Source organism: Eleginops maclovinus, chromosome 23, assembly GCF_036324505.1.
Source record: "Eleginops maclovinus isolate JMC-PN-2008 ecotype Puerto Natales chromosome 23, JC_Emac_rtc_rv5, whole genome shotgun sequence".
In the NCBI taxonomy this organism is placed as follows: domain Eukaryota; kingdom Metazoa; phylum Chordata; class Actinopteri; order Perciformes; family Eleginopidae; genus Eleginops; species Eleginops maclovinus.
In genome coordinates, this window is record NC_086371.1 from 18,471,397 (window position 1) to 18,588,808 (window position 117,412).

General features: G+C 40.9%; 1 protein-coding gene across 3 annotated transcripts; it reads left to right on the forward strand.

Annotated features, from left to right (window-relative positions):
- The first annotated feature begins 30,213 nt into the window (after positions 1 to 30,213).
- gria1a (glutamate receptor, ionotropic, AMPA 1a) lies at positions 30,214 to 101,132 on the forward strand. 3 transcript variants are annotated; one of them, XR_010165167.1, is made up of 16 exons: positions 30,214 to 30,429; positions 30,552 to 30,686; positions 47,093 to 47,332; positions 50,731 to 50,915; positions 55,198 to 55,251; positions 57,639 to 57,797; positions 58,297 to 58,464; positions 59,465 to 59,569; positions 60,472 to 60,582; positions 64,887 to 65,093; positions 65,921 to 66,366; positions 85,436 to 85,634; positions 86,406 to 86,653; positions 89,726 to 89,840; positions 90,575 to 90,689; positions 94,572 to 94,718. XR_010165167.1 is itself a non-coding variant. In XM_063876618.1 (16 exons), the coding sequence occupies exons 1-15, from the start codon at positions 30,342 to 30,344 to the stop codon at positions 94,839 to 94,841; spliced, it is 2,730 nt and encodes a 909-aa protein (XP_063732688.1). In that variant the 5' UTR covers positions 30,214 to 30,341; the 3' UTR covers positions 94,842 to 94,861; positions 97,255 to 101,132. The 3 variants fall into 3 exon arrangements, 2 of the variants coding, with proteins under 2 accessions (XP_063732688.1, XP_063732687.1); XM_063876618.1 differs by lacking the exon at positions 90,575 to 90,689 and adding an exon at positions 97,255 to 101,132 and having other exon boundaries at positions 94,572 to 94,861; XM_063876617.1 differs by lacking the exon at positions 90,575 to 90,689 and adding an exon at positions 97,255 to 101,132 and having other exon boundaries at positions 94,572 to 94,706.
- The last annotated feature ends 16,280 nt before the right edge of the window (positions 101,133 to 117,412 follow it).

The window sequence follows — 117,412 nt, forward strand, 5'->3', positions numbered from 1 at the left end:
TGCTGAACTCCTGAGCTCTGTGAACTCACATCTGTTTATAGTACACACATACATATATATATATTATACACATCTGCCATATACATCTGTTATACGTATGCATCTGTCCATACCTCCTCATTCAACAGTGTAAAGTGTTTAAATACTCTCAATGTATTCCACATATGTATATATTTCACATCCTCAAATCTTTATTGTTGTTATTGTAAATATTCTTCTCTCTTTTTGCACAATTTTATTTGTCTTATTTGCACCATGTATGTGGAGTTGTTGGAGGAGCATGGGATGTAAAATTTTCATTGCCAACATATACGCTGTATATGCTGTGCATATGACCAATAAAACCTTGAAACCTTTAAACCATGTGCACCTTCTGATAATGAAATGTACACCCCGCAGAGACTTGCGTATTTTTGGATTGAAGAGCGTCAATATCAATACTGTAAACAAGATCTAAACTGGAGTAAGTCATTGTAAAGCGATCATTGTATTTCAAACTTTACCGCTTAGTAATATTGCTACGCCTTAGTTGATGTTTGCATATCCTGTATTCTCCCAAATGCTAGGGCTAATATTCAGTAGATACCATGCAGAAACAACAAGTCTTTGATGCTGGTGGAAATTGCTGATCACACCGTTAAGGAAAGAAAAAAAGGCTAAGTAATGTCAGTTCCCTCCAAAAACATTTAGTAAAACCACGTCCACACGAAACCCTTTGTTCACCACGACCAGCGTCTCTATTAAAGTGAATGAAAGAACATAAACACAGATATCACTCTGCAATAATGTTCTATTGAGTTAGGGCGACAGAACGATGAAATAAAAATCGACCTGGATGTAATTGCCATATAAGGACATAATTAAAGCCCGGGACAGCCTGATCACGTATGAAAACATCACTCTGGAGTTTCTGAGATGCAATCATTGTGTGTAATCTGACTCTCGACAATAAATCTTAACCAAACCAGGACCCCATGTGTCACACACAAATCAGCCTTGATATTACTCATCAAAAAAATGTAATCACCTTACTGTACGCATCATTTGATTGCTTTTTTCTGATGTGTTCATGTACTTACATACCTGCTAGATTGTGTATTTATCTCTCTGTCCTGGCCTTTCACTGTCCTTCCTTCCTGGTATTTTTTGTATTGTCATATCTATCTCACGGTGTTTGCTATTTTTCTCCTGTAATCAGACACACAGATTCATCTCTGTCGCCCTCAGACGCTACCTAAATCAATTTCCCAGCACTCTTCCATCTTGGAGGGCGGCTGCCAGGGTTTGGCACCTTGCAACTTGGGACACACCTATACGCATACACGCACTCACATTCTTTTTTATTCACCCACACAGTCACTAAAGCACGCAGACAGGCACATATAAAACACACAAAGGTGCACACACACACACACACACACACACACACACACACACACACACACACTCATAGCGGTGATTCACCACATCACTGTTCTCTAATGTCTTACTTGCTTCATCTTTGCAACATCCATTTGTCACCGCTGACAGGTCCTAGCAGCAGCATCCATCCATCCTACCTTTATCCTCACTCCGTCAGCCCACATTCTGTTTCTCTCAACCTCGACCTCCTCCCCCCTAAGCTCCGTCTCTTTCTGAACTTCGGAGGAAGAACTTTGGATGGTACACAAATGGTAGCTACTATATTGATGCAAGGCCATGTCTTTGTTTGGCACCAGGCTTTGATACCAGCCTGTGTGTTCAATCCTGACATGGGGGCTTTAGGTTGAGCAATGTGATGCATTAGCATAAAGTACTCAGCTCTGGCTGGCATCTTGTGGAGAATAACTTAGACATGGTGTCCTAGCTTGTGTGTGTGATAGTGTGGTTTATACATGGCTCTTCAGGACAATCATTAACTGATGTTGTGTTTGCATAATATGGCTCTGCTCGACTTGACTCACTTTCGGTACCAGGTGCTCTTATTTTTTTCTTATTCCATCACAGATTGCAACCCCTGAGTGTGGTTGGATGATTAACTGCTGGCCATTGGGATGTAACTTGAGACTGCATCAGAAACCAGAACCAAAAACAATATCTGCACTCTATCAAATGTAAGTTTTACAAGCCAGCATTTAAAAACAAAAGTGTGAATAAATTCTTACTGTCTTTGGTGATCACCTGGCCTTTAATTAAGCGCCATTATTATTTTTTATCAAATATAGGTTGACAGCCATTAGATGGATCTCCATGAAGTTTGTACTGTACATTCATATCCCCGTCCAACATTAGAATACATTCAATACTTTGGATTAGCCTCGCTTAGCTCCTAGCATGGCTGTGTTATGTTTGGGTATGATTTAATGATGTTATGTGGCTTTTAGCAACTTTTTTGTGAATGTAATAACTCAAACCTACTTAAACCTCAGATTACAGAAACCCCCACTGCACATTATTTATTTTTGTAGTACTTCTGAGACAAAATATGCAACCAAATGAGTATAACATATCTTCTTAAAATCACTTTATAATGGTTGGTGGTGTATGGTTTAAATTTACAACATAGAGTTCAAATTAATACAGATTACGTGTTGTGTGAGAGCTTGGTTAATTCATGTATTTTAAGGTGTATAGTTTAATGAATGGTCTGATTAGCATTGATGGTTTGGTGTATTTCTTAACACTGATTATAGCCCTATATAAGTTGGATCACTGCCCCTTGTTAAATGTGTGAACAGGAGGTGCTGGATCCTGGAGAAAATAGTCAATGCACAGAGGCAATCTTTGAAAGGGTCACTTAGAAGAAGAGAAATACTGAAATGGGCAGATAATGAAAGATGTGGACTTATCTACAGTCCTGACCTTATGAGTAGTCCTGCTCTGCCAGCTCATCCATCTCTTCCTGGATTCTCCATTGTTTGCCCGACTCTGCCACAGTGTGTGTGTGTGTGTGTGTGTGTGTGTGTGTGTGTGTGTGTGTGTGTGTGTGTGTGTGTGTGTGTGTGTGTGTGTGTGTGTGTGTGTGTGTATGTGTGTGTGTGTGTGTGTGTGTGTGTGTGTGTGTGTGTGTGTGTGTGTGTGTGTGTGTGTGTGTGTGTGTGTGTGTGTGTCTGTGTGTGTGTGTCCATCGATCCAGCTAGATTCTACTAATCAAATATTGATCTGCAGATCAAAGACAAGAGTAGGTGGAATTACAACTCCCTCTCCATAAGTCCACATCAACAACATCATCCTTAACATTTGTTTACAGGTTTTTTTTATTCTTATTTATATGCTCCAATTCTATGTAATACAATAGATATCAGACAAAACCTCTGAGCATTTCAGGCCCAGGTCAGTTTCATTTAATGACTTCCTCTTATGTGTCTTTGAGTTACTGTTATCTAAAGACTTCCACAGGGCCGACGACAGCCGTTTTGTCTGGTACCATGCCACGGTCCCTTAAAGATATAAAATACTTGGAGGCAGCGGTGTTGTTGTATTCTGCATCAGTTTTGAATGGTTTCAGGGTGTGTGGCATCAGAAATCTCTTCACTGAGGCGGTGAGTCATCAGAGCGTGCTGAATGAAATCTGTCTCTGCTTTTCAATTCTGCTCACCGTCATAATACTTGTCAACACACGGGCATTTAACAAAGGAGCCTGGCCTCTGCCTGACAGCAACAACAAAAATTACGTAGTGTGTACTCCGTCCAAACGCATTCCTGGCTCTCCACGCAAATTAAATCTATCACTCTTTTTGGTATGTGCTGCTTCTTTTGGAATACATTGTCCAAGCTGTTTGTAAAGAGAAAGAAAATGAAGACTTGACCTGAAGGGGGAAAACTACATGCGATGCAAAGTGATGGCCTGCTGACACTGATAAATAGTGATGTGTCAAGGCAAAAAGGATCATAAATCACATGTGACAGCAGTTTGAAGCGTGGCTAGGAATCACGCAAGTATAGCGACATGATACAACCTGAAAATGTGCTGTGTATTCTTTTTTTGTTGCAACATTGATAGTGTGACCCATTGAAACTTTTAGCACTGTCCTTAAAGATTTTTATCCTGCCAGTCTTCAGCTCTATGAGTTGATTGCTGAAACAAGTTAATGGACAGATTTGTAAGTTTTCTCCATGGTGGTTGGGTACTTGTTTTTGACAAAGTCTGTTTCCTTCATTAAAACAGTTTTTAAGAGCATGATTTCCGGTGTTCTTCCATTTGTTGCTTGACATATGGTTTTAGGTTTGGTCATGATTACTTGTTGTGGCCATAACTCATTGGGTTTAGGATCATTTTGGGTTAAACCATCAGAAAAACAATGAAATGGAATAAACAAGCTACTGTATGTACACAATGCCTTATAACTATTGAAGCTTTCAGGATAATGTCAAACTTGTTGATCCCTTTCACAAACAAGAAGTCCAAATTCCCATTTAAATTGCCAGGTTGGTTTCAGGCAAAGTTTTAAAAGAAAACAAATAGGAAAACATCATCTGGTGAACTATGATCCACTTTAAGTTTACCTGACTGTGAAAAGACCACTTGTATACGCTTCAGCAGAATTTTTAACTGTGTTTTTTTTCCCGCAATTATGAGCGTGCGGCTGCTTCATGGACATTATAAAGGTAGGATTAATGTGTAAGTAAAACGTAAATTTTCTCTGGGGACTTAGATTAGAGAAGAATAAATGTCAAACTGGATGTGCATGTCGGACTCAAATTCATTTGTCAGGCATGCTCTGTGAAACAAGGTTATTCTAGTATATCCACGCTTGGCTTGCCTATCTGGGAAAGTAGTTGTCATTTTAAGTCAGCATATATTTGTCCATGTTGTTTATGTTTACAAACATCAGATGGTTGGCAGGTATATTTCTTTCTATGTGCGTAGGGTCTCTTGTGTAGGAGAAGGATACACTTTTATACTTGTTTTTAATGTAGCAACACGATTATCAAGGAGCATTGCGTTCTTATCACTGTAGCGCTCAGGTTGCTAATGCAGTCTATCCCCCCACATGTGCTTTAAGATAAAAAGCCCCCACAAAACCTCATTCTGGCTCGTGATCCTGTCATCCCCTGTAAAGCTGTGCTCTGGAACAGTGATCAAGATAAGTCTGGCAATTTTACACAGCATCACTCCAGTAGAGCCAAATAGAATATATTTGTATACGGTTCCCTCTGCCAATGCTCTCCAGGATTGAGAGCCATTGAATTAAAGAGATCAATGAAAGAGGAGTTATATGAAAACTTCCTTCATTATCAGGAGTGCTGATCTAGGCATTTTGTTGGATTTTGTACTTCTACACTGAAGGGAGTTGAGTTAGACTGGATTTATTGATGAAGACATAAAGAATACGACCAAATTTGTGGTGAGACTAGCAACTTTTGGATCCCACATGAATTTGTAGGGGTGACCTTGGTGTAAAACTGATGCCTTCAGTATTGTGACCGGTGTCTTTTAAAGGGCCACTAAATGTTTTACCGCTCTAGCCTGCAACTCTCCTTAAAACTGTGAAGTGTGGAAAAAAGCTGCCTCTTCATTCTCAGCTTCTCTGCTTCATGGAATGGGTCTTTGAGCCTCATTGTATTGCGGGGCAATAGACTTCCATGGGTAATTTCACACGCTCATAAAAATGTTAATCTGCAATGATAATACCGCAAATGGAGTTCAATAATTTGATCTAGTGTGGTAAAACATCATTGTCTGCTCAGCCTTGCCTTCTCTCAGTCTGTCTCCTGTCTGGCTTTTCCCCTTCTCTTTTTCACATGTGGCACCTAGAATAAATTCAGCTGCAGAGACCACTGTCGTGCATGAAATTACATTAGTCATAGCTTTGCCTTCCTGGCTGCAGCCACGCTTCACATTCATCTAATGGAGGCTTTTAGGCAGGGTACATTTCAGATGGCCGGTTCAGGTCACAGGGGCTTGGGGGTTGACTGCTAGGCGAATCCGCTCTCTCAGAGGACAGACAGAAGAAACCACTGCTCAGGTGTCATCCAGCTTCCATCAACATTAAGAGGCGGCCAGTCTAGCCAGCGCCAGGGAGCAGTTGTTCTGATTGGGACGTGAACCGGCGACCCTTCAGTCCAGAGCCAAGTCCCTACAGACTAGACCACTGCCGCCCAAGTAGGTCAGTCCAAAGCTTTACTCCAGACTGAAATGTACTATATGAGTTAACATAAAATCTAAAAAATGAACTTTAAATTGCACCATTAAAGGGGTCCTTTTATTTTTATAATATTTGATTGTAGTCCCTTACTTCAGCGACATTGTGACATCCCTATGTAATACTGCCGCTTCTTTTGGCTAGTGCCTCAACACATTGTATGTTTTTGGAATCTCTAAGTGGAGGACCAATCACCACAGAGCCAGCTAACCAATCAGAGCAGACTGGGCTGTGGTTTCAGACAGAGCGTGAAAAGAGGTGCTATAGCAGGCACAGGCAGTATGAGAAAAATAAAGTGCCCTTTTAAACATCAAAGCTTGTCATCATGTCGCAATAGAGCAACAAAATGCAAAATGAAAACCTAAAAACAACCACAATAGGGCCTTTAATATTTCTTGTGTTGGTTTGTACCAATTTGTCATGGTAGTGGCTGAAGGAAACTTATATTTTTACAGTTTAAAATGTGGCTTGTGTCTCTAGTGATCTAACTCTTTTAGCATTGATGCATATTATTCCCTAGGCCATTAAGGTAACCATGTCGTGGTCGATAGATATGGGAAAATTACACACAATGTGGTGGGTTAATAAATTGCGACTATCGGGCAGAGGCATCCAGTGATGAGGTGAGTAGCTCTTGTATTGTTTTACCGCCACAGGACAGCTTGACAAAACTGAGTTACTTGAGAGAATCAGCTTCCCAGCGCTAGGTATAAGAGAGCACAGCAGTTTATGTTTAATACAAAGAGGCACAAGGAAGCAACACATTATGCCTCCTAATGGTCATCAAATTGGATTACCACACAAAGTCATTATCAACCCTGTGTGCATGCGAAGGGGTCAGCGAGACATGCAAAGTGCTGGAGGGAGGGAGCGGAGGAAGATGTCCGCACAGAGCACCAAATTAATATCACATTGTTTCCAGTCGCCCAAACAGAACAACTGTATTTGTTTGGGTTACATAAAAAGGAATGCACTCAGCCATCTTCGAGATTTACTTCTGCAACTTAAGTGATAATCAGAGATGTATTCTGGTGAAATCTCTACCACAGTCAGCTAATTATGTAAATCAGGCAGATTGCTCAATGGTCCATACATGATGAATGAGCATATAAACATACTGTACACTCAGAGCATACCCTTGAGATATAAATGAAAGGAAGCACCATGGGTGAATTTGATGGGTACATTACATCATTGATTCATACTCAGTTTGAGGGATGGTTGCAAGTCAATCAAATTATCTCACTGATGTGTCTTATATATTAAATTTTTTTAAAAAGCCTAAAGCGGTTGGAACAATAATCTCATAGACGGATAAAAAATAATGTTGCTGCTATGGTTTGTTGGGGGTAACATTTGCTATTAGTTCTGCACATTTTGTGTTAAATGGCAATATTTATTAAACCAGAAACAAAAATAGGCACACCATTTTAAAAGCCTTGCTTACATGACGAAAGGCTTCATTATCCGACATTAGAGACTGCATGTCTACTGTTACACCATAGTAATGCTATTCTTAGGTTCTTACTCTTCTTTTTTTATTTCAGGAAATGGATATAGACTAGGTGAAAAGTGGACATTTCTGTTAGACAAAAGGTCAGGGTGTCACCAAATAATCAAAAGCCGTCCTGTTGGAACAATTTATCTCTTTCTACTCCATTTCACTGTTGCCATGGCAGTATTTGTTGAAAGAACATGCCATTCTGAGGCACTGCAACAAAAACTTTTGAGAAGCTTGGCCACAAAGAGCTGGCAGACTTCATATGTAGCTTTACAATAATTCTGTACTGCGGTTGAGACTTCAAGTGTGAGAGTGATTGATTTGAATTTCTTAGGACTGGCCACATATTGTATGACAGACTAAGATTGCTTATGTATCACCAAGCTGTCTTTTTTCTTGAGAGGTTTCATTGTGGTCGCTTTATAAAAGCTACTCCAAAATCCCCTGGGTTTGAGCAACAGCATGACTTTGAGTCCTGGGCGTGTGACATGGCAGCAGGACAAATTACTGTGGGCTTCGAAAGGGAATAATTCAGCCATATTGTCTCAAGGCAAACCAGGAGAATAGAGAGGAAATTATTGGAAATGTTACGTCTGATTTGATTGATGAGGAGAAGGACAAAGGACAGACATTATGAGTTTTACCTCCTCCAGCTGAACGCCAGCAGCTTGGAGAAGTGAAGCGGAGCAGCAGGGTTAAAGAGGTTAGAAGTCTCCCATCGTGACAGGAGTGCGGCCATTATCACGCAGCAGCAATGGGTATTAAATTGAGTTATTTCTGCAACGTCCAGCTGCCAGCTGGAGATTAGCGGTGTTTGGCTGAACCTGCGGACTTACCAACATCTCTTGGAACCTGTCCCTGCCACGTTAATTGATGTATGCCACTTCAGCACTGCCTCATACTAACGCATTCAGATACTGGAGCTGTGTAAAGTGGATTGGCAGAATTAGATTTCATAACAAACTGAATTATTGTACTGTGCGGACAATGCACCTGATGAGGCAGTGAGCACTCACCTCGAGAATACTGATACAGGAAAAGCCTCCAACCCACTTGCGCACATCTTTTTTTGGTTGTTTTCAAGATGTAAGATGATTAGGGATTTTCCTTACTTTGACAAATGGCATTACATATGTGTATTTACTCAGGCTTGAGTGTAACAGGTCCCAGGTGGGAGGACTGTGTGCCTGCTTAAATAGAATAACTACAGAAAATTAGAAGGCAATCTGTGTTTTTAGGTTTAGTGCATCTGTTAAGGGATTTCCACTCATCTTAAGCAAATGAAATATACATTTGATAATATCAAAAAAGTCCAAATTAAACTCACATTAAATTCACATTGTGTTTTTTCTGTTAAAACATGGCATTAAACAATTCCATTAAACAGACAAAGGGAAGGTATTGTATTGTCAAGAATGGATTTTTACCAACATAAATGTTATTAGTGATACAAACGGGATTATTCTAACCCTTTAGATCATCTGAGTTTATTTATATAAATCCCCTTCGACCCCTGCACCAATTCCATCTTAACAACCAGAAGAATAGAAAAGGCATCTAGCAACAACATTTTGTACTTCCTCAATCTTGTAGCGCTGATTGTATCAGAGCACTTGTTTCCTTATTAATCCTAAATAGTCTGTTTTCAGTGCAGGTCTTTTTTGTCATTGCAGGGTTAACACATGTCTAATTGATAAATGAATTAAGGTCCCATTACATTCAGTGTGTCACAGCAGTGGACCAGGGCATAGTTAATGGTATTAATAACATCTGTAATGTACCTGCAATGACATGCGAAAAGGGCCTGACATTTTGAATTGTCATAGCGGAGACAGTCACAATCAACAATAGCTCTGTTCGCACAACTAATCCAATGAATTGTAGCAAATATGATGTATTTAGTTATACCTATTTTTGACAAGCCTATGCTGCTTAGCAAATTGTCTTTTTACTATACACTGAGCAGGCAATATTGAAACAGCCCATGTGGAGAGCAAAATAGGCGAACATTTTTGTCTCACGTTGGATTTCATCTCTCAACTTCAACTTCATTCACGCGTCTCTGCCACTCTTACAGTTAACAATAAGCACATCCCAAAAAAATTAGGCGGCATATCCACTGGCTACATCCAAATCCCAAAACCATCAGCCAATATTTCAGTGGCTTGGCATTGCATGTGTGTAACAACCCTTTCAACCCCACTTACCCCTTCACCAGGTTCTACTAAATACAGTGCAAGTTGTTTTGCAGTGTTGCCTTCCTGTCAAACTTTTATGTAACTGTCACTATGCCCCCAATTCCCAATACCAGTGACCCATAGCAAGCAATTTAGACTGACTCAACCCTTGCAATTTACAGACATGGATCATCTGTAGAGTCACCACATTGAGGTCATGTTAGTACTCTGGATCACAGCTGATGCACAGTGTGGGCTACTAAGATAGGGAAATACAGAATCATTGATCAAAATGTATTCAGCGTATGAGAATAATTATTACAAATATAACATCAGTGATCATGATCTTAATGACGATAATTAAATGTATGCCTATAACACACAAATAGCGTCATCTATCTCACAGTAAGACAGTAAAAGCTTTTTAAAAAATGTTACAGTAATCACCCCACTCTTTCAGGGCTCTGCTTGTCTTTGAGATACACCAGTCCTAATAGGTGTTATATTTATTTGAGTTATGATGCATTTGATTTTTAAACGACCTCTTGTTTAAAGAGTAGGCTCATTGCGTTTTAACCTTCACTCCTTGTTGTCAGGCTTAGAAGACAGACATCAAAGAAACTGTTCTCTTCTCATATTCCATTTCATCAACCACCTTGATGATTGGCCCTGTAAAAACCAGCAACACACAGACTGGTAATACGTAAATATAGTTGATATTTGAAATGATTTGAATGTCACCCAGCCTTTTTGTTTTCATTTATATTGATTTTTCATTTCAATGGTGAGGACCAATTTGATGTTTTGGTCAAGAGTGAGGCTAAGCCTTGAGATAGGCTTTTGTAAAAGCAGATAAAGCCAAGTTAAGGTGGAGGATTTGCTTGGGAGCGGGCATAGCTACAAGGTCAACGAGCGAGGCTAGCTCCCTTTTGAACAGGGGGATTAGGAGATGAGACTCTAATGATGCTCAGGTCTATGTGCTAAGAGCTTCAGCATTCATGACGTGATCAAAAACAGTATATGACTTACTAAGCTTCTACAATAATTTCTACCTCACAGGCCCGTTTCACCGTCTTCCTGGGTTTCTATAATACACTGACAAAACGCTGTAAGTATTGTGAAGCACTCTTGACCTTGATAAAACAACCAGCTATGATGAGGGCCTCAGGGAATGTATACATCAGCTTATCCAAACAGCTGACTGCAGATGTTTGACAAACAAAAATGACGATAAAGAAGATGTCACAGAGAAAGAAAGAAAAAGTGTGTTGAAAAGAAATGCTTACGCCTGTATCTTTGAAACAAGCACTCTTCCCCACAGAAAATACTATATTTCTGTACACTGGATGATGGTAAATAACAAATAACTGCCCCTGAAGAATAAACACATTTGAATTTGCTCTAGTGGAACACATTTAGAGGGCGGCATCAGTCTTGTTAAAACAGTCACACCACAGGCATTGATAATGAAGAATAAATAGGGTGTACCACTGTCCTTACGCTCAACAACAAGACAACAGAACAAACAGAAAGCCTACAGGAACATCTTTTGCAGGTGACAATCCAAGAAATAAACAGTGTCCTTGTCATGATCTAAATCTTGAAAGGCTTCCCTGGAAGAGGAGGTGCTTTATGGCAGCTGAATCTTTTAAGATATTACGCCCAGGAACCTTTTTTATTAAGTGGATCACAATGATACACCTCTCTCCGGGAGGTGTGAATGGATGTCAGGAGGCCAGGACTTGGGGATCACTCCCATAGCCGGCTGTGGCAAATGTGTAAAAATACCAAGCAGCAAAACAGGATGAGCTGCCAACATCAGATCGGGAGGGTGCATGACAGGCAGAGAAGTTAATTAGCACTCACATCCTCAGTCTGTTAGCCTACAGAACTTGGCTCATTCTTTTAACCTGGCCATGATATACAGGGAGTCCAGGTGGAAGTAGACAGGTATTACCAAGACGATGCTACAGTGTTTTGAGCACTGTGTTCATACAGTTTGAGTGCAAGGCACAAGGGAGTAGCCAAACAGTAAATTGCTTTTCTCCCAAAAAGGTAAAGGGTAGGTAGGAAACAAAGCAGTGCCTGGGAACAACTCTCTCATGATACAAGTGGTAACCAAGTGTATATCTGTCAACCAGTCAGCCTGTGTAGAAATCTCTGCAATATGCGAGCATTGTGTGGGTCAAATCCGGGTATGCCTTCTGTGTCCTATTTTCTTGGGTACCAGAAAATGAGCAGAATAGTGACAGTTGTTTCTGTCCTCCTGATCCAGTTTGGTGATCATCAACTTGTTTTCTAGAGAAAAAGGCAACACCTTTATCTTAAGAGGACACAAGGCACTCCAGAAAAGAAAACTCGAGAAGTGTATAGAAACAGAGTGTGAGAATGCAGGCAAGCAATCAATGGGTCTCAGACAAGGAAGCCCTCATGTTTTCAAGATGGTCTGAATTCAAATGAAACTCTCCTTTACAGTGACCAATGACCCCCTCAGGCAAGAGTAATCAAGAGAATGGAGGGCTCCAAGAAGTAGGGATAACCATCAGCTTCTATGGTGCTGCCCAGTAAGACGTACAAGAAAGGCTATCGACAGGTGAACTGAGCCCTATGTTAGAGTGGCGGAAGCCAGTATATGCACACTTCAGGGTCTTTGTTTTTACAAAAAAGGAGCACTTTGATTTCACAGAAAATTCCTGCATTTGTTTTCTAGTTGGCAAAATTAATCAATAAGTACTAAGGCAGAAAAACTATATGACATGATTCCCATTAAGGAATTCATAATCCGGCTTAGAATCGGCCTCATTACTTTCTGTTTACCAACAAACGATTAAGAGAGCCATGCATATTTTATAAGGGGAGAATCTTAAGCAAGAGGCGCTGCAAACGCAGGATACAAATGCAATCACTGTTTACCTGAAAAAATAACAAGGGTCCTCTTCTGATAGCACAAACTAGAATGTAAATTCTTGTAGGAAAACATCTCACATAGTAAGACACTACATTATCATTACCAAGACAGTTGTTAATAAGTCACCAATACTGTACAATTTACCTCCCACTCTGACGGTTTACACCCCACTAGGCATTTTAATTTAAACAAATATTGCTTAAGAGCTTTAGGGGGAAATATTATAATTAAACCGACATTACTCACAATGAATTTGTCGCTTCTAAAGATGAACAACACTGTGAGTGTGATGTATACGGCATACACAAATATGGGAGATATTTGACATTCTTGCAGCAAAACAAGCGACACAACCCATAGGCACTGTGATATAAAAAGTCAGTGGAGATTAACAGCTTTGTGTTTTCCTCCCGTTTCTTTATCAATCATGCCCAAATTACCACCAAACTGTCATCCATCACTTTAGGGGTTAGCTGCATAACAACAAACGCTTGTGGCAGAGAAATGAAAGAAACACATAAAAGGATAGACTTCAGAGAGGCAATAACACAAGAATCCATAACATCTGCTCTTACAAACCCACTATAATAACACCTCCGGACTATTATCACCAAACACAGAGTGAAGCAAACCGTTTTATTGCAGTGTTTTTGGTAGCTTCAAGATATAACCAATAATAGAATCCTAGATAATTATATAACTGTTCGCATGTTGATTATCTGTATACAAGCAGCTGAAGTGGCTTGTCACCAAAATGATGAGGAAAAGAGAAACGATGTGCAGGTGGTAGACAGAGAAGTACATCTTTAGCTGGTACACATTTAAGGTGAGCATCACCATCTTAAGTAAGCCAGAAGGAAAATTGTTGCTAGCTATGGGCTAACTGTTTCACTTCAATCAACAAAAGCAAGGATAACACCGGAGGCTTGGGTTGGCGCGTATCATTTAACCATCAACAAATGAACTGTACGCACACGCTACAATGCCACGTTCAGAGCCATCTGATGAGCCATCTTTTGTATTTGGAGGAACACTTAAGACAAAATACAGAAACCTCTATTTTTTTGCTAACCTGGAAATGCCCATCAATCGTAGTCACCATCTTTCTGTGCTCTGATGCATATTCCACCAATAGAGACCAAAACATCCCATCACTACAGCATCAAATATCAGCGTCTGTATTTTTGACAGGACTGAAAATCATACCGTGTGGGTTTCTAAGTACCCTGGGATACCTTTATACTACCAAGCCTAACATACATGCAGTATTGCCAATGCATATTCATTATTTCTTTCTGATTGCTATTGTCTCATGTGACAACAAGTTATATATTCAATATGTCCATGATTATGAAACGCCTTTATTCCACTCTCAGCTCTCATATCTTCTCCAAGCTTGTCCTCTGAGGCCCAGTGAGCTTCTTCCTCTGCAGAGTGTTCATCCAAACCATACATGTAGCGGTGGCACCAACCCCCAAGAGAAAAGGTGATGAAACATCCCCCCACAGCAGCTTAAAAGAGAATTGCAGTTTCCATAGGAACAGATCTAAAATAAATTAGATATGACGCACCGAATGATGCTTGATGAGCCATCATTCAGGAATGGCCCTCGAAATTCCAACGAGACGCGCAAAAACCTCTCCACAACTCCCTCTTTCTCATTTCCTCCTCTTCATTGTTTTTGTTTTCTCCTCTCCACCAGATGCTGGTTTAAAGCAGACTTTATGCGATTAAGCTCATCTTTACATCACAAGGGCCCTATTTATCTTCTGATCAGCCAGAATGTCTGAAGTGGAGATCGATGATACAGTCTTGCTTTCTGTAAAGGAGAATGGAATGATTAGGACGGGTTGAAGAAGCAGACATAATGATGAGTTTAGGGGAGATTAGGAACTAAGGGAAGGCATAACAGAGAAAATTAAAAAGATGAAGGGGAGGTGAGGTCACAGACAAATTGGACATTGAGGAGGAAAAGAGAAAGATGGTGGGCAGACTGGGAGACAAGGGGATGGAAGAGGGAAATGTTGTAATCGGTGACCCTGCCTTGAGGATGTAGTCCACGCACCATTAGGGCTCATTTGCATAATGTTCCTCCTGGCCTCATTAAAGATGAGCAGAGGTGCTAGCAACATTCTGCCAGGTAATACATGATGGCATCTCCTCCTCTTTCCCTCATCACCGCCACCCCTCCCTCCCCTTATTCCATCATCGCGCTTCATCTTCGCTCCTCAGCTCTCCCACCCTAGGTCCGACTTTCGCTCACTCTGCCTATCAAAAACGCATAAGAGAGATAAAGGAAACATCTGACAGTCTGCAACCCGGTCCACCTCTCATCCATCATACATAAATGCTCCTCTCCCCCTACATCTCTGAGCTGCCCCCCCCCCCCCCATTCATTTGTTGGTATATGTTCTGCCTCCCTTCCTCTTCCCTCTGGCGTATCTCTGCTTGCTGTGGGCTAAAGCATGACTTCACGTCAGCAGCAGTTCAGCAAAGTACACATCTTTCAAACAGGAAAGAAATTTGCCTTGCTATCCACCTCTCCTTGGAATCAACGGAGAATGACAACAGCATTAGCGAAGGTGTAAAATGCAACTGGTAAATGAAAAGCATGTGAAGAAATAAGGGTTTCTTCCTGTAAAAATTAATTTTAGACACCAGCTGTGAGCACCAAGCCAAACAAATCAATGGTCCCCAGGAGGAGACATTTAAAGGCACATCAAATACCATCAATCACACCCCCCTCCTTTATTTGCTCTATCTCTTGACTTAGAGAATAATGCCTGCTGCGGCAATCAATAGATTTCTTCACAACTAATGTCACTCCCTGTTCTGCTCTTACCCACACTCCTCCTCACTTGTTGAAAGGCTAGATAGCACAGTAGCGTTTCTTTCTCATTTTCCGCTCACACACTCCATTTGTTTTTACATCTTTGTATCATTCTTCAGCTTTGGTCCCTTTTTTGCTTCCCCCTCTCTCCTCGTTCTTTCTGCCTCCCTCTATGTCTCTGACAGCTGTTGTTGCTTTGCTGTATGTAGCCTACGCCTTGTCTTGGAATGAATTCATTAAGCTGCCATTAGATGCCTCTCCACAGCCCCTGCCCAGAGCTCATCTAAAGGAGGGAACCCATTAAACGGCATAATTCATAACACAGAGAGAAGCTGTACAGATGGAGGAGTAATGTGCTTTAATACTGTCAACTGTGAGTAGACAAATAGCTGGTCATTAACATCCATATCAATGCAGGGGGAAAAAGTAGATGCTCCAGTGTTGTCATTTACATAGAATATGTTAAAGTAAGCGCTGCGTTTTTTACATCAAAGTATTCCCTGTGCAAAATGACACATTCTGCGGGATTTATGTTAAAATGTAGGGTCTTATTTTGCTCCCACTGCCTACGTATGCAAATTCTGCTCAACTTTTAAACCTTTTATCCAACTTCCCTGGATTCTCTGGCTCTCACGCTTTCCATCAGCATATTTCAGGAGTCACCTTTCCAGCTTTGTGTGCCATATGTTCTGAAATCTGCATGGCTGTTTTTAGAATCAATCCCCCTTTCTACTCCACTATTTTCTCTCCATTTTTACTGCTTTTCTTTCTTCCTTACAACTCAATACTGGACAGAATTAAAGAACAGGAACTACTGTTATGCTATTTAATATAAAATAAAATATCAACTCTGTAATTTCACAATGGATGGTATACTGTACGTGTTACCTAGTGGGGTTCCCCAACACTCTGTCCTCAGGCCTCTTCTGTTTAACATCTACTTTCTCCCATTATATAAAAAAACACAAAATATTGGCGTTCAAACGTGGGTACCACATACATCACCTAGTGACTGTGCTCTTGTACACATATTGAGTATGGCCTTTAAACAAATTAGTGATTGATATCATCCAACGTGGTACCCTTGGACTACATTAAGAGCATTTAAAATTCCTGTCACCTTAAGAGTTTGTCAACATGTTAATGTCCAAGCAGGGTTTGAGGAACACTCTCCATGTGTGTATCTTCACTGGGCTCAACTACTGTAACATTGTCTTTATAGATTTTTACAAAAATGTTGATCAGATGGCTGCAGCTGATTCGGAATGCTATTTCAAACAGTCAAGTCAAGTCCTGGAAATGAAATCACAGATCTTGTATGTTTCAGAGAGTTTTGATCAACATACTTACAAAGAACCGCAGGATGGCTTTAGAGTCAAAAATAAACTTTAAATTAAACTCTGTAACTAACACAAAATTCAGGGGTGTGCTCCAACCCTTAGTCCTTTAAAATGAAGACTTTTCTTTTGGCCACAACAGTTTATTAAACTAAATTCGGGACGATTTAAGTCTCACACTATACTTTTATATCTTGTCCTAATGCCTTTTTATGTCTCAAGTAAAGCACTTGGAATAGCCTTGTTACTGAAAGCCTCTGAACAAATAAACTTGCCTTGCCTCGCCTTGCCTTTGTCCTTGCTCTGCCGTATCTGTGGTGCGAGCATTAATAGTATGGTCACTTCCTCTCTAAGCCAAGTCATCAGATAGCTTTGTCACCTCGGCTCAGCTCTGATAATGTGTCTTCATATCCTCTCTCTCATACAGGTCCACTCATACATATTAATTGGAAATCAAATTGGAGAAGCTCCTACATCCCCCCGTCACTGTTGCGGTGGTAATAATGGAAAGCCATTAACCTGTTAATGACCATACTGTAATGTTCAATTAACTTACATTATACATGCATTTATTCAATTTGAGTTGCAAAGTTCAAACATCACAGCAAAGCACAAAAAGAGCCCTCAAACGTGCAGAAAATGTAGATAATGTTAAGTTTTTAGTCTTGGGTGTGTATGTACGCAGCAGTGTGTGATACGTTAGTGTAGTGCTTCCCAAAGCCACACACTACATTTTTCTATCCTGCAGGGTGAAAGTAAATGGAGCCATTCTCAGATGAGATTTGTCCCTAGCTGCTGTTGTCATCGCTTCAAACTGCTGGGTCATTACTGCACCACAAGCAGCTTGGCTTAATGTCTTTTGACTTAACACTAATGACTGTCTCTGCATCTGTCCCTGCGGGGACGAGAGCGTCCGATAGCACTAGGATAAGTCTCTCTAACTCTTATTTGCAACAATTAGGGCGGCAATTCTCATCTTATCCCTTTTGTTAAGGTATTTCCAGAAGGATGTTGGGGTTTTCATATGACCGTTAAAAAGAACTGAAAGACACAGAGATAAAAGTCCTCTTGCTTTTCTTCCTTTCTTTCCTGCACCTCCCTTCCTCTTTCACCCCATTTTTGCCCACTATATGCACTGTGTTGGATAACCCATGCATATTTAACATAGCAGCATCTTCAAAGCTATGAACTTATTCATTAGCATTTAGAGTGCTAATGAAAGCACGCAGAGTGCTAGCACCCTCGCTGTTTCCTTACACCTCCTCTTTACTCCTCTCATCCAACCACACGCTACACATCACACTTTTCTACAGTATTGCTACCCCAAACCTGTCCGAGCCCCACCTGCCTTCCCTTTTTAGTGTATTCGGCCCAGGATTCAATTACAAAACGAGACCTACAACGGATGAATATATGGGAGAGGTATCAGAAGGTTTTTTTTTCCTCTTCGTTGACAATCACTTCCAACCCAAGGGTGCTCTATCAATATGTCACCCGTCTCTTTCTTTATACAATCAATTCTCTCATCTTATGATAGCCTGACTAGAGGGAGGGGTTTGCATTGAGTTCCCAGGGGTGATGAAGGTGTGTTGTTCGATACGTTACATGACCTGATTCTCTGTTTCTCACTGAAATCACTCCCTCTTAACTTCATGCTACACACCCACAGAATAGACAGGAAGCGGATGGATGTTTGACTAATTGGACCGGAAACAATGTCCACCTCTCTCATTCAGTTAGTGAATGAAGTGTAAAGAGGGCTCCTTTTTCTCACATTGGCCTTTTCCTAGTCTGTGGCCTCCATTTTGGTCCATCCCCTTATACGGTCTCTCCTGTGATGCTTTTGAGGCCCAGGCTATATGCACTCAACAGGGTTTGTATCCACTTTGGGAACAGATTCATCACTCTCCCACACAAATATATAGGAGCCCATGCAGGTAGCCTGATTGACAGAGAGCAAGAGAGAAAAAGAGAAGCAATAAGGGAGAAACTGGAGGGAGTGATGAGGGAGGAGGAAGAGGAGGAAGAGGAGGAGGAGGAGGAGGAGGAGGAGGAGGAGGAGGAGGAGGAGGAGAAGGTGGGAGAAAGACAGACGTTGGAGATAGTGGGTGTTTTGGAGAAAAGAGGGGTCTGGAATGAGAGAGTTAATCTGCAGAGGAACAGATTGACTTCCTATCCTTCCTTCCCTGTCCTTCAAAGCAAAGCACAAATTCAGCACTCTGAGCTCTGAGACTCACATGCTGTCTGTCTACACACACATGCACACGCACAAATAGTAAAAAAAAGTCCACACCACAGTCAAGCAGGCAGTGAATACCGTGTACATGCAAAACTTACACAGAGACTCATGGCAAATGAAGGTAATCCAATTCCATCACACGCATGAACGGTTTTGGATGTATAAGCTACACGCTGCTGTACTTTATTCAGTGGCCCATTGCTGCTCTCCATATTTGCCACTAAGACACTTGGGGTGACCAGGGAATGGGGTTGGCGACTTGAAAGATAAGGGTCAATAAAACACAAGGGACATTTCAGCTCAATAGGAAATTGATTTCTCGGCAGCCAGAATGTGCTTTGACCTTCACAAACCTTCACAGACCCTTTTCCCGTGCCTTTATGAAGAATGAACAACATTTCGTCCCTTGTTTGCTCCACACAGATCCCACTGCTGCAGGCATGGCCTATCAGCATTTCACAGTACATTACATAGAAGAGCTCAATTGGTTTCACTGTAGTCAAAACTATGGGAATGTGTGTGAGTGGCCGAAGGCTCATTTTTTCTAGCAACTTCTATTTAATGTACGGTATCTGCATTCAATAATAACCTCATTGTAAACGGTCCGCCATTCCTTCACGTGATTTTAATTAACCTCACATTTGCAAGATTCTGCAAATGCAAAGTAAATAATCCCGCTGCTTCACATTACAATTGCTCACTCGGGATTGATTTGTAGAGATGCAGCAAGAGGAAAGTATTTTTTGATTTTGTTAGAGCTGACAGGAATCTTCAAAATGAATCATAAAAAAAGTTATTTTCTGCATTTTTCCATCACTGGATTTTTTCTGCAAGGGAACAATGTAACAATAAGGAGAAGCCATTGTTTTTGAGAAAAATTTTTTTTTTCAAGTCGACATTGAAAACAATTATACTTTCTCACAAATAATGGCTGAAAGAAAAACAAAAAAGTTTTTCTTCTGTTGTGTCTCTGGTAAAGTTATTGTTCTCAAAAGAGGAAAATGCTTAAATGGCTCCCTCCAAAGTTTTAGAAACTACAATCACTGCACAAGCTCAACACAATAGGTAAGATATTTTCTTGATTTTCTTGCGTTTTGTCTGTTTGCATGTATTTTCTTGCAGTTGCATTAGGTTTGTCATACATTCAGCACCACTTGCTCCTTAGTATTCAGAAAGACATAGGCCTGTCCAGCAACAGTAAAATACAGATACAATGGACATCCCATTGTGTTTGTCTATTTAAATGCAGCATGTGCACTTGTTTCTGAGCTAGTAACGCTGGGCATGTCCACCAGTATTACTCACACTTGTCTGCTCTGCAAATCTCCAGCAGCCTAACATCAGACCGCTATATAACAGCCTCACTACTGAATCATAACTCCATCCAAACCGCAGGACACCTGGAGGGGGAATGCTGTTTTGAGTGTTGCTGTAAACAGTTCTGCCATATGATCAAAGCGGAGAGATGTGCGCAGCAGAAGAAGATAAGCTTTGAGGTTTCACTCGCAAGAAAGTGTGAATTTTCCTTATGGTTTGACTAGGAGTAATGTTCCGGTGAATGATGAAGTGTTTTCTTTCCGCTTACTCAAGATTTTTGTTGTGAATGGGAAAGAGTGTTGTGGGTGAGAGTTCATACTTGCTGAGATGTCTGCACCTTTTATTGACTTTTCTCATCCTCCTTTTGTCTCTTATTTACTGACCTTTCCATCACTGTTTCTCTCTCTTGCTTTCCTGTTCTTCCTCTGCAGGTATCGAGTCAGTCTGACCGCATCAAGCACCGATTGAGATCATTAGAGCTGTTGATTTAATGAGCTCATAGCACCCAGTGCAGCTGCGGCAGTACAGGTTTGCACTGCCGACAACACACACACACACACACACACACACACACACACACACACACACACACACACACACACACACACACACACACACACACACACACACACACACACACACACACACACACACGCACACACACACACAAATGGACGTGCAAATTGATTGGACCAGCACTGATTTCCCTAGGCAAATATGCCATGCGTGGTTGCTTTCATGGGAAGGAGCTGTCAACTCCATCGTCTGCAATGTATACGGCAACACATGAGCCGTGATATTGAACCCTATGTGTGTGTGAGTGAGTGAAATGGGGAGAGAGGAATAAAGGGGCAAAGTGTTTTTTTCAAACTAACCTCACAGGTTTCGAAGGGATTTCATGATTAGAAAATGTAATTACTTTGCATCCATTTTTTTTTTCTTAATGAAGTTTTCCTCTGCCTGGCTGTAAACTTCTCTCCCAGGTCATTGTATAATAATTAGTCCACTGTCTCAAATGTTAAAGTCAACAATTGGATCACTATATTTTTATTCTCCTTTCCCTTAACGTTGGCAAAATGACCAACAATACCACCACCATATGCAGCGTAAACTTTTAATTTAAAGGCTTTTTAATGAGAGTGGTTTACCAGGGGACAATGGTCAGTAAGATTGACAGCTCAAGGTTCTGTTCATTTATTTTCCCTTTACCGTTTGTTAGCTTGTCTGATCTAATTTGGGCTGACCCTGTTAGCCGTGCAGAACGTTAATTTGCTTTGATTGATCCTAAACGCTTGTTAGCAAAGGAAGAACATTAATACAGAAACGACAGGCTTGATATTCAAAAGGGTGAGTTGTGAAGCAGTTGGTAATAGATCAATTATCAGTTGTTGCTAAAGCGTATTCACTTGAAATGTCTCTATCATGAAGGAATGTCCAATAAACACATCTTGAAAAACCTACTAAACTCAAGAAAATCCTAATTGTTATGTTCCTTGCAATGGCAGATGGTGGGGAGACTAAAAGGTTTTATGTTAATACGAAGACATGTTTATCCTCTTCAGTAAAGCAATTAGGAATACACACTGCTCATTTGTTTATCGTAATTAAACCAAGGTGTCATAATTAATGACCACCGTATAAACAGTAACTGCTTTAAACTGCTACACAAAGAACTTCCTGTCACACAATGTCGGATATACAGCAGGTGTGGGTTCACAAGGTCACTCAGAGACAATGGTAGTAGAGAATGCAGTTCCTAGTGAATGGGTTCTGACGTGCAGGCCCATTGATGTTTCACAGGTTTCTAATTGGTCTTATTCACAGAGGACATTTTGACATGTCACAGTAGCAAAAAAGCGCGTGTTAATAATATCATAAGTGAGCTGTTTTTGGGTCCTATTGTGCATGCATTCCCACTGTCATTGCTCACTGGATCATTTAAACAGAATGAAAACAATGTTGATGTTGGAAGTAATGCCTGGGCTTTTAGTTATATGGCAAGTTAAAAGTATGTGGAAAATCTGCCTTTCATTGAAGTAGCTGCACAAAGTTTATTTAGTGTCTATTTGTCTCAGTTTAATATGTATTTCTCTGTACGTGTGACACAACCAGTGGGAATCATAACTTACAGATTTTCATATAAAACCTTAATCAGAGTAAGAATTTCCCAACTAATAATTTTAAGAAACAGGATGTTTTGGTGTTGGAGCATTTTACTTTAGTATTTACTTTTCTTTAACATTTTCAATCTGCAGGATTTTCCAGAAACAGGTTCTCATTTAACGGCTGTAATGCATCACTTTGAACCTGGCCGTCATTACAGTGAAATATTAACTAAAGAAATATATATTGTGGCAAGGTAATGTAAATAAGCTGCATTAAACTTGCATTAACAATAGCACATCATCTTGTGATACTTCATTTGATGATGTTTTCTTATAAAGCATGTAAATGTATATAATGGCCTGTTAACAAAAGGTCACACTTAACAAATCATTAATCATTAGATAAACCAGATTTATCCATACGGGTTTTGATTTGTAACACAATATGTTGTTTTAATATGACTTCTAATAATGATAAACATCCGGTCAGTGAGCCTTAGTTAGAGTAATGTAGCAGTTGTGAACTGACAGGAGACACATACTGTGGTTTTAACAATGAGACTCTGAATAACCACTTCCTCACAGTGACTTCTTATAAATCAGGAAGTGAGCGGTTAAAAAATGTTTTAAGGATTCTAACACAGTTTGATGAATTCTCAATCCCGTCACACAAAATAATCTACGTTTGAAAGTTGGATGATTTATCTTTGAATTCCCTTTCACACATTGTTAAGCAGCCCTTGCTATGCATTTCCTCTCCATCATCCTTCTCTTGTATGTGAACAGCTAGACAATGGATACAAAACCCCCCTGAGTGTGGTGGTATTGTCCAACTTTATGTCCTCTATGAGTTCACAGGTATTCAAAAATATTTCCATTTCCCTGGAGGGAATTAATCAGGCCATTATAATTTGTTCCCAGAATTTTGTCATGTCTATGTGCGCCGATGCTCGATGTTCTGGAACTGCACAAGTATCGACTCCATCAATCAGTATTACCACGGTAACGTTGTGAGAGCTCCACTTCCCCCGCGGCTAGTGGAGGGGAAAGGCAATTATGCAGGTAGCATATGAGGGAGAGGGAGGTAGAAACAAAGCCAGAGAGAGAGAGAGAGAGGAGAGAGAGAGAGAGAGAGAGAGAGAGAGAGAGAGAGAGAGAGAGAGAGAGAGAACCTGAATGACAACCAACAGGATGAAGGAAGCATGTTAATTGTCCACACGACTAATGTTTTATGTTTGTACAATGCCTGTCGGATAATTGGAATTATCTGATTGTGTAAGTTCCCTCCACGTTAACAGCCTCCTTGGGTGAATGCAGCGGAATGAAATAAATATTAAGTGTGACTAACTGCAATTCCTTACCAGAATCTGGTTACTGCCAAGGTTTTTTCCACGGTATAGTTTTCCGACAACCATACAATAGCGCTGTAGCTTTTTGAGGATTTCCTCATAGATGCACCGATTATTTCAATACAGTTTGAATAAAAAAAAAAACTAGAAGGAAAATCAAACAAACTATTTTCTTTATTTCTAAAAAAATCAGTTAGGTTTTAATTTTCTACCCTTTATTAAAGACGTATATCTGATGAGGTTTGATGCTTCAGGATGAAAGCAAAAGCAGGGTGAAGTGTATCCTTAAAGGACTAAGAATAACTTCTCTTCTTCTTATAAATACAATGTAAAATATTAGAAGCCTTTATCATCATTTTAAAATGCACGCCTCTTCTCTGGCAGACCTGCTAAATAAATTATTTGGGTAACTAACTAATTAGGCCACATGTCAATACCTCATCCCAATTAAGGTGCAGAGCAGGAATCAGACATGCACCGAGTCCGGGCTGGTGTGCTTCCTATTGATTCTCCACTAATGCCAGGCATTTGTCTGAGGCTGGTGTACTTCTACTGTCTGTCACTCTGTCAACAAGTGCTGTAATCAGTGCAGATAGAGCCAGAAACAAGCCACGAACATCAGAAACAAGTACTTTTTTCTTTGTGTGACATGAAGATTGATCACTTCTGCTCAAGAAAGAAATCACTGAGAGAAATAGGAGGACACTTTTCATACTATCCAGCAATTTAGGAACTATGTTTTGTCTTTTTTTCTTTTCTTTGTTGGTGAACAATAGGAAACAAGCAAGCCCAATTGGTCTGGTGTGGGTTTATTTTTTTATATAGTTTAGTGTTCACAACAGGCTAATGGACCGAAAAATCCCATTTGCAAAATCTCTAATACAAATCAGAGAGGGTATTGGTTTGTCTTACTTTCCCTACATAGTTTTAAGAGGTCAGATTAGCCAAACAGACACAAGAATTCTCTCCTGTTATATTGCCATTTAACCCAAAAAACATGATACACTTTGATATACACATTCAATATCCTTTTATTTCTTCAAAAGAGTAACACCAATATGTAACATTTCTGCTTTAACTTGTTCTTGATTTGTAACCATTAAACTAATACATTACTATTTTTAGCTATAGAAAACACATTAAATGCCTAAGTTAAAATATTGAATCCGGCTGACTTGCCAAATTAACATATATTCAAAAAAATGATGTCGTGTTACACTTTGTTTTAGAAGTAGTAAACTATTGAATTACATAGTCTTTGTTACATACAATGAATGAAACCTTTGTTTATTTTCGGGCACTAGGGGGACGAAAAATATCATAATACATTGACAATACAAAACGACCACCACAATGTTACCTTACATGTATGAGTTTGATGCTGCTTACATTTAGGCTAATTTCCTACATCAGACAACGACCAACATTGGAACGACCATTTGTAAAAAAAACAACAACTAATAAGCCCAATAATCATGAACGTTTCGATATTTCTTGATCTCAATCATTGTTTGAAATATATTGCTCTCAAGCTGTGCTGTGTGCATGGTGTACATGTGTGGACAAATAAGGAGGCTTTCATAATCATTTCTAAGTTTTATATCCAACAACATCCTCTAGTTAAATGTATACTGTCAATCATGTTTTCCCTAGGGATCTATCTAAGGCAGGTTGACAATATTCTGCTTTTCCACAGTTTGACATATTTTGTTTCTTTGTCACCTCTAATACAACATAGTATTGCCTTCAGCGGAATGGCGTACACAAGCACTTGACAACCTAAGTGTAGTGGCTCAAATGTAGGAGTAACACACTGGGGAGTTTTACTGTTTTCTCCTCACTCAAACTGGAGTGGAACCAGCACATTTTGATGGATTAGCCTCATTATACTCTGAACATCGACTTCTATTAAAAACCCACAGACAGACAAATCCCGTTGTGACCTATGATTATGACATCTTTTAAGAACAGAAAGCAAGGAAAAAGGGTATTTCCTTCTTTCTGTTATATGGCGTCCGTTTGATGATTAGGATATTTTAAAACTCAAACAACAAGCTTTGTGATTGTTATTCTTCCTCTAAGCACCATAGACTACTTAGCCATTGTTACTAAAGCTATTTTAAGATCCATTTGAATTAATCAGGAGTTTAAAAAAGATTGCATGGCACTCATTACACATGGGGCACTGCAGGCAAACACTCACACACACAAACACTGAATGCTCAATGATATAAGCTGGCAAAATATGCAAAGATATACCGCAGTCCTTCACACAGAGAAATAAAATCCAAAGGGTGGTTAAAAACTGAAGTATTGTAATGAAACCCCAACCAAACATACATTTTTTAGCTAACCTCATATCGTTTTCAACAAAGCTGAAGAAAATGTAAAATTCTGCCTTCATTTAGACATCCATCATTCATGGATAAGATAAGATAACCTTTTACTTCCTACAGTACTAGTGCTTCAGCCAGAGTCTTTTTTTTTTTTGTATCAGGAATGTTTCTACTCAATTGAAATCACTGGAAATTTATTTTACCATAAGCTCATAGTCTTCCAAAATTCATTTTAAGGCAGCAATGTGTTACAGGCTGCCTTCATGTGGTGGAAACAATAAGTGGGGAAAGAGATTTTCACTAAAGAAAAATAACTTAACCTTGGTCTAAGTAATGAGCTTAACCCTAATCCTAATTGTGTCAAAGGCAGGATTTACCACTTAGTTTATAAACAAGCACTTGGACAACACTCTGTGTTGAGAAGCCCCCGGCTGTGGAGGCACCAAAGGCCCAGGATCCCTGCTCACTGGTTTTAACCAGTGCAGATGTGTGTAGATCTCTGAAAAGAATCAACACACACAGGGCTCCAGGACCTGATGGTATCCCTGGCCGTGCTCTCAAGGTGTGTGCAGTTCAGCTGGCAGATGTGTTCACAGACATTTTCAATAGGTCACTGCTCCAGTCTGTAGTCCCCACATGTTTTAAAGAGTCCATCATTGTCCCTGTCCCCAAAAAGACAAAACCCATCTGCCTCAATGACTACCGCCCAGTTGCACTCACCTCCATCATCATGAAGTGCTTTGAGCGGTTAGTCAAAACTTTTATCACCTCCTCCCTCCCTGACTCACTGGACCCCCCTGCAGTTTGCCTACAGAGCAAACAGGTCCACGGATGATGCCATCTCCCTCACCTCCACACTGCCCTCTCCCACCTGGACCAGAGGAACACTTATGTGAGAATGCTGTTCATTGACTACAGTTCAGCATTCAACACCATTGTGCCCTCCAAGCTCATCATTAAGCTCAGGGACCTTGGGCTCAACAGCGCCCTCTGTGACTGGATCATGAGCTTCCTGACGGGCAGATCCAGGCAGTGCGGATGGGGAACATCACATCCTCCACCTTGACCCTCAACACCGGAGCCCCTCAGGGTTGTGTGCTCAGCCCTCTCCTCTACTCCCTGTTCACGCACGACTGCGTGGCCACACACAGCTCCAACACCATCATCAAGTTTGCTGACGACACGACCGTCATCGGCTGATCACAGACGGCGACGAGACGGCGTACAGAGAGGAGGTCAGAGCCCTGACATCTTGGTGCCAGGACAACAACCTCCATCTCAACGTCAGCAAAACAAAGGAGCTGATTGTGGACTACAGGAAGAGCAGAGAGAAGCACACACACCCATCACCATCGACGGACTCCTGTGGAGAGAGTCAGCAGCTTCAGGTTCCTCGGGGTTAACATCAGTGAGGACCTGACATGGACACATCACACCAGGGTCATATCCAAGACGGCTCGACAGCGGCTCTTCTTCCTCCGCAGGCTGCGGAAGTTCAACATGGACTCCAGGATACTCTGCAACTTCTACAGGTGCACCATCGAGAGTATCCTGACTGGCTGCATCACCGCCTGGTATGGCAGTTGCACCGCCCTCAACCGTAAGACTCTACAGAGGGTGGTGAAAACTGCTCAGCACATCACCAGGACGGAGTTTGCCATCCATGGAGGACCTCTACACCCAGCGGTGTAGGAAGAAGGCCGGTAGGATATTAAAGGACCCCCATCACCCCAGCAACAATCTGTTCTGTCTGCTGCCGTCTGGCAGACGGTACCGCAGCATCCGGACCAAGACCACCAGACTCAGAGACAGTTTTATACCACAGGCTATAAGACTACTGAACTCCTGAGCTGTGTGAATGTCTACTCACATCTGTTTATAGTACACACATACATACATATATATTATACACATCTGCCATACATATCTGTTTATAGTACACATATCTATATATTATACATATCTGCCATATACATCTGTTATACATAATATATGCATCTGTCCATACCTCCTCATTCAACAGTAAGATTAAATACTCCAATGTATTCCCATATTATAGATTTCACATCTCAATCTGTATTGTGATAGTAAATCTCTCCTTTTCCTATTTATTATCTTTGACCATGTATGTTAGTTGTTGAGACCCACTAAGATTTTCATTGCCAATTACTCTTACTGTGTCATATGAAAATAAAAACCTTGAAACTTGAAACCTTGAAACCTGTGTGTGGCAATGAATCTTCTGTAAAATCACATGCTATATTCTCACGTTACAAAGGGGGCTTGTACCTTTTCTTCCAGGAAATAATTGGCTGAAGCTGTCTGTAAATACATGGTTAAATCATAACCCTCCTTATCAGCTGCTTGCCAGTCCTGCACTGTGTGAGAGGAAGGGGGAGCAATGCAAAGTTAAAGCCTTTTTTCACATTGAAAATTATGAATTTCATAACATAACTAGCCACTTTAAAAAATAAATCCTGGTAACAATTTATTCACCTATTATCGAGAGTGTACACCCGTTCTGAAACTCTAAAAAAGCTGCTTGCGAAACAAATGGCCATTAGCTCAGCTCCCAGGGACATCAAAGCGCTGTAATCCCTGGTGGAGATGTGTCCAACTGTTAATTGTTTTTATATTACTATCTTGTATTGTTGACTAAGCAAAGGCAACTCGTAATCATGTAATCACTCTTTGAATCATGATAAAACAATAGGACTTGGAAGCAAAAGCAGATATTTCAACACAGGAAAATCATATTTGTTTTTTTCTTTAGTACTCACTCATCTAATTTAATGTCAACTAGAATAAATAAGGCCTCTCAATCTCCACAGTTTCAGGCAAGTCCATTTTAATATAATAATTCTGTAAATAATTGTACAAACAATTAAACCTCCCTGATCGTGGAATTTCCATACTAAAGCCATGTTTTGGGAAAAAGACGGACATCTGCTTTATTGAATATAAATAACATCACTTCTGAGATAAGAGTTGGTTCTTTTTGCAATTGGGAAATACAATTTAGGTTCAGAGTTTGCTACATTTGAGAACATTTGGTATTTCGACTGAAAAATGATTGGTTTCATAACCAAAGGAAATGTGCTGCTCTGGCCAATGGGTGGTTATCATTTATTTTAGCCACAGGGTTTTTGAACTGGTTTGAATTGTTTGATTTTCACCATACATGCAGATATTTAAATAAAAAAACGTTTATTTACTTCCATTTATTCCTCATAATGTTTAAGATCACATCTGGGTAATTATATCCCTGTTACAATACATTCAAGTACAGAATAGACCTATACGCAAAACGTTGACATTTTATTTTCTCTTGAATTGTTTCGAATTATATTAACAGATTAAAATAGACTTATAAAATGTTGTTTTTAGTAATATGGACACTTTTGCAGTGTAGGAAAGTGAAAGGATATCCATGAAATCCCGTGCGTGTCCTGAGGGACCTGTGGGTGCGCTTTGAGGGTGTACACTGCAAAAAATGTTCATCCTTGCAAGGCAATTAATGCAGTATTGAGTCTAAAAGTGTTAAAATGTTGAATTATTAAGAAGTGGAGACATCTGTCATTAGGTTCAAATACTGTGTGAACTTGTTCTCTGCAAAATACTATAGGATGTTTGTGATTGTTGTCGATATGTCATTTCCTTTCAAAGCGATCTGCCTTCTTATACCTAATACATAAATAAAAAAAAATTTAAGAACCGAAATGTACCTGCAAACAGTGAATAATTTGAATAAATCGCCACATTGTGGACGGACATATCTGCTGTTTTGAGATAAACAAAAATAAATAGACAATGAGGCTCAGCAGTTTTGCCAAACGATCATATTTTTTGCAGTGCGGCTACTGCTGAAGTCATTCTCCGTCTGATACAACAGCAGCCAAGGACAAGGAGCATCAGCAGAGAGAGGAAACAGAGGAGAGAGAAAGGTGCCTCCTCTCGCCATTGCGATCACTGTCTCGGTGTTGAATTCATGTCGGTGTACATGCTGCTCGAACAGGAGGCTTAAGAGTGGCGGGGAAGCGTTGGATTTAACTTCACACACGGATAAATCTATGCTTGGATTTCGGCTCTTTTTCCCTTCGCCAATGCAAAAGAAAATATGCAGCGAAGCTTCACAATTCTCTACACCAGTTTACTGGGGCTGTGCTTGGCATCAAGCTCAAGTTTTCCAAGTAACATCAATATAGGTGAGAATGGCGCACACTCACCAGACCTTTTTCTCAGCTCTGAAACCTCTGTTTCAAGTTTGCACCGTGTCTGTTGTTGTATTGTGTCCAACAATAACTCCTGCTTCCTTCCTGCTCAACAGGAGGATTGTTCCCAACCGAATCGCACGAATATGAGGTTTTTCGGTTCGCCCTCTCTCACCACCAGGACATCCCCAAACTGGTGCCGCAGGTGGATATGGTCAAGATGGGGAATAGCTTCTCCATGACTTACGCCTGTAAGTATTAAGGCTCCCCACGGGAAGAAGAATATATTTGTTGGCATATTCAATATTTTTCGGGTTCAGCCTGTTGGTTAATTCCCTCAATAATCGAGTTCGTAAAGAGCGCTTGGAACTCCATGGTTTAAAACATGCGCATAATATAAACGCATATATTATATATCTGCAAAGGTTTGCGTGTGTTACGAGGTTATCATCTTAGTAACTGTTGCGTGGGACCGCAAAATGACTTATTTTCTCTGCTGTCCTTTGCATGGTTGCAGTGTGCGCTCTGGAGAAGCCACACGGATTTAAAACCAACCTCTGCAGCATCAGCAGAGATACTACTGCCATATAACATCAGGTTTTATATGACTTATATAAAAAAAAGGCTGCAAGTGATCCCACATTTCCTTCTATACCCGGAGGTAGAAAACACAGAGCCTGAGCGCAGATCAGGGCTCTCAGGCGATATGAACAAAGAAAAAAAATACTCTAAGTGCATTTTTAATTAGCCACGGATCACAATGTGATTCTCTTTTTCTGGCAAAACATACAATATGAAACCCTGCCTCCCTTAACAAAGATATTCAGACAAACTTGCACATATTTCAACTTTAGAAAGGCTCTATCTGCCTTATCTTTCTGACCTTTTATAATGTATGAATCAGCTCATGACAGACAGAGCTGAGTGACTTTAATAAATGAGGCATTTTAAATTAAGATTATGCTATTCTACTATTTGGATGCAAGATTACACTCAACAAGGAAGTAACAAATAAGTCATTGTGTGAGTCCTTGGTCAGAGCAGAAAGTGTTCTCCTATGGTTGATAATGTGTGTCATTATGCCAGCCGAACAAAAACTCCAAGTCTTAGCTTGACAAAAGAAATGCCAGTCGTAATTGTTTCTTCTTTGTTAACCCTGCACTTATCCTCCCTTTGTATTCTGACAAGATTTTGTCTCCCTTGAGGCTTTTCAACTCATTTTCCTCAATCCATACTGAACTCCTGAATTTGCCTTTGGCTCATTCACACTCACTGTAGTGAAAAAGCACACTTTCAAGATACCCTTTGACGGCCGCGCTATCCTGACTCTGCCAGGTGTGCACCTCAGTTATTTGATTACTCTTTCAGACTTTGATTTTAGCATTGCTACTTTGAAATCTGCTTGGCATTTTAAAACAGGTCTTTATTCCATTTCCACTTGCTTGGATGCAGCTGCAAATATGAATAGCTCAAAACACACGCAGTTCTCAAGACACAAAATACAGATAAAAGGACATTCTGACTCTGATTTAAGAGAAGTCTTAGAAATGGAATCTATAACCTGTCTTATTTGTCTCTGGTTTGGCATCTTGAATCTCGCATCTGGTTATGGAGCATAATTAAATAGTTTTAAAGGTTATTGAATACCGTCACTACATCATTCACACTCAACGCTTGCTCTTGTTATGAACCAAACATTTTAGTCTTATTAGTAAGCAAATACATAATATGTATCTTCACAATGGCTAAATAAACACAATCATCAGCATAATAATAACATTTGGGACCTAAGGGAACAGTGTAGGTTGTATGGGTTACTGATTATAGGCAATTCAGGCCAGTCCCCAGGTGGCTCCCCGAGAAACGTGGGTGTATTTGAACACCAACTTGTAATTGACAGCTCGACAAGTCTCTTCCCTGAGTGTGGTCGTCCACGGGGGTTGTTATTCGTATCCATGTGGCCCAAGTCCTCATGAATAGTCAGTTCTTGGATTTTGCCCATCTTGGTGCCAACAAGACACCTTATTAGTCCGATTCTGAAGCCAAGTTAAAATCAGAGCTGTCTTCATTACCTGAGATAAGTGGATGCGAGTAAAAGCAGCACACAGTTATGGATATGGGATTTACTGGTGTTATTTTGTGCAACCCTGGGTCTTCCTGCAAGGACTTTAATCTATCCATCATGGTGCTCTGTGAACAGATAAAGCTGAGGAGTACAAACCGTTTGCAGCAATGAAAAAGACACTCAAGTCTCTTGTTCTCATTGTGTTAATGTCTAGGTTGAAACAGCATTGTGGCAGGAATATCTTCACGCAGACATGAAACTCTGCTTCACGGTCTGTTATGCATGCAGGAGGTCTTCAGGATGCCTTAGATCATCCCACAGGAATGGAATCAAGATCTTAGCTAGGTTAATAAGAGCTAGTTGAAACCTTGAAACCTTGAAACCTTGATAAGAGCTAGTTAAAACATTGCATGTACCCCGCATGGTGATCCCGGTGTAATCAGTGTGGCAGTGCTGTTTAAGATAACATGTCAGTTATAGAATGCCAATACAAGGCATTGTAAGAGTTCATAGATATCTGTTGATCAATAATTGATGTAAAGGTCAGCGCAGGTTATTCTGGCATCTGCAGGAGGACAACTAATTACAGATGGGTTAATGCTCGTCCACAGCTGTAGTTAGGAGATTGCAAAGCCTTAGCTCCAGGGATTGGGCCTCCTCTTCTAAACCGAGATAGTTCTCCACAAAAAAATAATGAATGTCTTCTCCTGATTGGTTGTGATCACAAATATGCTTCTGCAGTGCATACATTGCACAACATGGGCTCTAGATGGTCCAGAATAGATCCCTTATTAGATTAATTTTAACCATCAGCAATATACCTGGTGAGGATATTTGGTCTTGGACCGTGATCACATCTTCAGATCCATCTCGATTATGCTGATTACTAGGAAAAACCTTACTGACCCTGCAGCTTTTTAATTTTCTGGTACCGTATATTGAAAAGCCAATAGGACTTTCATTAAATCATGTCAACCCAGCAGCACCCAAAGAACAAATAATCAAAGCTCTACCATAATAATATTCAATCTATAGTTAATGAACCCTACGCACAACAGCAACAACTGAGAGTTTCAAAAATGCTCCTAAAATGCTATAAAGCGAAAGGTTTTGGTCTTATCTGTTTGAGTGGGCAGATATCCGTACACTTTACACACATTGCACCTTATGACCTTTCTACCTGTTAATACAAAACACATTTTAAGAAGTTCAACCTGTCCATAGCATGCTTCATAGCGTGCATCATTTTCTGGAGATGCATTTAAAAACCACCAAGAGCTGCAGTAAAACATTTGGAAAACCCTGACAGTCCCCCAGGCAACCCCAGCACCAGCCACCCATCCCTTCCCTTCCCTTCCCTTCCCCCCAGCCATTTAAGTGCAAGTAGCCGGGCAGAGCTGTGTAATGAAATGTAAACACACCCAAGATGTCCTCATTAATGAGATGGTCCTTTGCTCAGGAGGGACTGTGATGTGAATATGAAGGTGAGGCTGCGATTTACGTTTCCAGGATTGTTGCCGGCGGTAAAAAACATGGCGCAGATAAGCAGGGGGGGGGGGGGGGGGGGGGGGAGACAGCAGCATACATACAGTAGGCTGTTAAAGAACGATATGTTGATTTTGACTTGATTTGCTGAAAAGCATCTTCCGTTAAATGCTTGCTTTTTATGAAGCATATCGGTTTAGTGGCTTCTAAAATTCATTACAATTTGGGTGTGTAAAAGCTTACATTTTCCCAAACATCTGTTTTACTTACCTGAAAAGATCTAATACCCATATTTCTGGAAACGTGAGATCGATTGTTTGATCAAGGTTCAATGCCGATATTCCTGTTTTACTGGAGCTTAACTGGATCCAGCCGCTTTTCAGCACTAGAGAATACCAATGGCTTTTCCCTACACCAAGTCACTCCTCTCAGTTTTCTGCACGATGCCATCAGATATGACATATTTTCTCCAATGTGTCATGCATATCCCTGCCATCCATGGGTATGACGGTGGGCTGTTGGAACAAGCATGTCAGAAAGATTCACAGCTAAGGGAGACGGCAAAAATGAAAGTGACACCTCTTCCTGCTCTGTGTCACTCGATCTGAAAGAGTTTTTGGGATCTGGAGGATATAGCGATTTGTTTCTAAGGGAAAAAGGGCTCTAGGGCATGCTTATAATGAATCAGATGACAAATACAGCCTATTCCTGGGTATCTATTTAGTATGCCTGTGCGGAGGAGTGTGTATATGTGTGTTTGTGTGTGTTTGCATCTGGGTGCCTGTATAGGCAGTTGTGTAGGATGTATTGAGTGAGTGACAGCTCACCTCCGTAATCGTGCAGCAGTGTGGGAACGTGCCGGGACTCTCGGGTCCACAAGTGGGAAAAGCAGAGGGTGAATGGGCCCTTGTGCACGGGGATGAATGGAGCTCCGGATGAGGGTGATACTCATCAGCTGGCACTTATGACTAGCAACTTCCTCCAAAGGCAAGCCCTCCCACACAAACACAACACTAACACACACACACACACACACACACACACACACAACACACATACTTGATGGCACCTGTCTAAATAGCAGGATAAAAGGGGAAAGAGATTTAGGGGGTTGGTTTGACTAGGGCAAAAGTGAAACAGAAAAAGAGAGAGGCGAGAGAAATAAAAACATAATGGAAAGAGACATTGAATGTTAATGATTCATTTCATTTCCCGCCTGCGGAGTCATTGGGAAAGTAATGACGATGGCAGCACTGTCGGCATAATGTGAGACAGGATACTGGAGCTAATTTGCATTTCTCTCTCTTCTTTCTTTGCTTGACATAGATAAAACAAGCAATAAACACCTGTATTTCTAGCAGTCTTCATTATGGATGGTGGCATTTTTTTAACAAGTGTCTTTGTTTTCACATTATCAGAGAAATGCTTGCTGGACTGGCTCCTTGTACGTGTTTCCAGTGGTTAAAAATAACTGCCAGTGTGGAGAATTTTATTCACTGTTCCCCTCAGTTAGATATCCCATTACCATAATCTGGTATTGACTTGGTTTGTAATAAGGACGTCACTGAATCGCTAGCTTCATGTCAAATCCCCCGAAGGCTCACGCCTATATTATCTACTTCTCTCTTTGATATTATACTTGTGTGTGGCAAGATTTAGGCTAAGCTTTAGCTATTTTTGGATAAAAATGTGTATTCAGGAAAGTGCACCCAGCAACAAAATCTAACATTTCTAACTGGAATTTTAATATGTCAGAATGTATATAAACAAGTCAAAAACTGGCATTTGATGAACTGTATCCAGCTGATAATAAACCTTTCCTTATAAACAATTAGTGTAAAAAAAGACCATTCTTTATGTCACTGCAGTGTAGGCAGAATTTATTTTCCTGCGTCATGGAGGGTCGGTTAAATAAGATTGGAAGAGAATGAGGCCACTATGATCAATTAACTTAGTAGCAAAAAGATGCCTGCTGAGCCAATCAGTGCAACACAGATGAGAGAAAGGGGGGGAGGGGGACTTCCCTTTGGCACACCTACGGGACAGATATGATCACTGTTAAGTGACGGGCAAAAAAATCGGTGTCGCACAGAACGTGATCAGGTGAAAGTGATGTTCAGGGGACTATTATTTGATAGCCTCACTGTCAATAATGAGTGTAAACATAACAGTTATAACTGTATGAGTATGGCATTGTTGTTATGTGATGTAGCCAGGAATATGTGCTGAAGTAGTGCTACAGTTTGGTCTGTTAGTTTAAACATTCACATTGGGACCAAAAGATGTAAAGGAAATAGCTGTTTCAATATTTTGACTGAGTTTCATTTAGCAAATACATTGTTATTTGTTCCACTAGCAGGGGCTTCAAGAGATAAGACTAAGATACCCAGGGAATATTCAAAGACTGGTGCAGTGGTTTCTCAACATTATTCCAGGTTATTACAATTCTTTTTTTTTTGTTTTGATTTTCAGCAAGGTAATTGCTTGTGGAATCTTGGAACGCTTCCTCAACCCTAAAGGGAGTCCAACCGATAAAAAACATGATTAACGAAACTAGTTTGATAGTGAGAATGAAGGAAAATTGTAACATGATTACCCAAACTGACTCAAATTTGCATAGCATATTTCATGATTTATATCAGTAGCTCCCAACCTCTTCAGCTCGTTACCCTTTAAGATAAAGCAGTCTCTACTTGTGACATATTGTCACAGCCTCCATATTTTGTGGGGTTATGACTAAGTCAGAGTGGAATATTTTTGCCTGCAATAATTTGTTAAAGCCTGAAGTAACTCAGGTAATTCAAACCAAAGATTAAAGTATTAGAGATGGGGTCCGTCTATAGCAAAACCACCTGGCTTAAGTTTCCTCATCACGGTAGTCCCTTGCTCTGAATACGAAATAGAAATGTGTGTGAGCTAGCAAGACTGCTTTGTAAAGTTCTGCGGTCACACACTTGCACACACACAATAGCTTACAAGAAACAGAGCTCGAGCAGATGCATTTAATGTATTATTCAGTGCAGCACATCTAACGCTATCACTTCTCAGAGTAATGAGCAGAAATATGCAATAAAGCTTTGCAGTGGGGAAATAAGACAATTGAACTGAGTGTGTTAAGCATTGCAGTGCTTAAAAATACCCAGCCCTCTTTAGGATCTGCCAGGAGAAACCAACAAATACATATTTGTCCCCTGGTGACTTTACTTTGTTTTTATTTCTCATAGTCACCTTCTTTTCTACAAATCATTTCCACCTACAGGGGCAAACAACACCCCAGAAAGGTGAAGCTGGGATGGATGTGTTAAAAAGAAGGCAGTTGGGGGTGTAGGTTAAGCTTTAATTTCAGACCCGATGGCTGGTGTCACTGAGGCTCAGGGGTGTTGTATTTTATTATGTAGCTACCGTGTCAGTTATTGAGGTATAGCAGTGGTGACTGGCTTCCACAGTGCATGTGTGTTCAGAGGGATTACCGAGTGTCAATGTGTTATTGGAAAAGGCGGACGAGTAGCAGATCAGCGCTCCCTCCTGAATCTTCTTGACATGACAGTTATTCGTCGAGGAGAAAACAAAGAGAATGGTGGCAGGAAAAAAAAGACACGTGCAACTGACGATTGTTCTTCTGGGCTACAGTCTGGCAGGTGCTAGTTTGATGAATGAGAAAGCTTGGATTTTGTTTTTGCCTCCGGAGCGCCAAGGCTAGAGAATGGCCCATAGCAATCAATGTAGATCAGCCAAAACTGCTCCCCAAGCAGCAGGGTGAAAGAGTGTGGGGCAGAAGGGGGATAGAGATTGTTTTCTGTTTTTTTTGTGTGCCTTTGTTGCTCTGCAAAAGAAAGGAAGAGGGAATGTGCACATGTGGCAAGGGGTGTAGGGAAAGAAAATTGGTTATGAAGGAGAAAATATGCAACCTATCATTTCCTCTACCTCGATATAACTGTTGATTTGTTACCCTAATGGTGGTTTAGTGCCTAGAGGTTTGAATGGTTTTATGTTGACAAGATACCAGTCTTTATCACACTTGCACTTCTCGCTACATGAACAGATAGGGCCTACACTTTCCTGATGACAGTGTCCGCTCTGTTTCTGCTTGTTCTCCTCATTGTCTTTCTAAGCCTGCTCCAGATCCTTCTCTGTATTCATACAAGCTTACCAAATATTTAAAACAAATCTGTCGTCTCTGGGTTTAATGGCAGCTGGGACGTGGAGGTCTGAGCTGAGACATGTGGGGCTGGCAATTAGAAAACAATGTGTTTGGGGATGAGGACCAGGATTTGTGCTGCGGGGTGGAGGGACGAGCGTCGGATGTTGGCAGCTGTCATGTTTTTGCAGAAAAGACAGAAGTTAGTCTCCCTTTTTTTCAGCCCCTATCTCAGGAGCCTCTGTTTACTTTAATGAGGAACAAAGCCTACAAGCATATTTAACACAGTGACAAAGTGTAACAGTGACAGCACAAGAAGGCTGTTGTGCGTAAACGTTTGCAGTACTAAGCGACTGCCGTGACACGAGGTCTGCAACAGTTGCTGAACGTTTTCAAAGCACACTAGAGATTTCTTTGTTTATATCAGGCATCATTGATGGACAATAAGACATTGTATACCATTGGACGGTAAACATTTGTCTGCCTCTGATTGTATCACATAGTTCATACTATTGTAGCCCTTTATAACTAAGATATTCTGAAACAGAGTGCTAAACTACTTTGCAAAGGTGGGCAGTAGTAGGCTTTTCATTTCTAGATTATAACTATCATTTTCCCACCCTGAGTGAACCTTTGCAAGCAGTTCTTGTGGCTAGCTAACTAATTAACATTAACTCCATTGCGGAGCTGTTCTTTAGTTCAAATCTGTAATTGACAGGATTGTTTTTAAAGGAGAAACCAGCTTATAATATGCTACTTTGAAATAAAACTACATTGCGTCACAAGCTTATAACCTGTAGCCATGCCTGGGATATTTATGATTTGTTATAATAAATAAATAATTTTTATTCACTGATTAGTTATACTTCAAACCCCATGGTTTTTATTTCAACATGAGGCAAAATCTGAAGATGTTCAGCCCTGCCATGCCTGGTTATGCGTGCTAAGCTATAATTGGACATTTCCTGATTAGGGTTTAAGAATCAACTTTTACATCAATATGAGGAAATATAATTACATCAGTTAACTGCTAAATGTTGAAATAATAATAATATTAATAATGTTAATATTAATATTAATAATAATAATACTTTTTGTTTGTAACCAAAGTGCTAAGTTAAGGCTTTTCAAATGAACAAATGTGCTGCTTTTATTTAACGATGTCACCATTGAGAATTGTCTGGAGAAGAACAAACATTTCATCCGCATTAACATTAATTGTCACTTGCAGCTGTAATTAGTTGCTGTAAGATAAATAATGCAACATTGCTGGTTGTATTCTGCTCAGGTATTGTTATGAACGCTTCATTTCCCATTGGCTCGGCAGGAATTTGTTAAAGCCAGTTGTTCATTTATTCAGCAGTATCTAATGAATTAGCATGCAGGCTGTGGGTTGGCCTCTTCTTGCTCCACATATCCACCTCCATCACTTCTACTGTCAGAGAAAAAATGTGTGAGAGGGACTGTCCCTCTGCACCTGTCGACACTGATACGCAGATGGGCTGATAATTGCGGAGGGATGATTGTTAAGGAGATAATTGGAGTTTCCATACCCCCTGACAGGAGTTGGTCTGGGCTGGTTTTCTGACCCATTGCCCAGGTAAGCATTTATTCAGCAGGCGGCGGGGCTCCGCATCAAACCAGATTGGAAATGTGGCGAGAAACAGTGAGGAGGAGAGACAATGGCCTTGTGTGAAAGGGTAAGAGAGTGAGACACAGGAAGAGAGAAATGTGCTCTGCCCTGAGGGGAGTGCTCTCACACCCTCGATTACCCATTTAATGAGGCGGTGCCGTGCCATTGTTTTATTACTTAGAGGAAATAGGAGGTATCTAGATTTCGCCGTGTGGTACCACTGTTTCCCACTGATAGGCTGGCATCTGTTCCCTTTGTTCGCAGCAGTCCCCCTATCATCTCCTCTTACAGACACTAATGCTTCTGTTTCTTCTCCTCTCCAGAAACAAGCTTTGCCTTCTGTCCGCCCTCACCTACATTTTCAAGACACACTTGCTTTTTGGCTCATCCTTATTAACCTACCATTACCCCCGTTTTGACTAATGTAATCTCTCATGAGTATCCAATGCTTCCCGACATTAATCTAAGATCTGTTGGGCTGGTCAACTGCTCTGATCGCTGCTATTCCCAGCGGTGGGAGCTTAAGAGTTCGAAGCCTTCCTGTCTGCCATCTTCCTCTTTTTTCTTGCTTTTTTCTTCTTTGTATCTTCACATCCCTGTCTGTCTTTTTCCTCCCTTTGCTGTGTTATTGTCTCTTGTTTTGGACACGCACACACAGTGACATAAACACAATTTTATTGCTCCTGCATAGGCAGTAAATCTCTCTTAAGCTGGAGGAGCTAAAGCTGTTTATACCGGGGAACAGCGAGTGCACCTCTCTGGAGAGCAACACTCCATGGAGCATACGGATATTCTAGAGAGGCAGAAAGGCAGTGAGGCAAGGCTCACCTCCTCCTCAAAACCTCTAAAACCTATTTTGCATTTCTTGACTCAACTACGCCACATACAATGATCTCTTTGCGGTAGATTGACACATTATCCTGGAATGAGTACTTTTCAGATTAGATTTTTTTTGTAGGAGATCCCAGATAAATGTGTCTTTGCAGTAAAACCCTCCTACTCAATTTGGGGAACAGCTCAGTGCGTAGCGAGTGTGTGGTCGAGCGCGAAATTAGCAGTAAAGTTGTCAAGTGGGAGTTAATGTACAGTGGAGGTTTCAGTTTGTCTATGAATAAATGCTGCAGCTCCTCAAGGCCCACACCTGATCGTTTAAAATATGACGATGACATATGACGTGATGTATTTAATGGATTAAATCATTTAAAAAACACACATATGATAGTATATTTTAATTACTAATATCTATTATTACTGCTTCTCCTTTGAAAACGTCTCAATTGTAATGTAGGAACCGTAAAAGATAACATTTGAGATGGCTGTGCTTTGTTCTTCAAGCTGTTATGAGTGTATTAAATGATGACCAGGCTTACATTTGATTTATTTAACTGCAAACAAATGTGTATTTGCAATATAGATTTAAATGTAGTTTTATCTTGTAAGGTTGTCACTAGAATCAATACATTGCCACAAAGTCGATGATAAAATTCCCAAAACACGACGGTACTCGTATTTCAGGCTGGCCGATGCTGAATAGAATATGGTTGTTTAAAGGAGATGGTTCCTCAGCAATAGAAAATAGAAAAAGAGAGATAATGACGACATGTTTTTCTCCATGACAATAACTCTGTGCAAACGGTTATTTGGGGGTTCATGTATGATGTATTATTTTGATTTTGTAGTTCCTAAAATGTCCCTGAAATTGTTGGCGAATCTACATTTCGGTGTCCTGACATCCTTCATCTTTTGTCAGCCAGACAGTTTTTGTTTGTCTCAATGGATGCAAATGTGCCAGGGTTTGAATCGGATATCGATTTTTTTTGCCCAGCCTCTCATTAATGTAGCTGATTAGCTCTGTGGAAGATGGATGGGACCAGAGGGACTACAACATGCTCTCTGTTTTTATTACACACATCATCTGACAGTTATTAGCCATGGGTGGCTGGGTGGAGGATGATTGTGTGCGTCTTCCAGTGTCTGGTGTCAGATGTGTTTATCTCCCCTCAAAGTGCTCTGTGGTTGATTGAATGACCCTTCACCCTTGTGGACGGGATGTATATTACTGCCTGATGTGACAGCAACCTCCCTGCTCCTCTCAGCCCTCCCATCTTTCAAAAGGAAACCTTAAACTAAATTTGGAAAGGATAGTATAGCCTCTGTTAAGCCTTTATTAGAAGGCTGACAGTACACAGATGACAGGAAAGATGAGATATGAGAGAGATGGGGGGTGACGCACAACGAAGGTGCCTAACCAGACATATCGAGGGACTGCACAGTTTCACAGACAGCACCATAACCATGAGACATGCTCACTAACCATAAGACGTTCAGTTAGTGTAAAGCATTTATAGTATTTGTCATGTTGAGCCTTTTTCTGAAATCCTCTACTGCTGTATTGACAAAACATCTTTAACATAAAATATTCATCAAAGGAATGTTGTATTTTCCTCAACAAAACATGGCTGCAACAATACATTCATATTATAAGAATGTGCTCAATACATTTTAATGAATGATAATAAACCTATCCTACTTATCATTTATTATTAGTCAATTATAAAGCATCAATACTAAAAGTCCACAGCCATGCTGACAGTTCTTAGGCTGTACTTCAAGGAAAATGCTTACATACAGTTTACTGTCTTCATCTTCTATTTACAAGTACATCGCAAGTACAGCTAAGGCTGATGGGGATGTCATTAGATTTCACATATTTGGCGAGGATAAGTTGACATTTTAAACTGTTCACGGTAGGAATTGGCGATTTAGCTAAATGTTCTATCATGGTTTATGTAAATTGTGAATGGGATGCCTCTCCCTGCTTCACTTCACTGTCTTCTCCTCCATGTCTGCCTACATCATATTACCTTGTGGGGCAGCCAGATTTTCAGTAGAGTGAAATCACACAAGATTATTTACTGTATCATGATGATTAGGTCTTTCTGCATTGGAATGGTCAGAAATGCTATTAAGTTAGTGTTTCGGGCCGTTTGAGGTACCTGTTTTACATACGTTTTTCATTTGCAATTATTGATTCATTTTTTACTTGAGTTAAAAAATATTGATATGCTTACACGATTGATAGTTTCAGAACAGTTGTGATGTCCTGTTTTGTTACCGGTTTTGACTGAAAAGAAAAAACAAATGTGACTTCCTTAGGCGTTTGTCTGAAATCTGCGGTCTGGTGGTGTAGAGGTGACATTGGATGGACAACATAAACCCAGGTGTAGTAGAGGGATTGAGTCTCATCAAATGATGGTGGTTTGTGACTTTGGGAGTCAGTCTGGCAGGGTTTATGCTAAGGTGGGAACAAATCTGAGCTGGATTCAGCTGCTTACCCTTTATTTACCCAGCCTTGTTCTTCGCTGCCTGAAAGGAAAAAAAACACTTTGTAAATTAAGTAAATAAAGTAAATATACAGAATAGTGAATAGTTGATCAGAGGAGAAGATGAGCTACTTAATTTAATGTGTTTTTTTTTTTTTTTGTGGAATCCCTTGATTCTTTAGAAGTTATTCCTTTTAAAAGCCTTTATGGTTGGCTGAACATGGACCCTCCGATCAGTACATTCTCTCCAGCTGAACCCATCCTCCTGCTGCTGTGAAATTCCTTCTGTACCACTGACCTTAATGTTGGACAGGATAATAGCATGCAATTCCCAGGGGAGGAAAATAGTAGAAGCCTTTTGTCCCTTCTGTGTGTGTTTGTGGAGGCGTATGATGTATATAACATCTTTATTGGAATTGGTGGTTTGCATGCGGTCACAGGAAACCCATGGGTCCGGGTCACGTGTGCTTACTGAGCCATCACGCTTTCCTCATATTGATTCTCACAGAACTGGTTGTTGTTCACCAAAAATACATTTGAAAAATTGTTTTGTGTCCACCTGTTACATTTACAGTATTGATTTTCTTTTGTGACACGGAAAGCAATGCAGAGCTATTTAAAAATAATCACGCCCACCCACACAAAGGAGCTGCTCTAATGCCACAGACACAGGTCAGTGTGTGTAGCTCTGCTGGAGCAGCTGGGAGGCAGGTACCATGCACAAGGGCACCTTGACAAATTTCACTGATTATTTTGCCATTAAATAAATCCAATTTTACATAGTAAAGGGGCCTATTCAAATTAGAAATCAGGATCATTTCAACTCAAGAAATCAGTTTGTGCTTGTATATAGGTTTTTAGATTAAATCATTGTTAAAAAAAACAACAAACTTTTCAACAGATTCATTATTAATGTAAGAGTGATCCATTAATGGTTCAGTGGTATCATGTGACTTTGTACCAGGATAGAGAATGAAGGATGCAGCCTTAGCTTCCACCCCCCCACCACCCCCCCCCCACCCCCGGCTTCGCTCGTACTCTCCATCCACAACTTCAGATGCAGCAACAACTGTCACTAACACGCCCTCTTTGTGCAGCCGGCACAGACACGTCTGTCATTCGATATTTGGCTCATGCTAAGCAGAGGAACAGCTGCAGGGTGCATGAAACAGCGAACAGGGAAAACAGTAGCCGCGTCAGTTGTTTCTGACAGCTCCTCCTGTTGTGCGAGTACAAGTCCCTTTAGGATTTGGGATTTTTTCCTGCAGCCCAAAAGTCTTTGACCAGTCCAAATGCAAATCAGCTCATAGGAAAAGTTTAAACGGGTTGAAAATGTGAACTTTAAAAGACAGTTTTTTCATCATCTGTATGACTTTTTAAATAATGCTGTTACTTTTGAGTTCAAATAAAAATGTGACCGCGTGGAAATGTGCCCCGAATCTTCCATTATTTAAGAAATGATCTGAGGATTTTGCAAAGCAATGTCAGTTTCAAATGAGCTAAATCCTCAAGGGGAAACCTAATTATGACAAAATGTCCAAACACTCACATTTCCCACTTCATCTTCCAAAAGTCCTTTAGCAGCTCTGAGCTAGTGTTATTCCTGCCAGAGAAACAGTCCGTTGCCCGGGCAACCTCAGTTCTGCCGCCATGGCAGCTGTAACTGTGGCGAAGGGGACACGGAGTGCCAGGGTGGACAGGTGTTACCGGGGTCTTCAGGATCACTTTGGGTCTCCTAGGCCTTCCTCCTGCGTCGTTACACATGTGGAGCAGCGCTAACAAGCCCCTCGCATACTCCTCTGTGCTGCGATCAGAACTACACCCGAGACCACTGAGTTACACTAATATTCTGTGTCATGCTCTTGTTGAATTAGACGTGCACATGGTTCTCTTGCCAGCTCGGAGCAGGAGGTCCGTGCCACATGGCTGCATGTTTCCTTTTTTGTTTTTTTTTGTCAGATACACATACTGTAGGTATGAGAAATGACTCATGTTCAGTGAGACATGGTAACCTGCTGCAAGGCAGAGTAATGGGACACTGCACAAAAAGTCAAACAAGCTCTCATTACCCTTCATCCAGGCAGAACATGGAGGCCAGCCCCCCGAAAATTGGTCCTGGAAAATTGTAAGGGGAAATAAAACATGTGCTAGTGGAAAGCAATAGCTGAGAGTGTGTCGATTTAATAGCAACAGCGTGTGCAGAGCATGAAGGAAAGATAGTTCTGTTACTGAGTCAGTGTGGCGATGCTCAAAATGTCTATTTTCAGGGCTTGCTTTAAGTAGGGTGAGTCACCAGGCTTGTGGAGCACTAGAGACTGCATGCGTGTGTGTGTGTGTGTGTGTGTGTGTGTGTGTGTGTGTGTGTAGTCATGCTTGTATGCACATGTATTTCATGTGATACCGCAGCCTCTCCCTCTATCTCCATCACACACACGCAAACAGACACACATGTGCCTGCCCGGCGGGTGCAGGTCTGTGACGGGTTAGGCGTTTTGGGTAAGCGCCATCCTTCTCTCTGTCTTTCCCTCGGCTCTTAGCAGTGAGCTGGCCCTCGCGCAGGGACAGGCAGCAGCTTCAATCTGTTCGGTAAATACTGGGATAACTAAGGCCCACCCATCGCCGTGGCAGAAAATAACTCACGCCAGACCTGCAAGGGCAAAGATATCCCGGCACTGTAGAAAGTGTGGAGAGAGCATACCTTCTGAAGAGAAAACTGTGCACATAAATTAGCTATTTTGAGATATTTTGGGGGTGTGAAGGAAGTCAGAGGGACAAACAGACAATGAGAGAAAGGGAAATGAGAATAAAAGCAAATGAGAGATGCAAACCTCCTCATGCTGCCAGTGAAATGTCAATGGAACCCTGGGGATGCATTGATCAACCTCTCTACTCCTAATCTGCCTTCAGCCTCTGCTCCAATCACTGAAGGCAAACACACAGACTGCTGCTCTACAGATGGATAATAGGGCCAGCTCGTCATAAAGGGGCCAAGGACTGGTAGTAAAGTAAACGCTATCAGAGCTATTTTTGAACAGAAAATTCAAAAGCACTTTGTGATTCATGTTTTAATTGAAAGATTTAACAAAGTCTGACCAATGACAGTTTCTATTTTCCTTTAACATCAGAGACAGCTTCTTTTGTTATATTTAGGATAAAAGACAATGAAACAAAAGCACGATGAAAACGATTGAAGAGTCTTTTGGTCTGAAAAGAATAAAAAGAAATTGAAAAAAATGACAAACATTACTTACAAGAGTCCAAGGGGTTGATTTCAAAAAAGCTTTTAATGTTTGATCAAAAGTCCAAAACATAAAAAACGTTGAACTTACTGTTTTTTAATACCATAAAGATCTTCAATAGAAAAACGCTGGAATCGACCATTTTATAGATTATTAGTCTCGTCAATATAGCGTTGATCTAATGTGATATTTTCTCTCCCACAAAACGAAATCTATAGAACATAATTACCTTCGCAAATGATAAGATTGTCTTTTCAGTTTGGACTATTTGTTTGTTTGTCAGCAGTTTTCTGAAAAATTAAATAAATACTGTCCCGAATTTCATGAAACTTGGCCAAAGTCTGTAGAAAAGGCAGAGGAAGCATCACCTATTACATTTTGGAGCGTATCAAAACACTGGGCCATAGCACTGATTATTTTTCACTTTCTACATAGAGCATTAATTTGGCAGGGGTTAGCACCCTCAAAATCCCCTTTTAATTTGAAGTACAATCATTAAAAGCCAACATAGAACATATATGTCATGTACTAATGAGAGACAGAACAGTAAATCAATTGAGCAGCATTTTGCAGATAGGGAATTCTGCTTTTAAATCAGCAGTATGAATCTCTGTATGGAGCTAGTGTTGAAAATACTTAGTCAGGTAGATTAAGTAACAACTGAGGATAAGAGGTGGTATTCATTAACTTGTGTTGAACAGGAGTTAATACTTATATTTCATTGTCCTCTCCAGAGACTGACTTCCTCTCCATGTATTTTCTTTTCTCTGGCAGTTTGTTCCCAGTTCTCCAAAGGTGTGTACGCCATCATCGGCCTGTATGACAGGAAGACGGTCAACATGCTCATGTCCTTCTGCGGAGCGCTGCACGTCTGCTTCGTCACGCCGTCCTTTCCCATTGAGACAGCCAACCAGTTTGTCATCCAGCTGAGGCCTGAGCTCCAGGACGCTCTGGTGGGAGTGATTGATCACTACAGATGGACCAAGTTTGTCTACATGTACAGTTCTGACTCAGGTAGGAAATCATTTTATTTCATATCACATCATACTTACCTTTACATTTGATTAAAATATCCTTCAAGCTTTTCCTATCAATATAAAAATGAATGACCCTGAAGTGGGCATCTTATTATGTACTGTCAAGTATTTCATATGAAGGATTTCAATTGGTTATCAAATGTATGATGATCCTCATTCATGTTTGAGTATCGACAGTTTTCCTCTTGGCATTTCCTCTCTTGAAAAGAATTTGAAGCACACGCACAAGAACACGGTCACAGGCGAAACCAGTCATTATATCATCGACCATTAGTCGTCTTCATATTGCCATGGCGACAGCAATGGGGTCAATCGTAGCCATTTTGCAGCAATGAGCCGCCATCAGAACATGTAATTCAGACCACCATCTCTGTGCAGGCGGAGAACACAGAAAAGAAACATTGACTCGCAATGGCTAGCAGATAAATCACACAATGGAACAAAAGACTAAGCTCCTCGTCAAGCAGTCCTCAGCACTGTTGCTACGGTCACATACAAAATAAAGTGCTGTAGCGTACAATCCTTCGCAGAAATAAACCAGCACACATGTCAGCCTCCTCCTCGCCTCGCCCCTCTCTAGCTAATCATCCATACCCTTCCCATAATGCCATACCATCTGTCCCAGGTGTTGTGGGTTTTAGAGCATGACTGTGAAAGGTGTTTTGTGCACCCTAAAGCATTCTGCTGTCTGAACACTCTGCACAACTTTTATCCACTCCTACGATTTTGACTTGGGCGACATAAGCAGGCTTAAGTCAGCTTTAAAAGACAGATGCCATCATGTCAGTCTGCAGAGATCAAGCAGTGACAGGAGATATTTCACAGTGGTCTTGTCCCATTGATTCATGACGGCCGTAGCGTCACACGTCCCGCCGATTTGTTTTATCTTCTGTGATCCCTTCATTACCCACTCACTAACTGTTGGGTAGCATGTGTGTGTGTGTGTGTGTGTGTGTGTGTGTGTGTGTGTGTGTGTGTGTGTGTGTGTGTGTGTGTGTGTGTGTGTGTGTGTGTGTGTGTGTGTGTGTGCAGGGTCACCCCTGTGTGATTGAGTGGTGGGATGGAGCCAGTGGAATCCATATCAGTAGTCCTCTGTTGCCTGGATACTACGCTGTAGTCACCCTTCATACAGGGTTATTTTAAGCTGTTAAGAAATATGTGTCTGTTCTATACAGCATGTGTGTATGTTTGTGCTTCTTCCAAATATGTTAGTATAAAATCACCAGCACATTTTAGTATCTGGTCTAATCTAACAGTTATATTAGATATGTTTTATTAATATGAAATATGCAGGGTCACTTTCCTAATACTTCACAAGGTTTAATATTTTCCACTTCTTCTCTTTTAACATCTGTCCTGCTATCTTACCGCTCAGCATCCTCTCATAAACGTTTTTATTTTCAAATGCCAAGAACAGGGAAACAAATGTGATAGCCAATTAAAAATGCCATAAACAATATTCAGAAAATGGTTTTCCGGAAGTGTTATTTTATCTACTTTCAATTGCCTCGTGCCCAGGTCTCTTTGTATTGCCTCCGGCCAGAAAGGGTGCTTATGACAGGCAGATTCCATTATATTATTTCCTTCCAGGATTCCTTCAGTGGACCATTTTTACCTTGGCCAGTTTCACAAACCACACTGTCAGTATGGCTCTGATTTATCGGAGGGCATCTGCAGATAGATACATTCGAAAAGGCAAAGAGGATGTAAGGCATGGACAATAGATTGAAGATAAGCAAAGATAAGAAATGTAATAGTCTAGCCACACTGATAACATTGTGCTGAACATTTTTAGCTGGAAGCATTAATGAGATTCAAGAATTAATTTTAGATTGTCTTGCTCAGAGGCCGGAACATTATGTACATAATGCAGATTAACAAATAAATATCCACACAAAGACTTTAGGGAAGAAGCAAGATAATTGAAAAAGTGAGAAACGATAAGGAAGTGAACTGCTTTAGTCGCAAATAGTTTTCAAACAGCTGAGTCAGATTTCAAAGCAGGGTGCTGTCCATGGTCCTGAAGCCTATACTCACGCTCCATTTAAAGACAGTTGTCTATTCTCCTTATTCAAGGCCATGTTCAACTGCCCCCTGTGTTCCCATGCCTGTCGTCAGTTTCACAGCTACTACTGAATCACTTCGCTCCAAGGTCTACTATTATTCACCCATATGCAACAGTGATTGGATAGTGACACCATGAAAGGGGCTATTCGTCTCTATGTCCATATTTACACATCATTCTTTATGGTTGTCTAATGTATTTACATGTACCATATAGCTGTCAAACGTGGAGGTGAAAGAACTTCCATTTTTTATATCTCTTAATGACCTGATGTCAAATAGGCAGCGCGAATTGCCTGGAGAGCAGCTGGTGTGCATTTTAATAAGGCCAAGCAATCATCTTTCAGGGGCTGACTGCCTGTCTCATTCTTCTTTTGACAGGCTCTGTGTCATTGTGGATAAGCCATATTTACATTTACTCAATGTGCATAAAATGCCCGTATGAACATGAACAAACCAGCATGGAGGATGTACAAAACACATTTTGTGTAGGCCCACGGTGGCTTTTACAGCATTTGCCAGATTAGTGTTGGAAAAACAAATACAGCTTCATCATGGGTTAGTTTTTGTAATTGCTATAATTCCTTTGGGTAACGTGTGCCAGTCTGCTGCGGGTGGCATTACTTTATTTACTCTGTGGAAATACTGCGGCTGCCAGCTTGAGAGAAATCTGATTGGTCTACAGCAGCAAAGGAGTACAACACTGAGTCAGATTGTAAATCAGAGCTCAAGATCAATGTGTTCCCTAATCGCCTTTTATTTCCTGTCTTAACATAAGCCTATAGCTCATTGGCCTCTCTACATCAGCCTCTATGATGCTAGAGTGTCTCCGCAATGGCATTACTGAGTAACACCAGCTGTAATAGGTGCTTGGAGGACGTGAAGATGACTGTTAGTGTGTCTTCTTCAATGATGCACGGGCTGATTATTTGTTAGTGTGAAAAGGGTGATTATTTAGCCGGGCACAGTAAGAACTGGAAAATCACACCTGTACGTGTCAGCGTGCTTAATGGTCTGTCCCGCTCGTTATGCTTTATCACCGAGGCTACAGGGGAGGTTCTGATGGATATGCCTGTTGTAAGCAATTCTTCACAACTTCTGTTTTGTTCCAAAATGGAATTAATTCATCATACATTCAACTCATAATACAAACTGCATACTGTATAAGATTAACCCGCACATAATTTATGATACTTATGGATCCCTCTCGGTAGAATACAAACTAGTCATTCATCACTTTATTTATTTTGGCCGATTTTATCAGAACTTTTCCAATAAAAGCACGCACAATTGATCTTTCTCTTTATATAGGACTGTCTGTGCTGCAGAAGGTTCTGGACACAGCAGCGGAGCGGAACTGGCTTGTGACATCGGTCAATGTGGAGACCATGACGGAGGCCTCCTTCTTGAAGGTTTTCCAGGATTTGGACAAGAGGAAGGAGGGCCAGATCATCATCGATTGTGAGACAGAGAGGCTCACTGGCATCCTCAGAAAGGTAATAAGTGTTTTTCTGTTCTGCAATCACAGCAGATTATGTAATTTTATGCAATGCGTAAAGCAATTCTAGCTGAAATGCTGCAACCTCATAAAATAATAAAATCACACTGCATGCAAGCTTCAGATCCAAATAACACAAATAGGAATTTTAAACTGTCAGTGAATTTTGTTTTTGCACGCATACCAAGCTTCTTATGAACTGAGTAATGAGCTTGAATGTTGAGTGGCAACAACTTTTTGCACTTTTAAAATAAACATTTCAGAATGTGCATGTTCCAATCTGATGAACAAAGGAGGGAGGCGGAAAGGGAATGAAGGTTATATAAATGGAAAGTGGGGTTAGGTTGGTGGTCTGCTGTGGTGTTTAGTCTCCGGGAGCTTCAAAGACAGGAAAGATAAATAACATAGCATTGACATTTGGTGTCCGCACTTCTTCTGTGATAGGATCATCACTAACTCACCTCAGCGTGGCTGAAAGGAAATGGGTCTTGGCATCACAATTGACTATTCGCTAAACTTCGTCCTCAATCAGAGATCACCCAATCACAATTTAGCAACCGTAACTGTGCATAGCAGGTGTCATGCTCTGGAATAAACTATACATTGAAGCAGTGTTCATGTGGCTCTTATAGCAATACTAATCAACATGTAAGTAGTTGGGATGGCAGTATATTTTTGTAGCCTTCCAAAATCCAAAGTAAGAATTTATGAATTGATTAAACAGTGTGTGTCTGCTCTGATGTATGCTGAAATCATTAGCATGTCTTGCTAACAAGCTTAGTAGCCAAAATACTACCTTCAAAATTCCTGTTTTTTTAGAAGGCAAATAATTTATAACTTTATAGTCTAATAGTCTATAACTAGCACATCCGCATGTGTGGAATCAGGCCTGGATGCTATTAATGTTAGGAACAAAGTTAACAATCCCACCCAGACTCATTACATATAGTAGTTAGCATACTGGCTAAACTGTACTGAAGTCTTTAACCTAAAAGAATATTGTTCATGTAACATTAGAACATGTTGATGGACAATCCAACAAAATATACTTGCTACAATTCAAAAGGGGCACAAAGAATTATCAGTTTTCATATGGTGAGGTTGACTTTTTTCCTGAGATAACCTACGTAGCTTTAGCCTCAGTCTTTTTATACAATATCTTGATTGTAGCCATCAAGTTGTCTTTTGTGACCTCTCTTATGTTTCAGTTGTTTGGAACAAGTCAACTGAAGTATTAAAAGTCCACCTTAGACTAATTAGCTGGCTACAAACTAGCTGCAAACAATAAAGGGGACACTGCTGGAGACACTTGACTTTCAAGCTGAATGGGGAGCCTGTATTTATCCTTCTTCTATTTGAAATCAAGAAAAAGTGTTTTCAGAAGTATTTGGTGTAAATGTTGGGATTATAAAACTTTTCCTGGCATGCTATGCCAGGAAAATCAGAGGCGTAATTAATAAAGCATGCATTTAGGTGAGCTAGTTTCAGGGCTCTTCTGCATTGCTTTGCTTACTGGGACAATCAATTTACCTGAGTGATTCTCAAGGAACCTTCTGCTTCTCCTGTTCGACAAGTTAAAATGTCTGCTGCTGTGTGACTACAGGCAATTCTATCCCACAGAAATATCTGCACGTTTGTCATATTTGTATTGTGTTGCATGTTGGTGTCACTTGTATGATTTATGACTTACAGTATCAGATATATTTTTCTTCTGTTTCCCTTCATTGTTTTTTATAAGTAAAGAAATAAAAACACATACTCTTTAATAACGTTTATAGCACACACACAAACACACACAGTCCCCATCTGTATGTGTAGGCTCTGTGTGAACGTTATTGATGGCCCGGTGTCTACAGTTAAGGTTATTGCATCAGTTCTCACAAGTTTACAGGTGCTGAGCCTGAGAAGCTCTCCATTCAGACGTCCACCATCAATCACCCAAATCTGCTCCCTGCCTCCACACTGCCCTGCCTGTGCATCCATACAATGGGGAACACACACACATAAGCACACACACCCAACACTTCTGCCTCTCGTGCCCTTTATATTCCCATCTGTGTTCATCTCATTCGTCTCATACAGTACACAGATTCTCCTACGATAATGTCACTGACAGTTTCCTCAGGACGGCTCCTCACATAAACTGAATGTTGATGTAGCCTCCTTAGAGAACATTTAGCGTGACAGAAGAGCTACCTCGAAAACGTTTAGAGTGTGTTTTTCAGACAAAAAAATGTACCCATTCTCTTGGGGCTGAACTCTGAATGACTCTTCCAATCTGCATGTATAATTAAAAAGTTCCTTCCTTCCAAAGCATTTCTGTTTGACTGTCCACTGTGGCAGTAATGTGTGTTTTCCCCCGGTGTCGAGTGTATTGGTGTCAGCGCGGGTGTGTGTCTCTTCCCCTTCCCTTCAGTTTTTTTCCTTGCCCGGGGCTCGGCCGCAGGGCCCGCCTTGTGCTGGGGTCACCATTAATAACAAATGCCACCGTCTGTCGTGACCTACAGCATCATTAGACACACACATAACACACAAACAAATGAGTACACTTCCCCCAAGTACAGGCAAGGGAAAATGCTCACAGAGAGGGAGAGGAGTGAAAAATGTGAGGTCATGCATGATGCCTGAGCAGAGACGGTAGAATGAGCTCCTTATCCGTTGTCCCAAGGCTATTATTGGGATGGTGCATGGCTTTGAATAAGTGCTGCTCTGCCTTGTTTTCTGTGACTGCCCTGTATGCTGTGATTACACATAAACACAGACGGGCATGTGTTGCACAGTACAGCTGGCTCTTTATTTAGGCCCAGGCCAGCTACACATGTGCTTTAAGTGGCACCAGCAGATTTTTTCCAAAACTTACACCAGATCTACATTCAAATGTCAACATGATTGTACCCATTTTGTGTACTATAAACCCCTTCTGGAACTTAAGTACACACCTATCACTGCGATCTTCAAGCTGCCCTGACCCCCAGCGCTGGGCTGACCTGTGACACCTGCAGTCAGAGAATGACAGCAGCACGGACAGAAGAGAGATGTAGGCTTGTGCACAGTTGCGCAATGACAGACTTAAATATTTATAGACATTATTGTATGATAGAGTTCCAGGAAACTTGAATATTGTACGTTATAGATCCAAAATTAAATATGAGCATTCGGGGGAAAATATTCAAAACAGATGAGGAGGAGGGATGCAACTATAGTATATAATACAGCATTATATAATGACTATTTTTGCATCACGTATAGCATAGAGAATGTCAACTTGTGCACTTTACATTCATTAAAGGGTTAAGTATTCATGATTTTCTTTCTTTAGACTCTTTTTTAAAATTCATTTGAACTATATTTGCTTGCTTTATAAAATGTCAGCTGAGGTTTTTCTTTTTTTTTGCAAATTGCCTGTATTTGTGATTCCGCTTGATAAATATACCGTAATATTTTAAATGGCAAAATGGCTTCCTCTTCTTTGCCTCCCATTTGCCTTATTGCCTGGTAAAGTTTCCACAGTTACTCAAGTTGTTCCGCTAGCTGGGGATTTCCACAGTAAGCTATTTGTTGAGTAGCCTCTTAACAGAAGGCTTTTTACCCAGAAGGAGTCTAGCTGAAATGCGTTGCTTTAGTGGGAATAATAAAGAGTTTACCTTTGTGGATCAAACTTGAAAGCATCAGTATTTTTATTGTATGACCATCATTTATATAGTTACTGAAGAGAGAAACAAGGGGGGAATTCAGAGAAGAGAGGTGGAAACGAGGGACGATAAAAGAGAAGGAAATGGGGGGAGGGACAAGAAGAGGGGAGAGGACAAGAGAGAAAAGCAAGGAATTAAAAAAATGGAAAGAAGGAAAGAGAATATATGGGAATGGAGGAATTAAGAGAAGAGTTGAAAGGAGGTAAGAGAGGAAAGGGCATTACTTTTGTTTCATAGTTGTTTAAACACATTTCAGAACTGGCATTTCCCTTAAGCTGCCTCTATGACTTTTATCATTTGGAGTCTGTTGTGTTTACTTTTTAACTCATTGATTGGAACTGATCTTTAAAAGTGGCTCACCTGTCATTCTATCCAAGGTGAAATGCTTCAGTCTCTTTTCTATGATGTATTGTGAACCTACAGTATACTTTCTCTCAGTCCTTGGCAAGGTTAAAAACTGCACTCAAACAGGTATTCTGCCGAGACACTGTCAAAACCTCTCTCTCAGTTATACACACATACCAACAGTGTTTTTCTTTGTGAGGCAGGCATTTTATTCTCTGTATCTCCTCTGACCTTGCCTTTCAGATCGTCGAACAAGGCAAGAATGCAAAGAGCTACCACTACATCCTGGCTAACCTGGTAAGAGATCATCATTATGTCATCACATTTTTTTCTAAATGTTTGAAAATGTTCCACTTACTAGTCTACCTTCTTTCACGGCTCAATGAATAAACTTGCATTGATATTAAATGTGGTCTTTAAAACTTCTTTATCACCACTTTAATAGACTTCCATATGCCGAATAATCTAGCCTAAAACGATGTGGTTTTATGTGTTTTTTCTACTCTCCATTTTCCTCTTCAGCTACTTCATATATTCTTTCATTGGACCGTCAATCTTGCAGACATAACTGCAGCAGAGTAGCAGACCAGCATAAAGCACAAGCGTGTGACAGTCAGGAATCTATGCACCCTCACACTGACAGAAAAAGGTCAGGCAGTGAATGTATGCAAGCTTATATCCATTAGCTCTTTTTGTCTGCTGCCATTTTCTCAGGGCAAATGGCGCAGACCCAGTCAGCACTGCTCAGGCTCACTAAATGCAACCAGATGAAGCGAAAATTGACATCACCCGAAGCTTTAGTATGATCAGCATTAATATGCAGCTGCTGTCTTGAACAATTTCTCCCCGCTGGAGTTTTAGATTGGCTCAATCTCTCTTGTCTGACCGGTTTGCCAGATTTAATTTTGAGTGATAAGGCTCTGACGGGGATAACAGCTGATACGCAAAGTGGCCACAGTAATTTATAATGGACCCATTAACATGTTTGCCCCTACACTTTTTATGATTTTTTCCTAATATACTTCCTTGTGTCTGCAGCTGCCTTTCTCTGAAAAAAGGAATGATAGAGCAATACAGACAGGAAAATGCTGATGAAATATTTGTCAGAACTACCCCTACGCAATATCCAGTGTTGGCAAAGGCTAGTTTCTATAGTAACCTCTCCAGCTCACTACACTACATTAGCTCATACATGGAGCAGGAAAAAAGACACTAGTCTGTCTGCTGAGAATTATCGACGTGTTGCAACACACAGGTACATTAGTGTTGGTGAGTAGATGGAGGGGGGGAAGGGGGTGGGACTGTCCCTCTTTGTCGCTTGCGTTTGTCTCCTGTAGCCTGCGAGCATGTCAAAAAACAAAAGGGCATGAAACCAAAGGATCTTTATGCTACAGCCAATCACTTCTCTAACACTTGATGTGTTTGTGTGGATGTGAAGATCAGAGAAAGCAAACAAGCAAGAGTTTGAGAGAGAAATATAGCCAAGAGAGAGGTGAAGCTCTAAGTGACATGAAAAATGAGAACAAAGAAGAAAAAGATACAATGGTTAGTTGTGTTTTGTCAGACAGAAGCCTGGTGAGCAGGAGGAACACCTGAGAGACACCTTCTCCTTTCATCAGTCAAAACTTTGCTCTCAAATCACTGACAAATCTGCTCTTCCCCTCCGCTGCTCTGTTCTCTCCTCCCACCCATTCCCTCTCGCCTGCCTCGTCTTCTCCCCATGCTGACAGGCAGCCTGCTGAGAGACCGATCCTGCGTTTCTCCCGCACTGAAAAACAGCTTTCTCCACATAATAGTCAGGGGGAAAACTACATGTAGGAGATACTATTACAGCAAAACGCTTCTTTCTCCTTTGTGCTCTGCCCCAGGCATCGCCCACATTGTTCCCATAGCATATAAGGTTTTGATTGTGCCATTTCCAACAGCAGCATATGAAGACTCAGTCTGTCAAAGATTAGCTCCGGACTGAACACAGCCATGAAATTAGGTTCTGTATTTTCTGTCTCCTGCCCCCCAGGAAAGACAGGGAGGAAGTAGTCTATTGGACAACCTCTCTAAGTGGAAAAGAAGAATTTTCCAATTTCATTATGCCATTAACCATGCACTATTGATGGTACACTTACAATCTCTTATTCCAGGTGCACATAGACCACTGGTACTCAACCTTTTCCTGCCTGTAAAATGAAGCATCACCAGAGGATTGCACATTTCAGATTTTCTTTCAATTTGAATATTATGTTACAGTTAAAGTAAACCGTCATTTCACACGAAATACAATGTAAGGTGTGCAAAATAAAGTAGCATAAATATGTTTTTTACATTAGTTCCCATCCTCCATTGGTCATAACCTGTCGGTACGGACCTTCTGAGAGTCTTGAGTTAAATCTTAGCAGTCGTAATGAGAAAGAAATGATGGTAGCGGTTTGCAAACGCAACATTCAAACCTTGCCCTATACTCGATACAAAAATGATGAGGTATTTCTACCAGGGGATGTTTTTTTTATTTGAAGGTCTCATAAAAGTCTAAAAAGGTTTGATGTTCAATGTCCACTGATAGGCATTTCAGTTAGATCCTGTAATTATTATTATTGCCAACTAAAAAGGTAATTTTCTGAACATATACCTAGATTTTACCATCTGTTTGTTCATGTTTAACCTGCTGTCATGTCCACTTCCTGTCTCAGGGTTTCCTGGACATCGACCTGACTGACCTGAGGAAAGGAGGGGCGAACATCACCGGCTTCCAGCTCGTCAACAACTCCGAGCCCAGCGTCAGCCGTGTGGTCCAGCAGTGGCTGGAGTTTGACAACAAAGACTCCAAAGTGCCCAAGAGTGGACTCAAAGTACTACTGCTCTCTTATCTGTCCTTGTTTTATTTATCTTTTTCTTTCTTTGAAGCTTTTATATAAGAAGTACTATTGCAACAAATGATTTGTTAAGATGGCAGGTTTCAAGAAAAGTAAATCATAATGGTCTTTTTTTAAGCAGCTGTATGATTGAGTTTTCTTAATGAGGTTATGGTTAGCTTGGACAATTACTTGTTATTTTCCCTGTCAGTGAGTTTGTTTGTGACTCTCAGCAGTATATCTCAAAAGCTGTGAAAGGGTTTCTATTAAATTTGGTGGACAGATAACCTTTGATCCTATCTGAGTAAGGCGGCTAAATGTTCATTGGTTTTCTACCATAACAACTGTCCAAACAGCTGAGATAGCGGATTGATTCCAAATGGTTGTTTTTTATTTTTTATAAAATGACATGAAAAAATAGCAATTAAGTCCATAGCTTTTATTCAGCCAGTTTTTATAAATGCTTCAGTTTGAATCGCCTGCTCTCTCTTTACAGTACACGGGTGCTCTAACATATGATGGCGTGAAAGTCATGTCCACGGCCTTCCAGAACCTGAGGAGACAGAGGATAGACATCTCTCGCAGGGGCAACGCTGGAGAGTGTCTTGCCAACCCACCAGCTCCCTGGGGACAGGGCATAGACATCCAGAGAGCCTTACAGCAGGTATGTGCGCATACATAGGAATGCAATAATGTTTGCACACACTTACACATACATAAACTCACACACACACATGCACGCACGCACGCACGCACACACACACACACACACTTGTGCAAATTCTTGAGTGGCACTTTGGCTAACGGCTCCTGAGTTGGGTCTGGCTGAACAAATTAGGTCTCATTCTGTCGTGTAAAGTTCACATTAAGTCATAGCAGAGCTCTCCAGTATCAAATGTGACATCATGGCTAGTAAACAAAACCTGCAGGCAATAACACTCAGCCATGATCATCATGGAATATGACATCAGCAATTGAGTTTAGAAATGTAATTTTTGGCGATGGAAATAGAAATGTTCAGTTGGCCTTGAGACTCATGCATGTTATTGTATGCATATCGAGGAACAAGGACCATTATTATTATATTTCAAATGGCATTTTTAAAAAGCCTATGCAGGAAAAAATTTGCCAATTAAAAACACAATGAAGTATGTTGTTTATGTACTCCAGAAGACCATTTACATTAAGTATGAATGGATATTAAATGCATGTTTGTGAGGGCATATGTGTTAGTGTGCAGTGTGTGCATGTGTGCAGCCCGAGGCTCAGTCTGCAGAGTGGTTATGTGGTGGCCTCCTCAGTGTCAATCTAGCCATCTGCCTGCGGATGGACTGGAGATTGAAGCTGTGTTCGCTCAATTAACTCCATCACACAGCCAAGACAAACACACTGCACTGTAAACATACACGCACACCGTCTGTCATTCACTTCCACAGGGAGCGGGCGCTGTAGACTTTCACAAATGAATAATATACAAACACAGGCGAGTTACGCTTAACATGCATCGCATGTTAGCGTGACATGCAAAGTCTTGCTGCCTGCGTGGACAAGAAGAAAATGGACGGAATTAATATCATGCTTCACGGCAGCCATTATTCACCCATCTGCTGGGCAAGTTGAAGCCTGTGTGAATAACTTATTCAGTATTTGTGATTGTATTACAGGTGCGTATTGACGGATTGACTGGTCACATTCAGTTCAATGAAAAAGGCCGCCGAACCAACTACAATGTTAGCATCATGGAACTGGCCCCCTCTGGACCAAAGAAGGTAGGTCTGTCGCCAAAATGTCAATAAAGCATATTTATTGCTGCTCAAGGACACTGTTAGAACTTGTTTCTGCAAGCATATTAGTGGAATAACTCTGTGTTTCATTTAACGGTCCTCAAAGTAGTATTCAATATAGCATTTTCTGAAGAGACAATTTATGAGTAAACGTTCTTTGGTGGTATTTATGAAAGGGGCTCACTCCTAAATACATTGTAGTGAAATTGTACCTTTTTTGTATTAAAAAAATCATCCCTCTACAACTCCTTTACAGTCAATATGGTGTCAAAGATAACAAAAAGCAGGGATTCTTTCATCTTCTACTGTGCGTTACTTAAGAAGAGCATTACATTTGGGGTGTGGTATTAATCAGCAGATGCTTCGGTTCAAAATGAGACCAACGTTTTCTCTTGTTGTCAGTTGTTTGGACATAGTGACAAAGGCTGAAATGTAATGAAGACTTGTTTTTAGTCTTTTGAGCCGTGAATGCCTTTTGCTACTGTAGCGGTTGGTTAACACTTGCGGGCTGCACCGGCTGGTTAAGAGGAGTGAGGAGTCAGCAGTAAATGACTGTTAAAAAATGTCAGTTTTTAAAGAGTTGTCAGACAGATAACACGCACAACAGAACAGATGATCCCTCTAGGCTTGAATCTGGCGGAGATAATGATCATATCATTAATCCCATGTATGCTTTAAGTAGAAAACAGAGACATTATTATACTTACCTTAAAAGATATGTAGATGCACTTTCATGTTTTAGAAGGTGTTTCTTAGTGTGTCAGGTCTCTTAAAAACTTAGATGAAAAGCTTTTTTATGTACATTTTGATTAGGAGCCATATTGAATCATTTTCAATTTCATCCTATTGGTCAGTTTCAAATATTTTTACATTATCCTTTGTCTCAGGTTGGCTACTGGAATGAAGATGAGAAGTATGTGTCTACTGCCAGCTTTATGAGAAGCAGCAACGACAGTATCGGCCTGCAGAACAGGACGTACATAGTCACCACGATCTTGGTAAGTAAAATAGAGACTTTGAGGGATTATGGGGAGGATGGGGCTGCTAAAATGGCTCAGACCCAGACGGAGAAAGGCATGGTAACATTTTTCATTTTCTTTAATGATAGAGTTCCTAAAGGTTCAGGCCCCTGAGAGAATTGGGCTGACATCTGTGATTGTATCTTCCTCCATTCCTTCTCTTGCCAACTATTTTTCTGCTAACTTCTCTCTGTCTGACTTGTGCCTGTACAGAATCACAATTACATCAATTGCCAAGTACAACACGATCATCTTTTCTAGAGGAGACTAGCTTGCTGACTTGCAGCGTTCCCTTGTACATATTTACGATATGTTTAAGTGTTTCATATCATGCGTATTCGGGTTTTTCCTTCCCTGTAGTGTGCGACGTAGGTTTTTGTGCATGTGGTAGACCACAATCCGATTCTGAAACCTGAAAATGAGCATAATAGGGCCCCTTTGAATTTGTTCAATGTCCACTCAACATTGTGGTAGTTAGACAGTGCTAATTACCAAATAGGAACACTCATTTCTGAGGCTATGAAGTATCATCATGTCTCTCATTTTTGAGTCCCCCATATTATTTTATTTGGCTCAGCTTTCACCATCGGCAGTTCAAAACAGGTTGTGTTTACTGTCCTCCCCTACATTACAGACACCTCAGGGGTCTGTGAATCAGGAAGGATTTAAGAACAGGGCAGCAAAGATTTAGTCAGACCAGCGCCTACAGCAGCTAGGTGAACATGACATTTTCTCACAAGATAGGAACATACCTGGCAATACCTTCCCCGTATGCAATAGGGGATGAAAAACATTGTGTGCAGGTACAGGATGTTCTCAGTGCATATTGTTGGAAATGTAATATCAGAGAATACTCCATGTGTGTGAAGGCCAGGAGCTCGGTGCTACACCTATTTTGTGCTCCCGGTATTTTTTCAAGTGGAAATGTCTTTTATCTCCTCGGATCACTGCTATCATGTTATTTTGTGGGACTTGAGGCAGATGTAAAATGCATGAATGAAATGTGCAAAAAAAATGTAAATTCTGCAGCAGACTCTGGGTCTAGTAGGGTGATGTGTGTGCAGCTGATCTCCACTGTGGGGGTTAATGGGCTAAACCATTTCAACTATGTGCACCCCTTAAGAAAAATCAAGACAGATAAAGGCCTGTGGGAGACGATGGAGCTGAAACGCAATGTAGAATATTAATAAGGAGAGATGTGCGTATCAACAATATATTGTGACATTACCAAAGAGAATTGTCATACCAAACACACTGTTAATACAAGCACCCAAGTGGAAATGATCCAGATATAGGGAAGAAAATGCACATGTGAACAAATTGGAGCTAAAATGGCTGGAGTAGTAATTAAGCACTATTACTTTTTAATTTGGGCTAATTAAAGATGAGCTACATATCTTCCACTAGTTTGAAACCTGATTTAACTCAATTATAAAAGTCTAAAAATATGTTTAACAGAAAATGTACCTACATAAATCATTTGTATAATAATACTCGCAAGAAAAAATATTTTGCCGGTATGAATAGGTTCTTGTGCAAATAGTACTTCAAAATTCCACTACACCATAGGGGTATTTTATAGAAAGTTTTTATTTTTTATTGTTACATATAAGAAGCTATTGCATAAAAAATGGTGTGGTAACACGGAGAGAGGTTAAAAAATAACACCTGGGAAGCAACAGCTGGTGTTGATGAAGGTGAACTCCAGGAAGAAAGATGTAAAGAGCTGATGTACAGCATTGGGTATACTTTGCAAAACTTGGCATGTAGTCTTTTGGCATCTAATTAAAAAGAAAGTGAACATCCTCATTTACAAGCCGAAGATTGCAGTCTTCATACAGAACGGACCTAAAATAACTCTCTCTGACATAATCTCCTATCAGTGTCCCCTTCTCCAGGAAGATAAATTGGTTCCCAGTCTTGGAACCTAAGAGAAGAGATAAGGTGTGAACAGCTATTTGGCAGCAGGGTAGCAGAAGAGTTTTTACACCGTATAACTTTTGTGCTCGCTGATTTGTTGCTCGGGAGTGTGTTGTTTTGCCAATTTGAAGAGTCTCACTTTGTGCTTTCCCAGAATCATTCCTGTCCCAGCCTGTGCACACAGCTCAGGTGGGTGTTACCAGGAGATCTGGAGGAATGAAGCAGAGCATGTTTAATGGAGCACTGGAGCTTAGTGTCTCCACCATCATGACTTAAGACTAAAACCAGGCAATGACTGGAATTTCAAGATTTAGTGTTAGCATGCAAATAGTTGGTTGTTATTGGCATACTCACTGTGTGCAGATACTAACAATAAATGCAGGTATTGTGAAAAGCTTTCAAAAAGGAGTGGTAGCATTTATAAGCAAATTACTTAATTTTCACTTTCTCTCATGTTCTGTTTAAATGGGTTGCAGAGGAATATAGGTTCAAATTTAAACGTTTACCAACGGCAAAAATAATACTTTGCTTGTCTGTTTGGCCATCAGCATGGTCACAGAAAAACTACAACCATGATATACATGAATATCAGCGGCATGATGTAGCATGGGCCAATTGAAGGTCCCATTAAATGTTGATGTAGATCTGAACATATGGATATGAATATTCACATGGACACCCCCATGTCAGAAAAACAACTTTGAAACTGAATTTGGTAAACCTCTCCAAGAAATAAAATAATACACAGTGTATTTGCAACATCCATGTTGTTTCCGCATTACCCATTAAAGCTCATAACATCTGAGTAACAACCTTTCAATTCAGGAAATTGGACCATCCGAGGTGTACGTAAATGCACCATTGGCTTTGGCAGCGGTCTAATTTTATAATTGTGTGTGTATTTAGATTGTTTACACGTAATGTGTGTCTGAAATGTGTTCTTGTGTCTGCTGTATATCCTCCATGGTTGAGTAACAGCAGATCTCAGCTGTACTGTGCGGGCCAATGAGTCCTGGAGGACCTTCTGTATGCCATGTCATGCATCTACGTGCATGTGTGTGTGTTCAAGTGTGTGTGTTTGAGAGCATGCATTATTGTGTATGTGTATCTGCCTTTGTCTGTGACTGTCAGTGCAAGTGCATACACTGTCAAAAGCACTGCACACCAGCCCTTTCTCACCACCATCTCCCTGAGGTGCCGTTTCCCTGCCAATGGGCCTCAGGTTTCCATGTGTAACAATGATTACCTTCACCTCAACCATAAAGAGCAGGAGAACCAAGATAACTGTCACACACAGAGGAACCCCGACCCACCCCCACATCTCTAGACCCTGATAAAATATGACGGCAGGATTTGCTCGGCTCAGCAGAGCCTTCGCTAAGAGCAGGCACCCATAACAACTTGTGGGAATTGAGGCCTGAGTTGACTGGTTTTCTATATGAAATACAATTTTCTTAAAATAAAGCGGGGGCCGCAGGTGTTATGTCAGCGGGATTTTTCAAGACACCCAATCAGTGTGAGATGTACAAATGAAGGATATGACAGGAAGAACAGCCTGGCCCTGGAGCAGAGGTCAAAAATGTCTTCTACACCATATACATTACTCAAACACACACACACACACACACACACACACACACACACACACACACACACACACACACACACACACACACACACACACACACCCACACACACACACCCACACACACACACACACACACACACACACACACACACACACACACACACACACACACACACACACACACACACAGAGACACACTCAGATGCGTTGTCTTTTCAGCTTTAATAACACTGTACAATTCCCACATATCCTCACAACCTGCTTCATATTATCTACCCTCTTTTCAATGTGACAATGCCGTCGTGATCATACTTAGCACCTTTTGTATTTCAATTATACACCATACCTTTATGAACAAAGACAAAAATAATACCTTGTGAATTCATATAATTATCTTTGAACCTTTCGCAGAGAGATATATTATCCAAAGCCTTAGTTATGAGCAAGGGGTAAAGAGATAAGTGATGCATTGAATTCATCCGTAAACCTTCCTGCATTTTTAAATATTCATATAAAACTTAACTACACGCTGAAGCTTTATTATCAGCCATAAAACTGTCTCTGTTTTAATTAGCTTAACAAACTACCCTGCTGTTAAAGTTATGATACAGGCTTATGTCAAGAAATGATGCATATCAGTGTTCATTTGGTTTTAACATTAGCGAAAATTGCAATTATTTCAGTAACCGTTCATTGATTTCCTGTGTCTTATTTCTGACACCTGGTGTAATTGAGTCACAGTTAATGATTGCATGGTTGCCCTTTCATCCAACAGGAGTCTCCGTATGTGATGCTGAAGAAGAACCACGAGCAGCTTGTGGGGAATGACAAATATGAGGGTTACATTGTGGAGCTGGCTGCGGAGATAGCCAAACACGTTGGCTACCAGTACAAACTGAAGGTGGTTTCAGATGGCAAATATGGAGCCAGAGACCCAGAGACTAAGATGTGGAATGGCATGGTGGGAGAACTGGTGTATGGGGTGAGTGGACTGTTTTGTGTTGGATTACTATTCCCAGTTTAAAGGTGAAAAAATATATAAACTACTTAAGCCAATCAATTACATTTGGGTTTTTCATTTAACCTTTGTGCCTCACTAGAGACATTTAAAATGTAAATTTGTCTGTGTTTATGCATTTGTCATACATGTTGGCAAGGGTATGAGTTTAGCAAAATGTTCAAGTATCCTCTTGCTCTTTTATAATTATCTACGAAGGCTACTAGACTTAAGTCTCCCTTAAGTACAAATAATGTTCCTATTAAACTTTTATATGAAACTTTCAATCAAAGCTTGGTTTCAAATCAAATCAAAAATGTTTATACCAGATTAAGCCATGTTGTTATTTCCCCTACCTAGGGGGCAAATACGTGCTATTTTCCTTGCTTCTTTAAAAAAAATGCTTGTAAATATATATTGTTGGTAATCTTTGTCATATCCCAGACTGTGACCACACCACCAGCATTTACTACTCAGAAAACAACATGATGTTTGTGTTGTTGTTCCTTAAATAGAAAGAAACAACACAAAAAGAAAATGAACAGATATCTGATACTGATGATCAGGATTGTATTTGGTTAGTAGACTTCACAGAGGAAAGGGTTTCGCAAAAATGTGCTAATTAGCACTAACACACAATATAGATGATACCCACTGAGTAAATGACATTGATGCGCATAGCTTGGAGGGAGGCTTAAAAATCTATTGTCATGGATTTTCCAGAGTATTTGCCATCATTCATACTGTAGAACATGAAAAGACAGATTTTGTGTACTTCTGGTCACATGCCTGTCTCTATGTAACTCCCTCAGAAAGCAGATGTGGCTGTGGCCCCTCTGACCATCACCCTGGTGCGTGAAGAAGTGATCGACTTCTCTAAGCCCTTCATGTCCCTTGGTATCTCCATCATGATCAAGAAACCCACCAAATCCAAACCTGGCGTGTTTTCCTTCCTGGACCCGCTGGCTTATGAGATCTGGATGTGCATTGTGTTCGCCTACATCGGCGTGAGCGTCGTCCTGTTCCTTGTCAGTCGGTTCAGCCCGTATGAGTGGCACGCTGAGGACTACGAGGAGGGCGCTGAGCCGCAGTCGCCCACTCAAGCATCAGCCTCCAACGGGGTGCAGCAGGGCCAGGCCCCACAGCAACAGAACAACAACCAGCAGAGTCTAGAGCAGACCAATGAGTTTGGCATTTTCAACTCCCTTTGGTTCTCCCTGGGGGCCTTCATGCAGCAGGGCTGCGATATCTCACCACGGTAAGGCCTACATATTTTTATGTTGTGAGTCCACTGTGCTTTGAGTCTCTGCTTTTGTTTGTTGGTACAAAAAGAGACACTAAGTGCCTCCTACGTACAAAATATTTCTGTCTTCCACACCGACTCTCCAACAGGCCGTGTTGCTTTCTAGTTCTACTCTTTGGGGCTTTGTTTATTGAGAGATTTTGTTCTTTGTCACTTGTCATACAAAGCAACGATAAAAGTTTGATGAAGAGCAGCAGAGGGAGTTTACGCCGTGGTCATGTTGAGTGTTGTGTTTCACAGAAACTTTCAGTGGTGGTATACTCATGGCGCAAACTTCTAGGACTATGAATTTTTGTGGAGCTCCTTACAATGATTCAAAATATTTAATTGTATCTTCAAGTGTGTTGGTCTAGGTATCAATCAAACCATAGGAAATGGTAAATATTGGACCCATCAGAGATTGTTGAGCAGGATCCTGTCGGGAGTATTGAGTGGTACGTATTGGCTTCCCTCCGAGTGCTCTCATGAGCTTTGGTGTGAAACCATTCTCAAAAGGTCACCAATTAAAAATCTCATTAAGTGTCTGAAATTAGAGACACCAAGGTCGACGTTCTGAGCTTTCCAGAGGGACCAGCAGGAGGAGATGAGAAGATAATGTCAGTATTATCACCGATAGCTGTGAACCAGCAGAGACAGGGTAGGTCACGGACACAGAGCTCCGTGTCTCTTTAAACTTTAAAATACATACATTATGGATACATGTAGTGTGCTGCACGTATACATAATATATCTATACTGCAGTATCTATACTGTGAGGATGGAGAGGTCGATGCTGTTGCTTCGAATAAATATTGTAAGGGTCCTTGGTTGACGCTATTCTTGCCCCAGATTTGAGATATCAATCTCAAAGAGTACGTGTCCAACCCAACGCCATGGAGGTGAATGCCATTTGGTTTATTGCTCACAGCACTGACACTTTTTTATTAGAAATGTATTAGCTATACATGTTTTTATTTCCCAGAAACAATGTTCATAACTATTATAGAGAAATAGTCATTATACAGAATATTAAGTAATGCCAATGAAAACAGTTTACAGTAAAATCTGACACATATTTTCATAGGTTTTTTCATTTGGCTGTTTAATTTCTTTTTGTATTTTTTTTCAATTTAACAAGCACCACAAAACACATTTATTTCACCACCATTGTATTAGGGAATATCTCAAAGGTGTTATCTTGAAGCCTGAGCAAATAAATCAAAACTATCTGCATGGCTAGATACAATTTCAGGTAGGTAAGAAAACATTGCTTGTTGTGTTACTAAAAAACAGCAGCATTGCTCTGTCAGCCTTCCATGATTGAGTGGCTGAAGGTTAAAGGAATTACAGCATGTGTAACAGTCCATTCTTATCTTGGCTTCCATCTCGTGACATTTACAAAATGTATTTTCACTTTGCTCTTACCTTGCATTAATATCAGAAGGGAGAAATCTCTGGACCTTGCCTGCTGCAGGTGCTCAGCTGTACATGATGTAGATACTGAATCCCCTACTCCCACGGGCCCCTCACCTGACATTTACCATGTTCTGCCTGGAGACTCGGCTGCGGCTTGCGCAGGATGAGGCTTATTGTCCGAGCATTCTTCTCTTACAGCCAGAAAATGCATCTTCAATAACTATTGATTTCCTCGTATGCCTTACAGAGAAAGAGAATGTCACCACGGATCTGCAAATTGTCCGTTCCCTGTGGTCTGCCTTTGTGAACGCACACACATTTATTTCTTTGTGTTTGTGTGCATTGGTGTGTATGTGTGTGTGTGTGTGTGTGTGTGTGTGTGTGTGTGTGTGTGTGTGTGTGTGTGTGTGTGTGTGTGTGTGTGTGTGTGTGTGTGTGTGTGTGTGTGTGTGTGTGTGTGTGTGTGGGTGTGCTTGACCCACACATGTGTTCAAACATAATTGCACAGTATTTGCATTTGTTTTGCTTTGGGAGATAGCGAGCTCTGCTGATGCAAGATGTTTCATAGAATGTTTAAAAAAGGTCAAAACAGATTGTTTCTTCACTTGGAGTCATTCTGCTGATGCCACCTCGGAATGCAAATTAACCAGATGTAAAATACATATTGTATTTCATCACCAGTTGTGAAAATTGATACAAGACTGTTTCATTAAAGTATTCAAAGACTTAAGGATCACAACATCATGCAACACAGGGTCGCACATCAAGAGGCAGTTATAGCTTAGTTCTTTACAATACACCATAAAACAGGACAAAACAAAACAGTAGTGCATTCCTGTAATGTATTTTTAAAATGTGCATCAGAAGGAATGTTAAAGCTGCAACAAAACAATGGTGTATCCTCTTGGGAGATAGATGAATAGACCTACATCCATATATCCAACATTTGACATGAGGGAAACATTGTCCATTAACTTTGAGCAAAAAGCATAATTTACGTAGACACAAAGCCCACCTTTCCCTGTCGTTCTGGAGTTCTGCTCTCTGTCCTGCAGTCCTCCCATCAAGAGCAATAGCATGATCCTGGATGCCTCCTGGAGGTTATCCTGGAGCATGTTCTCTGCAAATATCTGGCCACACCGTAGCATTCTCTGATCTCCCGTTGCTGGGGTTAGCCTGAGTCTTATGTCATTTATGTTATTTTCCTGCAACATCGGCCAGGAGCAGGCTGGGAAGTGGAATTGCCTTGGGTGCTAGATGTGTTAGCTTAGCTGCCATTTTGACACTACTCCTCGGGCAGTCTTTCCGTGTTCGATGGTGTCTAGCACGCTGGCTTGTGGTTGGATGGGTGGCAAATGTCTCAAGGTCCACTGCACTGTAGTCATGTTTCTTTCACTGACATTGATGAGTATCTCTGACACATGCCACAAATGTTCCAGCAACAAGAATGTTTTAGTTTAAATAGGTTTCAGGTACAAGAGAAGATTTCCTTGGTGTGATCAGTGAGGGTGAGAGCTTTAGGGCTTGTATCCTCCAAGGGCTTGAGTCAAATGTCTTTCTTACAATGTCCTTCCAAGGTGACCCACTGTCTCTTTTTGGTATGGAAAAAACTGTATGCAGCATTTAAAAAAGCACAAGCTGGTTAGCATATGCAGCAGTCCACGCTATAGTAATCAGCATGTTGGAGTCTGCTGGTATCTTAAAAACCAACACAGTGAATGTTTCACCCCTTTGAATACTGCCCTGAAGGAAACATCTTCTCCTTGAATATTTGGGTGACCTAGTTGCTGTAGTTAGCACAGCCCGTTCTAACACACGGAGGAGCGTGTGGAAGGATCTCCTGAAGCATTATGAGCTCCTGCTAAATTTAAAAGGACATGGAATGGTACTGCTAGTGTTTTGTCGGATTACAATAATAATACTCGTAGCCCCACACATTCTGTTGTCGGAGTTTCACATGAACACTGTGTACCAATGCGTTTGGTCCATTGGGAAGTAAGAGAACTCTTTTTTTATACAGCGAGGCTTTTGTGAGAACATTTTTGTTCCTGTATGCTTTGAGAGTGTGCATGTTTCGTTGTATTTGTTTGGCCCCAAGCTCATTTACAATATGCATTCATGCACTTTCTTTTAATCCTTTTCCTAGTATGTAATTAGCCTTATAGTTTGAAGTTTGTTGAGTGTGTTTTTGTAACACCTAGTTCTATTTATTTTGGCTTACGTTCTTTCTTATTTATTTTTTGTTCAAAGTGAAGTTCAGCCACAACATGACATTGATTTTGTTTAATTTTACAGTAACAAAGGTTTCTGAGAAATTCTTAGTCATATTTAGAATATTAAGTGAAACCAATGCCACTTGCCATTAAAGAGGCCCTATTTTTGCTTTTTGGAGTTTTCCCTTTCCTGTCGTGTGATATATGTTTTCATGCATGTAAATGCAAAGGCTTGAATTATTTCTGTAACATAGTAACATCACTCACACTTGCGTGTCTATCAGATAATGCATCAACACATTGTACGTGATATGCTAAGGGTTTTGTATTAAAACCTATGAGGCATCATACTAAGAGCCAGTAATATGCATTACTGTTTAATTATTCTAAAAGCAAAAGAAATATAACAAAACATTCTGTCTCTGATTTTGCTGACATTTCTGAGCAAGGTGCTTGTATACCTCTCGACACTGTGCCTTTGTCACTAATGGGTGAGAACAGAATGTTCTGGAGGTGCATTCAGCCTGGAGGTAGGCAGCTCAAAGAACCTCACTCTCTATGCTTCTCCATTTAATCAGAGACAAAAGGCCAAGGAACACTGCTGACGATCCACTCTGTCCTGGATTAATCAGTAGGCGTGTTTAATTTCCCTGTCTGCCTGTGGCTCTGTGTGTGTGTGTGTGTGTGTGTGTGTGTGTGTGTGTGTGTGTGTGTGTGTGTGTGTGTGTGTGTGTGTGTGTGTGTGTGTGTGTGTGTGTGTGTGTGTGTGTGTGTAGGCCGGTTCTATTAAAAGCAAGTCCTTATTGCAATCCTCCTTGTCGGCTTCCTAACACTATCTGATTGGACCCGTCTGAAGGTATCTCAAGGTGTCTCTGTGTGAGTGCGTGCATGTGCTCATGTGGTGTATGTTTACATGCCCGTAGGCATGCATTCATACATTGATGTGATGCATTAATGTGTACAGTACGTGTGTGTGTGTGTGCGTGCGTGCGTGCGTGCGCGTGCGTGCGTGCGTGCGTGCGTGCGTGCGTGCGTGCGTGCGTGCGTGCGTGCGTGTGTATTAGCCCCCCTGCTCCCCCTGCTATTTATTCAATGTGAGACCTTGTTTATCGTGCTCTTTCCAAATGTCAGCACTGTCAGTCAGGCCCTCCCGTAAGCCCCAGTCCGTGCTGTTGGGCCCTCCCTGTGTTTATCTCTGCAGACAGGTGGACTCTGTCCCCCACAACACTCCATCCATCCATCCATCCGTCCGTCCACCCCATTTACTTCCTCTCCTATCGCCTCTTTTCAGTCTTCCTCTCATCTGCTCTTTTCCCGTCCTTTAGTGCCTCTTCCAGCGATTGCTCAAGAGTTCTTCATGTGTGGCCTTTCACCTCTCACATCATGTTCTACTGCTACTTCCTGTTTCACCCCACACACCTCCAGTGTGGCTTTGACTTTTTAAACAGTAATGACAGCATGTGGTTTTTTTTTTTAAGCTTTGATAAGTTGTCATTGTTTCATGTTGCTTCTGGAATCGCATCCATACAGATTTGAACATGCCTGATTGGATGTTGGCTCAACCCTGTCTCCTGTGAAATAATGTAAAGGGAAATGCATTTTTTCCCTGATTAGAATCACAGTTATAAACAAGTGACATTGTAAATCGCAACAAAGCAGAAAACATTTCAACAAAACTACTTTGACGGGCATTAACAGTGGTTTGTTTGAACCACCCAACCAATCGGACCTCCTAACTGGTAGTTTTCTGTGGACTATTATTAGAAACATACTTGTTATATTTAAGATAAGAAGCTTTTGTTTTTTTTAGATTAGAAGCAATTTAACGCTTACTCTTTGAAGCAGCAGCAGGAAAGAAGGTGGAGTAATCCAGGTGTTTTAAAAACTGCAAGTGAGGCATTTACTCCCACACAGCACCAACACATAGTGGCAAAGGGTAGAATATCACAAAACAGACTTATTTCCTGTATGTTAGCTGAAGGTGAGACAGTGTAACGTTATAAGAATAGAAGCAGCATATACTTTCAGAAGAACCTATATTTTCTGACCTTGTGGATTTAAACATGGCTTGGCTTTCCGTGTTAGACTTGTCGACAGGGAGCTATTGACTGGGGGAGAACTTTTGCAGAAGGGCGCGGGTTCATGATATTCCTGCGGCGAATATGTTTTGAAAAGTTTTTGTGTGTGTATGATACTTGTTTGTGAGTGAATGCGCCTAGGTGTGTATCTGTGTGTGTCCTACGGCCGTGTGGAGTTGTCTCCTCTCCTCAGTGTAACTCTCATTGCACGATTGTAGACTGAAATAAATCAGCTCTGTCACTCACAGCCCTGCCTGCCACAACAGCAATTTCTCAGCCGGGCGGTCAGAATCGTTCAATTGCGGATCGGGCTCGTGGTGCATTATGGTAACCTCGGGGAGTGTCAGTATTTCTCTAACTGAGTTTTTTCCTTCACTAAGTGATGCTGGTTGCTTTCTTGTCAATATTTGCTTGTTGTAATTCGACACTGAACATGCTGTTTTGAAAAATGTGATATTTCATAGTGTAAAATGGTCCCTGTGTGCAGCTAGCAAGCTATTAGTGCTGGGTCAAAATAGAGCTGACAAAAAAGAAAGACTTCAAAATGCTCACTGTGGGGCAGTATCCGTCAAAAAAAGTTTCCAATTCTCTTCAACTTGATATTCATTGTGCACTCAAGGGGAATGAAAAACCATGGGCTGTCTGAATAGTGGCAAATCTACAAAAATGTCAGTCAAGCATAAATGATTTTATTAGGATAAATTAAGCAAAATCCTGCATATACTTCCGCTATTGTTTCAGTTTTAATATATTTTTGCATATTTATCTTGTTGATCCTGTACTTTACATATATCTGGAACAAGTTATCAATGTTACATTAATAATGCAGCTTTGCAAAGCTGAGGAAAAGTTGTGTGTTCGATGTTGCCTTATATGTGGTATGTTTCTAATGTAAGAGGCAGTTGCTAATAAAGTCCAAGGGAGGATCCAAGTGATTTTTTTTGTTGTTGATGAAGGGAATAATTGATTGCTAGGAATTTGCGCTATTGTTGATATTTTTATCATTAACAAAAAGAAATGAAATTATTTTGCAAGCCACTGAGTTACATAATTGTGTTGTTAGTGAGTTGCTGTCAAAACAGTTGGGGAAGACTTGGTAGGAGGACATTATTTATTCATGAGGAGACGGTTCAGTTTAGTTCATGGCATCACAAATGTTTTATTTATCTGGATACTGAATGAAGGCAACTTTTGATCATACATGCATGCCTGCTCACTCGCAAAAAAAGTAGGGACACTCACGCGTCACCCCCAGAGAATCTCACTGGGGTATCACACTTTGTACACTGACAGCGACACCATCTCCTCAGAGGCACACACTGTCAAATCTGCATTTAAAAACAGTCACACACATGTTTCCTACAGCAGGGGGCGGGGGGGGGGGGTCTGTAATCAGGCTGTCTGACAGTATATGAATGTCTTTCCTGCAGCCATGAATTATACAATAGGTGTGAGGCCACTTGGGAAATCTACCTGGACTAAAGTAAACATTGTCGATAGTTTGACGTGCCAGATGTGCGCTGTGATGCTGAGAGGCTTTTCAGTCAAACCCTGTGTTTGCTACACTGTAAATTACAAGGAGCCCTAATGAGAGCTTTCAATCTGTAACAGCAGATCCATCCTACTATAGGGGTGGTTGCCCTTATGGAGAGAAATGCAGGGAGAGGGAGGGTATGCAGCGGGATGACTAAAGTCTGTTTGGAGTGCAGAATATGCTGCCATGGCAACCGTAAAGAGACACAGATTTTTCTCTCAAAGCGTTGCAGCTTCAAGTGTCTCCGCTCGGAGGAACTGCACATCAGTGCACATGCATGTCACCTCTTTGTGTTTTCACGCTTCATATTAAAGCACCATAGGTCAGTTTGTTGACGGCATTGATTTTCAGCTGCGATGTATCCGTGTTTTGATTCCTGTTTTTTCTGGTCCGAGTGACTAAGAGGCTGTGCGTATGTGTGTGGGCGAGTATAGTGAGCGCTCTCACAGCTCGCCAGCACTGACTTATCTCAGGTTACACGCCGCAAAGACAGAATCCATGATATCACTAAGCGACCCATGAGCAGCCGCGGATACAATGATTACAGCCATATCTCAATCCCATCGATCCCTCTGCACCATCGCCTGGGAAACGGCTGGGAGCTCAATTGTTTTGTTTCCATGCACCATCCCTCAAACGAGACGTACAGTATGTTGCCAAGTGACATTTAACTCTGCTGCTTCTTAATGACACAAACATGCATTTAACATAGCATTCTGAATCATAATGCTGTTTGTCAAATATTTCATTGCTTGCATAAATGAGTGTAATTATAGGCTTCTGGTGAGGTTGCTGCAGGCTTATAACAAAATTAACATAATATTCTGTTTTCATCTCAATGGCATGGTAATACTGACCTTTTGTGGGAGAATGGGGGGGGGGAGTCATTCAATACATCTTTTTTTGTTTCCCCCCTGGTGAAAGCTTGCATGTTAGTTTGGCCTTGAAGTTAATAGCGCTCTGAAATGATTTAACAACCATGCAGCTATCAAACCAAAAGCAAACAAAAGTCTGATAAAAACACACCACTCTGCAACATTATTCTCCATAACACATCCCCAGAGCCTTATTGAGCAGAAACGAGATGGAGAGAGACAGAATAAGGACACTGAGTGTGAGATAAGTGCATTTTAAGAAGTGTCTTGGGGTCCAGGTGACCACAAAAAGCAGTGTGTTGCACATCAAACCAATTTGGCGTTTGTGCTCAGAGATACATTTTAAAGCCTCAGCAGAGACACCAATTTGGCCTTTTACTTGTGGTTTCAGGGAGCACAGTGACCTATATGGCAGCAGAGTTGCATAAAAAGGTAATCAGGTTTATAAATACTTTATTCTGGTTAATTATCCAGACATGCCCACATTACTATGCATGTTTTTAACAGGCTCTTTTTCATTGAGGAGGCTATGAATCGAGATCTTAATAAAACGTTTATCAACTCATAACATTTACAGGCAGCTAAGGCATGGTTAAGAAAATGATAATTACAAAAAGCCCTGTGATATAAGTCAGTGGATTGAAAGGGCTGTTAAACCAGAACAATGCAGCTAAGATGTATGGGCAATACAACGATCAATGTGTTGTTGCTACACATAAGCCAAGTCCATTTGCAACAACACAAACTAATAAATTAAAATCCCAAAACAAGGATTTGTTCACTTTTACAAATGACAATTTATTCAAGATCCTTTAACCTACATTTGATCTTCAATTAAATTGCATATTTAAATATAGGGCTGAGAGGTCCATAGAGACTAAAGTGTTCTGTTCTTACCTTTTAAAATTGTGAAACCCACTGATCTACAATCTGATGGTAACCATTTGGATTTAATAGTCAGGACGTGTTTGGGGTCAGATACAATGCTGTTGGGCCTGTATTTATTAATGTGATAGACCGATACAACAATCTTTTTAAGGTTTGAGCTACGAACTTGAGAAGATCTTCATTGGGGAAGCAGGTTTTACTTTAAAGTGGTGAATAGACACGTGTGCCTTGTATAGCACTGAGGAATTATCTAAAAGGGGCCCTATCATGCTTTTAGGGGTTTTCATTTTTGAAAATTAAAGCATGTAAACATGTCACAGTAGAGGCACAAAATGCAAACACAAACCTGGAAATTAGTATTAAAAGGGTCCCTTTAATTACATAATATATTTTCTATTCACACCCAAAGACCTATGGTGGAAAAATGTTATTCTTTGTTTAGTCCTTTTGAAAACAAATTCAATGGGGTCTATCATTTCATGCCATTAAATATCTTACTGTAAATACCTGTGTTTTTAACCAATGTTACTAAGCCCTTGACTTTTGTTTAATTACGTTTTAAATAACGTATCGTTTTTTTTGGGGGGGGGAATTACGTATTTGGCCGCTTACAGGAAATATATATTTCCTTAGACTTCTGTTTAAAACATCTAGTTCATTTTATCAGCTGTGATCTTTTTGTGTAATTAGTGGAAGAGGATCACTGAATACTGAGGTAGTTTTGATATAAACAATGTTCTTAAGTTACGGGTTTTTTCATCTAGTGTGGGTGAAAAGCTATTCCCTGGAACTCACCACAGCATTGCCCAATTAGTCAGCACAAGCGTACTAACACTAAAGACTCTGTGTCTATATGTGTATGTTAACAGCACTGTGTGTGTGTGTGTGTGTGTGTGTGTGTGTGTGTGTGTGTGTGTGTGTGTGTGTGTGTGTGTGTGTGTGTGTGTGTGTGTGTGTGTGTGTGTGTGTGTGTGTGTGTGTGTGTGAGGTTTTTATGCTGCCTACTCTCGTTCATCAGGTACACGATATCGGGAGTCGCTATGCCTGGTCAAAAAAAACTTACAGCTGTTTCGCACATTTTTTTTAGAAGCAAAAAAAGCAGTGTAGCAGTAAACTCCTTTTCCATCCTTGATTTGTCTTAGAATCACATCATAATTAGAGACCATTTTCTTTCTCATTTAAACCTCTGTAATTCCTAATCCATTGTAATGTGGCCATTAATGGCTCATTTTTTACACTTGCTAAAGTCATTAGTCATTGCTAATTACCATATCGAATAGAGGAGGCCAGCCGGGGGAATTCTAATGAGAGTTTAGTGCTACAGCAGATTCTCGGGAGCTGTGGGTGGAGATCATATAACGAAGGATGAAGATCAGGATCTGACATACTGTAAAGAGATGGTCCAATTTGTTCTGCTGTCCATCATAACAGGCACACAGTAAGAGAGTGGGTCTCTCTTATGTTTGAATACATTAGCGTTCACTTCTAATAAAGGCTACAATTTGGAGAAAGACAAACCCACAAAGGAGGAAAACATACCTGGATTCATATCTATTGTGTGACTATATTTGTATAGAAAGCAGTCACCCTGTGTGACAACCCCACTTTTAATAATCTGCAAATTTCCATTTGCTATAAAGGGTTTTAGCGTCTTTCAGCTTATTTTTTCGGTGTTTGTTTCTGCAAGTTATGTGTTTATTTATTCAGTCCATCCATCCATCTTCTCCCGCTTGTCCGTCGGGGTCGCGGAGGTAACAGCTCCAGCAGAGAGCCCCAAACTTTCCTTTCCCTGGCCACATCAACCAGCTCTGACTGGGGGATTCCAAGGCGCTCCCAGGCCAGCGAAGAGATATAATCCCTCCACCTGGTCCTAGGTCTACCCCTCGGTCTCTTCCCAGCTGGACGTGCCTGGAACACCTCCCTAGGGAGGCGCCCAGGTGGCATCCTCACTAGGTGCCCTGAACCACCTCAACTGGCTCCTTTCAACGCGAAGGAGCAGCGGTTCTACTCCGAGTCCCTCCTGGATGACTGAACTTCTCACCTTATCCCTAAGGGAGATGCCAGCCACCCTGCGGAGAAATCCCATTTCGGCCGCTTGTATCCGCGATCTCGTTCTTTCGGTCATGACCCATCTTCATGACCATAGGTGAGGGTAGGAACGAAGATGGCCCGGTAGACAGAGAGCTTTGCCTTCTGGCTCAGCTCTCTTTTCGTCACAACGGTGCAGCAAAGCGACTGCAGTACCACTCCCGCTGCTCCGATTCTCCGGCCCATCTCACGCTCCATTGTTCCCTCACTCGAGAACAAGACCCCGAGATACTTGAACTCCTTCACTTGGGGTAAGGCTTCATTCCCTACCTGGAGTGGACAGTCCATCGGTTTCCTGCTAAGAACCATGGCCTCAGATTTGGAGGTGCTGATCCTCATCCCAGCCGCTTCACACTCGGCCGCGAACCGATCCAGTGAGTGCTGAAGGTCACAGACCGATGAAGCCAGTAGGACCACATCATCTGCAAAAAGCAGTGGTGCAATCCTTAGCCCACCGAACTGCAGACCCCCTCCCCCACGACTACGCCTCGAAATCCATCCATCCATCCATCCATCTTCTCCCGCTTTTCCGTCAGGGTCGCGGAGGTAACAGCTCCAGCAGAGAGCCCCAAACTTTCCTTTCCCTGGCCACATCAACCAGCTCTGACTGGGGGATTCCAAGGCGCTCCCAGGCCAGTGAAGAGATATAATCCCTCCACCTGGTCCTAGGTCTACCCCTCGGTCTCTTCCCAGCTGGACGTGCCTGGAACACCTCCCTAGGGAGGCGCCCAGGTGGCATCCTCACTAGGTGCCCGAACCACCTCAACTGGCTCCTTTCAACGCGAAGGAGCAGCGGTTCTACTCCGAGTCCCTCCCGGATGACTGAACTTCTCACCTTATCCCTAAGGGAGATGCCAGCCACCCTGCGGAGAAATCCCATTTCGGCCGCTTGTATCCGCGATCTCGTTCTTTCGGTCATGACCTCGAAATCCTGTCAGTGAATATCACAAACAGGATTGGTGACAAAGCGCAGCCCTGGCGGAGGCCAACACTCACCGGAAATCAGTCCGACGTGCTGCCGAGGACCCGGACACAGCTCTCGCTTTGAGAGTACAGAGATTGGATGGCCCTGAGTAGAGACCCCCTCACCCCATACTACCGCAGCACCTCCCACAGTATCTCCCTGGGAACCCGGTCATACGCCTTCTCCAAATCCACAAAGCACATGTAGACCGGATGAACGTACTCCCAGGCCCCCTCCAGGATCCTTGCGAGAGTGAAAAGCTGGTCCGTCGTTCCACGACCAGGACGAAAACCACATTGTTCCTCTTCAATCTGAGGTTCGACAATTGGCCGGACCCTCCTTTCCAGCACCTTAGAGTAAACTTTCCCGGGGAGGCTGAGTAATGTGATGCCTCTGTAATTGGCACACACCCTCTGATCCCCCTTTTAAAAAGAGGAACCACCACCCCGGTCTGCCACTCCTTCGGTACTGTTTCCGAATTCTATGCAATGTTGATGAGACGTGTCAACCATGACAGTCCCTCAACACCCAGAGCCTTCAGCATTTTTGGGCAGATCTCATCCGCCCCGGGGCTTTGCCACTGTGGAGCTGTTTACCTACCTCAGTGACTTCCCACCGTGAGATTGGAGTCGATCCCCCTTCATACTCCAGCTCCACCTCTAACATAGAGTGCGGAGTTGTCGGATTCAGGAGTTCCTCAAAGTGTTCCTTCAACCGCCCTAACACACTATCAGTTGAGGGCAACAGCGCCCCATACGCCCTTACTGTACACAGCTTGGATGGTTCCCTGCTTCCCCCTCCTGAGGTGTCGGACGGTTTTCCAGAACAACTTCGGTGCCGACCGAAAGTCCTTCTCCATGGCTTCTCCGAACTTCTCCCACACCCACTGCTTTGCCTTGGCAACGGCTGAGGCTGCTGCCCTTCGGGATACCCAGGGATATCCCGGAAGGCCTCCTTCTTCAGTCGGACGGCTTCCCTGACCACCGGTGTCCACCACGAGGTTCGAGGGTTACCGCCCCTTGAGGCACCTAAGACCTTGAGACCACAGCTCCCCGCCGCAGCTTCGGCAATAGAGGCTTTGAACACCGACCACTCTGGTTCAATGTCCCCAGCCTCCACAGGGATGCCTGAAAAGCTCCGCCGGAGGTGTGAGTTGAAGGCCTCCTGGACTTGGGACTCCTCCAGACGTTCCCAGTTCACCCGCACTACACGTTTGGGCTTACCAGGTCTGTCCAGAGGCTTCCCCCGCCACTCGACCCAACTCACCACCAGATGGTGATCAGTTCACAACTCCGCCCCTCTCTTCACCCGAGTGTCCAAAACATTCGGCCTCAGGTCCGATGATACGATAACAAAATCGATCATGGACCTTCTGCCTAGGGTGCTCTGGTACCACGTACACTTATGAACAGCCTTATGTTCGAACATGGTGTTTGTTATGGCCAATCCATGACTAGCACAGAAGTCCAGTAGCAAACCACCACTCTGGTTCAGATCAGGGGGGCCGTTCCTCCCAATCACGCCCCTCCAAGTGTCTCCATCATTGCCCACGTGTGCGTTGAAGTCTCCCAGCAAGACTAAGGAGTCCCCTTCAGGAGCCCCATACAGGACTTCTTTCAGGGTCTCCAAGAAGGCCGAATACTCTGAACTGCTGTTTGGTGCATAAACACACAACAGTCAGAGTTTTCCCCCCCATGACCCGCAGGCGTAGGGAGGCGACCCTCTCGTCCACTGGGGTAAACTCCAACAAAGCAGCACTCAACCGGGGGCTTGTGAGTATCCCCACACCCGCTCGGCACCTCACACCTTGGGCAACTCCGGAGAAGAATAGAGTCCAACCCCTATCCAGAAGTAAGGTTCCAGAGCTGACGCTGTGCGTAGAGGTGAGCCCCACCAGATCCAACTGGTAACGCTCCACCTCCCGCACAAGCTCCGGCTCCTTCCCCCCCAGAGAGGTTACATTCCACGTCCCCAAAGCCAGCTTCTGTAGCCTGAGTCTGGTCCGTCGAGACCCTCTGCTTTCACTGCCACCCTTCTGGCAGCGCACCCGACCCCATCGTTGTTTCTCGTAGGTGGTGGGCCCGCGGGACGGAGAAGCGGAGGTGTTGCCCACGTTGCTTTTTCGGGCTGTGCCCGGCCGGGCTCTTGGCAAACCCGGCCAACCCGGACGAGTTCTCCTTCTGGGCCTGGCTCCAGAAGGGGACCCCGGGCTTCCTCCGGGCCGGGTATCCTCGCTTCCAATTGTGTTATTCATGGAGTCTTTTTGAACCAATCTCAGTCTGGCCCCTTACCTGAGACCAATTTGCCATGGGAGACCCTACCAGGAACACAAGGTTCCAGACAACACAGCCCCCAGGTTCATCGGAGCACACAAACCTCTCCACCACGATAAGGTGCTGGTTCTCGGAAAGGCTCGGAAATTTATTCAGTCTCACCAGTCAAATTTATCCCAGTTCCAGACACAACATTGGCTGTTTTCTTTCATATTACAAATATTAATGTTTAACGATTGGGAAAAGTCCTTATAGTAAAACGCCTCACTCTTGCTCACTCAGAAAAACAAACCCCCTCAATTGTAACCTATCTGGAGACGGCACATTTTATAGCATTACGTGTATATAAGAACATGTTTGCTACCATATAATGACATGATGAAATTTCAGTCACTCCACACCTCAAATACGAGGTTATTTCTAACTTGTGTTTGTTGAAGTTGTTAATAGCTAAACCTAAAGTTGGATTTAGTACTGGATTTAAATGTAAGGACATCAGCTCTAAACTAAATTAAAAAACATCTTCATGATCCTATACTATTTTTGATGAATCATTTCAGAATTGATGAACACATCATTGAGCCTATAATAATGTATTGAAATGCTATTCTGAAAGAAATAGAAAAACACAGGTGTATTTTTAGGAATCATTAGCTGGTATTTTTATAGATACAGTATAGTTTCTCATTAAATTACACTATCAATTATCAAATTCTATTGATTGACAACAGTCTTCTCTATGGCACCACCACCAAAGTCCTCAATAACTTCCATTATGATCCAGAATTCTGCTGCACGCCTCCTCACCGCTACCCGCTCCAGAGTACACATCACACCTGTCCTCCGTGAACTTCATTGGCTTCCAATAAAACACTGAATCAACTTCAAAATCTTACTCACCACCTACAAGGCCCTCAACAACTTAGCCCCCCCCCTACCTTGCTGACCTCCTCAATCACCATGCTTTCTCCCGATTCCTCAGGTCCGTCTCTGCCAACCTACTGCAACTCCCCCGGAAAAAGCACGAGACCTGGGGTGATCGGGCCTTCTCAGTTGCTGCCCCCATCCTATGGAATTCGCTTCCCTCCTACCTCAAAGTCTCCCCAACCCTCTTTTCTTTCAAATCTGCACTAAAAACACACCTTTTTACACTAACCTTCCCCACCTAACTCCCACCTTCTTCTTGTTTTAACCTCAGTTTTATTTTTAATCCTAGTATAAATTAATAAATGATCTGTTTGCATAGTTTTGATAGGGCAATATGTAAAGCGTCTTTGAGTACCACAAAAAGTGCTATATAAATGTGATTTATTATTATTATTATTATTATTGATATGCACACTCAGTTGTAATGCATTCCTCCATCGCTATACTGCTAGAGCATTTGCTGCTCTCATTTCTATTCATTTTTTCACCCTCTATTCTATTCCCCCTAACCCTATTGCAATAAAATGGGCAGACTGAATAATTGATTAATCATTGCCTTAACAAGACACGATCAAATTACAGTGCTACTTGGCAAGATTTCCCGTGCTGTATAAGACGGCTTAGTTAACGCTTTGCTGATGCACCAAGGTCTGTGGCTGTGCAATAATGTATGAGGAATGGGAAGGAGGCTCAGAAGGAAGCAAGAGTTCAAAAAGAGACAAACAGAGACAAACAGCTCTGTGTTTGCCAGTCGCTCTGCTCGACTTGGGAGGACTGCTGCAGGAGAATCAAGACACACACACGCTCACACACACACACGTGCGCTCACATTTCCCTTTCTCTCAGTCAGTAAACGGTGACCTGGTTGTTCTTTTGCACAGAGAAACTCACACATTGTCTCCAGGAAGAAACAGTATGTGTGTAGTGTGTGTGTGTGTGTGTGTGTGTGTGTGTGTGTGTGTGTGTGTGTGTGTGTGTGTGTGTGTGTGTGTGTGTGTGTGTGTGTGTGTGTGTGTGTGTGTGTGGGGGGGGGGGGTTTTTTTTGCTTGTGCTCGTGCATAGTTGAATGCGTCAGTGTCAATGCCAAGGTGTAGGCCATTGTTGTCTGGCCCAAAAACAAGTGCCTGTCAGCCCCCCCAGCATGAATAGACAGGCTGGGAGCACAGCCGAGACGTAGGGTGGAAAGGAGAAAAGAAAGGAGAAGAAGAGGAGGGAAGAGAGAGCAATAGAAAAGGGGGGGAAAAAGGACGATTGAAGGAGAAGGATTAGACAACTGTTTACTGCCATCTCTAGAGGCCAGCAGCAGTCAAAGCTAAGAAGTTTGTCAGCCTCTGGTGGAACTACCCAGTTTACTTTTCATCTACGCCATTTCCCCCCTCTCCCTTTCAACTCACTTGTATTGCCTAACAAACTTTCTCTCCACCCTCCCCATGTTAGAACAGATCTTAGTTTGACAAAGTTTCCCTCCTCATACTTTCTTGCAGTACATGTGATAGATAAATAGCACTATAAGCCCAAAGGTCTCATTAGCACTTCTCACTCAGTGTGATGCTGTGATTTTGTTTCAAGAACATTTCTTTAAATTTAAATTAATTTTATTTGTGGGTGAAAGCCGCCAAAATTCAATAATACTAGTAATAATAATGTCATTGGACATTTTTTTTTCTTTAATATATTGACCTGTATTTATTCTATACTAATAGCAACGATGTGCATAACGTTATTATACTTATGCCTCTGATGATCTTTTTGAAATACTACCATATTTAAATCCTTGATAAGCAATTTTACATGTAAACCCCCAATAGGATTATTTATACTTACTTTGAACCTGTCTTTTCTTTGTCATTTATCCCTCTATATCAGGGGTGTCCAAACTACGGCCTGTGGGCCAACTGCGGCCCGTTGGCCCTCAGCCAATTCAAAAAGTACAAAAGAGTATACCCCACACCTGAAATGTGTGCTTTTCTTCTATTGTAGTTCCTAAATATACATCTTAACATATATTACACACTTGTATTCATGTGTTAACCCACTTTTCAAATGTATTCTGTCATTGAAAGTTAAAAACCTTTTCTAACAAATCTTAGTTGATAAAAAATAACTTTTTTGTAAAACAGAAGCCTCAGATTGCTTATCATAAGGGACATTTGATGGGTCTACTTCAATCCTGTTTGGAGTGAGCTGCTAACAGTATTTGTAACAACATAAATGAAACCCTGTGGAGAGCTGTGACGTTTCTTAAAGCATTCAAGAATCAATTATAATTTACCTACATTTGATTTAATCTGCAAATGTATAACTTAACTTGTGGCTAAAGATAAATTAACATAAAAAACGCTTTGATGCTGAGGGGAATTGTTTTGCAGCAGTTCCAGGGCAATGTAGGAAAGAGTGGCAATATAAATGTGTGATGAAGAGCTCAGCATGGGTTCTGTTTACAATCATCAGAGCTCAAAGACCTTCATTTGTTTGGATGCTGATAGTAGGTTTGCTGAGGTAGGTGCTGCTGGCACCCATGTATTGTTAGGTTCTTCTTAAACTGCGTTTACATTAATATATATATACATTTAATCAGTGGACTCAGATGTTGTAAAGTTTTGTGTATAAGTATTTAACAGTGTGTGAAATGTTTTACTTTTCTAACCGCGCAGAGCTGAAACGAGAGTTATGACGCAAGGAAATTGTGAATTATTTACTGCAACACTAAATATGCTCAAAGGTATCTGAAAAAGCATGTTGCTTTTCTCACTGCGCAGAAAAGCTTAACCTTACCCACTCCCTTTTGAACAGTGATCAGTGAACAAGTCAAAAACCACACACACACACACACACACACACACACACACACACACACACACACACACACACACACACACACACACACACACACACAAACACTGCAGACAGCTATGCGTTCTCCCAACTGATTTTCAAAGGCTCGGCATCCATTCTGAGGACTCTTGCGCTCGCTCCCTGACTGCTCTTTCATCATCCACCCGTCATCTGAAAAGCATCTTAAATGATTATGTTTTAGCTTCTCCCTTCCTTTTTTTTTTCATTCTTAATCTCGCCTTCGTGTTCACGCTCCATTTGGCTTGACGGCACAAAGGTGAATCATGAAAGCCTTTTTTGTTTCAGATTTGTGTCATTTTCATTGCGTAAGCTCCCCTGCTCTGTGCCTCGGCTCTTGTCGGGGACCCGGTGTGCTACGCAACATGATTTCTGCTCTTGCTGTTGTTCAAGCTGGTTTCTCCTGGGGCGAAGATACACACACAAAGACATGGAGAGAGAGGAAAGACAGCAATTTTACTCATGGGATTTTGCTCATAAATCACCCAGTTGTGGTTTTTTCTTTTTTTTTCTTTTTTTAAATATATGCAATTAGAGAAGTGGCTAAGTGTTCCCCTCTGCCTATTAATCCCCAACAATTAATGTGCGTGGATCAACAAAACATATTGGCAACTTTCTAAAAGTGAGATTAATTCGGCAGGCAGGAAGCTGAGTGGGCCTTTATGGATCTGGTTATCTTTCCTTAGCACATGGGTATAAGCTCTCCAAGCCTGGTGGAACGAATAGTGTGTGAGTGCAGACGGAGTGTGATGCTATGTAGGTCATTTGGACGGTGTCTACATCACAAGGTATTAAGATTTGTTTCCTTGATTGACTGTCCAGAAAGAGAGACAATGTTACTGTTTATCCTCCATGGCACTGCTTTAACATGTAATTGATTCCTGATTGTCTTCTATCTATTTGTGACCAACCAAAACCTGTCCATTTTTTTTTTAGCTCTCTGTCGGGTCGCATTGTTGGAGGCGTCTGGTGGTTCTTCACCCTCATCATCATCTCATCCTATACTGCCAACTTGGCTGCCTTTCTGACAGTGGAGAGGATGGTGTCACCTATAGAGAGTGCTGAGGATTTGGCCAAGCAGACGGAGATCGCCTATGGGACGCTGGACGCCGGCTCAACCAAAGAATTCTTCAGGGTGAGGAACCGAGATTCAAACATTAGTTCAGACGATCAATGTTTACCTGTGTGACAGATACACAGCATTCCTGCAACTGCTACACAATTAAATCAACTCTGTGGTTAGCAGCCAGTTGAACGCTTTTAATGTGAAGAACCATCACAAGTTATTTCAGGAGTTACAGCAAACAGTAAGGCTCACATGCAAGATACAAGATACAATTACACACAGTAATGCTGGTTATCAAGCATGCTTCATCTCCTGTTGAATCTAGCATAGAGTTGGCCTAGTATGCCGCTACAAATTAAAACTGCTATATAGTAAATGACTATTGAAAACAAATGCCAACCATAGAAAGTATTTCTAAATGATGTAATGGAATTGTGTAAGTAATATGGCAATAACACGAGACGCCCAATGGCAATTTTCTGATTGGCCAGTTCAGATTTTTGCTTTATCGATTTATTTTCTTTCTGAGAACTAAAATGTACTTTTAATGACATTTATTTAAAAGAATCGTTTAAATTCAATTGAAAGTTAATAATAAAAAATGGACTTTATCCAAAATGGCAATAGGCAGGTTCACGCTTCTCGGAAATGTAAAACTGATTGGCCGGTCACCTGTCGAGGCAGGTTGAAATGATTATTATTGAAATCTAATTATTTGATGAAAATCTAAAGAAGTATAGCTTGAAAACAGCATCATTAACTTAGATCACATAGTAATCACACTGACATTGTCTCTTTCTTTATCTTCCCATCTCTTTCTTTAACAATGCTGGCCTTCAGAGGTCGAAGATCGCCGTGTTTGAAAAGATGTGGTCGTACATGAAGGCAGCCGATCCGTCCGTGTTTGTCAAGACGACAGACGAGGGCGTGATGAGAGTCAGGAAGTCTAAGGGCAAGTATGCCTACCTGTTGGAGTCCACAATGAACGAGTACATAGAGCAGAGGAAACCGTGCGATACTATGAAGGTGGGAGGAAACCTTGATTCTAAAGGTTATGGCATCGCCACACCAAAGGGATCCCCTCTCAGGTAAGCCCCAATTGGAACTTGTGCATGAGCCTCATCTGTCACCTGTTGATTTTTCCATTGACCTTAGTTAATGAAGCATTTATTCATTCATACTTTTCATTATAATACCATAACTTTTCAGTGTTAATATACAGATCTGTTCTGTTCAGAAATAGAACGCATGGCATTCATTTTTACAGTTTCATTTAACTTTGCCTTTCTTTTGCACACTGTCACATTTAGATCTTCATTATTCCAATGTTCAACACTAACAGCCATCTTTAATTGCACCTGCATATGAATGTATGCAGATAGCCTATTCATAGCTGACTTGTGAGCACTGGCAGAAGTGTAAAGTAGGACTATGAGATGCACCATCCTCTTTAAGCAGCACTGGTTTTCCTGCTGCCGTATAATTAAGTACTAAACCTTGATGAGCATTTGTTGAGGCCGGTGTCTGCTTTGAACCTGAAGTGTCCCCTCCAACACAAAGAAACACTCGTCCAAAATCTGAATGCACCTCTCACGAACCAACAAGGCCTTTAAAAGCAGGATAACCACTTATAGAGGGCTTCAATCCATAGGGCTACTTTTCCACTTACGCCAAGGCTCACACTTTAAATCTGATGTCAGCAGAGATTAATTTATATTTGCCACATTCAATGTGATAATGAATGTAATGAACAATAATTCAAACCCGATGTGCTACCTTTGTATATTACTTTAACACCCTTAACCAAGTACCCATTCATATGTTTTTTGGAACTACAGAGAGAGTGCAGGAGCTGGTGGCATCTGAAGCTTTTAATCTATCTTTAATACGCCTCATTCATTTTCATGAAAACAGCCATATGGGGACATTTTTGGTTGAGAGTCCCAGGAAAGAGCATGCTGTCTAGAAATGTTGTTAATGTCTTACTTGGGGCTCCATTTAAATGTTCATTTAAAAAAAAAAAACAGTTCAAGCGGCAACTAAGTGCTGTATTAGTGACGATAAAACTGCTGAGAGCAATCTACTCTCAGGTTATTTCAGATGGGTCCGAACCGATAATGTAGCAGTGGGTTGCTGTGTTTATCTGCTGAGGGTGTCCCCATTATCTCTTTCTCTCTCTGTAAGTGTGATATATTTTATTCTGTGGACATTCGCATTTGTCTGATACTGAGTTTTGGCCACATATTACAAACATTCATGACTGAAAATGTTCCTAATAATTAATACATGTTAATGGTTGAAGGAGAATATGACTACTTGTCACCTGGGATCAGACATCAGGGAATGTCCACTGAATTCAAAGAGTTGGGTTCAATGATACCTGCAATGCATTGTTGATGCAACGATTTGCAATTGACTGAATATTACAGCATGGATTTGACATTTTCTCTCTATGCGAAATTTAAATCTTTAACTAAGGATATCAGGTATTATTTTTAATAGATACAGTTCAATAACGTACACAGTTTAAGATATGTGATTACTGGTGATGTGTATGAATAGAGTACTTACAAACAGCACAAATATTAGTCCATCCAACTTTTCAAATAATTTTCCAGCAAAAAGTGAAGAAAATATGTATTTTTTAAACTTCCTTGCACCCATTTTTGGTTTTAAAGCTAAGTTATTATGACAATGTCAACATATTAAATGCTTACCAATGTCTTCACAAGTGTAGAGTAACAGTAGTAGCCTACAGTATGTTAACACGTCAAAGGAAGCTCAATGCAGCACAAAAACAAGGCAGAAAAGAAAATATTGAATATGATACTCAATCTACTTATTAAGGTCAGTAGTGGGGCTATTCTGATCCGACAGATCTAAGCCACTGGATATATGACAATACATATGCATTCTAACATGCATATTGCAGGGCAGGTCTAATTGAAAGTAGCACTTTGAAAATAGAGATACTAAAATGACATAACTCTTCATTTTACAGGATGTACTGACGAGGTGTCTTCAAACTACACGTCTGTGAAATGTTCTGTATATATTCCCCCTGCTTCATTTTTACATGTATGATTTCCAGCCACCACCATGCCTGCCTGACTGTTTAACTCATCCCGCCTTACATGCAGTACAGTAGCCTGACTGACATGTATGCTCACTTCAAATGTAACAAGTGACCTGCAGGTCTCCATGTTCACACACTTTGACTTCTTTTATCCTGCCTGCTTACACTGGGCTGAGAAAGAATTCAGAGGTTTTACCAGCTCCGAGGATACCTGTGTTCCCTACAGCTGTGTTGTGTATTAGGGTTGGGGGTAAAGACTCTTCTGCGTCTGATGGTGAGAAAGGCACAAACTACAATTTCACTCCACAGACGAATCAACATTGATTTGAGAGAAAAAACAATCTGGCAAAGGCTGTAATCTTCACCTCTTTTATGCACATTCTGATTGCAGAGAGTGACTTTCTGTGATTTGTGGATGGAGAGAGTCTTTGTCCGCGGCCCGTCAGTCAGCTATAGGAAATACACACACACGCTCACCAGAGACAGAGAGACAAAAATGGGGAGATGCTTTGGATGGACTGCTTCATATAGATTCACGATCAGGACTCCATCTATAGTTGGCCACACAGTTTCCTTTCAGCCTGATTAGGAAACCACTTGATGTGGAATTGAACATGGCAGTGAAAACATTGAAAACCTCAGTCTGCATTTGTATCTTCTTACAGTTCAAAATGAATCAAGACAGGCTTCTATTCACTGAGAAGCAGTTATGGGTTGAATATTGATGGGTTAGTTACCATAGCAATCTGTATGCTGGTGCCACTGAAAGGAAATTACCATGTGTAGACCGACTTCCACATCCAAGGCATCTCCATTCATAGTGTGTGCTCTGCCTCCTTCTGAGGCCCCTGCTTGGTAAAACCTGACTCTGCTACGGTATGGGCACTCAGCACTTTTCAGCCCATTGCAGATACACAACTAACATGCATCTAAAGACAGCACTCCTGCTCCATATCAGTAGTCACATGCAGGAGTTTCTAATAATAAGTCAATGTTTTCATATCACCACCACCATGAGACCAATCTCTTTATATCTGTCCCATAGAGTGTCTCCTAATGGTTATCGTTTTATATTATTTTCAAGAAACCCAGTAAACCTGGCAGTGTTAAAACTGAACGAGCAGGGCCTCTTGGACAAATTGAAAAACAAGTGGTGGTACGACAAGGGAGAGTGCGGCAGCGGGGGCGGGGACTCCAAGGTCAGAGCCAGTTTGATAAACCCTGCGGGTAACCCACCACCACTGGGAGTGGGAGGTTGTGGGGAGGGGGGTAACCGGCAGGCCCACACTGCACTGCCACTCTAGCAACACTTAATCTCTCTGTGGTGTAGCGAAAGGGCAAAGAAAAAGTCCGAAGGGGGGTGATTATTCGGCCAGCGGTGGCTATATTTGAAAACCACAGAGAGGGAAATTTTGTATGACGCCCCCTGCTTCAATTAAGTCAAGATTGATGATTTAAAAGTGATCAGTGTTTATTAATTAAACCATGTGCATCCCTGGTGCTCAATCATGTTTTAAGAGCCCATGTTTCTATTTAGTTAAAATGAGTTGTTAACTTTAGCAAATTACACCTTTTACAAAAGATGCAACTGGGACATCTGTGTTGCATTAGTGACGTTCGCAGTGTGCCGGTTACCCCAAAGTGATATTGTAATACACATCTAGTGTCTCAGAGAGCCACCAACCAAGCTAGATGGAGTATTAATGCATATCACTTTAACTCTGATGTTTATTATGTTGTTTATGCTTTGTATACCTGTGAGTGTGTGTGTGTTTGTGTGTGGTGTGTGTGTGAAAAGGTGTTGTTTTTTTAAATATTCAAGCAAGCTCAAGCATTAATGTGTGTATGTAATTGCTGCTCTGTGTCTCTGAATCAATAACATAAAATAACATGGTATAATATGTTATTTATGTTATTTTCTTATGGTTGGAAGAATCCCAGTAAACCTAGCGGTGTTGAAACTCAATGAGCAAGCCGTCTTAGACAAACTGAAAAACAAATGGTGGTACGATAAAGGGGAGTGTGGCAGCAAGGACTCCGGAAGAAAGGTTAGTCTCCGACCCAAAACCTGTCACCTCACACCACCTCCAAGCACTACCCTGCCCTGATCCTAGACCAGCCCCTAAGTCCAGCCCTCAGCCTCTATTACACTGAGCAGTACCCCCCATGTGGTTCTACCAGTACTGCTGTATTGGCCCGAACATAAGACAAACACTAGACAGAACATTATAGGCATATACACTGTGATTAGCATATATTACATTTGTTTAAATTGCAATAACTTTTAGGAAAGGTTTTATGTATATTTTTGAAAATACAGTTTGGAATTATTGAATATTACAGAGTCGTTGAAAGTCCTACTGCCGAGAATAAATGATACATACGTTTCATGCTATGATCAGAAACTACTTTTTAATGTAGGAATTTGTTGAATTAGGTTTTTGTAGAATGACAGTCCAGATGTGGCAGCAGAACCCTTCCATGAATTAAAGAGAGTCTGCCTAATTTGTAACTGGCCAATGCCAATAACAAGACCATGTATAATGCTAAAGCAAAGTTTAACAGTATTAGAAATAGAGCGGGTTCATTAAGTCAGCAAACTGACTCAGTTATGTCAGTTAAACAGCAATATCTTTCTGGGGTTGGCACACATTAGCCATCAAAAGCTAAAATCATTGTCTTATATTCGGGCCAGTACTCTGGTGTTACTCTTGTGTCTTTTTCTCCCGTTTGTTTTGTCAGATATTTAATGTGCATTGACAGTGTGTAAATTTATATTTTGTGGTGGATTAGTAAGGATCATTAAAAATATCGTTACTAATCCACCACAACATTTTTTAGTAAAAAAATATTTGTTTTAAATTATAACATCTGCAGTCACCTGCAAGTAAAAAGTGGTATAAGTAATTTGTATTCCACTTCCAGTCCCCATAAAAATGCATTTCCGACCCCTCCAACATACAGATCAAGTGTGATGATAACCTTGAGTTTGTACCCTAGATTGAATATGAATCAGTATAAAAGCAATCTGCAATTCCTTCCCATGGAGAAAGACTTAGAAAAGCCACAGAGAAGGACGTGAGGGGGACAGATGATGACATTAGGCATTTGACTTTGCTTAACCTTTCAAACATGTTGAGCTGTGACATTTGCATTCTGGTCCTTATAATAATCCTGCCCCTAGCACTCTGCACTGTGTCCATGTGTGGATGCAAACCCTGGCAATCTGCTACATCGACCCTGAGTCACACCAAGTCTGCCACTGTGCTTCTATGCGTTATCAGTTTATGTTGTCTTTTGTTTCAAACAGTAGTTATCTCTGACAGAAAAGCTTTTGCTCTTTAGCTTGGGTACCTCTGAATGTGTTTGTCAGCTGGCCTTTTAAACCTGTCAACACAGTACAAGCGCCAACCGTTTTTCTTCCTTTTCCTTACATTTGGATACTCAAGTGCCGGAGTGTCAAATTATGTGCCATGACGGGCTGGAGAAATTGACATTATTTTATCTAAGGATTTATCATAGAGTTCCATGTAAGGAGAGCATTTGTAGATTCAGTAACATTTATATTTAAATGTACTCCGCAATGAAATTTAAAATCCCTTATAGTAAATATTTATTGATTTTGGAACATACATTGACGTATATCGTTATCATCATTTGAGCAGAAAGTAAGAAAATACACTGAATACTGCTAACTACCTGAATGTAGCTTCTGTAGTGCCAACACCTAAAGTTAGCTTAGGCTAGCAGAAGGATAAACCTCTGGAACCTGCTAGCTATCTCTGCCTACCAGCCACCCTAAAGCTAACTAATTAGCCAGTTAAAAATTAAAACAATATCTATTAAACAAACAAGTCAAAATGTTCCTACCGTTAGCCGTTTACCGTATCGTAAGTCGTTATGCTAACATAAGCTAACTTAAATGATCTTCTTATCTATGCCTCCTCAAGAAGCTATTATTTTAATATTTGGTCAGCATGAACAACCTGAATATATGATAGTTTTAACTGTCAGTAGTATCCTCATCTGCATAAAAAACTCAATAGTTATTTTAAACAACTCCAACTCTCTACTGTGTGAATAAATAAGTAGCTTTCTACTGTGGGTTTTATAAATGTTTTTTTGTTGTTTGGACACACATTGTATTTTAAAACATTTTTAAGGAATTGGTGCATAGGGCCGACTCTAGGAAGCTTTGCAATGATAGCTCCCAGGGATAAAAAAAAAATAGCAGAAGAGAAATAAATGATCTTTCAAATGAGACAGTGTAGTCCGTGTTTGATGCAAAAAGCTGCAATCTCTCAGTCCTCCATAACACATATTTGGACGTATATTCCCTGGCATGAAATTCATTTGCATAATTCTACTGTAATCACTATCGTTGGCCAAGATTCAGATTTAATGTAATTGAAATGCTAATTTGCCCATAGGGTTGAAAACTTTAGTTTTAAGTGAATAGAACAAATCAAAGCCTAAATGTAGAGGTAAAGTACAGAGGCATAATAAAGTGTTTTCATGTGCTATTAATCTCCTCAAGTGACACAAATATATTCCAAAAATGGATTTACATAAAACAACATCCTGATTAGACCCCATTGTTTCATGAGAGCCCTTTAGGTTGACTGATTTAAGTCTTAATGATTCAATTTCATAACAGACTATAAAAAGGCATAAATATGAGTTAAGTGCCATTGCAATAGAGAATAATGACCTATAAAATGGAGCCATGTCAAGCACAGATTTGTTTGTGCTGTTGCTGCATGAATGCATGTGTTGTGGAGTGCATTTAACTTGTACCCCTGTCCCCTTAAAAAAATGTTTGAGTATGTTGACTTCAAATGTTAATATAACTTTTGTTGAAAATGCTAAGTATTGTGTAAATAAGTCATAATTCCAGATCAGTATTGTCATCCTCTGGGGCCTGTCTAACAAAGTGATTGCAATACACTCAGGATTTTTAGATATGCCTCAATAATACGGCTCCCACGTGAATATGCTAGGTAGTCTAAAACAGGGAATAAGTGTATTTTGTATCATTAAAAGGTTTCAATCAAAGTTGCTTGAGATCAAGTGTTTGATTTCCTGAATACAAAATAATACTTGATAAATGCCTTTGACTGAAATGTACATTGGATAATTCAATGGGATATCATTTTCCTTGTCCTTTTTTAAATCAATAAGGCTGATGGCTACAATAAAAACTATATGCAGCAGTGGATTTCACTGTTTGCTTTTTTCAACTATCCAATGTGTTAACTGTTTCTTAAGAAGCCAGTGGGAGAAACACTGACCGCACTACAGAACTGAAATATAGTTCTTGACAACAATGAGACTCATTGTACAAGTTTATGTAGATGTCTGTGGGGATGTCAAAGCCTTCTACTCTAGATATTTTGTGAAACTGAAATAGCTAATTCTTAGCCCAAATTGTATCTCAAGCTATTCAGCATACACATTAAATACTACTTTGTGAGACAAGCCTCCAAAATGTAGTTCTGTTATAGATGTTTTCTTTTTGTTGTGTGTGTGTGTGTGTGTGTGTGTGTGTGTGTGTGTGTGTGTGTGTGTGTGTGTGTGTGTGTGTGTGTGTGTGTGTGTGTGTGTGTGTGTGTGTGTGTGTGTGTGTGTGTGTGTGTGTGTGTATATGTTATTTACATGACTGTACTGTATTTTGTTTCTATGTGGGCCTAATTAGTCTTCAGCGGGATCCTTATAAAATGTGTGTATGGGTTTGAGTGTGTGTATATTTATGTGTTCCTGTAATGTATTTGAGTCCTTGCACTTGTGATTCCTGTTTGTTGAACAAATGTTTGTCTATAAGTAAATGTGTGTGAATCAGTGTCCGGTATTAGTCATGTGTGTTTAAAGCTGTTTTGTTGCCACTATCACTCCTCACCTCTTGGCTCTACCCTCTTCCTTCCTCCTTCCAGGACAAGACGAGTGCTCTGAGCCTCAGCAATGTGGCAGGAGTCTTCTATATCCTGATTGGCGGTCTGGGCCTGGCCATGCTGGTGGCACTGGTGGAATTCTGCTACAAGTCCAGGACCGAGTCGCGCCGAATGAAGGTGTCCACCGCGCGAGCTGCTGCCGCCTCAGCCGCTCAGGCCTTTCACTGCTCAGCCTTAGACAGTGGTGCTAGTGCCCCCTACACAGAGCTGCAGAGCTACGGCCTGTACGCCAACAACACTGTTAAGATATAAGGGCAGAGCACAGCCATGGGGTAGGAAACGCTGCAATTCAAACCATGATGATGATGATGATGATGACATCCGCCTCCTCACCCTTCTGCCCATCTAACCGTGATCACAGTAGGGCCTCTTTTGGCTTCCACCGCAGTGCAAACACTGTCCTGTACCTCTCTCTAACTCTGCCGCTACCTCGCTCAGTCTGTACGTCACCGATCTACTGCATTGTTGTTGAATCACTTAATTCTAAAATTGCCATTATGCCTGTGTTGTTGTAGCATTGTAGCTGATACTACCAAATTAGAGAGCCAAGTAAGAAACAATACTGTATGATCATCTTTTTATAAATCTGATCAAAATAGTTTTTCTCTCCTGTGTTTTCAAATTTGACATAAGGTTGGGATAATCTTTCTGAAATCCATAATTATTTTTGTCAACTACAATAGGAAGGGGAAAAGATATTTGCCAAGTCAAAACCTTTCATTGTTGTTGTAACTCATTTTGGCCACTAGAAACTAAAAGAGCACCACGTGTGCACTTCAAACACATATACATATATTGTGTTATGTACTTTTTACTGCTTATATGCCCTAAGGTAAAACACAAATTATTTAGACTTCCTAGATCAAGGGGTAGTAGTGCACTTCTGCCTCTTGTGGCAGAAATTAGTATTACAACAACAAACACTGACAAAAAGAAATCAGGGCAATTGTTCCCACTAAAGTCATAAACACAGAACAGAATACTATTTAAATCTAACCTGGAAAATGCTTGTTTCTTCTAACATGCCTTTCAGGGCCTCCATGTAATATAGTAACATTACAAACAGTATTTGTTCTCTCTGTTTGTTTTACAGGTTTGTTGGCATCTTAAGAAAAGGTTGTCTTTAAATGCAGCTTTTGCTCTCATCCCCTTTACACTATTATACTGACAATATGTTGATATAAAGATATGATGTATATGAGTTAGAGTTTAGAGTTGGATTATATGAAATCCAAACTCACTATTTAAATACACATTACACGTAATTTCAGCTTTAAAAAATAGCTAATTCTAGTTAAATCCCATTACTCTACTCTGATTTAATCTTACAAAGGAAGAAGTTTTACTACTTTTACAGCACAGGTATAAAGGCAATTTGAATTACAGTGGTACATCTACCTACCTCTGTCGCTCTGAGCAAATCTCTCCTTTGCTCCTTCTTCTCTTTTTGCTAACTACCTCGCAAATGCAGGGCCCATTGTGGTGAACATCCTTTATATGTATACCATAAGGCAGGCCTGGTCCGTGTGTGTTATCACTGCTTTAACCTCGAACAGTCTAACTCAAATTGTTGTCTGTCCAGAAACTAAAAGGAAGGACTTGTTGCTTGTTATCTGTTATTGAGAGATGTAAGATTTCTCCTCTGACGGCAGTGATATTGTAGCTTTTTAGTCATCAGCTTCATGGATCAATTTGCAACAAACAACTTCTGATTCATTCTTTCAACATCAAAGGCCCTTGCTGATATACTCTCCGTGTAAACAGCAAAAAAGACAAGGCAGGGCCAAGACAAGGACTGATTTTCAACATGAATCTTTTACATTTTAATCAGCCCACGAAGAAGCTCCTGATCAGTATGCTGATGAGATTGGCGAGCAGCCTATTAGTGCAGAAGTGCCTTTATTCTGTTTGGCTTGAAAGAAACAACAACAGCGTTCCAATTAGAGGCTGGTGTGAATCTCCAAACCCCATGCAGCACTCGCCAGTACCTCCAGATCTCACTCGCTTTGCCCAATTTAATCAGCTATAGAATAGGGGGTGCAGGCAAACACTAAAGACACACACACACACACACACACACACACACACACACACACACACACACACACACACACACACACACACACACACACACACACACACACACACACGTGTATCACACATCATTAGGTTGGCTTTCAGGCTCATTGGCTTTTATGACGCTAGAATGGGGAATGAAGCTATTAAACCAATGAGTGAAGCCTCAACCCCCGTCTTACTGCCCACACCTCGCTCTGCTCCTCCTGTTGCAGAGTGGGACATTGATCGGCCAGCACCATGGTTTACCACCCGCGAATATCCTTCAGACCCACATTAAGAGGGTGAAAACCAGCACCCTGTGACTCCTAACAGATAAATTTGCTCCTGAATTTCTTGGCGGGCCAGCACCACATTTAGATAGAGACTTAAACAGCTGCTTAAATTCATGTGATAAAGAATGAAAAACTGCATAACCTAGCTTTATGTCCTATAATTGAAAGTCCTTTTATAGTAATTGTCTGCGCTGCTACCTCTAACTGTTGCATTAACTATCTCTGCTCTGATTGGGATATAATGCATGCATGTCTGTAAGAGTGAAATCTTGCATGTGGACTTATTGTTATCCCTTTTATGTTTCTTTCTTCAGCAATCCATCAACGACGCCATGCGCTGCTCCACCCTGACCCGAATGAGTGGCAACGGAAGCGGCGGAGAGAACGGACGAATCCTCACACACGACTTCCCCAAGACCGTTCAGACGCTGCCCTGTATGAGCCACACCGCCAGCATGGGACTGGGTGCCTCCGGCATGTGATCCTCACATGACTGTGCTGGCGGCGAGGAATAGGCAGGGTGGGGCAGAAGAAGAGCACATGACTCTAAATAAGCTCCAAAATCATGGCTGTCTGGTTTGACCCAACTATCCTCCTGGCTGTCAATTTGCCCGACTTGAACAAGACTTTACCTACTGCCAAAATGCACTCTCAAACCGCTCATCACAAAACTGAGACTCTCAACATTTTTTTTAATAAGTGGATATTTGAAAAAACAGATACGGAGAAAAAAAAGAAGGGAAATGTGCTGCAATAAAGAAGCCGTCAACGGGGCGTGTTTTTGAATTTTTTACAGTGTTCATTTTTGTGGGAAAAAAATAACTTTATTCTTCAGTGTGACGCCTGCGCTGTGCCATTTCGATGGAGCTGTTGACGTAAGTCTGCGTGTGCAATATCTTCACCTCCACTGCTGACCTTGTACTACCTAAATGCTTTCTGATGGCTGATGGAACATGTTTTTGCACAGATACGGCAGAAGAGGACAAACACTTGTGACTGCTACGATGATTTCATAATTTGTTTTGGGACACTCCCGCTCTCTTTCCCTCTCACATTTACACGCAATTTTGGAAGGACAAAGTGCTCTGCGTAGCTAAGCCAGTTTTTAAGATATAGTATATGGTTTTAGAGTGTAATAGCGCAAACATATTTGTCACAATTTGATTTGATTTATCCGCAACTGAAGGTGAACACTGTTTAAATCAGCAGTTGACCAGGCCACATCAAACATGCATTGCTGCTACACCTCATTTAACACAACATGCCTTGTCTTTGTGCCATATGACCATTCTCACACAAACACGCAGATACACACCTGTTGCTTCTGGGACAGATAAATACAGAGTTACTATTAAGTCAGAGATACAAAAATGCTCACTTTGAACACAAAAAAAAAACACGCTGACACATTACTCCGTGGCTTTGTACTGTACTGAGTGACCTTACACTGTATTCAACTGTTGTGACATTCATAGCATATCCATTGATATACTGGGGAGTCTATTTGCAGCAAACATTGAAGAACAATGATTGACAGATTCAAATATAATCTGCGGAATATATTCTTCATACTGTTGTTGGAGCTGCATATTTCCCTCCCTCCTGTGATGTATTTTCAGCTGTATTCAGTTTTTATTTATATGGGCAGTGAAGCCTCTCAATTCAACCCCTGCAGATCGTGCGCGGCCTATAAAGGGGAAATTGGCCTCCTCTAGCTAGCTTAGAATTGAGACATGCCATGTGACTGGCAGACTCACCATCACCCTTTCAGTGTTTATAAAAAGTCAAGGTTACCGTTGGTCCCGCAGTGCCTGACTGTAGAGTTCTTCCTTATCAGATCATGTCATATTAACAGAAATTAGAGCGGCGGGTCCTGAACAGCAGAGGGCAGAGATGACATAGGGCAGACAGCCTGGGTTTGGCATGTAGGCCTTAAACCAAAATTCCACCATTTCAATACTTCTAACACAAAATGACTTTTGGTGATGTACTTTGCATTTCTTGGCTCGTTATGTCTGTTAGTGGGCTATTTTATATTCCAATAAATGACTTGCCAACTGCAGAAAATGTCCTTGGGGTCATGTAAGGCAATCTAAAATGAAAAGACAGAGGCTGGGATAGTTATATATTTTCTTTTTTGTCAACAAATCTTGGAAAAAACACAACAACAGTACGCTGGATGTCATCTATTTCTGTAGCAAGGAGGATTTCAAAATATATGACACAACATGTGTTGACATTTGTTGGGCTGTTTGCCATCCATCAAATCGGATGAAACAGCACCCACGTAATCCCAATAGAGCTGATTACTTTTCGAGTGTTAAACTATTAATGGACTAATCAAGTTTTCAGGACTTTGACTTTGCATTTCTTAATGAATGTGTAACATTTTGAGGGGATTTAAAACTTCTTAACTCCCTACCCTGTCTAGGACACTGTGCCCAGGCATCCTTACAGAAAGCGTACATATTAAAAATATCTCATAAATGTAAAGTTTTAAATTTAAAGAATGCTTAGTATTTTGCTAAAACAACAGACTAGGTAATGTCGTTTGGTGAAAATGTTACTTAGAAATAAATAAATACAGCATTTGTTGGGGACTGTAATTCAGCGATGGATTAATACACGGTGCGCTGTTATATATACTGTATGTGGTATATATACCTGTTGTTTATAAGCTAACTAAAGAATATTTCCGCCAGAAGCTGTGGCTGATAACTATGTTTTTTCGAATAGCTAATAATTAAGTACAGAGGCCATAGGCCTACTCCTTTTGTACGATCACTTGTCAGTTGTTGTATTTTCATTGGAAATGCTGACAACAAGAACAATATTGAATTTGGACAGCCTTATCCTTTAAACTTTAAATCTTCCAGGTGAAAATTGCCATAGCTGGAAGGAAACCAATAACAGTTGTTCATAATGCATCACAGCCCAAGGTTATATAAAGGGTACATTCTGAGCCTTCTTCCAAAACAAGCATCTGTTCCTTTTAACTTTCCACTACACAAATATTCCACACTCATTTTGGGCACATGAAAGATGAAGAATAATGTATAAGAAATCATGAAACACAAGTAATTCATCACAACATAAGCCCTGAAATGCAATGAACATCATCATCACCACACAAGGTTGACATCTTAGAGTCCGACAGTGTCCAAAGGTGCGGTTTTTACTTTATGTTGACTAGAAGGTTGTTGCTTGAAATGTGATTTTCACTGCTGCTGGATGCCAGAGGTCAGCTGTAGACTATATACGGCACACTCTAGCTGACCTCTAATTTCACAGCAGAGGCCAAGAGCCTGTACAAAGGCAGCACCCCCTGCTTCCTCTGCTGGCCGCATATTTTTTTTCTTCTCCTCTGAGTTTCTGCTTTAAAAAATATAGTACCAAATCAAATGTATGACCTCTCTTTGTCTAGATCGTCATACAAGCAAGAAAAACAGGCAGTCAGAGTTTACTGAAACCATACATATCGCCACCTATTATGTATATAAAAGGCTTTTCTCTCCCCCCAGTGAAATGTTTTTTCTGCTCCCATCATGCCTCAGTGTACCTGAATTAGTTACCTACTGCGTGAGTTCCTTTACTTACCCCATCTATGCGTCCTCTTTTGCTGATGTTGTATTAATTAGAACACGGCACAGCTCTCTCCAACGGAGGCTTTACGTTCAGACAGATGTTTTATATGCCATAAAAGATTTCTATAAAAAATAAATAATAATAAAAAAGACACTCAATGTTTGTATTATAAAGGAGAGTTGGGTGCCGGGAAAGTGTTATACACTTTTATCGAGTGTAAATAATAAAACACACTGATGTTGAGTAATATGTAGACGCTAATGTTGTTTTAAGCCAGTTTTGAGTTAATTTCATCTTATTTTGTTGCAATTTCAAAAAGAATTTCCTGTTGGTGTTTTTTAAGTGCTTGAAATTTAACACCATTTGAATATTCTTTGTCGTTTTCCTTTTTCACAGTATTTTACTACTGGAATCTAATCACCAGAAATATTATTGTTGTTTTTTTTAACTTTGGAAAGGGTTGTACGGTTTTAAAATCAAAACGTTGATCAATAAATGGTTTCACAGTTTAAAAGATAAAGAAAAGTAAAATAATTAAACTATTAGCAATCAGACTTTTGAGAAATAACTTTTTTTTTCTAACCAAAGTGTCCTGGAAGGAAGTCATCATGCTTTTGTAACTGAATAAAGGAATAAACTATGAATATTTGTTCAGTTTTATTTCAACGGGATTCATGTAAATCAGTCTTTGCCTCGGGCAAATTGCATGATATGACTTAAGATATTACATGCAGGGAAGAGTGCAGTTATCCAAAAGAAGAATAAGTGAATAGAAAAAGGAAAAAGCCTCTGTTACATTTGTGCCGTCTTGATAGTCCTAATATTTGTTTGGAGATATAGACAACCTTTAAGCACCTTAATATGAATTGCATTCCAACAAAAAGCACACATACAGTATGTAAACATAATTTACATATTAATTACTGAGGAAATAGAATCAATACGAGAAATAGAAGAAGAAAACTGTTTTTAGTATATTATTTCAGGATACTTTTTTTCCATTTTTCCATTATTGAATGGCAGAGTGAGATGGAGATAATAAATGTCGGTACTGAGCGAGGGAAGGAGGCTTATGACATGCAACATAGACTCCGGTTCCGGTTCAATTTAGGGGCATTGCTGCTAAGGTAACAAAACGCCATCCACATCCAAGTTTTTTGAACCAGCTCAGTCATATCAATTCAAATTTCAGAGACATCAGAACTTACTCTTTATTCCGCCTATTTGTCTAAACGAACATTTTGAATATATATTTAATCCTGCCATCAGTTTGGTTTTGACCATAGACTGTATAAAAGTAGTAGTTGTTGTAGTGTGGTTAGCATAGAACATGCTAAGTTAGCAATTAGCACTAGCTAGCTAACTGTGTAAGGTGCTTTCATAATTCACCTTAACTCACTTAGGCAACAATTCTGTGTGGGTTGGTTAGTATGACAAATATGCTGTTTCTTTTGTTAGAAATAATCAATATATTGGAGCGGAACATTAAAAGATAATTCACTGTTTCTGGACGGATCATATTTGTCCACTTCCGGTAGTATTACCGGATGTTGTTTTAGCCTCAGATAGCATAAAGCTAATATTGTATTGTATATATGAGAAGAGGGAGAAGGACCAGTGGAGTTACATACTAAACACACCGCCTCTACCTCTCACTCATTGATGCTGCAATGATACAGTTGCCTGTTTTAATAACTGATAAACCTCAGAAGGATTGCATAATAGAATATTGTAGTTGAGAGCTCCAGGACTTCGCTAACAAGATGGCGACGGTGACGTCTTAAGAGGACCCGCCCCCGACGACGTCAGCCTATAGAACAGTCCGGAGAACCACATGTGACAATTGGCCAACAGGATCCAGCCGCCCGCTACCAACCAATGAGAGCACGAGAGCGGAGCGCGTCTTATTTTGAAGTTGTTTATTGTATGGTCGGAAAGGGGTGGTTCTATAAAACATGTTTGTATTGTAGAACCGAAGTCTGTTGTTCCGGACCGCCAGACAGTAACTACTGATGAGCTGCACCCAGTCAGTGGCCTGTGCGTGTCCCGGGCTATTGAGCCACAGCTGTGAAACTTTTGTAAAAACCTACTACTGCATCCTTTTATTAAGTACTCCTTTTAAAATTTACAAGAGGAGGTTTGCTTTCTTTCTTTTGAATCGACTCCTGGGCTTCGAATAAACGAACATTTCTTACACTTTTAAAAACAAAATATCACTATGTGAACAATCATGCCTTTAAAAATCAGTAAGACACAATATCTTTGTTCAGCTGTGACATATCAGTTCATTCAATTCAATCCTATCATTCATTTGGGATTATAAAAAACCTTAAATATTTTCAACATTCAGTTTTGGGATCTAGACACTGTCCTCATCACACACAACAAGGAACAGCAAGCTGAGCACAGCTGGGAGTAGGGGGTGATGATAATCACTTCCCCCCTGGGGGTATGTAAACCTCAGAGCCTTCGTCTAGATGCTGGTGCAGGTGAGGCTTTTTGTATTTATTTTGGAATATGATTTTAAACTGAATAAGCCTTTGTGAACTTTTAGAATATAGATGTTAAAGACTCGAAGAATGATTAACAAACGTCGACAGTTATATCGACAGTCATTTGTAGTTTGGAAGTTAATTGCATCTGTGTGTATAAGGGGTGAAATTAAACATACCATACATAAATGGAGGAAACATTCCATACAAAAGTCATTTTTCGTAGTTTTGCTCACCCTGAAAAAATGAATTATTATTACTATTATAATGGAGATACAAATATAGAATGTTCCATGCAATGCTTTTTGTGTACATTTGTATTTGTGTGTGTTACAGAGAGATAGCAGGGTGGCATGCTGTGTCACACCCTATGATTAGTGACATCAGCTCCCTCTCACTCTGACAGCAGAAGGCCTGCTGTATAATTAACATCTCTCTTTCTCTGTCCCCAGCTAGGTGTTTCCACCAGGGATTTGCTGTTTTCTCACTCAACTCTGGATATTCTTATTTATAACTTTTAAAAAGTTGTTGGAAGAGCCTTGTCATACACTGTGTGATTTCTAGCACCCACTTAGTCGAACAACAGACATGGTACTAACTTCCTGTCCTTGTTATAGGATTGGTATATGATTTCCCAGGGTCTACCTACTTCCGGATCACTTCATCGCTCAGAGGTTACACATCAGATGAAATTTTATCTGGGGAGAATGAAATCATGTCCCCAGGTTTTAAGTAATCAGTCCTTATCTCAAATTAAATCTGGATATGTCACCTGCCCTGGATCGTTTGAGGAACAGTAAATCATCTTTAATTACAATGTCCTTCAAAACTATAATGTCTTCAGGAGAACAATTTAAAAAAAAATATATATAATAAAGAGTCTCAAAAACACCTGCAGGTGTAGCCTGCACTGCTGATGGTGAGGCAGTTCATTTTGGGGTGCTATAAACATAAAAGCATACAAACAGAGGTGTGAAGTATGGACCAGTCATTGAAAATGTATGCAGGTTAAATGGGTCCAGGTGCAGATGTCTCACACACTTTGTTTCTTATTAGAGGAACTTTGATGATAAGTAGCGGACACACACATACTCACACTAATAATCAGATCTGCTGATAGGAAAAGGTGATTACCAACTGGGATAGTCTTAAAGACACTTCGACATACACAGGTGTTGACTCACTCACGTCCATCCCACCATTCTGTCAGTTTTGCTCCTACTGTTAATACCAAATTATCTACTGATCCATTATTAGTAGTACAATTCTGTACATTGGTGTGTGTAAATCCAAGCTGTGTTTTTGTGTGTGTCATGGTGGTTCTTGCTATTGATTTTTGCTTTGGGTGATTTGTTTTGTAAATTAGGTCTTTTCCCAGACTATCTTCTTTGTTTCCTTTGTATTTCCATGGTGCTGTTATGAAAAGAGGTTGTCTAACTTTGTTGCAGTGTCTCCTCCTGGCAAGTGAGCCATGTTTTTCCAAATAGGGGAGGAAAGGAAATCAATAGTGGTGAAGATGCTGCTGCCCGCTTATGTTGGGGAGACGAGGTTAAGTCTTGCAGACATCGGGGAGGAAATGCTTGCTCTTCTCTTGAACAGCTTGAGTAAATGGCCTCAGTCTATAGCAAAAGGGCAGTCACACATATCTTCATAGATGTTGAATCGTCTTCATTACCTTTATCTTGGAAGTCACTTGTAATCAAACTGTCTCATTCTGTCCTCTGTTGTCCCTACCCCATGTTCCCTCCATTGGTGCTGCATACACCCACAAGCAGCTGCAGGCAGTGGCTGCACACATTTGTGTATGGGAGTTTTTTTTTATCCCGCAAGTAAACATGAGCAAGGACATAGACACAAACATGGCCATGGGTGCACATAAGCCCAAGCACACACTCTCCTCCCACGGAGATGCTGCAAGACGGAGTTCAATGGCACCCCTCTTCTCTCATCCATCCAGCCCCGAGGCCCTATTTCTAAGTCTGACAGACTGGCACTCACAGCAGGATGAGATCTGAAGACTATCTAATGGTACATTGGCAATACACAGAAATCGCCTCAGGATAGTCTTAGTTCCTGCTATATTTACAAACACACTGGTATATGCATGTGCATGCCTCTTTCATCACAGACATACACACACACACACACGCACGCACGCACACACACACACACACACACACACACACTTGTCAATCGCACATTAAATAAATATTTAGAAATTGACATTTTGAAATGTGAAATCCTTCATTTAATTCTGAAAAAATAGTTCAAAACTTAGCGCAGGATGGCAAAACAATCATTTTGATAGTGCCATGAATAAAACAGTAAGGCAGTTTGTCGTTAAACTGTCTACCTTATAAGACCTTGAAAATTATCATTTGAAAGACTATAAACACCCGAAAGTCAGGACCGTGATTTCATAGCTTTGTCTCTTTCTGAAACTACAATGACTGTGGTTTTTCTTTGGATGTACTCATTGGGGCAAGGGGCAACTCTTGATAATTGTTCAGCATGACAGATAAAAAGTCCAACAGTTGCTCAATAAAATCCGTCAGGTGAGATAACACTATTGTACATGGAACTTAGCTAATTCACCTAGCTAGCTAGTGTCGGTGATGTATATTGCGTGATGGGACAGATGTAGTTCATTGAGCGGTTTAACATTAAACTTAATGGTCATATGACCAATATTGTTGACTTGCAAAATAAGGTCCAACTGGATTTAATTTGTGTCAATAGGCAAAAAATGAATAAAATGAGCCACATTGTAATCTGGTATGGATGTGAACATATTAAAATTCAAACCTGTCAAAGTCAGAGTTATAATTGAATTTCCATTGTTTCAATTAATATCCCTTGTGCTGCAGTACAGAGCCAACACAATTTTAAAAAGACTGTACTTTCTGACTAAAACAGTTGAGATGAACAAAGATACTACACTGGCTGGACACTCAGTGTTAAATATTGCTTTAATGCTTCAGTGGTCAGAACACACATCAAGGTTAACAGTTTCAAGCTTCATGTATCCCATTAGCAGTTGATTTATAACTCATAATGCCATTATATTGCTCTCTAAATGAAAAGGTACGAGGTTATGATGAGTTATTATCCAGTAGAAGCCTTATTGGTTCTCCCGCGTCTCTTTGGTGTTGAGGGTCACCCCGGGACTGCCTGAAAGGGACGGTCAATCACCAAACAAAGCCTGTAAGTGCCATGCGCTCAAGATTAACTGTCCCTGTTTGAGATATGTGCTTCCTCATTGTTGGGCGAACAGAAAAGTTGCTCTGCTGCTAGACCTCCTGAAGTTGAGGGAAATCTGGCGCACTAAACCTAACTTCTCGTCCTTTGTTTCCTATCCGTCTATCTCGGCCAACGAAGGCGGACGACGGCCTTGAGGGGAAGATGGATGGGGGTAGTAAATGGATGCTGGGTACAAAAAGAACAGGAAAGAGGGTGAGGGAGAGATGTATGGCAGCCCACATCGCCTCAGACAGAATGACAGATGAGAGGATTATGGAACAGGGCTGCTTTCCACAGTGATCAAAGTTAGGGAGGCTCCCGGCACAACCCAGGTAGACTCCGAGCCAATCACTCTGGTGGATAGGGTCAAAATCCAAGCAACAGGAAATACCCTCCATTTCAATGTAAGATTTTCCTCAATAGTCTAGAAATCCCACTTAAATCTCCTCAACACAAAGCAATGTTCCAATTGTCATATCCATTTGTTGAAAAGGAACGTTTTTTTGACAAGAGGAGACATTTGTCATTCTACCAGGCAGTGCATGGTGGTATATGAGCCGTGAGTGGGAAATCTCATTGACTTTTAACGCACTTTTTTTCTGTTCTCAAAGCCAAAGTTCACTTAAAATAAACTCACATCTCTATATACATTCTTAACTCTGAATTTCAGCTGTCTCCTTCAATAACCAATGCATATTTAGTAGGCGCACAAATCAAATCGACTAGGACAGTCACATTACCTAAAATGCATTACCGCAGTAATGGTGCATTCCAAATAATGCATGTGTGTGAGCACTCGCCTGGAGGGAGCGTCCATATATGTATATGCATAGATGGTGCATGTGCAGGTGTATATTGTATATGAATCGGTGAAGCGTGCAGGTGTGATTGTGATTTTGGTAAACAAATGGTATGAAGTACACCCTATATAATGGATTCAGCCTCAGTAAGAGTAATCAGTGAACCCTGAGCTCAGCCTATTGAAGTTTAATAACATTCTGAATGTCAGAACACATGACAGCAGAGAAACATAATCCCCTCTCCCTGTAGAGACAGACCGCAAACTAACTCTACCCTTCTCTTTCTATCCCTCTCTCTCTCGCTCTCTGTCACAAACTGTGCACACGCACATCAACACTGGTAAAGCCTTTCAGATTAACTGGTGTGATTTAAACAGAATTTAAAGAGCGGTAAATAAGGGAGAGTTCCAGTTGAGCAGAGTTCACATATCCCCATGATGGGGATATGTTTGTTAGGATAAAAGTAACAACGCTCTCTGAAGCATCGTTGTGTATTTGGGCTCTGGGGTCTTTATCAATGTTATTCTGCCAAATCACAACTTGTTTATAACCAAAACATCAAAATAATTGTCATGTTTCTGCTCATACAGTGGGGCAAAAAAGTATTTAGTCAGCCACCAATTGTGCAAGTTCTCCCATTTAAAAAGATGAGAGAGGCCTGTAATTTTCATCATAGGTACACTTCAACTATGAGAGACAGAATGGGGGAAACAATCCAGGAAATCACATGGTAGGATTTTTAATGAATTAATTGGTAAATTCCTCAGTAAAATAAGTATTTGGTCACCTACAAACAAGCAAGATTTCTGGCTCTCACAGACCTGTAACTTCTTCTTTAAGAGGCTCCTCTGTCCTCCACTCGTTACCTGTATTAATGGCACCTTTTTGAACTCGTTATCAGTATAAAAGACACCTGTCCACAACCTCAAACAGTCATACTCCAAACTCCACTATGGCCAAGACCAAATAGCTGTCAAAGGAGACCAGAGACACAATTGTAGACCTGCACCAGGCTGGGAAAACTGAATCTGCAATAGGTAAGCAGCTTGGTGTGAAGAAATCAACTGTGGGAGCAATTATTAGAAAATGGAAGACATACAAGACCACTGCTAATCTCCCTCGATCTGGGGCTCCACGCAAGATCTCACCCCGTGGGGTCAAAATGATCACAAGAACGGTGAGCAACAATCCCAGAACCACACGGGGGGACCTAGTGAATGACCTGCAGAGAGCTGGGACCAAAGTAACAGAGGCTACCATCAGTAACACACTACGCCGCGAGGGACTTAAATCCTGCAGTTCCAGACGTGTCCCCCTGCTTAAGCCAGTACATGTCCAGGCCCGTCTGAACTTTGCTAGAGGGCATTTGGATGATCCAGAAGAGGATTGGGAGAATGTCATATGGTCAGATCAAACCAAAATAGAACTTTTTGGTAAAAACTCAACTCATCGTGTTTGGAGGAGAAAGAATGCAGAGTTGCATCCAAAGAACACCATACCTACTGTGAAGCATGGGGGTGGAAACATCATGCTTTGGGGCTGTTTTTCTGCAAAGGGACCAGGACGACTGATCCGTGTAAAGGAAAGAATGAATGGGGCCATGTATCGTGAGATTTTGAGTGAAAACCTCCTTCCATCAGCAAGGGCACTGAAGATGAAGCGTGGCTGGGTCTTTCAGCATGACAATGATCCCAAACACACCACCAGGGCAACGAAGGAGTGGCTTCGTAAGAAGCATTTCAAGGTCCTGGAGTGGCCTAGCCAGTCTCCAGATCTCAACCCCATAGAAAATCTTTGGAGGGAGTTGAAAGTCCGTGTTGCCCAGCGACAGCCCCAAAACATCACTGCTTTAGAGGAGATCTGCATGGAGGAATGGGCCAAAATACCAGCAACAGTGTGTGGAAACCTTGTGAAGACTTACAGAAAACGTTTGACCTCTGTCATTGCCAATAAAGGGTATATAACAAAGTATTGAGATGAACTTTTGTTATTGACCAAATACTTATTTTCCACAATCATTTGAAAATAAATTCTTTAAAAATCAGACAATGTGATTTTCTGGATTTCTTTTTCTCATTTTGTCTCTCATAGTTGAGGTATACCTATGATAAAAATTACAGGCCTCTCTCATCTTTTTAAATGGGAGAACTTGCACAATTGGTGGCTGACTAAATACTTTTTTGCCCCACTGTATCTATAAGGCGATGCTAAGCTTATATGGGGGAATTATATTAATGACAAATCCTAATTTATACGAAGGACTCAGGCATAGGATGGAGATGTTACTATATATAACAGCAGAAGCTCTCAGACACCTCTTGAACTTTCCCTCCCTCACACACACGATAATCACATCATAATATTCACACACTTCATCCCACACAAGCTCTTCACATAAAGTGGTTAGGTGGGTTTTTAGAGGATATACAGAAAGGGATTTTTGTTTGTTTCTGAATTTTTTTTTTCTCTTGTTCCGTTGTAAAACTTCACTGTTTCTTTAATTGGACAACTCTTTTTTCCATGAGTACGACAAGATGATTGCTGGACTGCGACAACATCATTAAACTCTGTGGCAATATCAACATGAAATATGGTTGCGAAAGGCAAAAATAAAATGTAGTTAAAAAAAGGAGAGAAATTATCAACCATTGTTTATTTAATTGAACTTGAGGCCAAAGTATGAAACAGTAGGTCAGAAACAAGGTCATTTGTCCAAGATTGGCTGAAATATTTGATATCATAAAGTATGCAGCCAAGTGTATGAACAACGCTGTTGCATCACAGTCAGTTCTCTTTGTGCATCACAAGTCTTATAAATAACCTATAAATGTCACATTAACATGTGACATTTATAGGTAACCTAATAAAAAGCACTATGATATTTATACCACTCACTCTGGTGATTTCCATAATGCGACGCCAGTAGCTGATTGTTGACATTAAATAGGGAACGTGCAAGTAAGTGTGCATGAAAAGTCAGGAATACTGGAATCAGGGTGGCTAATGGTGCTGCTTGTGTTTGAATGCCTCGTTATCATGAGTTTATATTAATTCAGTATTTGAATACCTCTTTACCTCTCTCCATCCCTTCCTCTGTCTCTCTGTCCGTGCCCCCTCTCTTTCTCATCTATCTCGTCTTCTCTCCACATTACCCCCCAGCTTCACGTTTTCTCAGTGCCCCCCCTCTAATCTGTAAAACCGCACATTTGGCTCGGTACAGAGAGTGATGAGAGGAAATGTCACATTCCTACGCAGGCAGCAGACCATCACACTGGAATGTCAATTGACCAAGAGACGAGGGGATGAATGGTGCTGAGGAGTGGAGGATGGCAGGAGTGGCCCTGTTCCATTGTGTGTTTTTAAAGACATGGCGTTTTTTGATGATTATTCTAATCCCACCGAGGACCTCTCAGCCCGAACCGGGTGCGTTATCTCCCCTCCGCAGTCATTCTCTCATTAAAACACAATCACAGGCCACCAACTGTAATAAACCTTCAACTTCCTCTTTGAAAAAGGATGGAGGAGGGTGGTGGTGAAAACGCAGATTACAGTAGGTCCTTCTGCCAGTCCCTCTGTACGTGACCTCTGGAACAGAAATGCTGTTTCTAATCACTTCTGGTGCAAAAACTGCATTTAAAAATCATTGGATTCTGTGGGGGTTTTTTTGGTTTAAATCCTTGTCAAGAAAGGTCAATCTTTAATAAAGGCTATGGGGATTATAAAACGCCTAGTGGGATTTAGTGATGAATGTACCCTGATTGTTTTCGGTTCCTTGGAAGTGACTTGGAACACACTTCTAAAGTCATTGCATTTGGTGCAAGTTGTCCAAAGCTAGAAATCAAAGCCACACACTGATGCTGCAGCCTGCAATCCTTTCTGACTACCATGTCCAGCCTTTATGTCCTGACACACAAACACACACACACACACACACACACACACACACACACACACACACACACACACACACACACACACACACACACACACACATATATATATATATATATATATATACATAAATACATACTTTTGTATGTATTTATGTATATTTTTACTCAGGCTGGACAATAAAGCCAGGCTGGACAATAAAGCCAACTTTCAAAGAAGCTTTCAATTTATAATTTGAGTATTTCTATATGATTAACCAAATAATAGCTGAACTAATGACATATCCTCGGACATTGAGTCTTAAACCAAAGTCAGGTCAAGCAGTTTAGAATCTGTCTCTATTGAAATTAATCAAGATAACCAAACATTAACTGGCATGCAAAATAGTCAAGTGTTACTGTAAAAGTACTTGTTGTGTCACTGATAAATATTCATATCCTTTGCTCAATTAAAATGAATTATTTAATCTAATTTAATATATATAATGTATTAACAAGCACAATACTGTCCTCAGAAATATGTTGGTGTAGAAATGTAAAGTTTCTTTAAGTAACGCCATTTGAAACATAAATAATGATTCGACACAACTCAGTTGGCAATGATGGGGAAGCACTAATAAGGATACATCAGTACAACATCTGGAGTTCATACAGCATCTGCTTCTTTCAAGTTTAAGCACAACAATATTTGTATCTTGTTTTTGAAAAATAACTGGACCTCTGCAATGCAGCAGCCATTTTTAAAGCACTTTCCTCCAGTTTTTTTTTTTTCCTCTTCTGACTAATCACCACCCCCAATTTTTTCTGAAAGGAAATTGCAAATCAATAAAGCCTGTCAGCTACCATTTACAAAAGGCTGATGATCTAACTCTGATCCTCTACAGCAACTTTGTGGTGATAATAATTTCCTGTCTACGTCATCAGCAAATCCTTTTTTGGCCATGGACTTTAGTCACTCCTGGTTTATTTGCCTGTTTAAAAGTGAAATGTTGCCGCGCTATTGTTTCCAAAAGTTATTTTGCGTCGTCCTTCAGGTCATAGCCCCTACTCGTGTGGCAGACATCCTCCACTGTGCTCTTTGTGTCTGGACAGAGCTCAGAAATGTAAGGAGAGGAATTTATGGAAATAATATGCATTAAAAAAGATGAGAGAGGAGGCAAAGTCGGAGCAGGCAGCTGTCATTGGTAGTGATTCAGAGGTCTATGAGGCCTCTCACTTTGTTCCTAAATTATTCATGCAATCTGTCAATGCTGCTGTCTAGGCAGGCTCTTCTCTCAATGTGTTCATGAAGACAGAAATCCTGCGCTATGTTCATCGCTATCTCCTACAAATCCCCCACAGGAGACACGCACCGCACTGGCAAAGCTACAGCACATGTTTCTGTTTGTGAGTGTATGTGAGAGTTTATACTTCCACTCATATATGATATGACATATATATATATGTCACATATATATGTCACATATATATATGTGGCTAGATATGTGTTTGAATGTGTCACCATAGCTTTAGAGTCATTATGCATCTTTGTCATGCGCTTTAAAGTCTCTGTGAGTGTTGTCATATGTTTCTGTAAGTGTTCCCTCATGCAGATACAAAACACTCAGCAGCATATGAATATTCAGACACAAATGTACACACACACACACACACACACACACGCACACACACACACACACACACACACACACACACACACACACACACACACACACACACACACACACACACACACCACACACACACACACACACACACACACACACACACACACAAACACACACAGTATGCTTTCAACCGCACAGCGTTTGCTTCCTCTTTCTCTCACATCCCAGTGAGAAGTAGCTTTGCTGCAGTTCTACTTCTGTTTGTGGGGGACTATAAAAGAAAAATTCCTCAAATGTTGGAAAGCATGTATAATTAAAAATCTGGCACAGAATAGCCTCATACAGTTCCCTCCACCACCTAATAAAACTTTTAATGTCAAAGAAAAAAGAGAAATACTTTGACATAAACTTCCTCTAATGAACATTAGCGCTTAGTGCACTATGGCGTCTTGTTGGGCCGTGTAGATCTAATGAAGTGTATCCAGCTGTCTAACTTTGGGCCTGCTGTGTTTTTGAGTGCAACTATGCTACTCAAACTGTAACAGATGTGACTGTGCTTCATGGTGATCAGCTGTCACAAAGCCTTAGGACGGATTGTGTCTTATTTAACAAGGAGGAACACATTTAGCTTTTTAGGACCGACAGACTCGGAGTGGAGGACCTATGGTATTCTGTCAGGTCTCTATTATTATTAGCGCCTGAGCAAAGTCTCAGCAGGTTAACCAGATAACGCTTATATTTTGTCTGCTTAGTGATAACCAGATCATCCTGATCACCATGGTTATACATGGTTTGCCAAATAAGTACTTGTTTTGGGCTTAGGGTTGCATGTAGGTGCTCGTAACTTGGCTCATGGCTTAACAGTGATGAATTTAGTTGATTGATATGATTATTGTGTTTTGGTGTGGCAAAGTGGCTCAATAGTGCCCCCTGAGAAAGTTTAACAATGCAGCCCCCACTTTAATTTACACCTAAATGTACATTATTTAAAAGGCATGTGTTTCACATTTAGACTTAAAAAAAACTGTCCTGGGACTATTGTCTAAGAGCAGCAGGAAGTCGGCTATATTGAATTTAATGTGTGTTATGATGTAATTTGGCAATTTTAAGGCTTCATACTTCATTAAAGTCCTCCTATAGATTAAATCTGATCAACTTCAGATTTAGTCAGTATCATCTATAGACCATAAGGATCCAAAGTCTGACATAAACGTTAGGTCCGGACAAGAGGGAGAACTTTCACCTAAAAAAGTTGAATTCGGTTATAGGGAGGGACCCTTATGTAAAAGTTAACATTTCATATAAGAAGGACCCTTATCCAATAATTTGTTCCTGTCATAAGGGGGGACCCTAATCTGAAAAGATAACTTTTCATGTGCGAGGGCCCGATCATCACTGCTTGCGGCTTTTAATATTATTATTATTATTTCACCAAAATGAATCGCATTTTCGAGGACCTAATCATGCTCAGATTCTTGGTTGTGAGACGCACAAAACAGCCTCTTGGATGCATATTGTATGTCGTATCATCTTTGATTGTATGTGCAACCTTTGGCAATTTTTTTTCTGGCCAACAGTGATAAACTTAGTTAACTGATTTAGTTGGTTTGTTTTGGTGGGGCAGCACTTACTGCTGATTTAAGAAAATGAGAGCTCTGTTTGTTTTTTTCAAGATGCTGACGTCAAGTGTTTGTACAGCAGCCTCAGGGAGGCTCAGGGAGGATGTAGGTTGAATACTCCCATGCACACATTGCTGGATGGAGATATGCAGATGTAGAGCTAGACATTAATGTATTTGCATGCAACAGCATGTACAGCTTTAAATATGTTCTCTGAGTACACAGGATATATACATCCAATAGTGATCAAATTAAGAAATGCCCAGTGAGCAGATTATCAATGTAACAGTAACCAGGGCTTAGGTTGCCTCCATGACAACCAAAAATTAAAATCTCAGAAAGTCCTTGCGCTCAGGAATGCAGAGCTTCTTCAAATCGAAGCAGTAAATCTGTGTGCTGATTGTGTTTTATTTCATGTTTCAGGGGGGGAAAAAAAACTTCATTTATTTTGGTCTTTCTTTCATCCACATCACATCTCTCTCTTAACTGTGTTGTGTTGCTGTGGGCTATATTGTTCAATTGTTACAGGAATAAAGTGATAAGAACCAAATGCTGAACACCAAATGATCTCATCCATAGCTTTTGCTCCTGCTGTTTATATTCACATGTGGCCTTATCTTACAGACACACCTTTGCAACAAACTTAAATTCCAAACTCGCCCAAGGTGAGTCTTGGCACTGTCCTGTAAGGAAGCTGTGATGACTTGTCGCTGGGGGAAATTATGACCCTAGGTGATGAGATGAAATAGACTGATATCACTATTTACTGATGTGTTCATATTTGTCAGATTGAGCTGGCCTCTAAATCTCTGTTTCCTTTTATCTTGTTTTTCTCCCTGAATGCCTTCATCGCACTTCTTCTGCATCCTCTCACTTTTCCTCATACAACTTATTTCCTTCTTTCATTATTTTTATCATGATCATTATCCTCTCTAATGTCTTGGCACTCGGAGATACAATCTTTCACACAGTTTTTCATAATTCAGATGGTCATTTTTCAAAAGTGATCTCCCAGTATGTCTCCCAGCTTCCTGTCATCCGTTTATTCAAGAAAAACCGTCGCCTATACTTATGTATACACGCGCCTACACTTATATGTTTGGACACTTGAGGTTGGCAGAATACGAAACTAGCACACAGTCTTTTTTCACATTCTGCAGACACAGCATTCATTTGAACTCGTTTGTCTTACAACTTGGTAATTATAAATCAATTATTAACTGGCTTAATTAACAGTGGCTGTTCAGATGGTGCTACAATAAGCTAGTTGCTAATGTTTTATCTCTGCTGTTCTTAGCTGAGCAGGTACAGTAAGTTATAGATTGTTTGACATTACAAAAGGTTGTCAGCTAAACCAGGAAACACAGTTGAGGTTCATTCGTTTAGACTGAACTAAAACAGTAAAGTTTGTGGATTGTAAAACTAAAGCAATCAGTGGAAAGCTCTTAAGTGTGTTAGCTAGCTAGCAAAAAAGCAACTGACAATTCTTTAGCTTCATTGTAATAGAATAATAATCTCATGATCTGACAGTCTCATATTGTATTGATGTATTTTGCATAATTATATAGACATTTATGTTCCCAAAAGTCCGCCTGACAGAATATTTGTCCCCTTTGGATACTTGAGGTTGAACGATGTTTTGCTGGAGAACATTAGTTTGCAATGACTCATCCATAAGTGGGTCAGTGAGGTTTCATTCTTAGGAAACAATGAAAATAGATACATCACAGATCAATAAAACAACAAAACAAAGACAAATCAGGTGACATTATTGTTTTTGTGACCACAAATAGCACCCAATTTGTTTCCGTGCACATCAGTGTGTGCTTGGGTGCTATTTGTGGTCACAAAAACCTTTGTCTTTGCAAACACAATGAATTTAGCTTGGAGTGTGCAGCTGACATCCAACACACATAAACAAAACACCTTCAAATATACTGTATATTGTTTGAACAATGCATCGTCCCGATGGTAAGTCAAGAATGCAGACAAGCTCACATGGCTTGTTTAAAAATGGCTCTCGGAATGACTGCTCAATATTGTATTTATATCAGTCTTTCTGTGTCCTTGCACACAGAGTCCGCTTTACACAACTGTGAAGAAAGCAGCCCCACAGCCAGGTGTATCTCAGCAGGCAGTAACTCTATGTATCAGTGAGCAAGTTGTGTGACATCGTATCTCCTGCAGCGTCAACCCGCTTCCTGTTTCTCCTGTCCTTCATCTCCCAGCAGGCGATCCCTATCTGCTTCATTTGTTTTTAGCTTTTTTTTTTTGTCTGCAAGAATGCCATGTTTTTTATTCTTCCTCAAACCCAATCTGTGCCAGTGTTGCCTTCTTTGTAGACTGGCAAAGACAATTCTCATGCATTTTTTGTGAGGTGGTAAACTGTCAATCATAAAACGTGGAAGTCAAATTATTTTATCTGCCTCACAAATCAAAGGTTTAAGGCTTGAACCAACAAGTTTCGCTTTATAAGGAAAGTGAAGAGCTCTCGGGAAAAGAAAGAATAGAGTTTGTTAACACAATGCTCCTTCCTGGGTTTTGTTTATTTGGATGACTGTGTATTTTATGAAAGCATTTATATTTAAGTGTCCCATGGTGCTAAAAGAAGTAGGTGGCCAATATGTTTACCTTGGCTCTCAGTGGCACTGTCACACAAGAGTGTACTCATGGTTTTATCATCTTGTTGACAGTCAAGGGGATTATACAAAGACAGAAACAAGCAAGGTTTATCAGCCTCAGATCCACAAGAGAAAACATACACATGAAAAACTTCACTATCCTCCAAAGAAGAGGAGCATGAAAACACACACAGGCATACACACATACACATATTTGGCAACCTGAGCTCTTCCCCACTATCTCCCTCTCCCCTTCACTTCAATACTTCCTGCTTTAATTCACCTTCCTCATATCTGCTGGAATTAGCTCCCCGCTCGTTTTTTTACAGGCTTGGTAAGGTAAACAAAATGCTTTTCACTTCAAAGACAAAGTTTCTCCATTGCATAATTGATACTCCTGCTCTTGACATCAAGCTTTGACAGGCTGGGTTTTGTTCCTATGACAACAGAGCTGCATTCATCCTCTGATGTTCTCTGTGGCTCTCTCGCTGATATACATAAGTCTATTTTAGTTGAGACCCCAGTGAGTTGTTCCATTATTATGAAGGATCATTACTAAAGATTCCCCCACACTCGTTTGTATTCATATGCTTTTCAGGACTGAATCCATTGTCTTCC

Excerpts from the sequence above, each read along its gene's own strand:
- gria1a (XM_063876617.1), top strand. The coding sequence starts at position 30,342 with ATGCAGCGAAGCTTCACAATTCTCTACACCAGTTTACTGGGGCTGTGC. Across the intron at positions 59,570-60,471 it reads CCCCCTCTGGACCAAAGAAG|GTTGGCTACTGGAATGAAGA; the intron begins GTAGGTCTGTCG and ends CCTTTGTCTCAG. Across the intron at positions 60,583-64,886 it reads ACATAGTCACCACGATCTTG|GAGTCTCCGTATGTGATGCT; the intron begins GTAAGTAAAATA and ends TTCATCCAACAG.